We start from the raw sequence: 144,179 nt of genomic DNA, 5'->3' as shown, positions 1-144,179 counted from the left end.
AGCCTGCAAAGTTTGACAATCCAATAAATAAACTAAAACTAAATAAACTCTTAATGATCAGTTTCAGTTTGAACAGGAGTACTTGTGGCACCTTAGAGACAAATGAATTTATTAGAGCATAAGCTTTCGTGGGCTACCGAAGAAGTGGGTTGTAGCCCACGAAAGCTTATGCTCTAATAAATTTGTTAGTCTCTAAGGTGTCACAAGTACTCCTGTTCTTTTTGAGGATACAGACTAACACGGCTGCTACCCTGAAACCTGTCATTATGCAAGTTTCAGTTTGGTAGCTGTGACTGGAGATGGTTCCTATTTCCAACAAAGGCTATTCCTTTTGATATACAAGCAGATGATTAAGAAGAGCACAAGCTGTTTTCCTCAGATATTTTCCCAATGGAAGTTTATGTAGGCTGATCACAGGAATTCTTAAAGAAGAATATTATTGAATTATGAAACCTGTAAAGGTGGTAAGCAATTACTTTTTCATATTAGAATGCTAACCTTGGGCAGTTGATTTGTGATTAAAAAAAAAACAAAAAACTGTTATCTCCTTTTAAATTAATTATTTCTTTAAAATGGTTTGCAAAACTCTTAGCACAGTTCTAGCATCTTGTCTTTTTCCTTTATTTAATTTTAATATTGGCATGCTGTTTAAATGTGTGTTCTTGATTATATCTTATTTTTTTCTCAATGGGAGGGATTCCAGAAGATAAACACAAGGAAAATGTAACACTAACGATTTGCTAATGATAGATCCTAATCGGTATAATCCTAAATTAGAGGGATAAGATGTTATCTGCCTCATTCTCAAAAACTTGCAGGAGATGCAGATGACTATCAGCTGCTAAATACTCACAGTGGATAGCACACATTACCTATTATTATATAACGTAAGTACATCTAAACTTTAACACAATCACATTTTAGTGCAAATAAATGTTAGTATGTTAATTCCTAACCGATAACCACTTATTATCTTTTCCTCATCTAGAACTCAATTCAAAGCCTATGAAAATCAATAGAAAAACTCATATTGACTGCAGTGGATTTTGGATTGGGCCCCAAATGCCTAGAGTTATATGTATTATAATGAGCGATACAATCCCAACAACAATAAACACACAGATTTTTTTTTACCGTTTCCCAGTTTAGAGTCAAATAAATTATTCAAGAACTTGTAAAAGTTTTTTACTTGACCATTGCTTTAGCTACAAATTCTTTCATCTAAGTCACTTTGAGATGAGCCCCTTTAAATAATTTGTTGCCTGCTGTATTAGGCAAGAGTTATGATGCTGCTGAGTGTTCTGGAAAGTCCGGTTTAGCTCCTGACACTCTAATAAATTATCTGTCCTTCCTCTTGGGTCTGTCCAGAAATTTGCTAGTGATCTGGGCTTAGAGATTTAGCACTTGGCCAAATCAGTCTTTTTCAGCTTGCTCACTCTCTTCAGCAGGTTCTCTTATTCTCTCCTCAATTGCTTTGTCCACAATACTGTTCATATGCCTTTTATCAAATATTCTGTGCCTGACCATAAAAACCAAGATAGCAAACTACAGGCCAATTTCCCCAACATACTAGACTAGCCTCTCCTCAAGGACAATAAATACTGTGCGAATATGCCAAGGACCTGTAAACAACTTTTAAAGATATATACAGTTGATCTGGTTGAAAAATGGTAAATATTTTCAACAACAACAAAAAAATATTCAAGAGAAATTAGTGTGTGTGGGGGGGTTGGTTTGGTTTGGGGTTTTTTGCAAATTGTCATTGAAATTTTCGTTTTGCTTGCCTTTTTTCCAGTTTTTTGTCAAACCAGAGAATTTCAAATGAAAAAAAAAAATCACCAAGAAAAAGGTAATTTTTCATCATTGTCATTAAAAAAAGTTTTCCCAGGAAATTTGTGACTACTTCTAATATATAGTATTAAACCATATATGCAAATACTTGGTTTGTGATTGACAAGGGTTAATAATTATAAACATAGTTATATTTATTTGAGAATCTGGGTTAACCAGGCTTATGTTGCAAACTTTTTCTTAAAATTCCGAGAAACAACTACAGAATAACAATTACTACTACAAGGCTTAGGCCTTGTTTGCAGGGGGAACTGCACCCAGGTTCAGACAGGTCAGATAGAATGTTTAAAGGAAAACTGTGTTCCAGCCAGAAGAGTGAGTCAAGAATCTGAACAGAGTTTGGGCAGTGCAATGATAGTCAGATGTTTTCTGCCATAGACAGCTTATTCTCTAGACATGCTTAATGCCACTTTTTTCAGGGTCTTCAAAAGAAGCAAATCTCCACTGTCATTCTGTCAAAAATCATGTTAAAAACAAACATTTTCCATTAACCTCTGAGTTCACCAGGTAGTCAAGCTTTGGTCTACACAGAAATGCTGCAGACCTTTGTTTGAAAGAGTCATTTTTAAAGAAAGGGCTATAAAATGTGTATGTATGCACATGTGCACGCATGTGTTAGAATCAGAGTAGAAGGACATTTTACAACTATCAAAATGGCTTGTTAGCAAATATGTGAGTGTCTGTGTGTACAAATGTGTATATGGAACAAGGAGGGAGGACATAGTAGGTGTCCATGCTGTAGCATCCCAAAATATTATAATAATAATAAAAAAACAACAGGTAAAGGGTCAGATACGTCTGTGCTGACACGTGATTGGTCTTATACCCACTTGTAGGACTAGTCTAGTAAGAATGATAACTTGCAGTTAGAAAGCATAGCATATTCCTCTTTTGATTGTCTCCTGCACTGATCTTGACTATTATTTTTCTGTTCCTACATTTTACCCTACTTCTCAAGCCTTTTGGTTTGGTCACAGAAGACAAACTATTTTTCATTCAGGACTCACTTTTGCTGAGAATTGACAGATCAGAACTCCAATCCACTAAGGTTATGATAAATTAATTGACTGGTCTTGGCACATCTCATTGCCAGTCTAACAGGATTTAGCATAGTCTTACTGCATCTGGCTATCAAGATAAAAAATTTCACAGTTGTGTGCCTTACGGTTGCCAATTTTGGTTGGATGTATTTCTGGAGATTTCGTAACATGACATAAGCTTTAATTAAAAGTTAATTTTTAGGGCTGTTGATTAATTGCAGTTAACTCACACAATTGACTAAAAAAAGTATTCACAATGAAAAAACCAATCGCGATTAATCATACTTTTAAACAATGGAATTCCAATAGAAATTTATTAAATATTTTTGAATGGTTTTTCTACACTTTCAAATATATTGATTTCTATTACAACACAGAATACAAAGTGTACACTGCTCACTTTATATTATTTTGATTACAAACATTTGTACTGTAAAAATGATAACCAAAAGAAATAGTATTTTTCAGCTCTCCTCATACAAGTACTGTAGTGCAATCTCTTTATCGTGAAAATGTAACTTACAAATATAGATGTGGGGGGGTTGTACATAATTCTACACTTGTAAGTTCAACTTTCATGATAAAGAGATTGTACTGCAGTATTTGTATAAGGTGTATTGAAAAATACTATTTTGTTTTTTACAGTGCAAATATTTGTAATAAAAATAAATATAAAGTGAGCACTGTACACTTTGTATTCTGTCACTGAAATCCATATGTTTAGAAATGTAAAAAAATCCCCAAATATTTAAATAAATGGTATTCTATTATTGTTTAACAGCGTGATTAATCGCACGATTAATCAAGATTAATTTTTTCAATTTAAATGGCTCACAAATCAAAAGTGTTTCCAAAAGAACATCTATTTTGTTGCTGCTTTTTAAAGAAAGCAATACACTTGGTTAAGAATGCCATCAGGGCTGACGTTTTTCTCCAAGTGAGCAAGCTTAATCACTAATGCATAAAATTGTCATGGTTTGCATGAATGTACAACTTTAACTATGTAAATGGCAAAAGAGAGCAGAAGTTTTTCCATCTTTGCCTACTCTGGGCATGCAGCCAAAGAAGTGATAAAAGCTGGTTTGTTCTTAAACATCAAACATATAACAGCAGCAGTTTTGAGTTTTGTTTTAGCTACAAATGAGGTGAGTTGTAAGTTCTTAAGCTTTGTTAACATTTGAAAGGTTTCATTATAATTTGGGTAATATGTGATCAAGTGAAATGTGTAAATCCTAGTTTTGGGATAAGAAATGTGCAAACTCAAAGACTAAGGCCAAAAGGGACCATCATGATCATCTAGTCTGACCTCCTAGTCTAGTCTGACCTACACATTGCAGGCCACAGAACATCACCTACCCATTCCTGCAATAGACCCCTAATCTCTCGCTGAGTTATTGAAGTCCTCAAATCATGATTTAAATACTTGAAGTTACAGAAAATCCACCATTTACTCCAGTTTAAACCTGTAAGTGACCCTTGACCCCAGGGGCGGTTCTAGCTTTTTTGCCACCCTAAGCACGGCAAGCAGGCTGCCTTCAGCGGCCTGCTTGCGGGAGGTCCGCCGGTCCCGCGGCTTCGGCATACCCGCCACTGAATCCGCGGGACCAGCGGACCTCCTGCAGGCAAGCCGCTGAAGGCTGCCTGACTGCCACCCTCAGGGATCGGCTTGACCCATGCTGCACAGGAAGGCAAAAACCTCCAGGGGTACTGTCAATCTGACCTAGGGAAAATTTCCTTCCCAACACCAGATATGGAAATCCAGACCCTAAGCATGTGGGCAAGACTCACCAGCCAGATCCCTGGCAAATAATTGTCTGTAGTAACTCAGAGCCCTCCCCATCTAGTGTCCCATTACTGGCCGCTGGAGATATTTGTTGCTAGTATATAACATAATATATTTTAACCAAGTACTTCCCCCACCCCTTTCCTTTAAAGCTTCAACTAAAATAAGATTTTTTGTTTGTAATTGTGATTTTATGAACCAATGTCTAATCCTAGGCAGAATTGGTTCATAAAATGGAAGCATTATATTGTGATAATTGGGCTTATAAATTTACTGTAATTGTAAGCACAATTGTAAAAAAAGTATATGGAAATTTATAAAATGTCACAATAACATAACTAACTTTTTATTGACATTTATTTTAAGTTGCTTTAAATAAGAATGTTATAAACAGGTGCAAGAGACCCAGAGAGACTAAATTAGTCCAAACAAAAAGGCCATGTTGATATAGTTCAAGGACTGTGTTGAAATCATTCTTGGAAAGAACAGAGGATATGAAATAGAAAAGGAATGACCTAACTTTAGCGTGTCGGACAGTAGGCCTAATTAGTGGAAAAAATAGTTAGGGGATATGTAGTGGGGTGAACACCCTCTCCAGCCCGGAAGGGGTTGGAAAAGCCCTGCAGAGGGCTGGGGCTGCGAAAGGGGGTAAAACCCTGGCTGATTGGGGGAAGTGGCTGCAACTGGGGCCATGCCCCAAACTAAGGAACTGAGCCTTATAAGAAGGTCTGGGAAGCCAGAAGCAGCAGTCTCTCTCTGACTGGAGAGGGAGACAGGCCTGGCTGCTTGGGAATTCACCCAGGGGACCTAGAGGAAGGCAGGGCTGGGGAAAGGCCTTAGGAGCAGGGAAGCCCTAGGCCAGCAACTCCCCAGGCTGCTGGGCCTAGTTCTAGGCCCACCTAGGTATTGGACTTGCAGAGGGGCAGCCGGAGGGTGGGTAAAGGCAGCCAGTCCAAACCCCTTGTTGCCTGTGATGATCGGCTGATAGACTGCAGTCTGCCCCAGGGCGCGGGGGCTAAACAGAGATTGGCAGTAGCCATGACTGAGGCGATGTGGGGATAGTGGGTGAGGAAATAGAGAAAGTGGGGTACTGCAGCATCCAAGACAAGGGCACCGGGGTCCTGGGAGGGACACGGGTGACAATGGCAAGTGGATCACTGGCCTGCAGAGGGCGCTCCTGGGTCAAAGAGCTAACTCCCAAGGACGACCAGTAGGAGGCACCACAGGGGTGAGTCTGCACTGCTACAGGACAGTGGTAAAGAATAGAAAGGAGACAGAAAGAAAACAGATGGAGATAACTGGAGTGAGCTTCACCATAATAGCTGCCACCCCTATAGTCTCTTGGGACTCTAGACCTTCTTTGTCCTAATCCCGAAGGATGTTCCAACCATCTTCGGCCAGAGGGAGGGATCCAGATGACATTACCCCTCCTAGCTCCAGTTGAATCCCAAACACTTCCTGAGACTAAATGATATCAGACTTAAACAGCACCAGCACACACCAAATAACCTCTTCTCTTTAAACAAAAAGGATAGTTGTCAAGGCTAATTCCCCACTCTGGCACTTTGAGTGCAGAAGGTCGGGGCCCACAAGGATTCTAAAAATTAATAATGATCATCCCAGGCGTGTATTAAACTCCCAAGGTTACTCTTCTCTGACCTTGGAGTGGTAGATGCTGCCACCACCCAAGTGCTGAACCCCTTTGATAGCCCAGGAAGGCGCACTTGGGAATTCCTACCTGTGGGGTAGCCTCAAGCTCTTTCACCCCCCTCCGGAGAAGAGTTGAGAAAGGAAAAAGGGAAATTAGCTGTTATCACCAGCTAATTAAACAATATGTGCACAAACCTCTTAAGACACAAAAATTCATTTATATTCTTTAAAAATTTTATAAAAAAGAAAGTAAAAACATCTGGGAACTCAGGCTATTGCTAGATTTAATAAGAGCAACTACAGGGATTAAGCACCAAGAATAACTTTCTTGAGGCCCAGCTTAAAGGTTACAAGCAAAACAAAAGATCCTGGGGTTAGCACAGAGGAATCCACAAGCCATAACGAAATAAAAGGGATAAACCTAATCACATCTTCCTAGACATTTCCTGATCTACTTACATATCTGGGGTTTTAAATGAGTAGTTTCTAGGTATGATACTGATTTTTTTTCATATCTGGCCCAAGCTTCTTACAGCATAGCTGCTGCCCTGTCCCCTTTCCCTGGGAGAAAAACAGACAGACAAAAGGGGAGTCTTTTTTTTAATTTTAAAAAGTTCTAGCCTTCCCATTGGCTCTTTTGGCCAGGTGCCCACTCACTTCCTTTTATGTATACATAGCAGTGAGATTTTGTTAATCCTTTACAGGTAGAGCAATTAGAGAACAGCTACTAAGAGGGATTTTATAGCGACTGGCTGACTTGATGTCCATAAAAGGGAGCTACTCCCCCCACCCCTTCACTTATTACAATAGTTATTGCCATTTTTGACACCATTTAAGAGATCTTCAAGCAAAGTCGGGGGGGAACTCCTTTTAAATCTCACTCCTTCCCCAGCGCCACCCCACCGAAACAGCGGTATTGAACCTTGGTTATATATTATAGCGGTCCCCTATGGTAGTATAATTAAGGTAAAAGAAATTTGTCTTTTTTGCTAAAAGTAGAATAAGATCTTCCCCCCCACACTTGGTAATCAATTGCCCTGTTGAATGAATGAGGTGTGAATGAGGAAGGCGTGGAAGGCAAGCACCTCCAGACAGCTGCAACCCTTGGAGAGGGGATGGGCGCCAGACCAGACCAGATCAGTAGAACAGGTCAGCCACTGACTCTCCGCTCGCCTCCTCAGCCCCCTTCCCCCAGCTCGCCTACTCACCCCCCGCCCCTGCCCACCTGCTCGCGTCCCTAGCCGCCTCCTCCTCCACCGCCGGCTCACCTGCCCCCCCGGCCACTGCCCGCCCGCTTGCCTCCTCAGCCTCCCACACCCTCCAGCTCACCTACTCACCCCCCGTCACTGCCTGCTCTCCTCCTCAGCCCCTGGGCCACATGTTGTGTAGGCCTGATCTAGACCAACCCCCTGCTCAAAGCAGGATCAATCTCCAACTAAATCATCCCAGCCAGGGCTTTGCCAAGTCTGATTTTAAAAACCTTTAAGGAAGGAGATTCCACCACCTCCCTAGGTAACCCACTGCCTGATGTGCCAATGAGATAGAAACTCATTCCCCCAGGAGAGTGCCCTTGCCAATTGGCTATTCCAGAGCAGGTCTCTCACAATCTCTCCTCTCGTAGTTGTTCCACTTAATATAAACAATTGAATATGTACTGGGACATAGAGAAAGTATGAGTAACTCCATAACTGAGTGTTAGGGCTGAAAGTTTTATCCAGTGCTCTTCCATCCTGTCAGAGGAGCTCTAACATTAAAAAAAAGTAAACATTGTTTTTAACGAAAATATTTTTAAAGGGCCAATCTACACCCACACATACAGATGCTATCTTAGGGTATGTCTATACTACCCGCTGGATCAGCGGGCATCGATCAATCCAGTGGGGGTCGATTTATCGCATCTAGTCTAGACACGATAAATTGACCCCCGAGTGCTCTCCTGTCAACTCCGGTCCTCCATCAGGGTGAGAGGCACACGTGGAGTTGACAGGGGAGTGTCAGCAGTCGACTCACTGCAGTGAAGACACGGTGGTAAGTAGATCTAAGTATGTCGACTTCAGCTACGTTATTCACGTAGCTGAAGTTGTGTAACTTAGATCAACCTCACCCCCGCCCCAGGGTAGACCAGGCCTTACAGTATTGTCTCAGGGTTTATTATTATTTACCTAGTTAGTTAAATAAGAAATGACTAGCAAGTTTTCCTACTTTTTTTTTTGCCTTCCTATTAGAAGCAGTAAGAAATGGATATTTTAAATTTGACTAAGTTGTATGAAATTATGCAAATGTGTTTAAAGGTTTGTATTGTCTGTGGCCTTCAGTCACTGTACACAATTGGCTTCACTAACTATTGGTCATGTACTGTATTTTATTTGTATAATGAATTAGATTTGACATCTCATCAGTGCCAATACTTAACAGTATTTTGTGAATTAAAATTGGATTGGTATTTGCTTATACATAAACTACATGTTGGCTAATTAACTCCAAAAAATTAGTATCTCTATGTTTTAGCTGTGTGTGCTACTAATCATGTGGTTAAAAGGAAAGAATAAAAAGGGATAAAATTAGACACAGATGTTCTTTAGTTAATAGTTTAAACATATTCTAAACCATGTCTTTTCTACTTTTGATTTCATCCTACAATTTGTGTTTTCTTTTGCTGTGCAAGCCATTCTCCACAGTGACAGTTGGATACAATTTTATACATAATAATACACATAACTAACACAGATTATGACACTCAAAAGAAACAGTCCATGTCAGCTCTTTCTCAAGTTGTTCACAGTAGACCAATTGTCCTTGAAGAAGCTTCCTCTAATTAAATACTATCTTGCCTTTTGTGTAGAGCAATCATATTGGCAGGAATTGATTGGGCGTGTTAGACACTTCATTTAGTTAGTAGAAAAGTCCTTTAATTAAAATAATCTTACTGCTGTTAAAATTAATTGCATCCCATGCAAACTTGCCAGCTAGAATTTAAAGTTCAGCTTCAGTAATATTTTTGTTCAGGAGAAAAAATATCTTTCAATATTAGGGAGACTCACTGATACCAAGCCCTGATTAGTTTATTAGGGAACTTTGTGTTTTCTCTAAAATCTTTTTATTATTAATTATTATTATTGCTATTAGACTTGAGCACCAAACAAATCCCCAGATCCAGAGATTCCAAATTCTGAGGAAGTGAAGACCCAGATCCACTTCTAGACAGGGCTATTTGTTATTCATGACACTAATATGTACATAGACTACAATAGGGTCTATGTTCCTAAATCATTAAAGTGCTTTTATAAATCCCACATTTAAGTGCCTATATATGGATTTAATAGCCCAACTTTAGGTCTTCTTTTTGAAAATTTTGGCTAGTGGGACTACTTATTTTGCATAAAGTTAAGCTCCTGTTTAAGTCTTTGCAGGATTGGAGCTAGTAATAGCAAACATCTACATTGATGCACTATACAAGATCATAGGTATGAACTGGTTAAAGAACTTCCCTGGTATCATTATAGTTTCCCGTACAGTAGGTAGGTTGGATGAATTGCTACTGAAGTATGTGCTCCAGCATGTGATGCTGTCAACATTTACAGCTCTGCTCTCTGAGGTGAAAGGAATAGCATTTTTAGCATTGTTGCCTTCAAAGCAGGCATTGTTGATAAACCCCACCTTCCGAGACTATGTAGCCACCTCAACAAATATGGATAATAGAGGTAAAATATTCACCAGATAAGTGCTACCTGGAGGAATCCACTCCATTAGGGTGGAGGGTCCCAGAGCCCAGGTTCCAGCCAAGCATCTACATTGCAGTTAAAAAGCCCCATAACCCAAGCCCTGCAAGCCTGAATCAGCTGACATGGACCAGGAATGGCTGTTTAATTGCAGTGTAAACATACCCTTAGCCCCCCTTCTTTCCACAGGCAGAGAAGAATAAAGCAGCTTACTCTTCTACAAAGACCCAATTTTCCCTTTTTTGTAGAACTGATGGTGAAAGTCTCTCTTTTTATCTAGAAGATTAAAAGATGAATATCATGGAGTCCTTTAAACTAGAGGTACCCAGGAACTGCAAATCCACAACCCCCAGGATCACATATTCAATGAGATGTGGTAACACCCTCATTCCACTTTGACTATTTTTAAGGTATCAGAACAGAATGCATCCAGAGCAGAATACACTCAGGAAGATTTCTGTTTTCTCCACTCTTCACATTCTGAGGCAAAACCTCTTCTCCCAAGTCAGTGTTGCCTCTTATCCCTAAAATAAATACGGTGCTCTGGGATAGACTGTGTCTATGTAGAGTTGTGCTCCTCTGTGAAAAGGATCTCTTCAAGGTCTGTTCATGTTCTCATTGTATACCATGGCACTATACCAGTTCCTATCCAGCCAGATCATTCCACAGTACTTATTTGGACAAGGAGTTAGAGAAAAATGGTACAAAAATACAGAAAATGTTAAAACAGCCTGATAAAATATAGAATTTAGAAAGAAGGCAGATAGACTCTTGAACACTAAACATATTGGGTTGATTTACAATGCAGTGCTGTACTTGTGGGAACTCTAGACAGTCTGTGACCTACAGTAGGTTAAGTCCCTATTTTTTCCTTGGTTCTTGATTTCCACACAAAAAATTAACCCTACTGAAAAAACCCTCTTTTATGTTGAAAAAACCCTCTTTTCCTCAGCATTCAGCAGGAACATGAAAAAACAAAGACTGTGAAAATGCTCTACCTGATATTTCAAAGTGAAACATGATACCAATATTCAAATTCTGTCTATTTAAAATGGAGCAAAGGATTCCCACTGCGTTTGGATATTTATAAATATGCTCACATTTCCTAGTATTTCAGATCTCTATTTGAAGCTCTGCATAGTGAGTATATTTGGCCCTTATGAATAAATTTCAAAGAGAAACTGCATCTGTGGTGAATAAATATACATTGAATGGCATCCTTAAAGACACTGTAGTTTGCTTGAATGTTTATATCACATTAATGGCTACGGATTTACAGGTTTCTCTTTAAATAATCTAATATAATGCAAAAATACACCGATATATAATCATAGCGCCATCACAGATGTATAAGACAGAGTTCGGTAACATTTAGGATTCATACTATTTCCTTACAAATGTCATCCCTTCTGTCTCTATTTTCTTTCTTAACAAAAGGCCAAAACTCTGCAGATCTGTGCTTGTCCAAAGGCAAAAATATCACTGTAATCAAAGATTGCAGGATCAGTTCCAATGATTGCAAAGGGAGTTTTGCTTGAGTTTGGACTGTAGAACTACTGAAAGTGCAGAGAGAGAGAGAGCGAGAGAGAGTGTAAACTCAGTGGAGTTCCTGTCTTCATAATAATTTGGCTAATCCATCCTAGCCCATTATCCCTAGTAATATTTGTACCACCGTAACAAATTATTTCCTTCTTTCATAGTCAAGCCTTCCATATCCTTGTAGATGGCTAGCATGACCTTCATAGGTTGTTGCTAAAATATATTCCACATAATGGACCATACCTGTTGTTGGTGTGTGTGTGATCTGCTATATCGCCATTGAAGTTAATAGGACTATACTGATTTACACCACTTGAGGCTCTGGCCCAGTTAGTTCTTTTAAAATTTTTTTCATGTCAGTCTTCCAATTCCTTTGTTTATTTTGTTGGTCTTGAATGAAAAGTCTCCATTTTGTGAAATATTTATTCTCTTAAGGCTCTAAGACTACATAAAGTATCCTAAGTGTGGTTTCAGCAGTGCCATAATGCCTATGTGTATTCAGACCCAAATCATTCTGGCTCTTAGTATTGCGCTGCAAAGTCACATCTTGTAACAGCTATATCTTGCAAATCCTCCAAATTGTGCTGTCTACTCTCAGTTCTAGCTGTAACATGGCTGTTTTATGATAATCTCCCTCCCACTCTATTGTTCTGTTCAATTTTGTTTGCTTGGATGTATTAGCTTGCTTTTTCTCTGCCCAAGATGACTCTTTTTTTTTTTTAATTGTCCTATTCGTATATCTATCCTTTTTAGACCCCCTTTGTAATGTACCTCTAACCTCGATAGTATTTGAAACATCTCCCAGTCTGGTATAATCTCTGAATGTGATTAATGTGTTGTTTAATCCTGCTTCCAGATCATTAATGAAGATGTTAAACAAAGTTGGAACTAGCATCGATCCTTGTGGCACCCCACTGGACATGTGCCCCCAACTCAATGCATTGCCATTTATCATTACCCTAGGTTAATAGTCCAACTCAGCCAGTTTTAAATTCATAGGACTGTGCTCATAGCCAAGTAACTAGAACTGATTTGTCAGGGAAGGTTTTATGAAGAATGTTTAAAGTACTTTATGAAACTCAAGAGGTTAGATTAATACCTGGATTATGCTGGTATGTCCTTCCTCTTCTGCAGGTGTAACTCAGGGCACAGGAGACTTGGAAGCAGAAAGTCTGCTCAGAGGTTTCTGTAGCACTAAAGGGGCCTGCAATTCTGTTTCAGCCTGGCATGGGTACCACAGCCAACCAGCACAGCCCCAAAACTGGTTGGCATAGGGCAGAGACAGGTCATGGCAAAGGCATTCAGAGTATGTTTTGGTTAAATGCATCCTCTGGGTAACCTCAAACAACCATATATAACAGGACAAACCTTCCTTGGGGTTCAGTGGTCTCTTCTGGAACAGTAAGTGCATTGTGCACATTCCTGCACTAGAAGAGGTTAATATAATATCTCTGTATGGCTAAAATGGTATTTTTAAACATTTTAACAGAATAAACTTTGTTTCAAGTGTGAGATAATAATGAACTGCTTCCATCTATCATAGTTACTTATAGAGTAATCACCATAGTATCTGAGTGCCTCACAATGTTTTGATTAGCCAAGCAAAGTAAGGTCTAACACTCTGTCTCTTTCTATCATCTGAAATTCCAAACTTTAGGAAAGGCATCAATGGGCAGGACATTATTGATTTTGGTAAAAATGGAGTGGAAAATGGGGAAACATGGAGCCTTTTACATCTTGTTAGCAGAGCCACCAGCTTTAACCAAGTCTGTAATTGTCCACAGATCAAAGAACTGATTGATAGCAGTCATTCACACTTTCCAGCATAACAACATAACCATCACAGCTCTGCCCTTCCTCCCAATACAGTTTGAAAATGTTGACATCCTGAAGGACTTCTCTCCGAGACAGAAAAAAATAGTAAAAGAAATAAGAATGGTGGGAACATGGGCAGCAGGTATAATAGGCCTTGCCATGGCTGCCAGACCCCAGGTTGTGGAGTTTGGGGGGGAAGTTTTTGCTTTATTATGCACCATACAGGTTCAAAGATGGCTGAGGAGGAGGAATGTGCTATTCATATTCCCGGGTTTATTGATAATCTCCCTGGAATCCAGAGCTATTACTGAGGTACCAGGAAGCTGAGTAGCAAATACTGCCACCTTAGCCGCCCCAGAATGATATGCATCGGGCATACCAAATGCTTCTTCATGAGAGTGAGAGCTTTCCCCAGGGCAGCCTGGTGTCTGGGGAGAGGAGGCATGTCACAGCTGCGGGTGGCCCGGGGCGCCTCCAGGCTGGGGGAGGGGCACTCGTGGCTCCTCTGGATGGGTGGGAGTGGGGCAGGGGATCTTGGGGCTCTGGTTGTGGGGGGGCATGGGAGGAAGGGGCAGAGCTGGGGACAAGGGTGGCTCCACCTGCCATCCATGGGTGGAAATCATGGGCAAAGGTGGAAAAAGGGGGGGCCCTTGCATGAAGGGAAGGGGCTGCGAACAGAGCCCCTGGAATGTGGCAGAGAGGGGGCACAAAGAATCCTTGGTATGAGAGAGGTGGTGGTGGGGCAGTTGCAGTGAGTCCCTGAAATCCAGGCAGATGGGTAGGGTGATGCACAGGGAGATTGTTGAGATGTGAGAAATGTAGGGTTGCTCAGAGCCCCTGGTATGCACAATGCTTTTGGCCTACAGAAGCAACAAAGCGTATATGTATACTCACAATACTCCTTCTGAGGTAGGGAAATGCAACTATCCTCACTATACAAATGGGGAACTGAGGCACAGATAGACTAAGTGAGTTGCCCAAAGTCACACAGGAAGTGTGTGGCAGAGATGGAAACTCCCATGATCTAGGTTAGGATCATCCTTCCTCCATGCTTCCACATATGGACTTAAAATCTGTCCGCTAACATCTCTATATGCCACTCAAACCATGGCATGAAGCATGGCATGAAAGTTTATTAAAAGAAGAGGAAAAAAGCAAAAATGAATGATCTTCTCACCGGTTTTGGATTCACTTTAACCTGTCTGGTCATTCAGTGACAGACCTGCGGGTGGCTATATTACAACAGAAAAACTTCAAAAACAGACTCCAAAGAGAGACTGCAGAGCTAGAATTGATATGCAAACTAGACACAATCAACTCCGGTTTGAATAAGGACTGGGAATGGCTGAGCCATTACAAACGTTGACTCTATCTCCCCTTGTAAGTACTCTCACACTTCTTATCACACTGTCTGTACTCGGCTAGCTTGATTATCACTTCAAAAGTTTTTTTTCTCTTAATTGGCCTCTCAGAGTTGGTAAGACAACTCCCACCTGTTTATGCTCTCTGTATGTGTGTATATATATCTCCTCATTATATGTTCCATTCTATATGCATCCGAAGAAGTGGGCTGTAGTCCACGAAAGCTTATGCTCTAATAAATTTGTTAGTCTCTAAGGTGCCACAAGTACTCCTGTTCTTCTTTTTGCGGATACAGACTAACACGGCTGTTACTCTGAACCTTATATTTTAGTGGCCCAAATTTTAAAAATTAGATGCCATATTTAGGCTGCTAAATAAACAACATAGTTTTTCAGGGGTCCTGAGCACATACAGCTTTCATTAAAGCACTTTGAAATAAAGGTTTTGTTTGTTTGTTTTTTAAACAAAATAAACTTTGGAGAGTTAGATCATAATGTACAGGTGAATAAACGTCTTGAATAGACATAAGGTTTTTTGTGAATGACCTTCCATTTTCTAATGTAAGGTCTCACTAGATCAGGACAAAATTTGCAAACTTGGGTGCCAAACATTAGACCTCTAACTCTAGTTGTAGGCTGCTAAGTTGGCCTGATTTTCAGAAGTGCTGACTTCAACAGGAACTGTAGGTGAAATTAAAACACATTTAAATTGAATAATTAACTGTTTAGCTTAAAAAAAAAGACACTATTGAGCTAGGATTCTTTATTGTTGTTAAGTATCAGAGGGGTAGCCGTGTTAGTCTGAATCTGTAAAAAGCAACAGAGGGTCCTGTGGCACCTTTAAGACTAACAGAAGTATTGGGAGCATAAGCTTTCGTGGGTAAGAACCTCACTTCTTCAGATGCAAGTAATGGAAATCTGAAATACCTGCCTCTGGAGATTTCCATTACTTGCATCTGAAGAAGTGAGGTTCTTACCCACAAAAGCTTATGATCCCAATACTTCTGTTAGTCTTAAAGGTGCCACAGGACCCTCTGTTGCTTTTTATTGTTGTTGTTGATCTTATCCTAACAACAGAATGATGAAACTTCATCAGAATAAGTATGCTAAAAATAGGAAGTTTCACATTATCAAAAAGTCAAAGTCCACCTACATTTTTAGAATAAAAATCCTGCAATGCTCTCCTGAGCAATGGTGTGAACTTGTTTCTTTTTGCAGGGTTAAGTACAGTTCAAGGCCAGTACTGCAAGGTTTTAAGCACCCTGCACTCCCAGCTCATTTTAATGGGAGTGAAAAGATTCTCTGTATCTTGCTGAAGTTGCTCAGCAAATTGCAGAATTAGGCCTGGTGATGAAATATGATCATAAGTGATTGTTTGACTTTTAAGATTTCATGCTAGACTAGGAAACAGTATCCGACAGTTTCAATACCCTTACCCACAAGGGAGAAACAGTGATCATGCCAATGATTACAAGCCATTGACACTGAACAGGTCTATTTTCCCAAATAATGAACCAGGTCTTGTTGAATGTGCCATTGAACTGGGAAAAAAAAGTCTTAGACTCCAGGATACTTCATACTCAAGATCCGAAACAATATAACTATTGAACATTATGGTAATTGAGTCCAGACGCCCACAAAGAAAGTGGAGCTTTCTTAAGTCTAATTTTCTTGTGAGAAAGGGGAACCAAACACACACAGACAAAGATCTGGGCTTAGTAGGAGAATATAAATTGATTAAGTTCTATACTGTTCCTATAAGTTCAGAGGAAAACCTATTTGTGGCACTCTGCACCTCAAAGCAGGACCCTGAAAACTCCATTTTCACTCCTGTCATATCATTATGATATATTTCATACAAAGCATGCCATGTAAGATATCACATGAAAAGTCATGATCTGCTGAAACCCATTGTTCAGTCAAAATATGTATATCATTGGTGTATATGAAGTTATGAGATTTTGCTGTATGATTGTTACTGAAATACGTTGTAAGTTTGAGGCCTTGGCTACACTGGCGCTGTACAGCGCTGCGACTTGCTGCGCTCAGGGGTGTGAAAACGCCCCCCCCCCAAGCACAATGAGTGCAGCGCTGTAAAGCCCCAGTGTAATCAGAGCCTGAAGCACTGCACACTTGCTCGCAGCGCTGCAAGCTACTCCCCTCGGAGAGGTGGAGTACATACAGCGCTGCAAGAGCGCTCTCGCAGCGCTGGCGACGCGACTACACTCGCGCTTCACAGCGCTGCCAATTCCCGAGTGTAGCCAAGGCCTGAGAGTCTCCACTGCTAGTTCTCCAGGGACAACAAAGGAGATATCCCACTCCCAGGAGGGCGTTAAATGACCATTAATCAGCAGGGAGTTGCAAGCAAGGGATATACAATGCTGTAAAAGGGATGCACAAGCATCACACAATGGGGGATTGCTCTATTCTTGTGACTCAGCAAAGCTCACCAGGACATATCCAGGCTAGTGTTTTCCAGGCACATAGACTGAGGATATAAAAAGAGAAAATCTGCTTGATCCAAATACTACCTAGTTTAATACAGTAAGGTTTAAGATTTAGACTATGCGCTTACCTTTTATTTTCTTTGGTAACTATCTCTGACCTTTTGTGCCTACTTCTTATAATCACTTAAAATTTATCTTTCTGTAATTAATAAATCTGTTTTATATTTTACTTAAAACTGTGTGTTTTGGTTGAAGTGCTTGGAAAATCTCAGCTCGGGTTACAACGGCTAGTGCCTGTCCTCTCCACATTGAGGGAGGGGCAGACTGGGTAATGAATTTACACTCATCAAGCTTCTGACCAAAGCAAGATGGTACAATTCCAGGGTACGAGTCTTAAAGGCTTGGAGATTTGCTGGTGCCTTTCTCTGTATGATCCGGGAGTAACTCAAGGAATTTAGCTGGACTTGGGGCTCCACATGTTGTTGTGCTAAGTCACAACAGTGCCTGGAGGGGTTTTATGCTTGTCACTAGCAAAGCATTCTGAGAGACAGCCCAGGCTGGAGAGTTAAGGGGGCACAGTGGTACCCCCCTTCCAGGTTGCACCCCGAGAACTCTGTTATACTATCTAACTTAGCTTATATTTAAACATCAGTTTAAATAAGATTCTTTTTGCATTAGACTGCTAGCTGTATTTAAATCCCCCCTCCCTGCCCCCCAGAATGATGTCTTCCAACTTTTCAATAAAAATACTTTATTTTAAGAAGGAAGTTGGTCAATCTATCATTGGTCACTGGGGGACTCACAGGCTTCCAAAACCCAGTCAGACTTGCAGAATGATAAGTGGTCAGTATATCCTAGGTAGTGTAGCTGAATCCTGGTCTAAGAGTGGAAGAATCCTGAGATTCCACCTTGATACAAGTAAGGGTAAGAGGCATAACAGGCCATTAGAGTATTCTACAGTGAATAAAAGGGGAATTGGACTGAACTTATCTTGATTTTTTGAGTAAATGAAATTGCTAAATGGAAACTAAGACACAGATTTTGCACCCATTGCAGTGAATGGGAGTTTTGTCATATTACAACCTGAAATGGGTACTTCATAGATTAAACACATAATGACAAAAAATTCAATATCATAATTTGTTTTGAGTGAGAGCCAATTTTTACACTCTCATGCATACCTTTATTCTTTATGTTCTTCTAAGAGGGCAGCTCCTTTTAAAACTCATTTATCAAACTAGCACAAAATTATGTCTCTTTTAAGCTTTTCATTTCATTGACTTTAAAGATGTGAAATCCACAGTTCTTATGCTCTGATTATAAGGAAAGGAAAATTAAATTTAACTTTTATTTCTGATCACTGCTATAATGTTTCATTAGAATGGAAATCTTTACATGCACTTTAAGTCCATCCTTACCTGTGAAACCACGAAGACACAGGCATTGAAACTGTGGTTGCTCTTTCGATTGACTCATATCGATACAAGTAGCTCCATTGTAGCAATTGTCAGGGTAAATTAAACATGCATTTTCAACAGATTGGCAGAATTCCCCTGTCCATCCAGGAGCACAGAGACACTAGAAATAAGAAACAAAACACTGAAAAAGTTTGCAGATATTTTATCTAACATTATGCACCAAAGTAACAGCATAATGAAACATTGGGTGTTTGCAACCAGCTACGTACACATGCAGTTACAGATGGTAAACACGCCTGACTCAACATAAAGAACACATTTACTAACTTGGATGTTGGGAAGGGGGTAAGTAAGTAAGGGGCAGGGTTATAAACATAGTTGGGACTAAATTAGTGAGGTTGAGGGAGTGCAGATAGGAACTACCTTCAGAAGCAAAAAGGCTGGGCTACAGAAGAAGATCACTTGGCAGTGGTGGGGAGAAGACCCAGGCAATGTAAGCAATCAGTCTGGGAAGCCAAATGATTTAGCCAATGGCTAACTAAGCAGCCACAAGGCAGAGAGGTATGGGAGAGCCTCCATCATCCAGTCTGCCGTTATCGGATGATTTTATATATATATATATATATATATATATATATATATATATATTTGGGAAAATAGGGTGAGAGGCTATGTTTGCTATGTTGAGGTAAACTAAAACAGGGATCGGCAACCTTTGGCACAAGCCAGTTAGGGAAATCTGCTGGCGGGCCAGGACGGTTTGTTTACCTGCAGCATCTGCAGGTTCGGCCAATTGCAGCTTCCACTGGCCGTGGTTCACTGTTCCAGGCCAATGGGGGCTGTGGGAAGTGGTGCAGGCTGAGGGATGTATTGGCCGTCGCTTCCCGCAGCCCCCATTGGCTGGAACGGCGAACTGCGGCCAGTGGGAGCTCCAGTCGGCCGAACCTGTGGATGCAGCAGGTAAACAAACCATCCTGGCCCACCAGTGGATTTCCCTGATGGACCACGTGCCAAAGGTTGCTGATCTCTGAACTAGCATTTTAGAGTAAAGGAGATATTAACAAGGATTTTTAAAAAAAACTAAAGTAATTTATGTTTTGTAGATAAGATTTATGTCAAAATAACTAGCTTTAGTGTTATCAGAAGTGATTTTTCTTTAATATTACGTCCATTTCCCACCCTTCTTGTTAGTCTCAGTATTATTTAACATCTTTCTTAATGATCTGGAGGTAGGGTTCAATACCACAATCACTTTCAGAGAATATTACAAACTAGGAGATGTTGCGAACACTGCTGAGGACAGAAGATACCACAAAAGGGCTGAAAGAGGTAAGATATATGACCGAAAAATGTTGGCATATCTTTTGTCTTTTTATACTGTGCAATCTTTGAGGCAAGGGCTAAGTTTGGAAAGCACCTAGCACACTTAGGGTATCACCACAATCTAAAAAAATAAATTACATAAATAACAAAACACCCCACACGGAGACACCATATTTTTAAAAGAATATTATAAGGTTGCAAACTTAAGCACTCAGAAGTAAGGAATTGACAAAATAAGGGATGCCTGTGAAACTTTAATTATGCCCCTTTGTGCATCTATATTATGATACAGTCTTTAATTATATGATCACCTACTACTTTTTCCACAGGTCTCCTACCTCATTCAGTGCTCACTAAAAAAGCAGCCAGTCAATATTTCTTTTTATATTCATAATTCACCATGTGGCCCCAGGCCTTGTTTACCACACACTTTATTTACTGCACTGAAGGTAAAATTATTAATTACCTTAAGGTCTTTTCTATGGTGCTTTCATTGTAGAATCTGAGTGCTTCACAAGCATTGGAGAATGTAGCTGCCAAACATAGACAAGCCTCTACTGAGCATGTTCAAACTCCAGTTTTTCTGAGATTTATAATTGGGCCAAATTTAAGCAATTTTTCACAGGAATGGCAATAAACATATCCCTAACATCAAGGTCATCCCTCTGCCATATTTCAAGTCCCCACTCCAAAGCATGCAATAGTAGTAAGGATCTTTTAACATGGGTGAAGCAACATATTTTTCCCTAAACTTGATTTCAGTAATAGCTAAATTGTTTTAACAGAAACTTTCCTTAAAAATGCAGCCTGAGGTAGATACCCTGTATGGAAAATTTCAGCCTCAATGTTTAAAGTTTGGCAAAGTAATGAGCAACTTAAAACAGGATCTTATAATGGAAAGTGTTAGGCAACCTTAACTACACTGCCATTATTTGTGCCACCCATAACAGAAAGTGCAGGAAACTGTAACAAAGTATAATTTACTCTATAGGTTAGTCTATTTCAGTGGGGTTCCCAACCTTTTTCTCTGATGTAACTCACCTTGATACCTTTAATTATTTTGAGGCACACTACCAGATTGTCTCCAAATGAACTCACCCTCTAATTGCCTCAATTTAAGCTGTTTACCACCCTTGCCATTCATAGTCTGTACAATAAAGTTAATGATATTATAGTCTAATATCTTTAATTTTATTGTACAGACTGCGACAAATATTTTCAGCTGACTCACACCATTCACACCAAGAAGATGCCAAATTAAAAAATACATTGTTTTATTATATGATGAAAAACAAATAATACAAAAATTTTACCAATCAAGAAACATCAACTAATGATATTATTTTGTATCAAGACTTATGGTATTACCTTTTAATCTTTGAGGCACTTCTTCTTTTGTATGGCTTTGGAAGTGAGCAACATCAAATGCCAAACTCCAATTCAGACATCCAAGCCTAGCGCTATTGGACATGGAATGGAACTCAGACATGTTGCTTTGAATTTGATGAATAGAGCAATGCTGCACACTGTGATTCACAGTCTTTGATGAATGGCCACAAATTATAGAAAAAAATTAAAAATAAATAACAAAAATAAACTTTTAATGGGACATCTGAGCTTGCCTTGATGTGCACAGTTGTTTATTCCTGGGAGGAAATGTTGACAGTGCCACTCTGATATCTTGCTCCACCGACCTCAGATGCTCTCTTTGTTTATTATTGATGTAAGTCAAACTTGAAAAACTTAACTTGCACAGGTTGTTGAAAAGAGCAACAGAATGGAGATAACATGGTCAGATATTACAGGATATTTGCCTCCCACTTTCAATTGGAAAGAGTCCAAAGGCATATCATCAAACTTTATTTTCAAAGTGCAGTCCGTTCTTAATTTGGCAAGCTGACCTTGAGCTGTTATTGTAACATTCTTAGCACTGAAGAAAACTATGAAGTGAATTGTTCTTCCAGACTTTCCAAATGCTCAGAAATGGCGTTGACCAAAATTCCACCACCAGGATATGGTGCATTTGCCAAGGGGAATATTTGTATTGTTCCTTTTGGTATTTTTTCAAATCAGAGGGCTAACTTGGACCTAAACCCATGCCATTTATCTTTGCTGCAGAGAAGATGCTCGTTTCTACTTTGCATTTTCCTGTTCAGTTCATTGAAGTGGCAGAATATATCAGTCAGGTAGGCAAGCTTGTGCACCATGTCACATCAGTGATCAGTCCGTGTACATTGATTTCTCTAAGGTTAAGAACATTTTGATCTCCTCACTCAACTCATACAAGCGTAAGAGAACGCTTACATGGGAAATTCAGCATGCTTCAATGTGCAAAAGTAAATTGTGGTGCTTTGCACCCATTTCCTTACACAGAAAGGAGAAAAAGTATGATTTTAAGGGCAGCGATTTTATAAAGTTCACTATCTTTACTGTTCCATCTAACAGTAAAGACAGTTCTTCTGGCAATGTTTTGGCAATGAGAGCTTCACAGTGCGGGAAACAATGAGTCACCAACATGTCTGGGTTTTGTTTACTGACCCTGCTTACAAACCCGTTCATTTTGCCAGTCATGGAGACTATCCCATCGGTGCAAACACTGATATAATTTTCCAGTAACTTCTCCTTTCTCAAGGTAGGCTGTTGTCACACTGACTATTTCCTCTCCAGTCATGTGACCTCGCATTTCTTTGCAAAACAAAAATTGTCTTTGATACTATCTCTATCAAATACTTTACCAAGAGTTGAGCATGGCCACTGATATCTGTCAATTCGTCAAGCTGCAATGCAAATTTTCCGCTTGATTTTATTTTTTCTCAGAGCACCATCTCAATATCACCTGATACGTCACCAATGCGGCAACTTATTGTATTATCTGAAGGGGGAACTTTTTCAATTTCCTTGACTGTATATGTACCTAATATTACTTGCACAATTTATTTGCCTGCTGGTAAAAATAATGTCTCTGTGATTGTATGTGGCTTACCTTTGCTACAAGCTCAGTGACCACATAACTTGCTTCCAGCGTTTTGTCAGAAACAGGTGCATAATCTATCATCAATCATGCATGCTTTTAATTCTGATCCCTCAAACACTTAAAAAAATCATGTCCCTCTAGGCAAGGGATGAATGTTTGCTTGTCAGGTGTCGTTTTAATTTACCTAGTGCCGTGGCGTGATTTGAGGGTTTCTCCCCACACAAAAGACATTGTGGAAGAGCGCAAGATGCTTCCTCTGTAGATGAAAATCCATACTGCAGGTAGCTCTCACAGAAGTGTCTGTTCATCACTATCACGTTCTTAGTTTCATGTTCAGCTTCATCACTGCAGTAGATGTGGAACCACCAAAATCTTTTTTCTTCAAATATTTCTCCATAAATCTGAAATTCAATGCTGTAACTTTTGAGATTTCTAAGTTTTGAAAAACACAGTGACCACCATGTACCTCCCATAATGTTAAGTTCATATGAGTGTAGGGTAATGTTGTGTCTATCACAGGCCACTCTTAATTTGCCTTATGAATATTCATGAACCAATCCAGAATGAGGCTAATAGGCTTAAAATCAAAACAACCATGGTGGTTAACATTAGATCACAATCTGTCTTTTATGCCAGAATTAACATTTTCAACATTCAACTGACAAAGCGAAATATAAGAATTCTGGACAAAAGCATGCTCTGTGGAGAAAGTGACATGCACTTGAGAATAATATTCTGGGATGTAAAGCAATTAATTGTTTCTTCTCATGCCCAAAAGAGTCTTCCCAAGTGTGTGTCACTTTCTCTACTTGTTTTAAATGCAATATGATTAATTATAATGGTGTTGCAGGTCTGGCTCGTTCTGGCTTTTACCTCAAGTCAAATGTAAATATAAAACGTAGCCTTGTATTCAATGTCTTTTTTGTTTGAGTCATCATCATCAAAGGCTCATTGCAGTACTCTGCATTCATCGGGGCACGTCATCTTTGTTTAGCTTTATCCCTCTTAACCTCAATTTATGGAATGTAATGTGATGCATACATAATCTTTGAAAGGGGCCTCCTCCCGGAGAGCAAAGTACAGAATATGATCTGGTGCTGACTGTAATTAAAATAAAAGGGAAGTGTTTTTTTGTTCTCATGTGTAGTTTTAAAAAAAATTCCACAGCACACCTATTTGGGCCTGATGGCACACTGGTTGGGAAACTCTGGTGTATTCCATTCAATGGCATCACAGGCAAGTTTTCTTTAAATTATTTTTTTTCCTGCAAAAATTGATATTTGCGGTAATATGTAGGAGCTCTATTATCGGTAGTTTTACCCAGACAGCCAAAGAAGAATAGAACCCCAAGTCTTCTTTCTCTAGGCATACCACCAAATCCCATTTTGCCAGAAAGGTCTTTCTTTAAAGAAACTCACCTGATCTTGGCCCAGTTTCCTTGGGCATATGTCCATATAACCAAAGCCATCATCACAGTGGAGGACAAAATGCCAAAGACTGAATCAACATGGAAGCAATGCTACCCTTTCATTCAGAAAGGTGGCTTCTTCAGTTCTGTCGTGAGTAAAATTGTCAAGGCAGTGTATGGAAGCTTGAAACAGTGCTTCCATGCTTCATCTGTTTTGTCAATAAATACAGGACACTAAGTCCCAGGGCTCTCAAGCAAGCACCTTTCACTAGCAGTAAATTCACTCTCCCCCCTCTTTTTTTGATTATAAAATACTCTAACAGCAGCAGCATATTGGTGGTTTTACTGGAAAGCTGAGAAATACAGTTTTTGTTGATGTTTTTAATTGCCAGGAGTAAGTTGATCCACAAATTGAAGGGACAAGTGTGTGTGTGTGTGTGTGTGTGTGTGTGTGTGTATGTGTGCGCGCGGTGTGTGTGTGGGGGGGGGGAAGGGAGGGAGTAAAGATGGTACTGATACTTCCAAAGTGTACCAAAACAACATATGAACAAAAGAGAAAAAACAGAGGTCAAGCAAGGTGTGGTGGTCTACGCCCCACCCCCACCCCATCACACAAACAGTGGGTAGAGAGCGGAAGCGCACCACCTACGAGTCCTCTCCCAAGCTTTCCAAATGACCAGGTCAGAATCTAAGTCCAAAACACAGGTGATGGCCCCTAGGATTGGGGCAGCGCAGCCTAATGGCTGGAGTTCAACAGAGCCGCCCTTGGGATGCAGGGTAGCATGACCTAGTGGCCAAAATTCAATGGGGGGAAGTGCCCAATCAGGGGTGTGGCAGCCCCAGCAGGGGAACCTGGGCCCACCCGACTCCACCGGGCCCCCACCCAGGGCCCTAACAGTGGCAGAGCAATTTGCCACTGACTCATGCTGAAGTTTCCCGTGCAGGAGGTACCACTCCGTCACCCTCCCCGGGTCACTTCCTACCAGTATCTGCGCTGAGGTCTCCCATGAGGATTCTTTCATGGTCTGTTGTGCCAGTTGCCTCCTGTGGCTCCTCTAATCACAGGGGTTCAAGCGGGCCCAGGGAGGCTCTGGTTCCCGATGCAGACAGGGGCTGTGGCTGGTCCTCCACAGGAGCTTCCCAGACAGGTCCTTCCCCTGCAGCCTCCAGCCCAGAATAAGCTGGGCTTACTCCTTTTATTCTACTAGAGCATTTGGAGCATGCCCAGTCCCTCCTGGAAGGAGGAATTCCGCTGTCAATAATTTGGGCTTAATCCTGTCTGGACTACTGCGAGGTAAGCAGACCCCGTCACACAAGGTAACATTGCTTTGGTACTATGTGTTTTTTGTTTACTTATGCTTTATGTTTCTTTCCACCCCCTGGACCCACTTTCTTTTTATTTATATATGTTTCTTTATTTTTATGTAATGAACAAATGCAAGATCAGTTATGTGCCTATCCCTTTGCTGTTTCCTTCCTGAGTATTTTCAACATAGAGTGTGAAGGGACTGATTTATAAGGAAAAATTTAAAGACCTCAGCATGTACTTTTTTGGCTAAATGACAAGTAAAGGAAGAGGAAGAAATGTACTCATTAAGATTGATGAAAGGCGGGTAGCTATGATCAACAGATAGAATTAAGAGGAAATATAGGTTGAATATAAGGACAATTTTCTGTTAGAAATCTTTTAGTGTGTAAAATAATCTCCCAAGTAAAGTAGCAGAAGTCACATCGGTTGTCACTTTATAATTGCAATGGAAAAAACAGTATATTGTAAGTAACAATCCTGCACTATTTTGTTACTTCAGTAGGTACTTACTTTCACTAATCTCTTCAGTTCTAATTATGATACCCTATGAGAAAAAGGTTATGGATCTTATCCCTCCAAAATCTTTACTGTAGAAGAAAATTAAATTCAAGATAATTCTATAGCTGTCAATAAATTGTTCCGTAACTGCAAAGGCAAAAGATTTAATACTGTAATGTTGAATCATCAGCTTAGAATAGATCATGGAATATGAATGGACCTTTAACAATATATAAGAAGAAACTGGGTCAATTCCTGACCTATTGTGTCATACCACAGGGAGAACCCTGCTCTTTTGAAAACTAGCACTAGATAGATGGTGAATACTGTGAGGCAAAAAGGGACAGGTAGAATAATTTACTTCTACTCCCTTAAAGCTATAGAAGTCTGCTACTCTAGAATCTAAAACTCCTGGGCCAAATCACCCTGTAAAGGCAAACCAAAAAATTGCATCAAGGAGGAAAATGAGGTTTACCCCCCGCTAGTCCAGTCCAGCCTAATATGCAGAAATCCGCCCCCCCCCCCACAACTGCAGATCAAGAGGATATGTGCTCAGGTCATGCTGGCTTTAGAGTACCCTGTTTCTCCTCACAGTTCTTGGGCTTTGCTGGAAGAACTTCCCCTGGACATTTCTGCCCTAGGGAACCTCTTAAATTGGCTTAAAAGGAGCTGGGTACAAGCTTAATACTGGTTTAATGTTTCTGCTGTGTGTTGGTGGCAGCAATAAGGGCTGGATTCATAATATCTAGGGGTCCCTTTTTAGAAAACATTGGGGTGGGCTTGGAGGTCCAGGCAGCCTAGTGATTAGAGTGTTTGGCTTGCTTGATTGAGGAGCCTCAGTCTTTAAGGATGTGTGTGTGTGTGTGTGTGTGTGTGTGGAGGGGGTAGCCCTCCCTCTCCACAGCTCCCAGCCTCTCCTCCGGCTCCCAGCCCAGGGTCCTCTGTGCATCAACCCCCTCAAAAAAGGGAGCAGCCCTCCCAGCAGAGAATCTAAATCCGCTGCCCTGGGATACCTCCTACCAGTGTCTGTTCAGTTTGGGGTGTGGCACCTCTAGTCCAATTCACTGGGTGGCATGCCTCATGTAGCACCCTCTCATGGATCTTGGGAGACATCCTGCCACAGTCTCAGGCTCCTTTTGGTGGGGCAGCTGCAAGTTGGTGAGGCTGAACCCCACAATGTCTCTGAGCTTCCCTCACTTGGTTACCTCACGTGCCAGAGGCTCCTATGTCTTGTCTGCAGTCTCCCTGGGCTGGGGAGCTGGCCTTGGTGGCAAGATAGACTGAATTGCTGGACCGTCTCTTCTCAGATGTCCAAGGTGTTAAGAATGGTTGCCTTGACACGCTTATATTCTTGGGCCGCATCCTGACTGAAGGCCCTAAGCATCAGGCTAAAGATTATAGAAGAGGTCCTCACCCTTCTCTGTTTTGTGTGAAATGAAGTAGTCTCTGACCACATCTACTAAATCCGTCCTTATACATAACTATCTGCACCCAGTTCATGAATCACACATGCAGGGGATATGTCCCTTGTACACAGCTCAAGCAGAAGTCAGCTCTCCTTTAAGCAGATTTTATTAAAGGCCACAAGGAAATTAAATAATCTTAATATTTCATAACCAAAACAAAGCAAAACTAAGTGTGCACATTACCTATGTTGAGGGTTAAACATAATTAGCAAGAAGCAGCAGAATGTGCTGGGAGCTTACCTAGCAATTTTGAAACTTTCAACTGCTAGAAGGAGTCACAAAATTTAGACAGCACATAAAGAATGAGTTTCTGATCCTACTGGTATTAATAAGCAGGTGACAGAGTTTTATTATAAGTTATGTACTGCAGAAATATACAGTGCTGAGCAGGCTGGCTGAACTTTTATGGAATCTTTCCATGGCTATCCTCCTTATCTCAAGAGGACAGCTCCTTGTTAAATAGGGATGTCAGAAAAGAAAAGGGTTGGGGATTCATTGAATCCTGGAAAAGTGGTTCCAACTTGAGCCCAGGCATGCTGCTAAATTATTTTTATTCAAAAATAATTCAGACTCAGCTAGCCTTCTGATGATAGAACTTTTCACGAAACTTGGAAAAGAACTTATTTCAGAACAGTCACTAGTTTTGTTTGAGGTTGTCAGTTGCATATTGTATGAAATGTCTGCTTCAAATTGCAGAAAGGTGTGGGATATGAGGGAGAGATGAGGGGAAAGGACTCTTAATGCATCTACAGGGATCAATCGGCAGGCAGCATTTATCTCTGTTTACTTTTGGTGCTCAATTTATTTGAAGCAACAACATTAAACAGACTAATCCTCCCCCACTCCACCCCGGAAGATTTGTGTGGTTGACACTGAGCAAAATCTGTTCAGTTAGAGAGTACAGAAATACAAGAGAGCATTGAGCAGATGGCATTACTATACTGCTACAAAATTGCACATATGTGGGTCGAGATCCTCAGCCGGTAGTACATCAGCATAACACTGCTGAGATTCAAAGAATTTTGTTGATTTACATCAGCTGAAGATTTCCTCTATGTTGTCGATCCTTGCCTCATACTCAGGGTTTGGCTTTATTTATACATGAACACAATGATAAACAACAAAAATCTCAGCCCCAGCCTTCTCTCAGGTTTGCTTGTTCCTAGGGCTCGTAAATCTCAGACCCTAGATTCCTCTCCCCTAAAGGTGACACTCTTACCTTTCACCTAACATGGATACCTTCGAAATCAAAAGAGTCACACCGGCATAAAAGAGGAAGAAGTCAGAGGAGAATCAGCTGCTGCTTTCTTCTCTAGTTTCTCATGTGTTATAAGAGTTTTTGTTTTCTCCTAACAGTGAGGAATCAAAGCTGTAATAGATAGTGCTGCAGCACAACCTTCCTTTTTTATCTCTGATTCCTTTATGACAATCATAATTTTCCTCCTGTCCTCTGTTGATGCCAGTTCAACTTGTGGTGACTAAAGGTAACTGAGTCCTCAGGAGATCTTATGTGGAATAGTGCTCTACTGATGTTTGAGCTACTGAAATTAAAATACGGAATTTGAAATTGGAATCTTATTAGGTTTCTGCAACTCTAACACATTTTAGAGAGACATTTGGTGCTGGCTTCAGTGTATATGCGAGCACTGCTTTGGGGATGGTTGTGGTATGTGATTCATTGTCTCATTAAAAAAATAGTGCTTTGCATAAGGGTTTTGTAGAGGCTCTCTGTGACTTTTTTTTAGCATCTTAAAAGTGTTTTGGGAGCATGACTCAGCAGTTTCCATACTGGAAGAGAATTGGGCGAATAGTACAGAGGATAATAATAAATCAGTATTCATACTAAATTTTGCACAGCTGTCTAATGACTTCAGTTAAGTTATACTCAGCAGTTAATGAGTGATGCTTCAAGTGTCAAGCTGAATGGGGGAGTTTTGTTTATAACCTTTGAGTGCTGTGAATGGTTTAATATTTCAATTGTGGAGTTTATGGAGATGGCATACTTTGAAGGACTCGTCTGAGATGACTGGGATGGCTGGCATTAAGCCATGGCACTGCAGTATACATATTTAAGATCATCTAGTGGTAGCAAAAGCTCTCACAGGAGGAAATTGGACATAGTTGTGGGCTAAGTTGATCACTGGCCATTTATTTTAACTTGGATAACTGTGCAGACTAGTCTTGGATAACTATTGACTAGTCTGTGTTCAAAAATGATTGTGATTTTTTAAATAATAAGTTGTGTAGAAACAAATTTTGTACATAAAATGAATGATCTCAACTCCAAATATGCCCAGCAATCTTCTCTTACCTCATTTAATGTTTTAATGGCTCACTTCTGCAGCATCATGTACAAAAAATGTGGATTTACATATCAGATTACATTCCAAATATACATATTTTCAAACCAGCTAGATGTAAATTTGTCTAAACCGAGTAGCTGCAGAATCATATTTCCATAACCTTTGCCCTTTCCTCACCTTTCCATGTCATGGTGCAAGTGTTCTTCCTCACTTGTCTGTCAAATCCATTATTTAGCCTCTAATCCTGCAATATGATCTGCATATACAGACCCATGGATGTCAATGGGGCTAGGCCCAGGGGCAGATGTTCATCTCTCTGAATCAAATGGAATGATCTGGGCCTTAGATTGTAAAATTCTTGGCATACGCATTGTTTTCTATGCATTTCATGCTATGAAATTAATTAAATAAATAAGTATTACTACTGCTACTATTAATGGTCCTTGTACTCTCCCAAATACAGCTTTCCGATTCACCTTCTCTTCTGTAGACTCTTATCCTTCCATCCTCCTGCTCTGTAACTTATCTTATGTTATGTTTTTCACTGTCTTGTCTAACTAGTGCTTTTCCTGTGCAGTGCTTTGCACATCAGTGGCACTATATAAACAATATTTCTTGGCTCTCATGTGTCCACCTTTCACTGTATTATTTATTTATTTGTGCTATTTTATTTGTGATACGTTTTGTGGTTTGTGGTTATTTTGTGTATTTGCTCATGTTGCTGATGTTAAGATGAAATGATCAGTATCATCTACTTATAAAAAATGTTTTATTGATTTAAAATTACTATGTTAGGCCTCCACACTGTAAAGAACCATACACATTTAATTTTGAAGTCAATGCATAAATTTAAGCACATGCATAAGTCTTTGAGGGATTGGGCATTATTAAATATTTTTATTTTTTTTTAAGTAAGAGTATTTAATCATAAGAAAAATTCTACTTTCATTAAGTTCTATACTTCTTTGAGCAGTAGTTAACTAAGAACAGCAAGAGTTAAATGTACCCGCTGTGCCTTGATGTTCCATTAACTTCAAAAGACCTTTATTTTAAAAGAGCAACACAAGGTGATTTAAGTATATCAGCAACTATGGGGGTTAATACAGCCATTAGGTGTTGAAGGGACATATCTACAGTCTTATGGGAAGTTTTAAAGTTCAGGTGAGCCTTTATGGAAGATTATTGATATGATGTGGTTGGAAGTGGACTAATTAACTAGTGCATGACTAGCTGCTAATGAATCTGGCTGTCTTGGAATTACTGCTGTTAGGCCAATCAGTTGGAGGGACAGATGCAGGGGAGATGGCAGTAGAATTAATGACAGTGACTAAGTGGCTTCACAGAGATGGAACTATATTTCTGGCACAGTCAATGGGGACAGAGCAGCAGGAGGGACTCTAGGATTGTTTTAAAAAGAGAGAGAGAATCATCTATTTTATGTGTCCTAGATCAGTATAAAAGTTGCATCTGAGAGTAGCAGATTTTGCACTGCCAATTTTTTGTAGCTCCTAGCTTAGCTGGTAGAGACATTATAAATATGCATAACAATTTTATCACTCTAACCAACTGCTTTAATGTATAATATGCCAAACATATTAAACATTTGTTTCCTTAAGGCTTTTCTAATCAGAAAACAATTTTTGATTGATATAGTGCAGAGGGCTATTAAAGAACTCTAGTGTTTTTTTTTTTTAATTTTTTAATTTTAAGGGCTAAATTTTTTAAACAAGATAACATTTTCTCTCAATTATACCTTATTTTCATTCTGGATTTAGCATCCAGATTTTTTTTTCTTTCTCCTGCAATTGATAGAAAGGGGGTCAATAAGAGCATGTACCATGCTTTCTTAGGGGAATGAGATCTAAGCAGTGTAACTGATGTAACGCAGTTCTGAAGATTATTGCTAATTCTGCCTTATCTTAGGGGTAGGAATTTGGCCAGACTTCTGGGGATAACTACTATAAAAGGGCTTTAAGATTATGAACAGAATTCTACACTTCCTGAGGGAGCAGCACGTGGGGTGGAAAGGTGGAGCAGAGCCAGTAATGAGTCTGAAACAAGAGACATCTTTTAAGGCAGGATGGCTCAGGATAAGCTAAAACGCTAGGCTGGCTGGTGCTGTTTGCTGCTTCTCTGAAGATGAACAGGCTGTGGCCCCCCATTGATGGGGTTGCTTCTGCCCCCTAAAGGAGAGACTTCACCTGTTTAGGAATGTAGTACCTAGTCTGTTTCATGGCCCCTTCTCCTAGCATTCTCTTGAATGTTAACAATTTACCAGTGGTCAGAATATAATAAGAAAATACAGGAGACTTTTTTCCCCCTTAAAGAAATAAATTTATGTAGTGAGTGCCGACTCCTCGGCCAGGAACTGTGGCCAATGGGAGCTGCGAGGGCGGTGCCTGTGGGCAGTGGCACGCGGAGACGCCCGGGGCCCCTCACCTAGGAGCTGCTGCACAGGGGTGTGCTAGTCACTTTCAGGAGTCGGCCAAGGTAAGCACTTGCCCCCCTCCTGCACCCAAACTCCCTGCCCCAGCCTCGTGAAAGTGAGTAAGGGTGGAGGAGAGTGAGCGACAGAGGGAGGGAGGATGGAGTGAGTAGGGGGTAGGGCCTTGGAAAAGGGGTAGGACAGGGTGTGGTTTCAGGGACGGGGCGGGGCAAGGGTCTTTGGGTTTGCACAGTTACACAGTTTGCAACCCTACCGGATGGGCATGTGGAAGCCCTGGCTGTGCCGGAAGAGTGCGCCCAGCAGCGCAGCCGGCAGCTCGCTGGGCACCAGCCAGTGCAGGCGCAGCACCGCCCAAATGTCAGGTGGACTGCGGCCAGGCGGGCACGGCTTGTATGTGTGTGGGGGTCCTTTGACTGTTCTGCCCTGTGGCCCGGAATTGCTGTCGGTGGGCCTGATCTTTTGTGACACTATTCCACATGTTAGTGTGTGCGGCTTCATTGCTTGTCAGATAATGCAGCCTCTTGGGCAGCACAACATTATTGCTAGAGGAGCAACATTACAGTAACATGACCTTTGGCACTTGTTCTTTCTTTATTCTGATTAAACTTTCCCCTCATCAACCTTTATCTTTTAAATGTACTTTCTTTTGTTATTAAAAATAATCGTAGGTTCACTGAGAAACTGGAAGTTTCTACTTATACTGAGTGATTAGGAGGAACATCAAAAAGATATAGCTAGAAAACAGCCACATAGCCATACCACAGGGAAACATTTTAGCTGCATACTTTTTCCATTAGCTTTATTTTTGTCTTCTAAAGTGTCTGTTATAGGGGATCATGTCACTTGTAAGACTATATGCTGATATGCATTATTTAAGATGAAAAAATAAAGGAAAGGGCTTAGCCAGTGGGGAACAATCCTCTGGAAATTCAATGAAAGATGTTCATGCTGCTACATAATCTGACAGTTCCTAGTTTGTTGCTGTTGGTTTTGGTACACGACTTTCTTCAGAACCAATACTTCCCAGAGCTCAGTGAACCACCCTCATATCCACAGACATTTTACATACTATTTATAGATGTTAAAAGTATTGCCTGTTTTCTCTTACCTCTCCTACTGGTCAACAGCAAAGTTTATCTCCAGCTGCAAGGTATGAACACCATCCAGGAAGCAGCAGTGATTCCTGCTGTTCTTCATAAAGGCACAAGTGCTTCCACAGATGATGATTCAAATGCAATGAATTCCCAGATCTCCTTTCAGATATATAGTCTCTCAATGAGGAATTATATCCTTGCTTGAATAACCAAGGACAGATGTAATTTCAAATCCAGTGGCATAGTTTAAAGAGTACAGAGTGTTCTCTCCTGTAATGTTTTCAGCAGGTTTTTGGTAGTTCAAGGCTGCCCTGTTATTCAAGCAATAGGAGTTTTTTCTCTTCTTAGCAAAAAAATCCTGGTATTCAAGTGTAATGTATACAAATGGAAATGGACTGAACAACAGATATTGTTTTTCATTTCTTTCTTTATCATCACATTTTATGCCCCTATAATTCAATTCCCTGATAAAAAGTGTTACTAATTTATTGGTATTACTTATTTATTATTACTTATTAATAATTATTAATTATTATTATTCCATCAATGAAGCACTGGTTTGCTGAGGGAGAGAAGAAGGAGAACTGATAAAACAGTGCTGGGCACAAGATAACTTGATGCAGGATGATAGATAGCTACTCATGTGCAACATAGTGGTGCTAGAGGGAACATACTAGGAATGAGCTTTTGTTACACCTGGGAAAGAGATAGTGAGCTCTCTCCCTGCATCCATTCATTCCACCAGAACACAGAGAGTAGCTGTGCTAGTTGCCTCTCCCATATTCTGCTCACCTTGACCAGGTGACTAAATTATGGCTGCCCATGTCTGGGTGCAACTTCTAGTCCCTCTAACACACCTGTGCAAGGTCAGCCATCATTTGGCCATGAGTTTGTTGTCATGCTGTCTGGAGAGGTTCATGACTGTGAGTGCCAACTTTAGGGCAGACTGTCAAGAAGCAGGGCAGGCACCCCAAACTGGTTGTATGTTCTATAATTAGATTTCACCAACCCAATACCAAATGTGAACTACCTTACCATGTAGTCACAGACGGTCCCCTTGGGCAGTCCAATCTATCTTGCCACCCAGGCCAGCTCACCTAGTGATAGTTGGTTACTATACACCAAATATCACAATAGATTCAGGTTGCTTCCAGTCCCATAAGACCAGTCACTTATCCCAGGTCAATCACTATCTCAGATCTCACACCAAAGACAACCCTCGTAGTCAATCCTCTAGTAAACTGACTAAGGATTCATTAAATAGGAAAGAGAAATGAGAGAGTTATTTATAGGTTAAAGCAGGAGAACATATATATACAAATGAGTTAGAGTCTATGGTTCCAAAAGATGACAGAGTTGTAGTAATCGGTCAGCATTGAATGCCTTTTAGGGCTAACCCAGTTTGACACTGGCAATTTCTGCTTCTGTTTTGTAGCTCCCACCTTGTGAGAGTCCAAACAGCAAAGGTGAACTATTTTCATCTCAGCTTTCTTTCTTTCTTTCTTTCTTTCTTTCTTTCTTTCTTTCTTTCTTTCTTTCTTTCTTTCTTTCTTTCTTTCTTTCTTTCTTTCAGAATTCAAGCTGATGGGACAAGCTCTTTTGCACATAGCCTGTGCAGGGGCCATCAGTAAAGTCTTTGTATTATGATGTCCATTTAGTTTTGTTAGACCTTCTCGATGGGCAAGAGATAATATCTTTCATAGTGATTTAGCATTTTGCTGTAGGTAAAGTTTTTTCTTGTTTGGTAAGTTACATAGTTCAGAAGAAACATTTTACAGCCATGTAGCAAAAATTTAAGTATTATCTTATAGTATGGGATACAGACTTTAGTAGGATTAATACATGTAGCAGTTTATAAGCATTTCATAAAATCTAAATGCTAGACACATTGTCCAATACCCATCTTAACCTTACTAATGCACAGGTAAGCTGGACTGGTTTCCAGCGGTGAAATTGTCAGTACTCGGCTGAGGCAAAGCCTTGGCAAGAGCTGGTACCTGGTCTGCCAGCATCATAGTTGTAAATTCAACATTAAAGAAACCGTTAAAAAAGAATAACAAAACCCTGCCACTGGGAAATATGTGGCAGTTAAAGTGCTACAGATAAGTTAGTCTTCATATCCTCACTCACTCCATGCTCAAAATCATGTTAATTGTGTGACTGCATATCCTTATTTAGCTAAGGGGATATTTATTATTTGCAAAAATGTGAAAGAAATCAGCCAGAAACAGCTTAATTGTATTTTAACAGTGATGCAAATTGAATAATATTCTAGTGTAGAGTTCTGCTGAAATTGACAAGGGATTGGAACCTTTAGAATTTGCCATTTAATAAGTATAGTATTTGGTAAGGATAATCCCATGTTGGTGAGCCACTGATTAGGTAACAAGAGACCAAAGTATCATAGTAATAAATGAAAATGTGTAAAAGACGATAACAAAAAAAAATGTAGTAATGTCAAGTTTCTTCACAACTTCAGCAGCAATTAAACTGATCAGGGTGTAGACAGTCCTAACATTGCAGCTATCAAATAGTAGAAAGAAATACAACAGCAGATTCAGTGGCAATGATTGGCAAATCAATAGTAACTGGTAGAATTTAACACAGCAGGACTTTGTGAAAGTGAAAGATCTTTAAAGTTTATGCGCCATTTGTCCAATAGTTCATCTGTTCAACTGATCCAGGTTCCATCCAAATTTCTCAAACCGAGGAAATTTTCGAGCCTATGCTTTATATTCTAGGAACTAGATGAAGGAATAGATGCCTAATCCCTGACCCCTGTGTAAAGCACAAGTAAAAAGTTTATACAGTGATTTTCTATGTCAGTCCAGGAGGATGTAATCCTTTTCCCATCTGACTGTGCAGCACCAGTGGAATTATTCTGCAGTACTGCTATTGTCAACAGTAACCTATAATACAGACTGCAGCTCCTATTCCCCTCTCAGCAGGTAGTTTTGACCAATTGATCCACAACAGAGGCAGACTTTGGTTACATTCAAGATAGCCTGAAGTTATATTTCAGATGCAGGACAGTTGTGGAACCTCCTGTGACCTGACTTTGCTACACTGGCCTGGAACCCCTGATTTCACCTGCTTCACACCATGTTCTATTACCTAAGGTTTTTGAAAATGCTAATGGAACAGTCAGTGGTGCATGGAACAAGCAGCTGTGCAGAACTCTGTGCAATGCCTTTAGCACTTGCTTGCTGAGATTACTTCAGCAGTTTTTGGCCACCCACAATTAATTACTTTCAAAAATTCTGTTCCTGAGATTTTTCCTTTGAAAACTGATGGGTTCTTGTGTGCCTAAATCTTATAAAAATGCAGGAGTCTTGTTGATGTTTTAAATAATTTTATGTCAAATTACATCTAATGCATTGCACTCTTCTTAATGTGTGTGTTAATATTAAACTGATTACTTTTTTTAGTATTTTAGTTTGTCAGTAGATAAGTCATTCTCTCATACACTTTTCAGGGCTCATCTTATTAAATACTATTTCAGAGATGCAACAGATTTGATATTTCAAGGTTTATATAAAATATTTTGGGACAGTGAATATTTCTGCAAATAATCATTGGCAGTAAAATTAAAGCTCTTTTCCATCTCCAAAATAGATAATAGCTTTTATCTTACTTTTAAGTCATATGATATAGCAGTGATCCTCAGCTTTTTCCACACACAGTGACCATGTGTTACAATAGAAAAAGGTTTCAGGATCCCTCTTACAGTCTAGCTATAATCAAAGGTAAGGTAAGCTGTTTGTGACTTTCCTGGACCTGTTTGCAACCTTCATGGATGTTGTGTCCCCCTGGTTGAGAACTCATGCCAAATATAATGTCCATTAAAAAGAACAATATATTATAATAAGGCTCAGCCACAGCAGGCAGGTGATAAATGAATAAACAGGGAATAAGAATCACAGATTCATAGTTTTTTTAAGATCAGAAGGGATCATTATGACCATCCAGTCTGATCTTTTGCATACTATGCACCACATAACCTCACCCAGAAATTTCTGTATCAAACCTATACCTTCTGTTTGAGATAAAGCATATCTTCTAGAAAGACATCTAGTCTTGATTTAAAGACTTCAAGTGGTGGAGAAACCATCACATTACTAGATTAACTGGTCCCATGGTTAATTACCCTCACATATAATCTACGCTTTATTTCTAGCCTGAATTTGTCCTCCTTCAGCTTCCAACCACTGTATCTTATTATGCCTTTTTCTGCTAGATTAAAAAGCCATCTCACTGTATGAAATCTCTTCCCCTTGTAGGCTGTGATCAAGTCATGTCTTAAACTTCCCTTGGATAAACTAAATAGATAGACAGGTTTCAAAGTGGTTGCCGTGTTAGTCTGTATCAGCAAAAACAACGAGGAGTCCTTGTGCACCTTAGAGACTAACAAATTGATTTGGGCATAAACTTTCGTGGGCTATAACCCACTTCATCAGATGCATCTGATGAAGTGGGTTCTAAATAGACAGAGCTTCTTAAATCTTTCATTATAAGACAGTTTTTCAGGCCTTGAATCACTCCTGTTTTTCTTTTCTGAATTCTTTCGAGTTTAACATCCTTTATAACAGTAGATACTGTTGGAGACAGTATTGGAGACAGTATTCCAGTAATGGTCTCACTGGTGCTGTATTCGCGGGTAATTCCACCTTCCTGCTGCTACTTGATATTCTTCTGCTGATATATATCCAAGGATCATGTTTGCCCTCTAATCTACAGCATCACCCTGGGAGCTCAAGTTCAATTGATTATCTACCATGACCTTAAAGTCCTTCTTATCATCAGTGACTAGCAAAAGATACTCTCTCACCTTGTAAGTGTGACTTACATTCTTTATTCCTAGATGTATGTTCTTGTATTTGTCTGTACTGAAATGCATGTTCAAATTAGCCCACTTTACCAAGTAGTTCAGGTCTATCTGCATAACTGACATGTCCCTGTGATTATTTATCACTCCGTCCATTTTTGTGTCATCTACGAATGTTACCAGCAATGATTTTATATTTTCTTCCAGGTCATTGATAAAAATATTGACTAGCACTGGGACAAAGGATAGATCCCTGAGGGACCCCACTGGAAATACCCACATAGAATGATGATTCCACATTTACAATTCTTTTTTGATATCTTTTAATATCAGTTAACTAGTTTTTAATCCATTTAATATTTGCTACAATGATTTTGTACAGTGCTATTTTTTCATGAATTTATTTGTTTTTAAATTAGAACGTCAAGTCAAATGCCCTACAAGAGTCTAAGCATATTAGCTCAAAACTTGAGCAGGCCAGAGAGAGGGAATTCTGTTGTGTGGAGGATTTCAATATTTTGAAATTTGATTTGGTTCTGATTTGGAATGAAAACCAAACATTTCAAAATTCCCAAAATGGAATGGAGTTCCAGCTCTGGGGCAGCCTGCTCAGTGGGTGTCCCTGGAGATGTGTTTTCTGAAAGCCCTGGGATCCCTGAATGTGAGGCAGTCTGGCAGATGGGCTGCCAAAGAGGTGAATGGTTGAGCTGGCAAGAAATCAAGCAGGTTTTGAAAACTGCGTAGCCTGCAGTGTTCCTTGGGAACATCATCGAAAGTGAACCAGCTCTGCAAAATGTTTCTAGTTCAACAAATCATCAAATTCCAATGGAAAACTGTTTCAGCCAGATTTTTTTGGCCAGCCTGCCAACACAACCAAGCTCATGAAAAAGAGAACAAACAAATAAAACCCCACTAAATGAACTTTGACATGCCCTATTTTTCGTAAAACTATGCTGACTGGCATTAATTAAGTTACCATCCTTTAATTCTTTACTGATTGCATCCCACATCAATAAGAAGAGCCTTAGCCTACATGGCAGCCATCAGAGCTGAGATAGCAAGGAGGGGAAAGTTGTTTACTCCTGGTGTAGACATGTAGCAAGTCCTGGAGAAGCATGGAGGAAATTGTGAGTTTCTTGGAGTTTCCTTTCCTCATCTCCTTCTCAGGCAGTAGAGCTAAGTACTGCCCTTTACTCAGTGTAATAGAGCAGTGTAAGTAAACAAATATAATCTTCAGAGAGATTTATTTTAAAATACACATAATTTTCTTTTAAATATATACTATAGATTGCATGTGTCACAAGGTTTCCGTGCCTTTAAATTATATGTAAATGAGCACACATCGAAAGTATTTCTTACTATTATGAATATATTTTACAATATATTTTGTGTTGGTTACTCAATGAATAGATACCATCTGGAGAAGAAAGTGAAGCTAGGTTGAGAAAATCCATAAACAAAAGATTGCTGGACAGCATTCACAAATGACTATGGATAATACAAAGAGAAAGAAACCCTCTAAGCTGGTATGTACAGCTGCTTACCCTTTCATATAAAGATGCCACACCAGAAACTGATATTCAAAGGAAAGGACTAGGATTTTTAATCCTCGGTTGTGTGTGTTCATGTACCAATGTTTCAGCACGATATTCACACTCAACAGAAATGCCAGTAATTTGTGCCAAATTCTTTAATCCTCTTCTTCACACTTCCCTCACTTTGTCTTACCAACATTATCTGTCAATCCCCAAGGCATGTCATGTTGTTTTCCAGGCATGTACTGTATCCTGCTAGTCATTTCTCCCAAGCATTAAAGTTTAAACAAAGAATTTCAACCTTTGTTGTGCCAGCTCATTTAGTTACATCTGATTTGAAAGTTTCATCATTTTCTCATTCCATATACCCTGTGTTGTTATATTGGTCCTGAAAGCATATTTTCTAGGACTGTCATATAAAAACATGTACCTTTGGGCACATGTTTGCTTATATATTTTTTTAAATTAAAGTTTTCTTTTTTCTTTTCTCTTGATGTTTGCTTAGTATTCACTTTGATGTCTGCACTTCTACCATGAATAGTATTCACTTTGATGAGTTAAGCCACTTTTATATTCTAATCCTTATATTGTAATTCATTTTATTGCCAGATGTAAACGGACATGGGAAATAAACAGTTGAAAGGAGAGAAAAGCTGTGTTCCTGCCTTACTTCTGTTGCAACAATATTTCTACTATGTAGATAAATTCATCAGTAGACAACAACAACAACAAAAAACCCTTTAAAGTCATTGCACACTTTTTTTCCCTCTGTTTACTATAGCAGGAAGAAGACTGGGCTCCATACTTCAGTTTTTTAATCTGTTATCATGATTAAGAGACAGATTCTCATTATAGTGAATGGAGAGTGAGATATGTGATTCCCACTCACCTATTCTGTGCTTCGGGGCCATTTTAAATATAGTGTACACAATGAAGTTTTTTTTTTAAAGATAAGGACATGTTAAGGGGATGGGTGTCACAGTCCCAGGAGTGACTTAGCTTGGCTGCTGTGTTTTTTCAAGTATGTGATACACTTGAGAGAGGTGTCCCTACCATTATGTTAAAATTGTATTAACTCACATTTTTTTTATTAATGATGTTTAATAACATTTTATCCATAGTGTTGATAGAGATTATGATGTTTGAAAATGTTTTGGCTGGTTATGGTTAAGTTTAGCTAACACATTTTTAAACATGACTTATCCATGTGTTTATTAAGCAGATGGCGAATTGGGAACCACTGGGGAGAAGATTTCAGTTCCTACTCAGCCTTTTGGGAGTGAAAGAGACAAATGAGGTTTGGAGTGAGTACAAAGGTAAATACAAGGGTTATTTTGATATGTATTGCTTTGGAATAGAATGAATAGCAGAAATCCCACAGGAAGTATCCAAAAACTTGGAATGATACCAGAAAGTGTGAGCCACATTACTTATATTTAATGAAAGTCTTTATTAAATCAGTTTTGGAGAAGAAATTATTTTGGGACATTTAGGAGAAATACTACTGTTTAAGACAAAGTGACATGTGACATAGGATTTAAGATGTTCCTAGGACTCTTGAGACCTTCCTCAGGAAGAAGTACCCTGTAAGAAGAGACAGAACTCTTCCATCTACTTAACTTTTTAAACTTTTGAATCCTCTTCTCAATATTGTTGTTGAACAGATATTGTTTGAAGCTTTCACTTCTACCTGGCTCCACCCATTGGAAGCGGCAGTGGAGTGAGCAGGAATAAAATCTCACCTAGCATATTGGTGCCACTACTACTGTTTTTGGGAAACTATCATAGGGCTGCATTCCCTGAAGGTGATGTTGGGGAGAGGGGCATTACCACATTCCCTTCCCTGTTCCTCATATACAGCTTTATAATTTACATCACCTGCCCAATTTGAAAAAAAAAATATAGGGTTACTTAGAACAGTCTCTAATCTGCTCCAAATGAGGTCTCTCATGGCCCTATGGTAAAGTGTAATGAAAAAGTGCCTTAAAGCCACCTTTCTCTCACTTCTACTGAGCCATGCCCAACACAAGCTTGGTGCAAATGAAAATCTCATCAGTGTCAAGACATACAGAAATGTGGCTTTAATCTGAGTTATGAACAATGTCTTCACACTTCAGTTTAACTCAACATTTATATTAAATGCTAATAATAAAAAAGTTGTTCAACTAAGTGATTCTTTGTGATTAAATTTTGCCTCACTTTAGGTAAGAAAATCAAAACCTCTACACTAATTTTTTGTTCTTTTTGAAGAGGCTGTAGTGCAAATGTGACTATTATTTGTGTGGCTTTACAACACTAGATCACAATTATCTATCTATATTTTTTTTACAATAAAAATAATGTCCAGTCCATTTACTTGATACATCCCAGAACCTAATCCCAGTAGAAAAGTGGTGAAAGAAAATCCATATTATTAGAGTTAATCCTTCTTGAATTATTGATTTAAATAAAAAACAAACACATAAATATGTGTTTCTCCTCTCTCTAGAATAATAAATGCTTTCACATCCTGGTTGGCTGAAGCTTTTATATTTTGAAGTACTGAATTAGTTTACCATATATTAAATTACTTACACTGAATCCTCCAATTATATTGAGACACAATCCTTCATTCAGACAGTTGATGCTGAGCAGCCTGCAGTAGTCAATTACTTCCTCACAGTTCTTCCCAGTGAATCCTGGCATGCAGCTGCAAATACACCAGTGTATTTTAGAAGACTCAAATTTTAAAGTTAATTGCATTTAATTAGGTTCCATAATTCTATTAAATAATGTTCTTTCAGTAACTAAGCAGACCTTATGTGTTATTTAAAAAACAATATATAAAACATGTTTCCAAGCAACTAATAATCAGTTGTTTGATTCTGGATATTTTCACTTCTGCACAGAGTTAAAAAAAAATCATTCATTAAAAGAAATGCATTTTTTATATCAGAGCTTAATATATTCTGGGTATTTATGTATAAAATAAACCTTGAGCAAAGCTGATATTTAACAGTAAACTATAGATACAAATTTGGAAGGCTTTTAGAATGGATGAGTCTGTTACTGAGTAGTGGGAAAAAATGATGACAAATGAGATTTAGAACAGTCAACACAGTCATTATACACTGATGATTAGCGTACAATAGTCAATAATGAGAAACCTGAGTTTGAAGAAAATGTGGGGAGCCTCTGCAGAGGATATTGGAATGACTGCTGTTGTGTTTGTTTAATAATAATTATAGATTTTATTTTAAGAAGGACACTAGCATTGTGCTCTGTGGCAGTTTCTTAGCTCCATTTTATGACAATGAAGGAGTGGTTAGCTCTGTCATGGTATAGGAAGCTCTGTGAAGTTCTTCTGGCTCACTGTCAGTACTTGTCACTAGAAAGGTCAAATCCTTTTCTTATCAGTCCTGCCAGTTTTTTAAAAGCCCTTCCATAAGGATGAGACTTAAATTCATATTAAGTTAGCATTGTTCAAGAGAGACAGCCAAATACTGCAGAACAAGTAAATATTTAAGAATTGCATATCTGGCTCAAATTATTAGTGTACAATATATAAAAGCCTGGTTATCAAAACTTTCTTAAGTGTCAAGAGTGATATTCTTCCTTTGATGTATATGTAATTCCTAGCAAAACCACTCCTGCAAGCATTTGTACACATGCTTAGCAGCAGCTCCTGGTGACAAAGTATTGCAGGGGTGGGAGGGAATATATGTGGGCAATGAGAGAGTGGATGAAATGAAGAATGCTTCTGCAATTCTGGGCTGCAAAGCAATCCATAGTCAGAAGTTAGGAAACTTCTCTGAGTTATACTGGGGGCTACTTTGCTCCCTGGTATAGCCCAGAATCTGGAAACAGTAAACATGCCTTAGAGCCATCTTTGTCACCACTTCTCCTTAGCTGTGCCTCCTGACAGGTGGAGAACACAATCAGGCTCCTCCTAGTTCTCAAACTTTAAAAAAAAATAGTGTCAGGCCTTACTTAGTAATCCATTCAGTCTCTTTTAACTTACAGAATATAACAGAGAAATGTATCCTTTCTGTAGAATTTTAAAACCAGTCCATAGAATTCTACATAGCAGAGATCAATTTTTTAAACCAATCTAGAGAATTTAATAGAAATACTCTGCTATACTGATTTCTATAAGCTGGTTTAAAAAATTCTGAAAGACAGTTAATCTTTCTCTATTAAATGCAGTAGAATTTTTGCATAAAGGGGCAGTCTGTCCAAATAAAGTCCTGCCCCAAACCTCCTCCTATCTTCAGAAAAAAAATGACAATAATAAAACAAAAACATCACTATCAAAACCAACAAACCTTTCATATTACATATTACAGTATTTCAAACATCAAGATCTGAAACTCTGGCAAAGAAGTCTGTCCTTATCAGATTTCCAGTCTAGTTTTTGTTTCTACGAAGAAGTTTGTAAAATGTTTGGGTGCATTCACTCCACTTGTTCAATAACATACTACATAGTTACTATTTACATTCCCTTCTAACTACATGGAAAAAAGTAAATATCACTATGTGGTAACTATCCAAGGCTGAAATCTAAATGACAACTAAATTTCCCCTTCCTTTTAATTTGTCAGCACTGAAAGGTGTTACATTTAAGATTGAAGCAGATTGCCATGTGTACCTTTACCAGCAATTATTTTTTTTGTAACAGAGATTTATTTTCAAAGAACAGTCCTATTATAGAACTTATTTTATTGATTTGCTTCCAATTGTGATCCTAGATCAGGTGAGAGCTGCACAGTTTCCCTTGGTCAATTTAATTGGCCTAGAAGCTGCACAGCATCATTTGGTCAATATAATTGGCCTAGTTATTTTACAAAACTGCCAAAGGTTAACTAATTAGACCTATTTTTAAAGCTGCCTTTTGCAATTTCTCTCTTTGCCCAATTTACCTAATGATGCAGGCTTTCAAACAGGCAAGCCAATAAGAGACAAAGGAAGTGTAAATAAACAGACAGCAAGCAAATTGCCGTAAAGTTGGAAAGATGACAGTAATGAAACAAATATTCTCAAAACACTCTTGCCTATATTTGTGACTTTTTATTGTCCTGGATAACATGGAAAATAGAAGCAGATACAAAGTAAATAATCACAATCTATTGTGACGGATACCCTTGTTCACTGACTATTTGAATTCACTTTAAATTTTGACATTTAAGAAAAAATACTACTATTAGATTCTTAGTGTAAAGTTCTACGTGATATAAAGACTGAAAGGATGGAATTAGGATACAAGGTCATATATCATAGCTGAAGTGAAGAAAATTAAATTGAGCCTGTTTGGTTATATGTTTAGAATAGAAAACAGCTGCTTTCCAAGAAAAGAAGGGGTAGGTTGATAGAAGCTGAGAGTGTGATGAATAAAGGCAGAAAACAACTTGAGTATGAGCAGAGTTAAATGAAGCACTGACAGCAAAAAAACAGAAAACTTTGAAACAAAATGGTCAAGTCTGCTATTAGCTGTAATAGTGTATTTGTGTAAGACAAGTGGATATCACACTTATTTTACTTGTTACATAAAGTAATAGTGTAGCAGGTAGTAACAATATATTGAATGAGAACACCTAGGATTCTGTAGTGTGACTAAACACAACCATAATCTAGAGTGTCTGACATTCATTACTAAGGATAGATGGAGTACTTCAGACACAATGTGAACAAACCCAAACCTTCACTCAAAATTTGAAGTGAACTGAATCCATATCTTTTTGTTTGAAATATAATTAGTTTTCCTGTTTTAATATATTTCTATTGCTGTCAGTACACAGGACTGTACCACAGAGAACTGTACCAAGCCAGTCTTGAAGAAATGACAGTCTAAAAGCATACAGCATAGACCAAACTGAGTCATATAGTCATCATAGCTAGAATCCTTCATAGAACAGATGGAGAGACAGAAGCTTTATTTGTTCCAAGAGTATAGGGCACCATGAAAGGGGACATGAAGCCGAGAGCAGGAACAAAATACAAAACATTAAGCAAAGGAGGACTTAGTGAGAGTTATTTGTCCCCCTTTGTTCGAAATCCACAAAGAAGGTGAGCCTGTTACAGACTCCAGCTCTTTGGCTCAATCTGTAGAGATTCATGCTTCTAGGTCTGGAGGTTCCAGATGTAAGCTCTACTGTAATGGTCAAGATGGTGACTGTTATACCAGTACCAGTGTATCAGTTCACTATAGGGAGATGGTTTCAACTGTTGGGCCTCTCTCATTGTTTTTTCTCTTTAAATATATGTTATGCAGAATTGCTTTTTCATGTAACGTTTTTTAATCTGATCATAGCACACATATGTATCAATTATGTTCTCTTTTCCTCTTTTGGAAAGTTATATTTAAGCCCCACAAATATATTTTAAACTTTTCAGCTGTGAATCTTTTCCGATGGTCTAAAGCATTGTGTACTATACATCTGTTATGTGCATGCCCATTCTAAGTTCATTCATAGTATGTTTTCAGGTTTTTATGTACCACAGCATTTAATTCTGAGCTTTTATGGATACCCTAAATTTGTGAGGTTGTTTACTGCACTTGAATAAAGCACAGCAGAACCTACTTTAAGGCAGCCAGATAAAAGTCAAGCAAGTGTGAAGAGTACAAATTGTACTTCTTAATGGTGTGAGAAAATAGCCATAAAGCTATTTAAAATGGCTGGAATTATAGGTCCATATATCTGGGTCACGTCTGTAATTTGCAAATGGATGCTTTTTTATCATACCCTATTTAAATAAAGCACTATTTTTAATATGCTGCTTAAAGGATCCAATTGAGAACTACTAACGGAGGTCTATGAATTAGGAATGAACATACTCATCTTATCCTTTTGAAAGATAATATCATCATCATACACACTGAACACAAGTGGTATCTCTGAAATTTAATTGTCTCACTAGTCTCCAGTGTGTCAGGATTTATTTATTATATCTTACAGAATTCATGATGAAACAATTTATAACTTCTTCCATGGCTTTAGATCTCTTTTAGGATTTTTTTCAGGCATTTCATTTTAAAATTGCTAAACCTCATATCATACAGCACCAAAAATAGGGGAAAGTTATTAATATGAAAATTTATAGTTTTCTTTGTCCTCTGTGACTCAGGATTTCCTTTTGCAATCAGCTGCATATCATCAAGTGATGCAATGAAGTACTGAAATAAATTAATTTCTTATCTTACCAGCAATAATAGCTCTGCTGCTGATCTACACAAGTAGAGTTATTTAAGCAGAGTGATAACTCACATGGTCTCAATACACTGTCACAGAACTTGCCGGTGAACACTGGCAGACAGATACATGCCACATCCTATGGAAGAAGGAGAAATTAGAAAAAAATATTAATCACATTCAAGGCAATTCAGATTTTTTTTTCCTTCTATTGCAGTTGAAGTCCCGACTAGGTCTGCGCCGCACCATACTAAGCACTATACAAAGGCAGCATAAAAATCAGTCCCAGCCTCAAGTAGCTTACAGTCATAATTTAAGAAAGGGGAAGCCGGCCTATATGCCTCCCAGCACAGATTACATCAGGACTGAGTTTCCTAATTGGAATTGCACCAGCTCTGAATTTGCCTGGCATTATGATTTCACTATTAGCTCAAGCAGGAAAATATTAGTTTGTATAATTTTTCTTCTAAATTTGCTCACGTGTGAAATCTCTGTCTATGGGTTTAAGCTATACACCGTGTTGCAACAACTCCAAAAAGAGCAGCATCTAATTCATGAAAGGAAATAGCTTACACGTTTTTTTTCTTAAAGACAAACAGATTTATGTGTGCATAAGCTTTTGTGGGTAAAAAAAGTGTGTTTTTTACCCACGAAAGCTTATGTACACATAAATCTGTTAATCTTTAAGGTGCCACCGGACTCCTCGTTTTTTTTTTTTGTGGATACAGACTAACACGGCTACCTGTCTGATACTTGAAATTTTTTTCTCTCTCTCATCATGAAGCAAGGACAGTGGGTATGAAAGACAGCTGTCAATTAATGTAAGCTACTATTTACCCAGTAGGGAGAAAGAGACATTTTATAGTAAACTATGTATTGGTATTGACATTCTGACCTTTATATTTCTAATAGGGTATTATTTACATTTGTTTTGATTTTGGTTTCTTCAAGGGGAGTAGGCAGTGTTTGCAAAAATGTTTCTTCACAGTCAGTTCTAGGAGCATCAGCACAGAACTTTATTCTGATCTTAATCTTTTGTGAATGATAACAAGCTGGGAGGGGTACTTGCAAGTGCTTTGGAGGATAGGATAAAATTCAAAATGATCTGGACAAACGGGAGAAATGGTAAATAGGATGAAATTCAATAAGGACAAATACAAATACAAATACTCCATTTAGGAAGGAACAATCAGTTGCACACATACAAAATGGGAAATGACAGCCTAGAAAGGAGTATTGAAGTAAGGAATCTGGGGGTCATAGTGGACCACAACCTAAACATGAGTCAACAGAGTAATGCAAAAAAGCTAACATCATTCTGGGATGTATTAGCGGGAGTGTTGTAAGCAAAGCACGAGAAGTAATTCTTCTGCTCTACTCTGTGCTGGTTAGGCCTCAACTGGAGTATTGTGTCCAGTTCTGGGCACCACATTTCAGGAAGGATGTGGACAAAAAGGAGAGAGTCCAGAGAAGAGGGATAAAAATGATTAACATGACTAGGAGGGAACATGACCTATGAGGGAAGATTGAAAAAAATTGGTTCTGTTTAGTCATTAGAGATTTTTAAGAGCAGGTTAGACAAACACCTGTCAGGAATGCTCTAGATAATACTTAGTCCTGCCATTCGTGCAGGGGACTGGACTAGATGACCTCTCAAGGTCCCTTACAGTCCTATGATTCTATGATTCTGTGCATATGATGTACATATCATTATATACACATATAAAATAAACTACTGCATTGCACTCCATAAATAATTGATTGTACAGAATATACAAATATGTGCTTATACATTTCATATAAGACTCAGACCCCCAAAATACAGGATATTTAGACAGGCGTTAGATATTTATTCAGCTACATGTGTAGATGTGTGTGTCACAAACATTAAAAATACAATTATAATGATCAACAAGCGCTAAAACTTTTCTTTGCATATCTTGACTCCTAAATCATTGTTAATCTTCACATGAATACACTAATGAAAGAACAAGAACACAGAGAGTTGAGATAATGCCAATCAAGATATGCTCTTATTATCAAATCTTGTCCTGCTCTTCCTAAATTTACACTGCAGTTTGAAAGACAGCTTTTAAAAAAGAATTACAAAACAAAAACACAAAACAACAACAACACACTCACAAAGAAAACAACATGAAATGTAGCATGTTTTATATAGGCATTTTTTGTTTTGCAGGGATTAAAATGAAATTAAACTATTTTGTTTATTCCTTAACTAAACTCTGAACAAGTGATAGGAAACATAGGAAAAGTACAAGTGATGGGGTCCTTTTTTAACTAGGAAAGTTTCTGTCTTATAAGCACCACATACATAGAAAATATTTTATGAATTATTCGTATACAGTATGAAAAATGTATTTAAAAATTATATTATTAGAGTTTAAATGTTTTGGCTTTATCATCTAGTGTATTTGTATGATATTTAGACTTACATTTGGCATATCAATGCATGTAGCTCCATTCTGACACGGCCTTGAAGAACATTCATTGACATCTGTTTCACAGTCATGGCCAAGAAATCCAGCCAGACATTCACAAACATATCCATCCTCATTATTCTGGCATATTCCCCCATTCAGGCATGGTTGAGAAGTACAAGGCTCAAGGGGCTCCTCACAAAATGTACCTAAATGAAACAAGCAAAAATGACAATGTACTGAGATCATTGCTCATCCAAGATAACAAAGCCAGAAAGGACCATTGTGATCATCTAATCTGACCTCCTCTACAACACAGGCCATAAAACTTCCCAAAAATAATTATCAAAGCATATACTTTAGAAAAAAAATTGTCAGTGTTGGAGAAATTGTTCCAATGGTTAATTACTTTCACCGTTAAAAATATACTTCTTATTTCCAGTCTGAATTTGTCTAGCTTCAACTCCCAGCTACTGGGATTGTACCTTTTTCTGTTAGATTTAAAACCCCATTATTAAATATTTGTTCCCCACGTAGATACTTACAGATTGTAATGAAGTCACCCTTGCCCTTTTCTTTGGTAAATTAAATACATTGAGCTCCCTCAGTCTATTACTATGAGGCATGTGTCCTAAAATTAATCATTCTTCATGGCTGTTCTCTTAACCTTCTCCAATTTATCAATATTCTTCTTGAATTATGGACACCGTAACTGGACAGAGTATTCAAGCAGCAGTTATACCAGTGCCAAATACATGTAAAAATAACCACTCAAACCCTACTCGAGAGTCCCCTGTTTATGCATTCCTTAGATCACCTTAGATCTTTGGGACACAGGTTCACACTGGGAGCTCCTGTTGTTACCCTGGAAAGGAAGATGTTTTTTATTTGCCCAGAGGGTCAGTCATCTAACCGGCTCAAGGGAGACCATTTTAAGTGAGGAAAGTGAGGCAGCAGCTGCACCCACAGGCTGGGAGGTGAGGCATACTTTCAAACCCTCATAGCTCCATCCATTCTGCTTGTTGAGTCAAATAAGAGCTGGGGACAAGTACCAGATCCTCACAGGAAGAACTCAGTATGGCAGAGGATCAGTCCTTTGATGATTGCAGTTGTCACTTGGTTCAGTATTCTGTTATGTTACAATTTCCCATATTCAACATCTTCTGCGAAAAAAGCAGGAGTTGTGCTTTTTCACCTAAACGCTCATATATGATGGAAAGTTTGAAAAATCAGATCAATAAAGGGAATTTTGGTGAGAGGTGGGAGACAGTGGCTTGAGTCCTTTATTCTATCACTTCCAGAACTTGATCTCTGAACCATCTATTTTCTAAAGAAGATTGAGAGGTGACTAACAAGTATTAAACTAACAGGTACTAAAGGGATCTTTAATCTAGTGGAGAAAAGCATAACAAAATCCAGTGGCTGAAAGCTGAAGTCAAATTCCAATTCAAATTGGAAATAAGGCACAAAATATGTAACAGTGAAGGTGATTAATCACTGGAACAAACTATGAATGGAAGTGGTGATTCTCCATCTTTTGGGGACTTCAGATCAAGTCTAGATGACGTTCTGAAAGACATGCTTTAGTCAAACACAAATTATTGGGTTCAGTATGGGGTGGCTGGATGAAATGTAGTGGTCTAAGATGTCATTCTAGATGATCTAATGATCCCTTGTGACTTAGACTATATAGATCTATTTTTACATATAGCATGAACTATATCCTTCTAAAGGATGTGCACAATATAGGTGTTCTAAAGATAATCATCTTCACAAATACTCATCAAAGGAGATTTATTAGCAACATTTTGGGGTCATTACAATATACCAGGTTGCACCAATTTACCTATTAGTAAAAATAGGAAACCTGGGGGAGGAAGGACATCTTCCTGTACCCTCACTAATAAGTATGCACATTTGACATTCACCATCAAAATCTTCTGGACACCTTCCCAGATGCAAACTAAACTATTGTGCATGGCACTGGTAAAGGGAATAGAAAATGTGTATGCTATTCAACTGTTGAAAGGAGGGAAATGTTAAAGAATAAATAAGCATAAACTCAAGCCAAGAAAGATGAACTGAAGGGAGGAGAATTTTCTTTATGCAACATGTAATTTTACTATTGAATGAAACATTGATACAACCTGCAAGCACAGCAGGAAAATATTTTTAAAAACTCAGATAACGCAAGGCTTAAATAGAAAGGGCAATAGCTAGGTACCAATAGCTGGATAGATTTGCTTCATGATCTTTTTCTATGCCTGGATATTAATGGAATGTTAAATGCCCAAACTTCAAAGGTGGTGAGCACAAGCTACTCCCAGTGAATTCAAGAGAAAGTGTAGGTGGTCTGGTCCTCTCAAGATCGGACCCCACATTTCTATTAAAGGGAGGTATTGATGATTGTACTGAAGTTTCTTTAGTGTTAGATGTTGTGTAATTAGCCACCCAAAGCAATGATTGGTTTTTAAAAATTCTTTGGGTAGCCAGTGTAACATCAAAAACCATAGTCCAGTGGTAGATGATTTGAGTTAATAAACTCTAATGTGTACAGAGAATACTTAACAACTTAAGTGACTTTTGTGTCTAGAGAGGATAAAAAAAGTAATTATAGAGAGTACCAGTGGCTGGGTTCATTGAGGTTATTCAGTTCAGTTAAATCTTGTTTAAATTATTTCAATCAAATAAAATCATAGTGTCTTAAAAAGCAAACATCAGTGAAAAAAGGGAGCATCCTGCAGAGCAAAGAGAAACTTCACAAACATTACGTTGAGTAACTGAAACTTATTTCCCAGCATCTTCTGGTTGTATACATGTTTGGGGAGGAAAAAATAAAATTGAACACGGTTGTTGGTGTTTAACTTACTCCCTGCTAGTTTTCATCAGTTTTACTACCAAACTCTAATGATATTCCACTGTCAATGGACATACCTGATACATCCAGAAGCACATTGGGCAGCACACAGTAGATTATGATCACACCACATAGTGTCCTATATAAATATGCTTACTAAACAAAACAAAGCTATTTTTATTTTTAATAGAAATCACAGCAGGGATTCTATTTATACAACCAATTTTGATCTCCAATTGAGATGCATATTCCTCAAAAAAAAAAAAAAAAGAATGAAAGCTCATTCTAACCTACTATACTTTAATATGATTTCAGTCAATTTATTTTGTCTATCCTCTAATGAAATGTTAAGATTTCTGAAGCATTTATGGATAAAATAATGTACTTTAGGAAACTGCATATGTTACATCTAGTATGAATTTATTTAATCTATATTTTTATAAGAAAGAAGCAAATGTATTGCAGCGTGAGCATCTCGAAGGCACTACCAAGGAAGAGCTGGCTTTTAATTTAAATGAAATAGCTGGTTGCTAGGAGCTGTGCTCAAGGACCAAAGATATACAATAGGCAGTAAACAGGATGAAGTCTGGGAATGAAGGACAGTATGTGAATTAACTGTTCAGATCATTTTAATACTTTCACAATTTCAGTTTCACTAGTCTCTCAAACTACAAGAACATGAATCACGTCATCATTAATTTTCAGCAGTTCTTCTAATAATTTTACATTCAACACTGTTTCAAAACTAATTCCAAAATGAGGTTTCTTTATTCTGAGAAAGATCAAGTTTCAGTTAATTAAGTGAAAATATTTTGTAATTAAACTAATCCCTAATTGCATAGCTCAATTAACAATTCAATGTTGATAGCCTAATCCAGTTCACTCCTATCTGTTTTTGTTTTCATGAGTTTAATTTGATGCTCTCCTAATTACCCAGGATAAATATTTGTTTATGAATTAAATGAGTTAAGCCATATTCTAGCTTCTCCAAGAAATAAACAAAAAGCATCACAAATCCATTGTCATCAGAACCCATTTTTGAACATAAATGATAATTGGGATGATCAAAACCATATAAGAGTTCCATATATGAAGACTGAAAATCAGTCATACTGGCATAATTCCAGTGTAGTTTATTGATGGAGAAAAGTTGGTCCTATGTAAATATAACACTTAATATAACAATGAATGCATGGAAAAATCTTTGCAGTCATGATTTTGTGCTAGACATATTTGAAGAAAGTACCATTTGTATTACTAAATGCTTAATTTGGAGATGGATAAACTTTTTGACTTTTTTAAAATGGCTTTAAAAAAGACTGAAAAAATTGTCTGCAGTCAAAATTGTTCATATTTTGTAAAAATTTCCATGATATCATTATTGGCTGAGAACGATGAACTGCGGCCACTGGGAGCTGCGGGCGGCTGTGAAAATGTAAACAGACTGTCTGGCGACCCACCAGCAGATTACCCCGATGGGCCGCAGTTTGCCCATCATTGGCCTAGATGATGCTACTATAAAGTGGATGAATAACAGGTTGGAAAACTGTTCCCAAAGAGTAGTTATCAGAGGTTCACAGTCAAGCAGTAAGGGTATATCGAGTGGGGTCCCACAGGGATTGCTTCTAGGTCAGGTTCTGTTCAATACCTTCATCAATGATCTAGATAATGGCATAGAGAGTACACTTATAAAATCTGTAGATGATAACAAGCTGGGAGGGGTTACAAGAGCTTTGGAGGATAGGATTCAAATTCAAAATGATCTGGACAAACTGGAGAAATGGTCTGAAGTAAAAAGGATGAGATTCAATAAGGATAAATACAAAGTACTCTACTTAGGAAGAAACAATCAGTTGCACACATACAAAATGGGAAATTACTACTTAGGAAAGTGTACTGCAGAAAGGGATCCGGGGGTCATAGTGAATCACAGGCTAAATATGAGTCAACAGTGTAACTCTACTGGAAAAAAAGTGAACATCATTCTGGGATATATTAGCAAGAATGCTGTAAGCAAGACATGAGAAGTAATTCTTCCATTTTCCTGTGCGCAGATAAGGCCTCAGCTGGAGTACTGTGTCCAGTTCTGGGCACCATATTTCAGGAAAGATATAGACAAATTGGAGAAAGTCCAAAGGAGAGCAACAAAAAATGATTAAAGGTCTAGAAAACAAGACCTATGAAGGAAGCTTGAAAAATTTGGGTTTGTTTAGTCTGCAGAGAAGACTGAGAGGGGCATGATAACAGTTTTCAAGTACATAATAGGTTATTACAAGGAGGAAGGTGAAAAATTACTGACCTTAGCCTCTGAGGATAGGACAAGAAACAATGGACTTAAATTGCAGCAAGGGATTTTTAGGTTAGACATTAGGAAAAACTTCCTAACTGTCAGAGTGGTTAAGCACTGGAACAAATTGCCTAGGGAGGTTGTAGAATCTCCATCATTGGACTTTTTTTTATGAACAGATTAGACAAACATGCCAGGAATGGTCTAGTTATTATACAGTCCTGCCTTGTGTGCAGGGGACTAGACTAGATGACTTATTGAGGTCCCTTCCAGTCCTGCACTTCTACGAAAATGGAAAATCTACACTAAATGGACTTGTGAGAAATTTGGGAGTGTATTTAATAGGGGAAAAAAAGGAAAATATATCTTTAGAAACAAAGGGGGCAAACCATGTGTTACATTCCAAGTTCATAACAATGGCACAGGATAAAAAAAGGTGGGGTTTACAATAGTGATGGGGATGTCTGCTAAGAACACAGTAAAAAGTGTAACTGAAACCTTGCTCCAAATATATACAACTACCTACTCAGATCAAAGAGCTAGTTTGTTCCACAACTATAATGCCCTGCTGCATTATAAAAATGGAAAGAGACCTCTCCCAATTTCATAGGAGATGTTAACCTTTCCAATGTAATTTGCAGCCTATCAGCCCAGATAAACTTTGTAAAATCTTTGACATCTCTAACAAACAAATTTAGCAGTAATGTTTGACATTTGTACAAAAGATGGGGAAATAGTGCATTTAAATAGAATGCAGTTCATACTGGGTAAAAATTTCAGAAGCACTAGATTTAGGATCTTAAATCCCACTGACTCTCAATGAAACTTAGGCTCCTAAATCATTTAGCTGTTATGAAATTTTTTACCCTATATCAATTACCATCAGAACTTTAAAGAAAAAACACCTCCATAGATAAAATAAAGAATATGAGACACAGGACAAATCACACAGGTGCCATGTGCCAACCTGCAAAATACAGAGGAGAATATATGTATAGTTATTCTCACTTCTATATATACTGAACACCTGGGTTGAGAGTTGCAAAGCCACATAGGGGATTAATTTGAATGGATCACAGTTCAACTCTAATGAGCAAAATACAGACCCTGGACTTCAGAAAAGCAGACTTTGACTCCCTTAGGGAACTGATGGGCAGGATCCCCTGGGATGAGGGGGCAGGTTGTCCAGGAGAGCTGGCTGTATTTTAAAGACACCTTGTTGATGGTGCAGGAACAAACCATCCTGAAGTGCAGAAAGAATAGCAAATAGCTTGGCTTAAGAGTGAAATATTTGGAGAGCTTAAACTCAAAAAGGAAGCTTACAAGAAGTGGAAATTTGGACAGATGACTAGGGAGGAGTATAAAAATATTGCTAGAGCATGCAGGGGTATAATCAGGATGGCCAAGGCACAATTGGAGTTGCAGCTAGCAAGGGATGTGAAGGATAACAAGAAAGGTTTCAACAGGTATGTTAGCAACAAGAAGAAGTTCAGGGAAAGTGTGGGACCCTTACCGAATGGGGGAGGCAACCTAGTGACAGATGATGTGGAAAAAGCTGAAGTACTCGATGCTTTTTTTGCCTCGGTCTTCACAGACAAGGTCAGTTCCCAGACTGCTGCACTGGACAGCACGCTATGGGGAGGAGGTGAGCAGCCCTCAGTCGTGAAAGAACACGTTAAGGACTATTTAGAAAAGCTGGCTGTGCACAAGTCCATGGGTCCAGAACTAATGCATCTAAGGGTGCTGAGGGAGTTGGCTGATGTGATTTCAGAGCCACTGGCCATTATCTTTGAAAGTTCGTGGTGACTGGGGGAGGTCCCGGAGAATTGGAAAAAGGCAAATTTAGCAAATATAGAAAAAGGCAAATAATTGGAAAAAGGCAAATATAATAGGAAAAAGGCAAATATGACTGTTCCTGATCATCTTCCTCTCATCCAAGTGCTTCAAAATGGGTTCCTTGAGGACCTGCTCCATGATTTTGCCAAGGACTCAAGTGAGACTGACCATTCTGTACTTCACCGAGTTCTCTTTCTTCCCATATTTAAAAAAGGGAAGAAAGAGAACCGTGGGAACTACAGAACAGTCAGCCTCACTTAAGTCCCCGGCAAAATCATGGAGCAGGTCCTCAAGGAATCCATTTTGAAGCACTCGGAGGAGAGGAAGGTGATCAGGAACAGTCAACATGGATTAACCAAGGGGAAGTCATGTCTGACCAACCTGATTGTCTTCTATGATGAGATAAGTGGCTCTGTGGATATGGGGAAAGTGGTGGATATGATATATATTGACTTTAGCAAAGCTTTTGATACCGTTTCCCACAGTATTCTTGCCAGCAAGTTAAAGTATGGATTGGATGTATGGACTATAAGGTGGATAGAAAGCTGGCTAGATCATCGGGCTCAATAGGTAGTGATCAATGGCTTGATGTCGAGTTGGCAGCCGGTATCAAGCGGCGTGCCCCAGGGGTCAGTCCTGGGTACGGTTTTTTTCAACATCCTTATTAATGATCTAGATGATGGGATGAATTGAACCCTCAGCAAGTTTGCAGATGACACTAAGCTGGGGGGAGAGGAAGATACGCTGGAGTGTAGGGATAAGGTCCAGAGTGACCTAGACAAATTGGAGGATTGGGCCAAAAGAATTCTGATCGGGTTCAACAAGGACAAGTGCAGAGTCCTGCACTTAGGAAGGAAGAATCCCATGCACTGCTACAGGCGGGGGACCCACTGGCGACCGACTGGCTAAGCGGCAGTTCTGCAGAAAGGACTTGTGGATTACAGTGGACGAGAAGCTGGATATGAGTCAGCAGTGTACCCTTGTTGCCATGAAGTCCAATGGCATATTGAGCTATATTAGTAGGAGCATTGCCAGCAGATTGAGGGAAGTGATTATTCCCTTCTATTCGGCACTGGTGATGCCACACCTGGAATACTGCATCCATTTTTGGTCCCCCCACTAGAGAAGAGATCTGGAGAAAATGGAGAGAGTCCAGCGGAGGGCAACAAAAATTATTAGGGGGCTGGGGCATATGACTTACGAAGAAAGGCTGAGGGAACGGGGGTTATTTAGTCTGAAGAAGAGAAGAGTGAGGGGTATTTGATAGCAGCCTTCAACTACCTGAAGGGGAGTTCCAAAGAGGATGGAGCTAGGCTGTTCTCAGTGGTGGCAGATGACAGAACAAGAAGCAATGGTCTCAAGTTGTAGTAGGGGAGGTATAGGTTGGATATTAGGAAACACTATTTCACTAGGAGGGTGGTGAAGCACTGGAATGGGTTACCTAGGGAGGTGTTGGAATCTCTATCCTTAGAGGTTTTTAATGCCCGGCTTGACAAAGCCTTGGCTGGGATGATTTAGTTGGTGTTGGTCTTGCTTTGAGCAGGGGATTGGAATAGATGACCTCCTGAGGACTCTTTCAACCCTAATATTCTATGATTCTATGAGTACCTTCTCCACATATGAGTTTGGCACATCTGAGCAAATGCTTTTTCCACATCCTGGAAAGCCACTGTGGCCCCCACAAGCCCCCAAACCTCAGATACTATGGTAATAGAGGCCTTTTATGTACTTAAGGTAGATGGATGCCCTGTGTTAAATCTGGGAAGAAGGCCTTACAAACTCCCCCTGTCAAACACTTAGTGAGTATATAAAGAAGGGTCATATTTTCTAAAGCACCTAAGTGACTTAGGAGCCTATGTTTCATTTTTAAAAGTGACTTAGGCTCTTTAAGAACTTAAGTTCAATTCATTTCCAATGATACTCAGACTTCTATGTGCCAAATCATTTTTGAAAATGGGACTTAGACCAAGTCACTTATGTTCTTTTGAAAATTTCACCCAAGGTCTTTGTGCCAAAGGGCTTACAATCTATTAGACAATAATTCATTCTGAGCATGTTCTCTCCCCTAAAATATTCTCTAAATCCCAAGTGTTTTAGGGCTTATCTACATTTGAAATACCACAGCAATGCAGCTGTGCCGCTATAGCACTTCAGTAAAGACACTACCTATGCCGATGGGAGGTGTTTTCTCATCAGCGTAAGTAATCCATGTCCCCAAGAGGTGGTAGGTAGGTCGATGGAAGAATTATTCCATTGACCTAGCACTGTCTCCCCTCTAATTTATGGCTATTTAACTACACCTTTCAGCTGTGTGGATTTTTCATACCCCTCAGTGACGTAGTTAAGCCGACTTAATTTTCTAGTTTAGACCAGGTCTTATTCAAGTGATTTCAAATCTAAGTTTAATTTAGTCTGCTCTCTTGTCCCATGTAGTATACAATTTAACTATTCATGAACATATTAAGGTATCTCTCTCCAAAACAGATAAACTCTGAAACATATTCAGAGTTAATAATGAAGAACAACTCCTATATCTACTCTGTTCATCCCATGTGCCAAAGTTAGACAATTGTTAAACACAAACACACGCATAGAGAGCAAGAAAGAATAGGCACAAGACAAAAGAAACTTCCCCTTCTCCCAGATGAAGAAGCCACCAAATATTAGCTAACAGAAAGTCATTACAAATATAATCAATAAACTTGTTATACTTGTTTTTTTCCACTAGCCCATGATTTATGGGCTATAAAGCCTCAAATTAAATTAAACTCCCCATTTACCAAAAAAGTACGTATTAGAAAAGGAAGCAATAACAATGAAAACCTGATTAAGACTTTGAGGTCCAAGAGTAGTTACTGTATTAGTAAGACAAGTTGAGTGAGTTAATATCCTTTATTGGACCAGCTTCTGTTGGTGAAAGAGATATTAGTAGCAGATATATCTTAAAAATATTAAATGACGTTTGCGTAAAAAAGTGCAACAGTGGAAAGGACATGGGGAGGGAAGGGAAAATGAGAAGAGGGAGAGTGGGAAGATGAAAAAGAGAAGGAAGAAAGTCACAAAGAGGGTAGGGAAATATTGACAATGGACAGAATAACAGGATTATGAAAGAGAGAGAAAGAGAGAGAGAAAGGAACCAAACGAGGAGAGAAAGGAATTTCCCATATTTAAATTATTCCAATTTAGTTTGTTTGTTTATACACACATGCACATTCCATCTTCTCCTCACTGTAGGTGTATTTTGTTTTGTTAATGTAACACAATGCATAAGTCCACTCACTCTGGTATAAATCAGAAGTGGCTCCCTTAAAACCAATGGAATTACACTGAAAGTGAGAGGAAAATCAGGTCCAACAAATTCAGCAGCTATCTTCCCCTGAAAGGAACCAAGCAAAGACCTAAGGTCCAGATACTGAAAATCCCATAGGTGCCTATGAGCACCTTTAGGCACCTAAATAGCTCTAAAAATATGGTCCTAACTGAAATATACCCCATTCCAGAAATACCTACCTCAAGTGTTCAAAAATCATGAGCCATAAGATTTTTTGGAGGGATTTGAGAGTTCTTTTTATTTTACTTATGGTTTTTTCAACTTTTTAGGAGTTGCATTTTCAAGCTCTTTCTGCAACCAGGAGGGCTAGACATTTATTATTTTTAACATGACAGCTGAGATTCTCCAGGAAATAACATGACGCCATGAGTTTAGGCTTTAAATAAAACAAGAGTCATGACAAAAATCAGGAGAGTTGGCAAATATTACTTTCCTCCTGAGAAATACAATCCTCCAGTCATCTCTGCCTTTGTATAAGCTCAAGACAAGTGATTAACCTTGCAACCTGCCATGGAGGACATCAAATTGAGACTATATCGGAGCAAAGGTGGGAGTGAATTCGAAGATCAAAGTGGTTTCAGGAGCATGCTTTGCTGGTAGCTCTCTCTCTATTAAATTAAATCAAGAGAGCTCAGCTTGAGCTTCTCTTCTGGGTGCAACTGCAACAGTATTGTGTGAGAAGAGAGACTGTCTCTCAGTTAGGCAGGTTCCAAGCCATTTACCACTTTAAGTCAAAACTAATATAATAAATTGCACCTGCAACCAAATATTGATCATGGACCACCTAGTATAATGTACTAGTGAAGAAGTAACACACTTGACAAGCACGTTGCCACATTCTTCATCAGTTTCCATTTTTGAGTGGATTTAATGTGTAACCCCAAAGGAAGCACTATGCAGTAGTCTCATTTAATTGCCTGATTAGCCCTCTTAGGTTCTAATGTACTATTATGGTACTCTGACAAGCACTGATGAAACACATAGCATCTTCAGCAGGCTCCAGACCCAGAAGAATTGTCATGTGACCTTAGTAGAAATGCTACTTACACCACCGCCTTAGTAAAGAGAGATAAGGCTGTTCAGAAGAGTCCAAAACCAGTGAACAGTAGTCTTCACCTGTGGGATTTGATAATTCAAGTGAATCAACTGAACAAAACTCTTCTTAAGGCCAGAAGATAACCAGATCTGGAAGAGTGAAGACAGTGACTCATCTGACACTTTAATTTGTTGAGAATATTAATTCTTGTTAGTGACTTTTTGTATAGAAAAGAAAGGAGATGTTAGAATGTGTGTACAGTTTCTTTAAAATGGTAGCAGGAGGGGTTAAATAAAGAATACACATTATTTATTCTTTATTAAAATAAGGAATAAAGAATTAAAATAAAGTTCCTTTTTTCAGCGTTAGAAGAAAGATTCTTTTTTAAGATTCTCTTATTATTTTCATGGCAGAAATCTCCAACCTAAATGGCAAAGCCCTTATACTAGAGTGAAACAAAGGATTTTACAGTGAGATGAATGCCTACTAAATTATTTAGGCATGTGCAGAAACCTGACTGCTGCTTTGAGAGAGTACTGTAGATCTTTCCTGAAAAATAGATCCCTAAGAGACATCCATTTGAAATTCATCCAGCAGGTCCAGGGTTGAGACAAAGACTTGATTCAAAGGAAAAATGTACATTCTATGTTAAAGCATGTACATGTACCATAGTTTTCTAATGTTAAAATAGCATAAATTCAAGGGGGGAGGGAACAAGTCAAAGGACTGGATAACTAAGAGCCAATGAGCTGGAAATGGATAACTTTCCCATCTCTGTTGTTTGACTCAATTTTAGATGAGGAAAAGACTACAATTATCTATGTAATGTAATTTCTACAAGACAAGCTTTAGCTTTTCTGTTTGACAATTTACTGAATTTTTATTTCCCAGAAAATGAGCAGCTGACAGCTCTGGACAGCATTGGCCACCACCATGAACATTTCCCCACACAGATTTGCCAGTGCACCTTAATCCTACCATTCAGCAGCCCCAAACATCCTAATTGTGAGAATGTTCTAGAACAAAGATTGCTAATCATGTCATTTGTGATGTGGGAAACAGAGAGTAGCACAAGACTAATAGAATCATGACATCCAGTAACCTAAATTTATTCCTGGTCTTCTGGCTCAGGAATTAAAGTTAGTGGACAACATTCATCTTTTCAAAGATGATTTAGTGTAAAAACAAGTTTTAGAATATCTAAATCAAAATTAGATTAGGTTAAGATATCTCTCTCAATGAGATATCTTAATTAGAAATGCAAAAACAGAGGGCAGTTTACCGTTTATAGCAACTCAAAGATTTAACACTGAAGAGCTAAGGAACAGTAGAATATCAACAACTTTTCTAAAAGAAGCAGCATTTCAGTGCTCATTGGATGCATTAAAACTTGTCAGGGCTCTGCCATCACCTAAGATCTCCAAGGACATTGACTTTTCAGAAACTCAAGGGTAGAACAAAACACCACACTTCACATACTCTATCTTTAGAAATACATGGGGAAGATTACTGATAACCATTCCTTCCTGTAGCTGATGACATAGTTTAATACTAGCTATCCCAAAATCATATCATCTGTGGGTTGAAGATGGTATTATATATGTCCCATGAAATGAGGAGGAATAGGTGTTAGGGTCAGAGATTACTGCAGCCAATAGGCCAGAGCAGTGGCTGCAGGGCTACTCTGTTTCTCCAATAAATGGGGAGGGATGATTAACCCCTGTAAGGGAGCTGAGCTGCTGGGGCAATGAGGGAGGGCACAGCAGGACAGAACCATTATGAGATTCAAGGATCTCAGGGGAACTACTACATTTAGAGATGAGCCCCACATCCTATTCTGAGTGTTGGAGGAAGCAAGTCATGCCCCTAAATGGGGCAACAGGTAGGAATTCTTTGGGGGTTTAAGTGAAGATTTCCTTTCCTAGAGGGAAGGGCTTTAGATTACCACCTCCCACCCCAGTGTTTTTCTCCATAGAAGAGATTGCTCATGGTCCATGGTAATTATAATGATTTCCAAAGTAGGAAATGATCCAGGTAATAATTGCAGTTAATCAATTAGTAATGCCAATTTTTCAGGGAAAAAACATCTAGGGTCCAGTCCTGCATTCCTCCTCCACACAGATATGGGATTTTTTGAGTGCATGAAGAAAGCTGGACTGGGTCATTAGAGAATAAAAGAACCATGAGTAATAAGCAGCGTGTTTACAAAGTACAGATTCATGTTTATGATAGCAGTGCAATTACATATCATACTGCAGAAGGGTGAGGTAATAATAGTCCCCCTCTCTACTTCTATTTTTTTTTTTTTTGTGACCAAAAGTGGAAGCCTGAATTCAATTTTAGAATGATTAGCAGAAAAGATGCTGACAAATGAGAGGGAAGTCACAGAAGAGCAACAAATGTGATAAGAGGGTGAGGTGATTCACAAAAAGCTCAAACCCTTCATTTTGAAGGCACTTGTGTGGGTAAACAAGGCAACCCCACAGATAAATTTTAAATCTCAGTGGCAGAGCATCCCTGAGAGAGGAGGCTGTGTTTTCCTTCGCTTTATTTGGTTGGTTTGTGGATGAGCTTCTGATGACAAATATGCCCCTGGATATTTACTGAATACTTGATGGTTTGCCACAAGAATGGACACAGGTTAATCAGAGAATATATTCTTAGCAAAGATTTATTTTCCAAGGCTTCACTTTACAACTAGCTTGAAACACTAATTGATAAAAATAACCTTTTTCAGTTTGTTGGTTTTATTTCCAAGTTGGTAAACCATGTTTCTGAAATTACTGATTACAGATTGTGGAAAATCTAATCAAATGATGCCCTGATCTCAGGAGAAGACATCCTTCAAATATGATGTATACCTACTTACTACTTTAGAGATTTCATGCACATATATGCAAGATAATAAATTGCAAGAGGCTATGGTTCCTTAATACAACTTCTTTATTTTTCCTTATATTCTTTTTCATTTGTAGTCTCCTCATTATTCTCCAGCTCCATTTATTCAAATGATCCAAGTTCACTTTGATTGGTAGTATGTCTTACCCATTTAGCAAATATAAAGTTATATGATTTTAATTAATCTCAGAAAGGTTTATGTTTCTCAACAACATAAATCAAATGCATTATCAAAGTTTTCTAAACATAATTGAACAGAGCTAATATCTTTGTAAAATATGTTTTGCCATAATTAACAGGTTATCATTAGTCTTTCTGCAAGATAAACTTGTGCTTTGTCCAGGTCATAGCTCTATGTATCACGAATATACTGAGTGGTTTCAACATTAAAAGGGGACATGCATTGTTTTATTGTAATATTTGCATCTGTGATAACAATAGCAATTTCTAGATATTTTATTTTGCATCAAACCTGGGGCTGGTGACATCAGTAGTGATATTTTGCTTAATAGTTTTAATTCACTAAAATAATTCAGTGTTTATTACTGAATTTGAAAAAAAAAAAGTCTAACCATCAACCAGTCACAATAAATATGTAAATCCACAGGATTTTTTTGAATGATTTCCAGTGTTTATATTTCTGTGATTAATTAAGCATATACTAATGGCATAGTATTGTGTACTGCTGTGCTAACACTTAATAAAAGGCCAATAAAAACTAAGTAGTTTTCAAGACACACCGTGTTAAGTCACTGTTTTGAGGTCTGAAAATGAATACTATACCTAAGCCTACATATCCTACACTCCTTCATACTTGTAGTTAATTATGACTGCTATGATACTATTGTGTTTATTTAATTCTGAGTTGTTTGTCTTGCACAGAGATTTTATTCAGTCATACATATTAAACATCTAAAAAAGCTGTTCTGATAAATAATTTAATATGGAACAAAATACTGCTTTCTTTGCTCACATTGTCTTCAGGTCAGGCTTGGTCAGAGGAGTCCATGAAAGTGTTCTCCACTGGAACTGGACTACCAGAGAATAAAGGGTCTACTTAAGTGGAGAAATGTGGAGAAACAGGGATACTATGTGTACTGTTGTAGCTTCTCACTGATCACCCAGCATTTTCCGATTTAGGACAAACCGCACAACTTATTTCCCCATGTGGGAGGTCTAAACCTCACTATAAATGTTAAATACTTATATAGCCACCATTACTATAATATCAGAGTGAGACACAATCGTTGATGATTTTACCCTCACAACACCCCAGTGAGGTAGGGGAGGATGGGAAACTGAGGCAAAGAAACTCACTGAATGTCCTACTTCTGTAGTGGATCTGGGAATTAAATCCAGATTTCCTGAATCCCAGGCTAGTACCCTAACCATTCTTGCTCCATTCAATCCATCAGCAAGTAGAATGGGGAAAACTCTACGAGAAATCTTCACATGGGATTTACTGTGGGAGGAGGTAATCCAGCCCAGCATAATTACATCTGGAGGAGATAATCATAGTATACCCCCAAACCATATAAAACATTCAAATTTGGAACTCAAACTAGGGGTCTCCATGGCTTTGACTGAACTATGCTTTCGTTTTTTTGTGTTCCTTAAAATCTTAAGCCAATGTGGAACCAATAGTAGGTGTGTATATATGTGTGATTGTTGGGGATAAACTAATAAAGATCTAAACTAAAGCAAAGGGTTACATGCCACTATGCAAAACTGTTAAATTTCACACAGTTCTAATTATGTGGTACCAAGAAATCCCCATTGTTACATGTTAGCCTGTAGATATATATGTGCCAGTCCTTATATACTTATACTGAAGAATAAATAAAAACTATTGGTGCATCAGTTCTAGTATTCTGCCTCCCCCCGTGACTAATACCTTATATTTTCCTGAGACAGACTGGGCCAATGAATAACAATGTTGTCAACTCATGTGATTTTATCATGAGTTTCACAATATTTGGTGTTCTTTCTCAAATCACCAGCTCCTAGATTCATGCAATTATGTGAAAATCTCACCTTCAATTTAAAAAAAAAAAAAAATTGCTAGAGCCACCCTCCCTCCCAGATACTAGCTACCAAATACGGATATTCAAGTTATCTACTATGAAAACTCAGTAATTAATCTCTCTACTTGACTCTTGGAGTTAAAAAGAACATTTTAAACAAAATAAAAATGAAAAATATACAATGATGTGAAAACAGAGTAAAATGCTGATGACAATATAAAATTGATAAGGGTTCACAAATACTTTGTAATTATAGCTGCCTATTTGATTAAACAACTGCCCAAGTTTCATAAACCAAAACAAAATGCAATTTTAATTAAATTAATTGAAAGGAGAAAGCTCTTCTGGTCTATTGAATACACAATGCCATTAATCAAAGACCATTCCACTTGAGCTTTACATTTTTGTCTTTTTTAACTCATTCAAATGTTGAACAGTAGATAAACAACTGATTGAGGAAGCCAGGCACAACAGAGAGGTGCTATGAATTTTTGATGGTTGGATGAGTGAAGTAAAAAGGAATGGCTTTTAACTCCAAAAAGGCAGGATTCCGGAGGGTGTAGGTTTGTCGTATCCAGATGACTAGGTGGCAATGTGGAAGTGGTGCCACCTAGCACTCCTGTCACATTTACTATTAAGTTCGAAGTTTTACCCAACTGCTGATATCAAGGATGACCGGGGTGGTGTTGTGCTGGGAAAGTGGAGTGGGATACAATAAGCTATAAACAGCTCTCCACACTTTCTGGAGAAGCTTTATTACATAAGAACACAAGAACACAAGAATGGCTATACTGGGTAAGACCAAAGGTCCATCTAGCCCAGTATCCTGTCTTCCGACAGTGGCCAATGCCAGGTGCATCAGAGGGAATGAACAGAACAGGTAATCATCAAGTAATACATCCCCTGTTGCCCATTCCCACATTCTGGCAAACAAAGGCTAGGGACACCTAATTAACTCTTTATTAAACACCAAATGATAATGTTTTTAACCATTTTGGCATGGACACTGGTTTATGGGCATTACCTCATCCAGAAGACTTGTTTACAGAATAAAAGGTAATCTTGAACATTTTCATAATATGTTGGATATGTTCTCAAACCACATTTAGCCAAAACAAACTATATAATTTTCACCAAAACCTTCCTCCAGCCTCCAGTAGTATATTTAGCCTACTTCCCTCTTGCTCTTGATTTTACCTTCTTTTTTTCTTCATGTTAGTGTGTCAGTTAAAAAAAAAAAAACTAGCAATGCTATGCTAGAGCAGTAACCCCCAACAACTGGGAAAGACACTCGGGGACATAATCCAACACAGTTTTATGCCATGCTGTTCCTTAACATCGTTCTGTATCCCTAATCTCTAGCCTCACTATTTTTTTTTATTGGTAGAAAGATGTTGCTTCCTACAGGTTATTCAGGAATCTGTAGTTCTCAGGGCCTATATGGTAAGGAAAGCCTGACACTATATTAGGTTTAAATTTAGCTTTGATTTGTAAACATGTATTTTGAAGGCTATACATGTAGCTTGTTTTTTTATAAAAAACAAACAAAAAAAACCCTTTCATTATTTACTAATAAAACCCACTGATTAATAACTAATACTAATAGTCTAATTTTCCAATCCTGTATGTGCTGAATGCCTCCAGCAAAGTGCTGAACATTGCAGGTTTCATACACTTCAGTGGGAATTGATGAATTCACTGTTTAAACTGTTTCATTTTTATATCTGTCAGTTTACACAGTGAAAACAGAACAAACTGTTTCATTGTTTTTCGTTTTACATTTCAAAGCAATCTCACATTTGGATTCCTATGCACTAGCACAATGTTACAATGTTCAGGTTGCTGTTGCTGCTGAGAAAAATACATTTATTTTGCTTTAATGAAAGAGCTTCCATTAAAATAAAAATTAATTAACACTAATTAAAACTCTTCTATTTTATCTGAAATGTTGTAAAAATTTGATTTTGTTTTACAAAACATACTTTGGTTCAAATTTGAATATACATAACCACTTCAAAAGCCTTGTCAAGGGAGTCACAGGAAGTTAAAGACAAAACTAGAAATAATTTTCTGATTCTCAGTCTCATACTTTAATAAACCATGCAAGAATTAGGAAAAGCAAGAATAAGCCAACAGCCTTCCACATCTTTTATGAAGCACGTGTCAAGCATCTGATCAAAACAGAGTGCCTCATAAGGATCTTGCAAGGGATGTGCACTCACTCAGATCCAATCCTTCCAACAGGGGTGCTTCATAGCACTCTGGCAGTGATGGGATTGACCTTTTGGATACTTATTCCCCTTTCAGAGTTTTGGGGAACAGGCAAACAAGCCAGTAGCAGCAAGTGGAACTGAACAAAGGAAAAAGAAACATACAGGTAGCCCCAGCCAAGACAATGGCTTCTCCTCCTTCGGAGGGGCCCTGCTTGGGCCATAGTTCAACAATTCAAAGTCCATAGATTCTCCAGAAAAAAAAATATAGGATGCAGTCTCCCACCTTTGATCATAGGGGACCTGCTTTCTTTTTAGGAAAGTATGTGGGCTTTGCTTTCTACCAGGCTTCTTCCTGGGAGTTGGAAAACACAGCAGTCTGCTTTCCCCACCATGAGAGACACCCCTTTTTATGCCATAAGGCCTGATATTGAGTCTGAAAAAATGACTGCTGTTGCTGGGTGTACATGCCATGTCCAGTTTAACGCTGGTATTATTACTACTAGCTGGGCTGTCATGACAGTTACAAAATTGCATATTCCTTTAGATGCACTCACTATGCCATCCCTAATCTTCCTGTATCAGGGGGTAGCCGTGTTAGTCTGTATCTACAAAAACAACAAGGAGTCTGGTGGCACCTTAAAGATTAACAGATTTATTTGGGCATAAGCTTTCATGGGTAAAAACCTCACTTCTCCAGATGCATAGAGTGAAAGTTACAGATGCAGGCATTATATACTGACACATGGAGAGCTGGGAGTTACTTCGCAAGTGGAGAACCAGTGTTGACAGGGCCAATTCAATCAGGGTGGATGTAGTCCACTCCCAATAATAGTTGAGGAGGTGTCAATTCAAGGAGAGGAAAAGCTGCTTCTGTAATGAGCCAGCCACTCCCAGTCCCTATTCAAGCCCAGATTAATGGTGTTAAATTTGAAAATGAATTTTAGTTCTGCTGTTTCTCTGTTTCTGATTTTTTTTTGTTCAATGATAGTGACTTTTAAATCTGTAATAGAATGACCAGGGAGACTGAAGTGTTCACTTACTGGCTTTTGTATGTTACCATTCCTAATGTCCGATTTGTGTCCATTTATTCTTTTGCGGAGGGATTGTCTGGTTTGGCCAATGTACATGGCAGAGGGTCACTGCTGGCACATGATGGAATATATAACATTAGTAGATGTGCAGGTGAATGAGCCCTTGATGGTGTGGCTGATGTGGTTGGGTCCTCTGATGGTGTCGCCAGAGTAGATATGGGGACAGAGTAGGCAACGAGGTTTGCTACAGGGATTGGTTCCTGGGTTGGTGTTTCTGTGGTGTGGTGTGTAGTTGCTGGTGAGTATTTGCTTCAGGTTGGGGGGTTGTCTGTAAGCGAGGACTGGCCTGCCTCCCAAGGTCTGTGAGAGTGAGGGATCATTTTTCAGGATAGGTTGTAGATAGTGGATAATGCGCTGGATTAAGACTCTGTATACCATCTTGCCACTTCCTGAGCTGAGTTTCTCCTCCCAAATGCCTCCTCCACTTCTGGCATAACTGGAAGATGCAGCATGGTGTGGCTACTTCCACCCAGAGCAGCCCCTTAACTCTTTCCAGACTGATGAAGGGTTTATACATCTCATCACAGCATATAATAATGCATTTGTTTAAATATCTACAATCTACTATTTAGGGTAAGTACATTTCTTTGGATATTAGTAGATTAATTGTTTTTTTCATTATCATCCTTCTCCTCATGGTAAAAATTGGGCAAGTAGATTTTGTGTTTGTTTGACAAATTTTACAACAGTTTTATAAGGTTGAATTAAAAGAAAAGCAGTCATATAATAATTTTCTCTTGTTTTCACAAATTGTAACTAGATTATTTTGCATATATTATCTTAAGACATAAAAATAACATCATATGTTGGGAATTCAGTCAAAATCCTACATATTCATAATGGATTAGAATGATAGTTGCTGTGACAATCAGAAAATCTGAATTCCAGTTTTGTGGTTTAAACCTTGTGATGTCAAATGGAACTGATCACTTGAGTGTAGTTATTGAAGCATAGGTGTTTGAAGGTTTGGCATGTTGTAGTGATATTTAAATCTCTATACAACATGAATGTAGGATTGGGTGTTTTGCAGGGAGGAGGGTAGAAGTGGAGTTTTGCTATTAATTTTCTTGTATGATCAGAAACACATACTCAATGCATTTTGATCAGAGATGTGAATATATAAATTGTCTGCAATCCATTTCCTTTTAGACTACAGCAATTTATTTTCTTTCTTGAAGTACAATTAAAGGAAGAAATTACACTGGAAGCAGGAAGGGATCTATTGTTGATCATTTCCAATTCTATGCATGTGCTGAAAGCAGAGAAGGATGCATAGCTCCAATACAAGTGCCCGGAAGAACCCAATAGGAAGAATATTTAGAACAGGCTCAGGAGGAGTTATTTCTGCTCCTATTGCAGTCAATGACAAACTCCCATTGACTTCAGTGGGATCTAGATCACTGTCCTAACTGCTTGAAATCATCATTAAGAGTAGGGAATTATGTGAGTCTCAGACACCTCTGAAAAGAAGCTAATCAAATCACAACACAGGAAAGGAAAGTTTATGTTTATCCTATCAGATTCAGGCAGATGATGGGAGCCAGGAATGCATAAAAGTTATTAAGGATGGGTGTGACATCTGTAGCCTTTTAGCTACATAGTAGTGTTGTACCAACCTTTACCTCCTCAAAAAGAGCTTGTATAAATAAACTGTGGGTGTATTTTATGGATTTAGAGGAAAGGAAACTTTTGCAACCCTACAGAGTCTATGAATATTAAATTTTGATATTAACTCACAGATTTAATGAAACTATTTTTCCAGTTTTATGAGAAAAAAAGAATAAATACAGAATTCAGTGAGACACGTGACCTGATTCAGATAGTAAAGGATTTTTGCCCTTCCTCACTGGGAACCCTCTGAAAATCCAGGAGACTGATTATTTTACACACTGGTTGGTGTAACTGTAGCTGTATCAGCTTGACTACAGGCAAGATTTCCTGAGAAAAGCAAATCAATCATTGACTAGGAGAACTGCTAGTGGCGGGGGGGACGGACACATACAACTTATATGGCAGAGTTTGGGGGGTTTTTTTGCTGACAAGGTAGAAGCCGTTGGATATGAACTGAGCAACACTGCAGTTTTCAGTCCAGTTCTGCCTAAACAACTGAAGAAGTCAGGTGACAGTACATTTTGGGCCATAGTATAAATTAGAAATTGTCTTTGAAGAAGAGCAGAGGAAGATAAGAGATCAGAGGAGGAAAATTATGAACTGTGTGAACTAACAAAAAGCAAGGTGAATGTTTTGATGAGGACCCTATGTTATAGTGAACTTTTTCATTAGGCTTTGTTCTTTAATTGTGTATTGTAGGTATAGTCAGTAATAAAAGTCTGTAGAGAAGGGATATAAGGCAGCATTACTAATATACCTTCCGTTTAAAAAATATTTAAAAGTAGTTTAACCATTGTTGAAATGAATTAATATACACATTAATATGTTAAACAATTGTGTAGGATACTCACTTGTAAAATGATTGGGAGATATTAATATAATATTAAGATGTAAATACGTTACTCCAAGTTTGATTCGGTGTAATGTTTTCTGCAAAGTCCTGAAAACACAATTAAGTTTTGGCCTCTATTTCAGCAGAATTAGGTTGAAGTGCACCAGACATGAACAGGCAAAATGCCTCACGTGGCCCTCAGAATCAGTATGTACTATGCCTTTAAAAAAAGGTGCAGTTTATGCTCCCCTTACTTCCAACCTGCAGATGATATCAAGTGTGCAGAGGGGATAGGCATCATTGGCACAACACCAGCCTATCTGGTGGTGTCCCATTTGGGTTGTACTGCACTAGTAGGTCTCACACTTTTATGAAAAGCACTGGCTTTTGTGGTATGTGTTTGGGGTGAGGGATTCTTACACATGAGTAAGAATGGTAGAATCAGGTCCTAAAAATAATGCTGTCTTTGGCTATTTTCAGTCAGGCTTCAGACCCTTACGTATTATGAGATCTTTCAATGCTATTGATCACGGTAGCCTGTTAGATCATTTGGAGAACTGCATGGGGCAATATGGCTCTGCTCTCATGAGGCTTAAAGCTTACTTCAGCTATTAATCTATTTTTTTCCACTCACAAAAACATTTCCAATAAAGGTGAGTCACTTTTACTAGGATATTCCTCAGTTTTTATCCTCAGTCTAATGGTATTTAATATTAATGTATTCCTTTGCTTTTGAACTATTATAGAATATATGTCTGTTGTGTTTCCCTTGGTAATTTTTCCTCAGCAACAGAAAGCATGGCTGTCTCAGAAGTGAATGAATACAGATTTTAAAATATTTTAAATTACTTTCTTAAGACACTACAATGCTTATTTTTATCCTAAAACTTTGCTGAATTCTGTGTCCTTGGTTTTGGTCTTAATGGTATAGGATGATAGTGTTTTTAAGACTAGCCCTTGATTGTGGAACTCTCTGGCCCCTACTCTGTTCCATCAAAGCCTGGGTTTTCTGACTCTTTTGGCCACCTTATAAGGCTCATCTTGCTTTCCATGAAAGGGAATGGAAAGCCCCTTGGATAGACTAGGGTATGCGATGGGCTGAAAGAGAGAGCTTCATTTATCAGATGGGAATTTTCTTTTGAGACTTTTTTTGTTGTTGTCCTGATTCAGCAAAGCACTTAAACACATTTTTTTTCATGCTTAAATCCCGTTGATCTCAATGAGACATAAGCACATGCTTAAGCACTTTGGTGAATCAGGTTCTTTTCGAATACTACTCTCATGAAATATTTATATTTTTACAGTGAATGACTCTATTGATGCTGGGAATTTGTGACCTGTGAGACTGAAAAATCAAAAATCAAAATGAAATGTAAAATGATTTTCATGTGCATGAAAAAAATTCTGTTGGTTTTCTTTAAAGTCTTTTAGACTAAATACTTTTCTTCCTGTGCCTGAGGCTTGTGCAATTCATTGCCTTTTTTCATCAGTAATACTGAGTCACCAAAGTGGTTTAATTGTAGATTAAAACCCTTTCTATTCAGCCTGGCTTTTGCCTCAGTGTTTGTTCAGCCTCCTGCTTTTCTTAATTTACTTCCATATTGCATAGTGCTAAGATATATCTTGTATGAATATTTCTATATAAATTTTGATGCTTTAGATGTTGAATAAATTAACATTATATACTCTTATGTTCCAATCTTTGTGTATTCTGCTTAGTAGATACAACTAGGATGTTTACAATCCCCCCCCCCGCCCCCAAAATAAGTAGGATTTAAAAAAATGTGGAAATAACTTGAGGTGTCAAAAGGGCCTAATAGGAAAATGCATATTAGGCTTCCCTTATTATTAATGCAGTGTTCCTTGAAATAACCAAGAAATGTGGAATATGGCAAAGTATTTATGTTTACCCTTCCTTGGACACTTATTAGTGTGAACATTTAGTAATGATTCTTGTGCCTAGCTATAGTATAGTATAATATAGACTAGACATGAACAACGCAGTTAAGTGTGCACTGGTATCTTGTTGATGAAAAAGTAATTGATTTAAATAGGGTCAGAATTTCACCCTCGGTATTTTATTTAATTTAAGATAATTCCATTTATATCTTTCCAGATAATGCAAATGCCAGACAGAATTTTGTCAGCATCACTCTCTATTAAAATAAATTTCTTCAGCAGGTCATAGAACTTACTGCTCTGAACCATTATTGATAGAAAAGAAAGTGAAGGCAGAACTCACTGTCTTCTGACAATACAAACATAATGCCTGAAATATACTGTTAGTTTAAATACACTGTCGAGAACTAGGTTCAATGTGCAGTGTGTGACAGTTGCTCTTATTCGAGCTTTCTTCTTTTCATCCCAATCGCTGTCTTCAGGTGATGTTGGAAATTTGATGGGAACATTGAAGTATAATGGAGATATGTCAACTTCTTTTTTTCTCTTTATAATGCCATCTTCACTTGTAACACCTTCCAGAGGGAAGGCCACAGGTATGTCAATAAGACAGTATCCAAAAGCTGTCACATTGCATCAGCTATTTTTCCACTCATCTATTTAATGAGCTATTGTACAGATACAAATCTCTTCTTACTGTTCACCGTGAAGTCAGCTCTCTAGGTGGCATTTGAAACTTTTGGTGCTCATAAGGTCCCAGGAACCTTTCTGCTGCAGTTCTGGGTAATCCATGTGCTGGAGAGTTTATAGTAACTACAGTAACAGAAAGAGTAAGTGGGATTTGTCAAATAATTCTCTCAATGGTAAAATGAGTTCAGTGGTAAAATGACTAAGTGGGATTTGTCAAATAATACTCTCAATGGTAAAATCAACTCTCAGCTGTGCCTTAGCTGTGAAACTTAATAATTGTGAATTTCATTTTATAACATTCTATGGTTTATTTAATGTTATTGCTTAAGTAACCATGATAGTGCTTTACTCTACACTTCTGCAGTTCTCGTTATACACTAGAGTCACTATTAAGTATCTCAGGAGCTTTTTTAACTCTGCACTAAAATTTTCATTTCAACTAAACTTAGTCTACTGGTTCTCAGTCCTAAAACCCCTACAAAACCCCAAAATCTCACATGCTTCTAAGTTTGAGGAGTGGCCCCCCAAATCCAAATTTAACACATTGGAAGTCTTTTTATACTTCATATTCCCTCTGATAAAAGGTAAAGTGACCATAGGCTATACAAAATGTTAAACACAAGATATATATTTACTGTGATCTTTTCCCTGTGTATTGAAGACCTCATGTTGAATTCTCTTATAATGTAAACATGTAACTTAAGTATAGGAAATGATAAATGGCTCAGTAATCAATGTCTGAATATCAGCTACTACAGAGTTCAGAATGCACTTGGAGATTATACCTGGGTGGGGAGGATGTGAGGGAAGGAGGACTCTCCCTGCTGCTCTTTATCTAGGCTGTGGGAGTGGGAAGGGAGAGCTGATTTTCTTCCTGTATGTGAAGCCCCCTGGGCATGCAGCAGCCATTCTACAGTAGCTGCTGCTCCACCATCCCACCTCTACAATGGAGGTATAGTTTGAACTGCAATTCCAAGATGAGTAATTGCCACTTTTGGGGATCATGAAATATTTTTTTCCTCTGGGCAAGGCTGACAATGTGTCTGGTGGGTTGGTGACTATTGTCCAGTGTAGGAGAGATGCTCAAAGGTGCTGGCTCCCAGAGGAAAACTTGAGATCTGGGAGTCAGCTCGTTTGAGTCTCTCACCCGGTGACTCTTATTAGCCTGGAAGAAGGGGATACCTCAAATCATCACACCCTCATTTCCTCTGATGGAGGGATTGCAAACAGATTCAGAGACAGTCTAAATTCTAGGGGATATCCTGAAGGACGCCAACCTTGAATCTTGGTTATTTGGCAGGATCTTGGCTGATCAAGGGGCCCATAAAAGCGGCCGCCCAGCCAGGCAGCGGTACAGCTGCGAGCAGCGGCAGCCAACAGGGCGGCTAACAGGGGAGTTTGAGAGGGAGTTCTCATTGGAGGAGAAGGTACCTGTATTTGCATCTGTATTTGCATCTGTCCTGGGTGTTCTTGGGTGTTTGTTTGTTTGTAGGGGCCGGCAGGGGCTGGGTGCTGGGACGGACGCCGAGCCCTGAGCAGGGGGCGGGGCTTGGCTGATCAAGGGGCCCATAAAAGCGGCCGCCCAGCCAGGCAGCGGTACAGCTGCGAGCAGCGGCAGCCAACAGGGCAGCTAACAGGGGAGTTTGAGAGGGAGTTCTCATTGGAGGAGAAGGTACCTGTATTTGCATCTGTATTTGCATCTGTCCTGGGTGTTCTTGGGTGTTTGTTTGTTTGTAGGGGCCGGCAGGGGCTGGGTGCTGGGACGGACGCCGAGCCCTGAGCAGGGGGCGGGGCTTGGCTGATCAAGGGGCCCATAAAAGCGGCCGCCCAGCCAGGCAGCGGTACAGCTGCGAGCAGCGGCAGCCAACAGGGCGGCTAACAGGGGAGTTTGAGAGGGAGTTCTCATTGGAGGAGAAGGTACCTGTATTTGCATCTGTATTTGCATCTGTCCTGGGTGTTCTTGGGTGTTTGTTTGTTTGTAGGGGCCGGCAGGGGCTGGGTGCTGGGACGGACGCCAAGCCCTGAGCAGGGGGCGGGGCTTGGCTGATCAAGGGGCCCATAAAAGCGGCCGCCCAGCCAGGCAGCGGTACAGCTGCGAGCAGCGGCAGCCAACAGGGCGGCTAACAGGGGAGTTTGAGAGGGAGTTCTCATTGGAGGAGAAGGTACCTGTATTTGCATCTGTATTTGCATCTGTCCTGGGTGTTCTTGGGTGTTCTTGGGTGTTTGTTTGTTTGTAGGGGCCGGCAGGGGCTGGGTGCTGGGACGGACGCCGAGCCCTGAGCAGGGGGCGGGGCTTGGCTGATCAAGGGGCCCATAAAAGTGGCGGACCAGCCAGGCAGCGGTACAGCTGCGAGCAGCGGCAGCCAACAGGGCGGCTAACAGGGGAGTTTGAGAGGGAGTTCTCATTGGAGGAGAAGGTACCTGTATTTGCATCTGTCCTGGGTGTTCTTGGGTGTTTGTTTGTTTGTAGGGGCCGGCAGGGGCTGGGTGCTGGGACGGACGCCGAGCCCTGAGCAGGGGGCGGGGCTTGGCTGATCAAGGGGCCCATAAAAGCGGCTGCCCAGCCAGGCAGCGGTACAGCTGCGAGCAGCGGCAACCAACAGGGCGGCTAACAGGGGAGTTTGAGAGGGAGTTCTCATTGGAGGAGAAGGTACCTGTATTTGCATCTGTATTTGCATCTGTCCTGGGTGTTCTTGGGTGTTTGTTTGTTTGTAGGGGCCGGCAGGGGCTGGGTGCTGGGACGGACGCCGAGCCCTGAGCAGGGGGCGGGGCTTGGCTGATCAAGGGGCCCATAAAAGCGGCCGCCCAGCCAGGCAGCGGTACAGCTGCGAGCAGTGGCAGCCAACAGGGCGGCTAACAGGGGAGTTTGAGAGGGAGTTCTCATTGGAGGAGAAGGTACCTGTATTTGCATCTGTATTTGCATCTGTCCTGGGTGTTCTTGGGTGTTTGTTTGTTTGTAGGGGCCGGCAGGGGCTGGGTGCTGGGACGGACGCCGAGCCCTGAGCAGGGGGCGGGGCTTGGCTGATCAAGGGGCCCATAAAAGCGGCCGCCCAGCCAGGCAGCGGTACAGCTGCGAGCAGCGGCAGCCAACAGGGCGGCTAACAGGGGAATTTGAGAGGGAGTTCTCATTGGAGGAGAAGGTACCTGTATTTGCATCTGTATTTGCATCTGTCCTGGGTGTTCTTGGGTGTTCTTGGGTGTTTGTTTGTTTGTAGGGGCCGGCAGGGGCTGGGTGCTGGGATGGACGCCGAGCCCTGAGCAGGGGGCGGGGCTTGGCTGATCAAGGGGCCCATAAAAGCGGCCGCCCAGCCAGGCAGCGGTACAGCTGCGAGCAGCGGCAGCCAACAGGGCGGCTAACAGGGGAGTTCGAGAGGGAGTTCTCATTGGAGGAGAAGGTACCTGTATTTGCATCTGTATTTGCATCTGTCCTGGGTGTTCTTGGGTGTTCTTGGGTGTTTGTTTGTTTGTAGGGGCCGGCAGGGGCTGGGTGCTGGGACGGACGCCGAGCCCTGAGCAGGGGGCGGGGCTTGGCTGATCAAGGGGTCCATAAAAGCGGCCGCCCAGCCAGGCAGCGGTACAGCTGCGAGCAGCGGCAGCCAACAGGGCGGCTAACAGGGGAGTTTGAGAGGGAGTTCTCATTGGAGGAGAAGGTACCTGTATTTGCATCTGTATTTGCATCTGTCCTGGGTGTTCTTGGGTGTTTGTTTGTTTGTAGGGGCCGGCAGGGGCTGGGTGCTGGGACGGAGGCCGAGCCCTGAGCAGGGGGCGGGGCTTGGCTGATCAAGGGGCCCATAAAAGCGGCCGCCCAGCCAGGCAGTGGTACAGCTGCGAGCAGCGGCAGCTAACAGGGGAGTTTGAGAGGGAGTTCTCATTGGAGGAGAAGGTACCTGTATTTGCATCTGTATTTGCATCTGTCCTGGGTGTTCTTGGGTGTTCTTGGGTGTTTGTTTGTTTGTAGGGGCCGGCAGGGGCTGGGTGCTGGGACGGACGCCGAGCCCTGAGCAGGGGGCGGGGCTTGGCTGATCAAGGGGCCCATAAAAGCGGCCGCCCAGCCAGGCAGCGGTACAGCTGCGAGCAGCGGCAGCCAACAGGGCGGCTAACAGAGGAGTTTGAGAGGGAGTTCTCATTGGAGGAGAAGGTACCTGTATTTGCATCTGTATTTGCATCTGTCCTGGGTGTTCTTGGGTGTTTGTTTGTTTGTAGGGGCCGGCAGGGGCTGGGTGCTGGGACGGACGCCGAGCCCTGAGCAGGGGGCGGGGCTTGGCTGATCAAGGGGCCCATAAACGCGGCCGCCCAGCCAGGCAGCGGTACAGCTGCGAGCAGCGGCAGCCAACAGGGCGGCTAACAGGGGAGTTTGAGAGGGAGTTCTCATTGGAGGAGAAGGTACCTGTATTTGCATCTGTATTTGCATCTGTCCTGGGTGTTCTTGGGTGTTTGTTTGTTTGTAGGGGCCGGCAGGGGCTGGGTGCTGGGACGGACGCCGAGCCCTGAGCAGGGGGCGGGGCTTGGCTGATCAAGGGGCCCATAAACGCGGCCGCCCAGCCAGGCAGCGGTACAGCTGCGAGCAGCGGCAGCCAACAGGGCGGCTAACAGGGGAGTTTGAGAGGGAGTTCTCATTGGAGGAGAAGGTACCTGTATTTGCATCTGTATTTGCATCTGTCCTGGGTGTTCTTGGGTGTTTGTTTGTTTGTAGGGGCCGGCAGGGGCTGGGTGCTGGGACGGACGCCGAGCCCTGAGCAGGGGGCGGGGCTTGGCTGATCAAGGGGTCCATAAAAGCGGCCGCCCAGCCAGGCAGCGGTACAGCTGCGAGCAGCGGCAGCCAACAGGGCGGCTAACAGGGGAGTTTGAGAGGGAGTTCTCATTGGAGGAGAAGGTACCTGTATTTGCATCTGTATTTGCATCTGTCCTGGGTGTTCTTGGGTGTTCTTGGGTGTTTGTTTGTTTGTAGGGGCCGGCAGGGGCTGGGTGCTGGGACGGACGCCGAGCCCTGAGCAGGGGGCGGGGCTTGGCTGATCAAGGGGCCCATAAAAGCGGCCGCCCAGCCAGGCAGCGGTACAGCTGCAAGCAGCGGCAGCCAACAGGGCGGCTAACAGGGGAGTTTGAGAGGGAGTTCTCATTGGAGGAGAAGGTACCTGTATTTGCATCTGTATTTGCATCTGTCCTGGGTGTTCTTGGGTGTTTGTTTGTTTGTAGGGGCCGGCAGGGGCTGGGTGCTGGGACGGACGCCGAGCCCTGAGCAGGGGGCGGGGCTTGGCTGATCAAGGGGCCCATAAAAGCGGCCGCCCAGCCAGGCAGCGGAACAGCTGCGAGCAGCGGCAGCCAACAGGGCGGCTAACAGGGGAGTTTGAGAGGGAGTTCTCATTGGAGGAGAAGGTACCTGTATTTGCATCTGTATTTGCATCTGTCCTGGGTGTTCTTGGGTGTTTCTTTGTTTGTAGGGGCCGGCAGGGGCTGGGTGCTGGGACGGACGCCGAGCCCTGAGCAGGGGGCGGGGCTTGGCTGATCAAGGGGCCCATAAAAGCGGCCGCCCAGCCAGGCAGCGGTACAGCTGCGAGCAGCGGCAGCCAACAGGGCGGCTAACAGGGGAGTTTGAGAGGGAGTTCTCATTGGAGGAGAAGGTACCTGTATTTGCATCTGTATTTGCATCTGTCCTGGGTGTTCTTGGGTGTTTGTTTGTTTGTAGGGGCCGGCAGGGGCTGGGTGCTGGGACGGACGCCGAGCCCTGAGCAGGGGGCGGGGCTTGGCTGATCAAGGGGCCCATAAAAGCGGCCGCCCAGCCAGGCAGCGGTACAGCTGCAAGCAGCGGCAGCCAACAGGGCGGCTAACAGGGGAGTTTGAGAGGGAGTTCTCATTGGAGGAGAAGGTACCTGTATTTGCATCTGTATTTGCATCTGTCCTGGGTGTTCTTGGGTGTTCTTGGGTGTTTGTTTGTTTGTAGGGGCCGGCAGGGGCTGGGTGCTGGGACGGACGCCGAGCCCTGAGCAGGGGGCGGGGCTTGGCTGATCAAGGGGCCCATAAAAGGGGCCGCCCAGCCAGGCAGCGGTACAGCTGCGAGCAGCGGCAGCCAACAGGGCGGCTAACAGGGGAGTTTGAGAGGGAGTTCTCATTGGAGGAGAAGGTACCTGTATTTGCATCTGTCCTGGGTGTTCTTGGGTGTTTGTTTGTTTGTAGGGGCCGGCAGGGGCTGGGTGCTGGGACGGACGCCGAGCCCTGAGCAGGGGGCGGGGCTTGGCTGATCAAGGGGCCCATAAAAGCGGCCGCCCAGCCAGGCAGCGGTACAGCTGCGAGCAGCGGCAACCAACAGGGCGGCTAACAGGGGAGTTTGAGAGGGAGTTCTCATTGGAGGAGAAGGTACCTGTATTTGCATCTGTATTTGCATCTGTCCTGGGTGTTCTTGGGTGTTTGTTTGTTTGTAGGGGCCGGCAGGGGCTGGGTGCTGGGACGGACGCCGAGCCCTGAGCAGGGGGCGGGGCTTGGCTGATCAAGGGGCCCATAAAAGCGGCCGCCCAGCCAGGCAGCGGTACAGCTGCGAGCAGCGGCAGCCAACAGGGCGGCTAACAGGGGAGTTTGAGAGGGAGTTCTCATTGGAGGAGAAGGTACCTGTATTTGCATCTGTATTTGCATCTGTCCTGGGTGTTCTTGGGTGTTTGTTTGTTTGTAGGGGCCGGCAGGGGCTGGGTGCTGGGACGGACGCCGAGCCCTGAGCAGGGGGCGGGGCTTGGCTGATCAAGGGGCCCATAAAAGCCGCCGCCCAGCCAGGCAGCGGTACAGCTGCAAGCAGCGGCAGCCAACAGGGCGGCTAACAGGGGAGTTTGAGAGGGAGTTCTCATTGGAGGAGAAGGTACCTGTATTTGCATCTGTATTTGCATCTGTCCTGGGTGTTCTTGGGTGTTTGTTTGTTTGTAGGGGCCGGCAGGGGCTGGGTGCTGGGACGGACGCCGAGCCCTGAGCAGGGGGCGGGGCTTGGCTGATCAAGGGGCCCATAAAAGCGGCCGCCCAGCCAGGCAGCGGTACAGCTGCAAGCAGCGGCAGCCAACAGGGCGGCTAACAGGGGAGTTTGAGAGGGAGTTCTCATTGGAGGAGAAGGTACCTGTATTTGCATCTGTATTTGCATCTGTCCTGGGTGTTCTTGGGTGTTCTTGGGTGTTTGTTTGTTTGTAGGGGCCGGCAGGGGCTGGGTGCTGGGACGGAGGCCGAGCCCTGAGCAGGGGGCGGGGCTTGGCTGATCAAGGGGCCCATAAAAGCGGCCGCCCAGCCAGGCAGCGGTACAGCTGCAAGCAGCGGCAGCTAACAGGGGAGTTTGAGAGGGAGTTCTCATTGGAGGAGAAGGTACCTGTATTTGCATCTGTATTTGCATCTGTCCTGGGTGTTCTTGGGTGTTCTTGGGTGTTTGTTTGTTTGTAGGGGCCGGCAGGGGCTGGGTGCTGGGACGGACGCCGAGCCCTGAGCAGGGGGCGGGGCTTGGCTGATCAAGGGGCCCATAAAAGCGGCCGCCCAGCCAGGCAGCGGTACAGCTGCGAGCAGCGGCAGCTAACAGGGGAGTTTGAGAGGGAGTTCTCATTGGAGGAGAAGGTACCTGTATTTGCATCTGTATTTGCATCTGTCCTGGGTGTTCTTGGGTGTTTGTTTGTTTGTAGGGGCCGGCAGGGGCTGGGTGCTGGGACGGACGCCGAGCCCTGAGCAGGGGGCGGGGCTTGGCTGATCAAGGGGCCCATAAAAGCGGCCGCCCAGCCAGGCAGCGGTACAGCTGCGAGCAGCGGCAGCCAACAGGGCGGCTAACAGGGGAATTTGAGAGGGAGTTCTCATTGGAGGAGAAGGTACCTGTATTTGCATCTGTCCTGGGTGTTCTTGGGTGTTTGTTTGTTTGTAGGGGCCGGCAGGGGCTGGGTGCTGGGACGGACGCCGAGCCCTGAGCAGGGGGCGGGGCTTGGCTGATCAAGGGGCCCATAAAAGCGGCCGCCCAGCCAGGCAGCGGTACAGCTGCGAGCAGCGGCAGCCAACAGGGCGGCTAACAGGGGAGTTTGAGAGGGAGTTCTCATTGGAGGAGAAGGTACCTGTATTTGCATCTGTATTTGCATCTGTCCTGGGTGTTCTTGGGTGTTTGTTTGTTTGTAGGGGCCGGCAGGGGCTGGGTGCTGGGACGGACGCCGAGCCCTGAGCAGGGGGCGGGGCTTGGCTGATCAAGGGGCCCATAAAAGCGGCCGCCCAGCCAGGCAGCGGTACAGCTGCGAGCAGTGGCAGCCAACAGGGCGGCTAACAGGGGAGTTTGAGAGGGAGTTCTCATTGGAGGAGAAGGTACCTGTATTTGCATCTGTATTTGCATCTGTCCTGGGTGTTCTTGGGTGTTCTTGTGTGTTTGTTTGTTTGTAGGGGCCGGCAGGGGCTGGGTGCTGGGACGGACGCCGAGCCCTGAGCAGGGGGCGGGGCTTGGCTGATCAAGGGGCCCATAAAAGCGGCCGCCCAGCCAGGCAGCGGTACAGCTGCAAGCAGCGGCAGCTAACAGGGGAGTTTGAGAGGGAGTTCTCATTGGAGGAGAAGGTACCTGTATTTGCATCTGTATTTGCATCTGTCCTGGGTGTTCTTGGGTGTTTGTTTGTTTGTAGGGGCCGGCAGGGGCTGGGTGCTGGGACGGACGCCGAACCCTGAGCAGGGGGCGGGGCTTGGCTGATCAAGGGGCCCATAAAAGCGGCCGCCCAGCCAGGCAGCGGTACAGCTGCGAGCAGCGGCAGCTAACAGGGGAGTTTGAGAGGGAGTTCTCATTGGAGGAGAAGGTACTTGTATTTGCATCTGTATTTGCATCTGTCCTGGGTGTTCTCGGGTGTTCTTGGGTGTTTGTTTGTTTGTAGGGGCCGGCAGGGGCTGGGTGCTGGGACGGACGCCGAGCCCTGAGCAGGGGGCGGGGCTTGGCTGATCAAGGGTCCCATAAAAGCGGCCGCCCAGCCAGGCAGCGGTACAGCTGCGAGCAGCGGCAGCTAACAGGGGAGTTTGAGAGGGAGTTCTCATTGGAGGAGAAGGTACCTGTATTTGCATCTGTATTTGCATCTGTCCTGGGTGTTCTTGGGTGTTTGTTTGTTTGTAGGGGCCGGCAGGGGCTGGGTGCTGGGACGGACGCCGAGCCCTGAGCAGGGGGCGGGGCTTGTCTGATCAAGGGGCCCATAAAAGCGGCCGCCCAGCCAGGCAGCGGTACAGTTGCGAGCAGCGGCAGCCAACAGGGCGGCTAACAGGGGAGTTTGAGAGGGAGTTCTCATTGGAGGAGAAGGTACCTGTATTTGCATGTGTATTTGCATCTGTCTTGGGTGTTCTTGGGTGTTTGTTTGTTTGTAGGGGCCGGCAGGGGCTGGGTGCTGGGACGGACGCCGAGCCCTGAGCAGGGGGCGGGGCTTGGCTGATCAAGGGGCCCATAAAAGCGGCCGCCCAGCCAGGCAGCGGTACAGCTGCGAGCAGCGGCAGCCAACAGGGCGGCTAACAGGGGAGTTTGAGAGGGAGTTCTCATTGGAGGAGAAGGTACCTGTATTTGCATCTGTCCTGGGTGTTCTTGGGTGTTCTTGGGTGTTTGTTTGTTTGTAGGGGCCGGCAGGGGCTGGGTGCTGGGACGGACGCCGAGCCCTGAGCAGGGGGCGGGGCTTGGCTGATCAAGGGGCCCATAAAAGCGGCCGCCCAGCCAGGCAGCAGTACAGCTGCGAGCAGCGGCAGCTAACAGGGGAGTTTGAGAGGGAGTTCTCATTGGAGGAGAAGGTACCTGTATTTGCATCTGTATTTGCATCTGTCCTGGGTGTTCTTGGGTGTTCTTGGGTGTTTGTTTGTTTGTAGGGGCCGGCAGGGGCTGGGTGCTGGGACGGACGCCGAGCCCTGAGCACGGGGCGGGGCTTGGCTGATCAAGGGGCCCATAAAAGCGGCCGCCCAGCCAGGCAGCGGTACAGCTGCGAGCAGCGGCAGCCAACAGGGCGGCTAACAGAGGAGTTTGAGAGGGAGTTCTCATTGGAGGAGAAGGTACCTGTATTTGCATCTGTATTTGCATCTGTCCTGGGTGTTCTTGGGTGTTCTTGGGTGTTTGTTTGTTTGTAGGGGCCGGCAGGGGCTGGGTGCTGGGACGGACGCCGAGCCCTGAGCAGGGGGCGGGGCTTGGCTGATCAAGGGGCCCATAAAAGCGGCCGCCCAGCCAGGCAGCGGTACAGCTGCGAGCAGCGGCAACCAACAGGGCGGCTAACAGGGGAGTTTGAGAGGGAGTTCTCATTGGAGGAGAAGGTACCTGTATTTGCATCTGTATTTGCATCTGTCCTGGGTGTTCTTGGGTGTTTGTTTGTTTGTAGGGGCCGGCAGGGGCTGGATGCTGGGACGGACGCCGAGCCCTGAGCAGTGGGCGGGGCTTGGCTGATCAAGGGGCCCATAAAAGCGGCCGCCCAGCCAGGCAGCAGTACAGCTGCGAGCAGCGGCAGCTAACAGGGGAGTTTGAGAGGGAGTTCTCATTGGAGGAGAAGGTACCTGTATTTGCATCTGTATTTGCATCTGTCCTGGGTGTTCTTGGGTGTTTGTTTGTTTGTAGGGGCCGGCAGGGGCTGGGTGCTGGGACGGACGCCGAGCCCTGAGCAGGGGGCGGGGCTTTGCTGATCAAGGGGCCCATAAAAGCGGCCGCCCAGCCAGGCAGCGGTACAGCTGCGAGCAGCGGCAGCCAACAGGGCGGCTAACAGGGGAGTTTGAGAGGGAGTTCTCATTGGAGGAGAAGGTACCTGTATTTGCATCTGTATTTGCATCTGTCCTGGGTGTTCTTGGGTGTTTGTTTGTTTGTAGGGGCCGGCAGGGGCTGGGTGCTGGGACGGACGCCGAGCCCTGAGCAGGGGGCGGGGCTTGGCTGATCAAGGGGCCCATAAAAGCGGCCGCCCAGCCAGGCAGCGGTACAGCTGCGAGCAGCGGCAGCCAACAGGGCGGCTAACAGGGGAGTTTGAGAGGGAGTTCTCATTGGAGGAGAAGGTACCTGTATTTGCATCTGTATTTGCATCTGTCCTGGGTGTTCTTGGGTGTTTGTTTGTTTGTAGGGGCCGGCAGGGGCTGGGTGCTGGGACGGACGCCGAGCCCTGAGCAGGGGGCGGGGCTTGGCTGATCAAGGGGCCCATAAAAGCGGCCGCCCAGCCAGGCAGCGGTACAGCTGCGAGCAGCGGCAGCCAACAGGGCGGCTAACAGGGGAGTTTGAGAGGGAGTTCTCATTGGAGGAGAAGGTACCTGTATTTGCATCTGTATTTGCATCTGTCCTGGGTGTTCTTGGGTGTTTGTTTGTTTGTAGGGGCCGGCAGGGGCTGGGTGCTGGGACGGACGCCGAGCCCTGAGCAGGGGGCGGGGCTTGGCTGATCAAGGGGCCCATAAAAGCGGCCGCCCAGCCAGGCAGCGGTACAGCTGCGAGCAGTGGCAGCCAACAGGGCGGCTAACAGGGGAGTTTGAGAGGGAGTTCTCATTGGAGGAGAAGGTACCTGTATTTGCATCTGTATTTGCATCTGTCCTGGGTGTTCTTGGGTGTTCTTGGGTGTTTGTTTGTTTGTAGGGGCCGGCAGGGGCTGGGTGCTGGGACGGACGCCGAGCCCTGAGCAGGGGGCGGGGCTTGGCTGATCAAGGGGCCCATAAAAGTGGCCGCCCAGCCAGGCAGCGGTACAGCTGCAAGCAGCGGCAGCCAACAGGGCGGCTAACAGGGGAGTTTGAGAGGGAGTTCTCATTGGAGGAGAAGGTACCTGTATTTGCATCTGTATTTGCATCTGTCCTGGGTGTTCTTGGGTGTTTGTTTGTTTGTAGGGGCCGGCAGGGGCTGGGTGCTGGGACGGACGCCGAGCCCTGAGCAGGGGGCGGGGCTTGGCTGATCAAGGGGCCCATAAAAGCGGCCGCCCAGCCAGGCAGCGGTACAGCTGCGAGCAGCGGCAGCTAACAGGGGAGTTTGAGAGGGAGTTCTCATTGGAGGAGAAGGTACTTGTATTTGCATCTGTATTTGCATCTGTCCTGGGTGTTCTCGGGTGTTCTTGGGTGTTTGTTTGTTTGTAGGGGCCGGCAGGGGCTGGGTGCTGGGACGGACGCCGAGCCCTGAGCAGGGGGCGGGGCTTGGCTGATCAAGGGTCCCATAGAAGCGGCTGCCCAGCCAGGCAGCGGTACAGCTGCGAGCAGCGGCAGCTAACAGGGGAGTTTGAGAGGGAGTTCTCATTGGAGGAGAAGGTACCTGTATTTGCATCTGTATTTGCATCTGTCCTGGGTGTTCTTGGGTGTTTGTTTGTTTGTAGGGGCCGGCCGGGGCTGGGTGCTGGGACGGACGCCGAGCCCTGAGCAGGGGGCGGGGCTTGGCTGATCAAGGGGCCCATAAAAGCGGCCGCCCAGCCAGGCAGCGGTACAGCTGCGAGCAGCGGCAGCCAACAGGGCGGCTAACAGGGGAGTTTGAGAGGGAGTTCTCATTGGAGGAGAAGGTACCTGTATTTGCATCTGTATTTGCATCTGTCCTGGGTGTTCTTGGGTGTTTGTTTGTTTGTAGGGGCCGGCAGGGGCTGGGTGCTGGGACGGACGCCGAGCCCTGAGCAGGGGGCGGGGCTTGTCTGATCAAGGGGCCCATAAAAGCGGCCGCCCAGCCAGGCAGCGGTACAGTTGCGAGCAGCGGCAGCCAACAGGGCGGCTAACAGGGGAGTTTGAGAGGGAGTTCTCATTGGAGGAGAAGGTACCTGTATTTGCATCTGTATTTGCATCTGTCTTGGGTGTTCTTGGGTGTTTGTTTGTTTGTAGGGGCCGGCAGGGGCTGGGTGCTGGGACGGACGCCGAGCCCTGAGCAGGGGGCGGGGCTTGGCTGATCAAGGGGCCCATAAAAGCGGCCGCCCAGCCAGGCAGCAGTACAGCTGCGAGCAGCGGCAGCTAACAGGGGAGTTTGAGAGGGAGTTCTCATTGGAGGAGAAGGTACCTGTATTTGCATCTGTATTTGCATCTGTCCTGGGTGTTCTTGGGTGTTCTTGGGTGTTTGTTTGTTTGTAGGGGCCGGCAGGGGCTGGGTGCTGGGACGGACGCCGAGCCCTGAGCAGGGGGCGGGGCTTGGCTGATCAAGGGGCCCATAAAAGCGGCCGCCCAGCCAGGCAGCGGTACAGCTGCGAGCAGCGGCAGCCAACAGGGCGGCTAACAGGTGAGTTTGAGAGGGAGTTCTCATTGGAGGAGAAGGTACCTGTATTTGCATCTGTATTTGCATCTGTCCTGGGTGTTCTTGGGTGTTCTTGGGTGTTTGTTTGTTTGTAGGGGCCGGCAGGGGCTGGGTGCTGGGACGGACGCCGAGCCCTGAGCAGGGGGCGGGGCTTGGCTGATCAAGGGGCCCATAAAAGCGGCCGCGCAGCCAGGCAGCGGTACAGCTGCGAGCAGCGGCAGCCAACAGGGCGGCTAACAGAGGAGTTTGAGAGGGAGTTCTCATTGGAGGAGAAGGTACCTGTATTTGCATCTGTATTTGCATCTGTCCTGGGTGTTCTTGGGTGTTCTTGGGTGTTTGTTTGTTTGTAGGGGCCGGCAGGGGCTGGGTGCTGGGACGGACGCCGAGCCCTGAGCAGGGGGCGGGGCTTGGCTGATCAAGGGGCCCATAAAAGCGGCCGCCCAGCCAGGCAGCGGTACAGCTGCGAGCAGCGGCAACCAACAGGGCGGCTAACAGGGGAGTTTGAGAGGGAGTTCTCATTGGAGGAGAAGGTACCTGTATTTGCATCTGTCCTGGGTGTTCTTGGGTGTTTGTTTGTTTGTAGGGGCCGGCAGGGGCTGGGTGCTGGGACGGACGCCGAGCCCTGAGCAGGGGGCGGGGCTTGGCTGATCAAGGGGCCCATAAAAGCGGCCGCCCAGCCAGGCAGCGGTACAGCTGCGAGCAGCGGCAGCCAACAGGGCGGCTAACAGGGGAATTTGAGAGGGAGTTCTCATTGGAGGAGAAGGTACCTGTATTTGCATCTGTCCTGGGTGTTCTTGGGTGTTCTTGTGTGTTTGTTTGTTTGTAGGGGCCGGCAGGGGCTGGGTGCTGGGACGGACGCCGAGCCCTGAGCAGGGGGCGGGGCTTGGCTGATCAAGGGGCCCATAAAAGCGGCCGCCCAGCCAGGCAGCGGTACAGCTGCGAGCAGCGGCAGCTAACAGGGGAGTTTGAGAGGGAGTTCGCAGGGGGAGGTAACGGGGGAGGCAGGAGGGTGGGGTGCGCCGTGTGCTCCGTGTCCCCAGGTGCTGTGGGCAGAGACCGCAGCAGCCATGAGCCAAGCAGCAGTAGCAGACAGAATGCAGATGGCCGCATGTGGAAGCTGTGGTATGTATATTGTCCTAGCAGGAGACCCGGAACAAAGGTATGTGTGTATGAAGTGTCGCCTTATAGTGCTACTGGAGGAAAAGATTAAGGGGCTGGAGATGCAGGTAGTGACCCTGGTGGAGTTTAGGCGGGGGTTTGAGCAGCTGATGGAGGATGGACAAGGCGGGGCTGAAGGGGAAGGCTCTAGGGTGCAGGAGGAGGCAGTAGTAGATGACAGCGAGAGGGGAATGGAAGGAGGAGATCCAGGGAAGTGGAAGCATGTGACTGTGAGAAGTAAGCCAAGGAAAAGGAGGGCCAGTGAGGGGGGAATAGAACTCAGGAATAGGTTTGAGTGTTTGGAGAACGAGGTAGAGGGGCAGCAGGTGGTGACTGAAGGTGGGAGGGTGAGGAAGAAGAGAAGAGCTGCTAGTCCGAGAGAGAGGGGGGAGGAGTTGATGGAGACAGCACCAATTATGGGCCACCAGAGGATACAGGAAGGCATAAGGGGGAGCATAAGGGAAGATAGGAGCAGACACAGGTCAGGACTAGAGGGATCGGAGACTAGATTACTAGATCACACTGTTGCCAGGCGACGGCAGGTGTATGTAATTGGAGACTCTTTACTGAGGAGACTGGACAGGCCTGTGACCAGGGCGGACCCGGAGAACAGAAGGGTGTGCTGTCTACCGGGTGCAAAGATACGCGATGTGGACCTGCGGTTGAAAAGGATCCTAAAAGGAGCAGGTAAGAACCCCTTGATAATCCTTCATGTAGGAACGAATGACACGGCTAGGTTCTCGTTAGAGAGAGTCAAGGGAGATTATGCCAGGCTGGGGAAGACTCTCAAGGAGATAGAGGCTCAGGTTATCTTTAGTGGGATTCTGCCTGTTCCGAGGGAAGGGCAGCAAAGGGCTGATAGGATTTTGAGGATAAATAGTTGGCTAAGGGAGTGGTGCTATAAGGAGGGCTTTGGGATGTATGGCCACTGGGAGGCTTTCGGGGACAGACACCTGTTCTCGCGGGATGGGCTTCACCTGAGTAGGGAAGGAAATAGACTTCTGGGAGGGAGGCTGGCTCATCTTATCAAAAGAGCTTTAAACTAGGAAGTTTGGGGAGATGGTTGGGAGATGCACAGTTAATCTCCACGCCAGTTTCCGGTATTGGAAAGCTGAGTGCAATAAGAGGAGACATAGCCGGGGAGATGAGATTGGACATAGGAGGGACAGGGGGGAGGAACACAAAGAGGCCCGCAACATACAGTGCTAGTAATGGGAGACAGGCTAAACGACATACATTAGGCTGTTTGTACACCAATGCGAGAAGCCTAGGTAATAAAATGGAGGAATTGGAGCTCTTGGTCCGAGAATTGAAACCGGATATCGTAGGAATAACTGAAACGTGGTGGAATGGCAGTCACGACTGGAATGCAGGTATGGAGGGGTATGCGCTGTTTAGGAAAGACCGGGATAAAGGTAAAGGTGGGGGGGTGGCATTGTATGTCAATAGTGAAATAAGCTGTAAAGAAATAATAGTGGATGGAATAGATAATACAGAGTCCGTCTGGGCGATACTCAAGCTGGGTAAAAGTACTACTAGAGCCTCTCCGGGGATAGTGCTTGGGGTGTGCTATAGACCACCGGGATCGACCCAGGATATGGATAAGGAATTGTTTAATGTATTAAGGGAGGTAAATACTAATAGAAACTGTGTAATTATGGGGGACTTTAACTTCCCGGATATAGACTGGGGAACAAACACTAGTAGCAATAATAGGGCTCAGATGTTCCTAGATGTGCTTGCGGATCAATTCCTTTATCAAGTGGTAGCTGAGCCGACGAGGGGGGAGGCCATTTTAGATTTGATTCTGGTAAGTAGTGAGGACCTTGTTGAGGAAGTGGTAGTGGGGGACAACTTGGGCTCCAGTGATCATGAGCTAATTCGCTTTAAACTAAATGGAAAGAGTACCAGAATTAAGTCAAAGACTAGGGTTTATAATTTTGAAAAGGCCAATTTTAACAAATTAAGGGGACTGGTAAGGGAAGTGGATTGGGCAAACGTATTAAGGGACCTAAAGGCAGAAGAAGCCTGGGATTACTTTAAGTTAAAGATGCAAGAGCTGTCAGAGGCCTGTATCCCCAAAAAGGGAAAAAGATTACTAAGCAAGAGACTTAGACCGAGCTGGATGAGCGACCGGCTGAAAGGGGTGATTAGGAAAAAACAGAAAGCGTACAAAGAGTGGAAGAGGGGAGGGATCAGTAAGGAAACTTACCTTAGCGAAGTCAGAGAATGTAGAGATAGAGTGAGAAAGGCCAAAGGCCAGGAAGAGTTGGACTTAGCGAGGGGAATTAAAAATAATAGTAAGACGTTTTACAGCCATATAAATAGGAAGAAAGCAAAGAAAGAAGAAGTGGGACCGCTGAAGACTATAGCCGGAGAGGAGATTAAAGATAATCTAGGCATGGTGCAATATCTCAATGAATATTTTGCATCGGTGTTTAATGAGGCCAATGAAGGTATTAGGGATACTAGCACCGTTACAGAGGGGCATACGGGATGGGGGATTACCGCATCCGAGGTAGAAACAAAACTAGAACGCCTTAATGGGACTAAGTCGGGTGGACCGGACGATCTTCATCCGAGAATATTGAAGGAATTGGCGCGGGAAATAGCAGGCCCATTAGCGACTATATTTAATGAATCTGTAAACTCGGGGGTAGTCCCATTAGACTGGAGAATAGCCAATGTGGTTCCTATTTTCAAGAAAGGGAAAAAAAGTGACCCGGGTAACTATAGGCCTGTTAGTTTAACATCAGTAGTGTGCAAGGTGCTGGAGAAGATTCTGAAAGAGAAACTAGTTGAGGACCTTGAAGTTAATGGCAAATGTGATAAATTACAGCATGGTTTTACGAAGGGCAGATCGTGCCAAACGAATCTGATCTCCTTCTTTGAGAAAGTAACGGACTTATTAGATAAGGGAAATGCGGTGGACCTAATATACCTGGATTTCAGTAAAGCGTTTGATACAGTACCCCATGAGGAACTATTGGTTAAAATGAAAAACATGGGGATCGATATGAAAATCCAGAGGTGGATAGGGAATTGGTTAATGGGGAGAATGCAGCGGGTCGTATTAAAGGGTGAATTGTCGGGTTGGAGGGAGGTTACTAGTGGAGTGCCTCAAGGTTCGGTTTTGGGACCCATCTTATTTAATCTATTTATAACTGACCTCGGGACCGATTGCAAGAGTGGGCTGATAAAGTTTGCGGATGATACGAAGGTGGGAGGAGTTGCAAACTCGGAGGAGGATAGGGATACTCTGCAGGGAGACTTGAATGAGCTTGTGAATTGGAGTATCAGAAATAGGATGAAATTTAATAGTAAAAAGTGTAAGGTGATGCACTTGGGGACGAATAATAACAATTTTAGTTACAAGATGGGGACGCATTGGTTAGAAGTAACGGAAGAGGAGAAGGACCTAGGGGTCCTTGTGGACCGCAGGATGACTATGAGTCGGCAATGTGACGTGGCGGTGAAAAAAGCCAATGCGGTCTTGGGATGTATTAGGCGAGGTATATCTAGTAGAGATAGGGAGGTCCTGCTTCCGTTGTATAAGGCGCTGGTGAGACCTCATTTGGAGTACTGTGTGCAGTTCTGGTCTCCCATGTTTAAAAAAAGATGAACTCAAACTGGAACGGGTGCAGAGAAGGGCGACTAAGATGATCAGAGGAATGGAAAACCTGTCGTATGAAAAGAGATTAGAGGAGCTTGGGTTGTTTAGTCTGACAAAGCGAAGGCTGAGGGGGGATATGATTGCTATGTTTAAATATATCAGAGGGGTTAATACAAGGGAGGGAGAGGAATTATTCCAGTTTAGTACTAATGTGGACACGAGAACGAATGGATACAAACTGGCCGGGGGGAAGTTTAGGCTTGAAATTAGACGAAGGTTTCTGACCGTCAGAGGGGTGAAATATTGGAACAGCCTTCCGAGGGAAACGGTGGGGGCGACGGACCTGTCTGGTTTTAAGATTAAGTTGGATGAGTTTATGGAGGGAATGGTTTAATGATAAAACATAGTAGCCAAGGAAAACCAAGCAATGGTACATGAACAGCATAATGGCCAACAAGGGTCAGGCTAGAGACTCTTGCCTATATGCTCGGGGTATTACTGATCGCCATATTTGGGGTCGGGAAGGAATTTTCCTCCAGGGTAGATTGGCTGAGCCTCTGGAGGTTTTTCGCCTTCCTCCGCAGCATGGGGCAGGGATCACTAGCAGGAGGGTCTCAGCCAATTGAAGTCACTAAAACACAGGATTGGGGACTTCAACGGTAGAGTCCAGGGAAGGGTCTTGCGGCCTGCAGCATGCAGGGGGTCAGACCAGATGATCATAATGGTCCCTTCTGACCTTAATGTCTATGAGTCTATGAGTCTATGAGTCATTGGATCCAAGTAAATGTCTGATACCTGTTTGAGGAGGCACAGGGGTTAGACCTTCTTATTAAAGTTGATAATGTTGTTAACTTCCACTTACAAGTCCATCCCTGTGTCTGTGTTTCATTCTCCTGAATGTCCTGAACAATCACCCTACCACCTCTCTTTTAAACGGAAACAACTTAACTCAAGTATCTCTGCTGATCTCCAAGGACACAGTAGCATTCAAAATAAGAGGCTGTCTCTAAGGTATCCAGGAGAGCTAAACCATTTAGAGTTTTGAAAGTCCAAAACAACAACCTGACATAAAACATGTAAACAAACCAGAAGCCCAAGCAGATCATCACTGAAATCAGTAGTGAATCTGACCTGCTGATTTTGGATAAAATATGTAGTACCAGCCACCTGTGTTTAGCATAGAATCCATGGCACTTTTCACAAGAGCACGGATGTTTACTTTGGTGTATTGCCCAAATTCTAATAAGTGTAACCACAATCGATAGTCTAAATTTCATCTGCTTTGTCAGCTGGACCCCCCAAACTCATGGATCAAGCCAGTTTGTGGAAAAGGCTGATGGCAAATGCTGATCAGCTGAGTTATCATGGTCAATATGCCAATGGATCTGTGATGTGCTACAGCCACATATCCATGATTATTGATGCCCTAACCCAATCTCCCTCTACTCCCATCACATACAAAAGTCATTTTGACTCCAAGATAAAACAAGAGCTGAACCTGAGAGGATATGGCAAGAGAAACTCGTGGAATCGAATTCTGTAGCCATGAGGAAAATCAAAGGATTCTCCTACACGACTAGAGAGTTTGCAAAGACTACTAAAATGATCCTTTCTAATAATTCGCAGACCTGAGCATCTCACACTATAAAGTCACCCTGGTCCAGTGTCGATTCTCTATAACCCAGAAATAGGCAGCTGTGTGCCAAGTTACAAATATACCAAAATCTCAATCTCTGTTTGGGTCCATTGAGATGAAAGGCAATAAATCAAATTAAGCATAAGATTATGAATATAAGAACCAATAATTTGTCAACTTCCCTCAGCAACATGAAAATGTAAAACCGAGACAGTATGATATTGCACACTACTTTCAGTAACATTTTACTATATGCACAAAAGCCTGAATCAGCGACATTTTTAAATGAAGCATTGCAACTGTCATCAACACATAACATTTCCAGAAATCAAAAAGGTGAATTGTTTTCATTCAAATCTTGACTATTAAGATATGACAATATTTTCAATTAGCTTTTATTAACACATTACGTTCAATCAGATTGACATACTTTTGAAATAGCTGATTGTATACTGAAACCATTTTTAAAAGTGAAAGCTTGACTGTTATGAAAAAGGGAAAAAAATGCTTTCAAATGGCACTATTCTATATTTTCATGACTTTGATTCATTACTGTGAGGACAGAGTTAAAGTCAAGATAGTGCAGAAAGGTGTACTAGCTGTTAACTTCAGAGTGATTAATGGCAAGACAAGATATCAGGTATCTGAGAGTTGAGAACCCATTAACTTAGGAGAAAGCTGAAAAAGCCAGAGGGAAAGAATAAGTCACACTAACAAAAGGAGATGGAGAAGGAATGCATTTCTCTTGGTTGTAGTTTGATATGCTCCTGTAGCTATGCTTAGCTGTCAAAAGGAATTTCAAATTACTGCTCATGTACTCTATGGCTTTACATTCTAACAAACTACTACAAGCTGACCAGTAAGCAATTACAGCTTAAATAAGAAAAAATAACAGATGCCTGTAGCAAACTCACATTAAATGATTGTCTTCAGATATAAAAAATAAAGGCATTTTTCCTCTGTTTAACAAAAAAATAAAAAGAAAAAACTTTCAAAAGGTAAATTAAAGTTTATCCAGGCTAACAAAATTATATATACCATTATGTATACCATAAAAATAAGTCAATATGGTGTGTGTCTAGAATTCACAGTGTTTATGAAAAACATTTCAGATTTTTTTAAAAGCAGATTATAAAGCCAGGGACCACTGTAATCATCTAGTCTGACATCCTGCATAACACAGGCCGTACACCTTCCATGAAATAATCCCCCTCAGTTCAGTCCCCTCCGTGCATTGCCAATACAGAATGTTAAAATCTATTTTCTGGCATTATACAGAGATTTTCCTACCCACAGAAGAAGAGAAAGTAGGAGCCTGTTTCACATTAAAGAACACAATTACCATCTATGTAGTATATATGTATGTAGAATATATAATAACCTATAACAAACACACAATTTTTTCTGTGTGTTTCCAACTTATCTGATTTACATCCTGGAGATTATCTTGTTTAGTTACGTGACAGATATTTATAGATCATTTAATAGAACATCTAAATTATCCTCATCTAAAAATCACACTATGCATTTTACTGTGATGAGCACACACTTTGCTGCATTGCAAATTTAGCTGCAATTTTGGCTTCATTCCACTTCCTTTGAGAGTTTCCTCACAGACACAATTATACAAATTCAGCCCTGGATCCAGATTCTGATCACCTTTATATCAGTATAAATCTGGCACAACTCCAGTAACGGGATCTTTGTTTGAAAGTTAATATGGGTTAGGGGAACTGCTTTGATACAACACTTACAGGATTGCAGTGATGCCAGGGACAGTGCTCCCTCCTCAGAGTAAACCTATAGATGGTCAGCACAGATCTAAATGTGGGCATTACTGACTGGGGAGGTAGAATAACTAGAATGGCCAATGGTGAAGTTCAGTGGAAATCATATATTAATTAATTATATGAATTAATTTATACAGGTAAAATGTGTGAACAAAACAATAAAGCCAAACTTCACTATTTGACATAATATCAGCTAAAAACGCTCCCAGTCATCAATTCCCACTTGTCTTCATCACTTTCTGTTACTTAGGAAAAGCCCAGGAAAACACATCTTCTAGCGTGCCCTGATTATCATCATGTTCAGTCTGAAAAGTAATTTCAGTATATTACACACACATATAGGCTGTATAGGGCCAAGGATTTTAGCCACAGTTACAATTTCAACTCAGTTTCTTAGTGAAAAAGCTTAATGTGACCTATGTTATGAAGTCTCCTAATTAAGGCATTTCATTAAAAAAGAAAATGGCAGCAGCCACTGTGGTGGGAGGTTAACACTACTTAAATTCAAAGCCATCGGTTATAGACAAAGATTAAGCTCAGAGTGCCCACCTTTTGGAATTTCTTTGGAATAGGAATCTGTAACTTCAAAAACATTTATAAAATGCAACTCCTTCTATCTTCCTCACTTTGCTCATTCTCTCCTTTAATTCTTTTCCTTGTTCCACTCATCCCATCTTTACTCGCTTTCTCCCCCTCTCTTCTCTTTCCTGTTTTTTCTACCTTCTCCTAGATGTTCATGATCATTGAACATTAACAAGTTTAGCACTGTGGCCACTTTTTGCATGTTTTTCATTCCGATTGTAAAAAGGCATTTTTTTTTACAAAAGTTTCTGTGGGCATTGCTAAATGTTAGAGTGAATATTAAAAACCAACTAAGTGTGAAATTTTGCTAACTTTTTCACATTATAATGTGTAAGGTAACTTTCTCAAAAGTTTATGTATGTTTACTATAACTGTCCATTTTCTTTTTGCTGGATAAATTTGATGGCACTTAAGTTACTAGAGCTTTATCCCATATGTACATTTGTTGTTTTTTTTCTGCATCTTATACACATCTCTCTGAGCAAATGCATATTACTCCTTCACTGTCATTTATTTAGGTAGCCTAACTTATCAACATGTAAATTTCTATATATTCAGACATCTTTTCACTCTACTTCCTTCCTAGGAAAACCTAAGTAGATATTTCCTTACCAAGTTAAAAAAAAATAAAAAAATAAAAATAAACCTGAATTCAGAATACTGATCACTTCAAATCCTTGTAAATACATGATCAAGAATTATTGAATTTAACACAAAATAACTAATACAAAGGAGAACAAATTAATTTTTTGTGGACAATTTATGAACAGAGAAAAATTTGAAATTCATTGAATAATTTACTCACGGAAGATTATTCATCCAGATCTAGCTACCACACTAATATAAATTTAGGGAGAAATGGTAGTATTCTGACCTATCATTGCAGTGAATTTAGGCAAATACTGACTTTTTTAAGGATGGCCTTGCTAGTACACCTCTACCTCGATATAACGCTGTCCTCGGGAGCCAAAAAATCTTACCACGTTATAGGTGAAACCGCGTTATATCGAATTTGCTTTGATCCACCGGAGTGTGCAGCCCCGCCCCGCTGGAGCACTGCTTTACTGCATTCTATCTGAATTCATGTTATATCGGGTCACGTTATAACGAGGTCACATTAACCCGCTGTTCAAACCCTATGAGGTACAATGCTGTGTTTGGACAGTTAACGGGAAAGTCTTATCTTAACACTTAACCTGGAACAACAAAAAGCATAGCCAAAGGGTTGAGGTTGTAAATGACATTGAGAAATGCCTTTGATAGACATTTATTTTTTTATTAAAAAATGGTACATTCTTTTTATTTTGAATCACAAAGAATTTAATTTAATGAACAGTCTGGGGCATTTTTTAAACTTATATCTAAAATCTAATGTAGACTCTATATTATATAATTGGCCATATTGTTATAATTCTAATCTTCAGAGTCTACCAGCTCTGTGGACAGGGAACAAAACTTCACCTCCCTTTTTTAATATTTGTGGAAGGCATATTAGGGTTGTCTTCTGCTTTAAGATTAGCTTCTTAATGTGAAATTACACAGTGTTGGCTCCCTGATTCATAAATTCATTTCAGAACAAGACATTCCGCTCTTCCAGCATTATGGATAGAATTTTGGATTATGGGTGAAGTGTACTACCATTAAAAAATCTGATCCATGCTTCTTCAATATGAGTGAAATTCATCCCTGTGAATAAGTCTTGCACAAGGCCTATGCCCTGCTTAAATTTCACGTAATTTTGAGGGCTTATATGGGAGTTAAATGGCTCATAGGCCTGTGTGTGTCCTCTATACAAGAGTGAATTCCATCCAGTATTAACATTATTGTACCATAAGGATGTCTCTGTGATTTGGAAAAATCTCAACAGAATATATGAGCGCACAAACTTCTGCCTTTGTGCAGAAACTTTCAAGAATGTATGAAGGCTTTTTCATTTTTTGAATGAAGATACTTTCAGAACTACTCTGACATTTGCTTTATTATTAGAAAATATGAAAGAGGTGTAAGTGAATAACTTATTGGTTGTTAAGTGTTGATCAAATGGTACCTGCTAGGCAATCTTTGCTAAAATTAATTGAGCACAGTGTACCCCACTGCTTTTAAAGGCCAATGGTAGTGGTAAAGTATAGCAAATTAATATACTTAATGAGTTCTTCACACCTGTAGTAACTAGATTACTTTTGTGCAGATGCTTGCAAGTTGAGCTGTGTCTTTACATCCTGTGTCTACCTACAGCAAAATTACAGAACATTGTGCAGATGATGTTCTCTTTTCCTATTTACTATGGCTACATTGTGGCGAGATCTTATGTGGTCTCTCAGAGGAGTTAACAGCCCTTCAGTTCTTCATGGGCATATTAGTCTAAGCTATGATGTGGATCTGGGCATTCAGGGCAAAGTGGAAGCAGGGACTATGGGTGGGATTCACAAAGGTACTTAGGCATCTACTCCTATTTTTAGGTTCCATTAAGCTTCACAAAACTCCTGTCTGTCTGCCCCCTAACCCTAGTGCTTAAACTGATTTGGTGCCTAAGGTTTTGCAGTAGAAAGGTTCCTAGATGCCTAACTTTCTGCCTCTGGACATGCACACTGCTGCCTCACTGTAGGCGCCCAGAAACCTACCTACATCCCAGAGTGATGTATGTACCAGGGAAAGATAGGCAGGTTCCCCTGCCTGATTTGCTTGTGGGGTCTGATCCAGTAAGTGTGCAGTAGGCGTCCTAACTCCACACAAAATGTGAGGGAGACTTTACTCCTAGCTATTAGCTCAATGGATAAGGCCTAGGATGTGGAAAGCTCCCCATTCAAATTCCCATTCCACCTGATCAGAAGGGATTTTAACAAGGATCTGCCACCTCTCAGGAGAATGCCCTAATCACTGGGTTAAGGGACATTTTGATGTGGCCTCCCTTAATGTCCTCTTTTGCACTCTGGATAAACAAATATTAATTGGACCAAAGCAAAAGAGAATGACTCTGTAGCCTAGTGAGTAGGGAACTCACCTGGAAAGTGGGAGACCCAGGATCTGGTTCTCCTGCTCCAGTGACTATTTGTATATCTATCCACAGTAGAAAAGCTTCAACAGGAGAGACTGAGGAACCCTGTCAAGGCTAATTCCCCACACTGGCACTTTGAGCACAGAAGGTGGGGGCCCACAAGGATTCTAAAAATTAATACTGGCCACTCCAGGCTTGTATTAAACTCCCAAGGTTACAGCTTTTCTCTGACCTTGGATTGATAGATGCTGCCACCACCCAAGTGCAGAACCCCTTTGAGAGCCCAAGAAGGTGCACTTGGGAATTCCTTCCTGTGGGGTACCCTCAAGTCCTTTTACCCCTCTTCCCAGTGAAGAGCTGAGAAAGAAAAAAAAAAAAAGGAAATCAGCTGTTGCCACCAGCTAATTAAACAATTTGTGCACATACTTCTTAAGACACAAAAATCCAATTCTGTTCTTAAAAAAGACAAATTGTATTAATAAAAAAAGAAAGAAAATACATAGAATATCAGGGTTGGAATGGACCTCAGAAGGTCATCTAGTCCAACCCCCTGCTCAAAACAGGGCCAATCCCCAGACAAATTTTTGCCCCAGATCCCTAAATGCCCCCTTAAAGGATTGAACTCCCAACCCAGGGTTTAGGAGGCCAATGCTTAAACCACTGAGCTATTCCTCCCCACATCTGGGAACTGAGGCTATTGCTAGATTTTAAAAGAGCACCTACAGGGCTTAAACATCAATAGCAGCTTCCTTGAAGTCCAGCTTAAAGGTTACAAGCAAAACAAAAGCAGCTGGAGTAAGCACAAAGGAATCCACAAGCCACAATGAAATAAAAGAGATAAACCTAATCGCGTCTTCCTAGACATTTCTGATCTACTTACATACCTGGGGGGTTTAAATGAGTAGTTTCTAGGTATGATACTGGTGATTTTTCATACTTGGCCTGAGCTTCTTACAGCATAGCTGTTGCCCTGTCTACCTCTCCCCAGGAGAACAACAGACAGACAGACAAAAGGGGAGTCTTTTTCAGTTTTAAAAAGTTCTAGCCTTATCATCAGCTCTTTTGACCAGGTGCCCACTCACTTCCTTTTACCTATGCATAGCAGTGAGACATTTTAACTCTTTACAGGTAGAGCAATTAGAGAACAGCTACTCAAAGGGATTTTAAGGCTACTGGTTGTCTGGGTGTCCATTAAAGAGAGCTCCCCCCCACTTCATTTATCACAAACACCAACATCAGACTATTCTATAGCCTATTCTATAGGGCACTCACTCAAGATATGGCAGATGCCTCTTCAAATCCCTTTGCCTCATTGGGTGGAGTGGGGGTTGAACTGGGGCTCTCCTACTCCCCAGGTGAGTATTCTCAGTACTGGGCTAAAAATATTATGGATGTCCTTCCCTCACTGGCCCAGGATTCTTCTAAGAAATGCACTAGGTGCCTAACTCAAGGAAAGGGGTTCACAGCTGAAAATTGAAAGCAAAGATAGGTGCCTCTCTTCAGTCTGCATTTATACACCCATCTTGGTGAGATAGGTTGGGTTTAGGACACACCCATCTCATCTGCATCTACCATTGGCTAGTTTAGGTGGTTCCCACTACTGGATTTTGTGACGTGCAGTCTAAGGCACCTATGCATGACAATTAAGTGTCTAGGGAGCCTTGGTGCCTAAATCAGGCTTTGTGGATAATTGTGGTGTTCTGTGATTTTCTATGAACCTAAAAGTTAGGTGTTGCAACATTCAGTGGCACAGCACCTAAGTTCCTTTGTAAATTTAGCCTGATGTACTCAGTCTTTCCATCAGGAGCAAGTGGGTGGCTGGGCAAGGAGGACTGGGGAGTGGGTAAAGCCATGACTCCACCTCCCCCTAAATGCTGATCAACAGAACCAACTGGATATAAGGAAGAGTATGGGAAGTAAAGAAAGTACTTACTCCCAAGAGCAAAAAGGAAGCATGAAAAACATTGCCTCAAGAAGGCACAAGTCCTTCCTGGGACTCCTCATGGTCTGGGAGAGTGCCTACACAAGCTGAGCCTAAAGCCTAAATCTTGTACTATGATAGTGAACAAAAAAATACACAGAATCAGCCTGGAAGGGACCTTGATAGGTCATCAAGTCCTGCCCCCTGAGCTATGACAGGACCAAGTAAACCTAGACCATCCCTAACAGGTGTTTGTCCATTTTTAAAAGCATCAAATGATGGGGATTCTAGAACCTCTCTTGGAAGCCTATTCCAGAGTTTAGCTAGTCTAACTTCTAGTTAGAAAGTTTTCCCTAGTATCTAACCTAAATGGAGAATAATGGATCACAGCCCTCTTTATAACAGCCCTTAATGCATAACAGTCTCACTGTAAGCATGTGGGACTCACCCCTGCAGCACCTCCTGCTGGTAGTCTCTGGGAATTAGCTCATCTAGCCTCCAGAGCACCTCTGCAGGCCAATGTCCCACTGCCACTTGGCCCCTGTGTCCCTCCCAGACACAGGGCCCCATTATCTGGGGTGCTGCCCCTTGGGAGTAACCCCTTTCTCTCAAAGGGGTTACCCCTCCCCAGGGAAGTCCCACCTACTATCCCACCTCACCTCACTATAAGACTACTGCCAGTCATTGGCTAGCCCTTGCACCCTGTGGCAGACTACAGTATCAGCCTATTCATCACTGGCAAGGTTGGGTTTGGACCTGCTGCCTTTGTCTACCCCAGGCTGCCCTCTGCAACCCCTAGTACCCATTGGCCTTCTGCTAGACTGCAGCCTGGGGCTTTCTAGGCTGGAGCTCCCTAGCGTCGCGTCGCGTCGCGTCTGGTCTGGTCTGGTCTGGTCTGGTCTGGTCTGGTCTGGTCTGGTCTGGTCTGGTCTGGTCTGGTCTGGTCTGGTCTGGTCTGGTCTGGTCCCTCCCTCTCAGAAGCTAGAGTAAGTCTGCTGAGATCTTGGCTCCCAGCCTCTTATATAGGGCCAGCTGAGGCCTAATTGGGGCGTGGCCCAGCTGCGGCCACTTCCCCAATCAGCCCAGCTTAGACGCTCTCAGCCGCAACTTTTTCCCAGGGCTGACTTTAACCCTTTTTCTGCTGGAGTAGGGGAGCTGCCCCACTACCTCCCCCCATCTTCTTTTTTCAAGATATCATTAGGTAATTATTCTTAATATAACTCTACACAAATCTATATTCACAAGGTTTTCTTAAGATTATTAGTAGATAAAAGTTAGCAGGTTGGCATACATATATTTATATTCCAATAGAATTAGACAGGAATCTCTTTACTTTCCTGTAAATATTGTTTGATAGTACAAATGTATCATTATACGGATACCATCCAATAGTCCATTTAAGCTACGTGACATAACAGGTGATGAATTAACGCATGTAAACCCATGCTTAGAGTACTCTGGTGCTCAAAGTTAAACATATGTCTGAGTGGTTTCTTGTATCAGAGCCATAATGTCCTGTGGCTCTAGATGGCCTTTTAAAAACACACTTCTTTTGACTGTGAATGTACATGTACCTGTGGAAACTCTGTGTGACTTGAAATTAATTATGGGTGAATAAATCTTTTGTAAATGATCAATAAAATAAAAATGAACATAATTACCTATTATCCCCAATGAGACAGTGAATTTGCCACATGAGAATTACAAAATCAAAAATATCATTAAAAAGAACTATACTTGGATCTTGAACACTAATGGCAGATGTATCCAATTTTTTTTTTTTTGTAGATCTTCTTCCTATGGTTTGTGTCTATTAACAAAAAGTGAAATTCTGTCATCCTTTCTCTGACTGATTTCAATTAAATTACCCACAGAATGAGCTACTATTCATCTCCTCCTTTGAAAATTACTAGATTATTGGAATTGAATCTTTTGAATAAGAAATGGATTTTTAAAATCTCTAACAGTTTGTTATTTTGAAGTTTCATATGTTTCTGAATACTGTATTAGGTGGCAGTTTTAAATTTGAATGGGCAATGTTAGGTGGGAGGGATTACAGTGATTGATAAAGAATTAAAGGGCAGTGAAGAACTGGCTGAATGCCTTGTGGCAGTTTTCTCCTGTAAACCTACTCAGTTATGTTGATCATGCTGGTGAATGTTAATGGCAAAAATTACATTGGCTCCTCTGACTGAAGTTAAGTGCCTGTCATGGAAGTTGAGTTTGTAATTTGGGCATCTTGCTTGACTCACAGCTGATATTTAATGATTGTATAGCTGAAGTGACCAGGATTCTTTTTTCTATCTGCATATGACAATGAAGTTGTGACCCCTTTCTTTCTCAGATACAATCTCTCATAATGTTGTCACTTAACAATTAGACTATTGAAGTGCACTGTGCATGAGTCTATACCTTAAGTCAGCTCAGAAAATGACTTGTGAAGAAAATGGCAGCCAGCTTGTTGAAGGTATATCACACTATAGCATGACACCATTGCTCTGGAACATGCATTGACAACCTTTTGGTTTCTAGGTAGAATTAAGGCACTGATGTTGATCTAAAAGACTTGGAACCTGCTTCTCTTCCTATATGGCACTGCCACAGTTCAGATCAGCAGACACTCAACTAGTCCAAAATAGCTTGATTTCACGTCTCACTGCGAAGCCCATCTACTTGATCAGACATCTGAAGTTGTTTGAGATTTAGGGTATTTGGTTGGGAACATGGACTTTTTCTGGAGCATTAGAGTGTTACGGAAGTTGCTGGGGGCAGGAATTTTGGTTGTGTGAACTAGCTTTTTGTTTGTGGATAAAGGTGTTGGTACTGCTGTTTTTGTTTTAAATGATCATATTGTTAATTATCTATTAAAGGTGTCTTTAGAGCATCAGAAGAATTTTCTTTGTATATATATTTATATACAAGTGAACATAATTTATACTTATTTATAATTTGAGACTAGCTAACAGTTACTTACCCTGTTCCAGATCGGTTCTCTAAGCCTAGCATACTGTGTCAAGATAACCTAGGGCAGACTTTTTGTGGAGATGAAACCAAAAAATATATCCCATGCTCAGCTTAAGGAACCATCCACTTCATTACTATTTGCACTATTTCTGTGCTCTTTGCCCAACTATATTGCAGAGAGTAGATGATTTCAGGACAAGGCCTTTGGAAATGATACCCAAGCTCATCACAGCCCATGGATAAAACATAGATTCTTCCTTGTCAGAAGAGCTTAATTAGGGCAAACATTTTCTGGGGCTCAGTCCCAGCACCTCTTCTGTTATGGCATCCTTTGTGCGGTGTGTGTGCAAGATGATGTTGACAGGGGTGAAGCACATAGCTCTGCAAAATGGCATCCTCTGTGCAGCGCACTCTGCTTGAGCCCTGGTACCTCCTTCTTTACAAATTAAGCATTGCTTATGAGTGAATGTTGTCTCATTTGCTTTGCCACTGAAGATAAGCCAGCAGCTATACTATTGCCTTTTAATTCCTGTGGTTACCACGGCAACTATATTTGCATGTTGACTGTCCATTGTTATTACTTTTCTCTTTTTTTGAGTAAGTATTTTCAATTATTTTGTACTTCTTTATTGGAAGTTTACCTAGCACTTTGCTCATTCTTAGTTTTCTTTATTGCAGTTATGGAGAAATTTTGTTTTCTTCCTTCAATATCTTTCTTTCCCAATCATTTTGGATTCACTCTCCACATTTCCCTTTCAAAATTATCTATTCTAAGCTCTGCAGATTAGGACTCTGGGTCATATTCAGCGATATATTAACAGGAGTGCATTATTAGCTACAGAATGTTACTGATACTACTTTTGTGGCACAAATACTTTGAAGTGTAAACATTGAACTACATGTATATTTGATATAGCTTTCCAAACAGGAGTGCTTTTTAATAACTATATCTGAGTATGTTCCTTGGTTGCTATGATTATTACCCATCTGTTTGCATTATTAACAAAACATGGGGATTAGACATTTATTTTGTCTGAGAAGCTGCAGCAAAATTATTTTTAAAGTATATGAACAGTTCATCTCAATACTACATGCTCATTTTTATGAATTGTGAAGCTCTGCATAATATTTGTTTACTGCAGCATAGGCCTTCAGACAGCTATTTGTTTTAATTTTTTTACTGGGATTGCACTCATTGGTTCACTTTTTGTTGCTATGACTTGCATATTATAATAGCAAAGTCAATTAAATAGATATAATTGCACTGTAGATAAAAGTGTGGTCTAGAGACAAGGCAGTAGGGTGGGATTCAGGAGATGAGGACTCTATTTCTGACTTGCTGTGTGACACTGGGAAAGTTATGTCACACAGCTGCTTCTGTTTCCTCTCCCATCTTTTCTCTGCCTTGTCTATTTAAATTGTAAGCTGTTTGGGGCAGGGATTGTTTATCATTATATGTTTCACAATGGTCAGTACATCAGGACCCTCCTCAACTGGAAGCTCTAGGTGCAGCAGGATTACAAGCAAAAAAAAATAATTTCTTTGCTTGATGACAATTATTTTCTCTCTCATACCTTTAAACTGCTTGCTTACATCATTATTATCAAAGCAGCCTCAGGCAGTTAATCTAAATATACTGCTGTTGTACTCTTGCTCTGAAAACATGTATTTGATTTCACACCCATGCTCTTTCTAATAATTTGTTTCTGCTTTTATGTCTCTAATTTAATGTTGTCTTTTGTTCAGCATGAGAGTGCCTTTATTGTCAGTGTCAGTTTTAGTATACCTTACTCACAATATTTGTCCTCTTTCTAGAATTTGTATTATTCTTGGCATTTATTTTCTCAGAATTTGTCAGATTTCAGTATGTCTTCCTTACATACATTTTTTATTCTCATGTGTTTGCTTTGTTTTATTACAGAAAGTATCTGGTTTCTCTGTGACTCAATAATTCTTCTCTGTAACTTATAATCAATCTGCAGATGATCTAGCAGCATAGGAAGAACTAGAAACCAGCATTATAGCTGTATATTTTCATAAATCTGTGTTTTCATTAATATTTAACCAATAAACAGCTGCAATGTAAACTTCCCCTACAGAAGTCCACAGCTACTGCTAAGTATGAATAATAGTAGTCTACCACTAGTGAGCTGTATTTTGCAGTTCTTTCATTTCTATCTGTTTTATACTGATACCCATCATGCTGGTGTATGAGCACCTGTCATGTAAAATCAGTAGCAATAGTGAAGTCCATAGAGGACTTCATGGAGTCTCTGGCAATTTTCTTTTTCAGAGTCAAATGTCTGTTTAGAGTAGGTTTTTGGTGTTTATGGGCAGGTGGGGATGCCAGGGGTTTCATCTCTCTGCCTCCCTGCGCTCCCTTGCCTCCATGCTCAACTGGTACTCTTCACACTCCACGGATTGATTATTCAGTGTATCCCTCCAGAGTCTGTCCTTGGTTTCTCATGCCTGTTTGCTCACTCACCTCCACACAATTTATCTTTCAGCGATTATATATTTTCTCATGTCGTCAGCTACCATCTCTCCATTAATTCCCATTTCACCTCTCCTTCCTCTGACTCACCCCCTTCAGTTCAGAATCGGTATCTCAATTGCCTCCGTCTCTCATTCATGTCTTCCTGAATGTCCCACCCCCAACAAACTGATCATGCCAAAAAGAAAATTTCTCATCTTTTCCTGCCCACCCACATTTTCCATAAGAGTGGAAAACTCCAGTATTTTTTCTGTGTTATCTTTGACAGAGTCAACTTCCCCCTTTTCCCAAATCCTGACATTTCTTCTTCTACAGCATTTGCCTTGAGAAAGCATAGACTGTCATTGTAGATGGCATATTATAAAACTCCTTAGCTGCATGTACTGTAATTAACACAGGAGACTTTATGTGCCTCTGTGATTGCCGTGCTGTTGAGTGAGGCATAGCTACCCTTGTCACATTTCACATATTCTTATATAGACATGTATGTTTCTTGAAAACATTATTCAAGTGGTGTCCTTCTTGGTTCTCTAGGTTAGCTATAATTTTAGTATAGAGGAATTGTTGACATATACCTTTTAGAATTGTGCATATATGCATAATAATCTCTGGCATTCTTTGTAACCCTACATATATAAGAAAATGGACAACCAAACTGGAAGATTCTAATGACTACAAGCCCAAACCATCTCTCACTTCCCACTGATTGCTTGTCTACATGTCAGTACATCCCTTGCTGTTATGTCAAGAATCTATAAATAAAATATTGTAGGTAAAATTCATTTTTTCAGTCATTTCAAATTAAATGTAATCTGTCTAGCTATCTGAATACTTATATGTCTACTATCATTGTATTATTTGAGTGTTTCACAAACATTATTGACTATCCTCAGTACACCCCCGTTATCTCCAATGTACAGACAGAGAACTTGAACACCAAGGCCCCACACCAATCTGATATGGCAGAATTTTACATCTGATTTGTAAATGACTACACAAGCTGCAGAGCAACAACAAATTGGTCCCAGAGAGATTAAATGGATTTGCCTAAGGTCAGATAGGGCTCCTTGGGCAGAGCTGAGAATTGAGCCTTATAGCCCCAGTCCAGTAGCACAAGGCTGTCTTTCGGTCATAATTAAAATGAAAAGTAAACTAATTTTGCTCATTGCAGCAAGAAGCTTCTGAAAGCGTCCATTAGTTTATACTCAGGGAGATCGGCTTCTCACTAGGAACTAGAATTGAAATGAAGTTTTTACATAAAATTGACATTTCTGTAAGCCTTGCCAAATATCAGTAGTTACAGCTCTGTTTCCAATCCATGTTTGATAAAGGAGGAATTGTTCTATTTAATAGGGAAATAAATTGTATAATAATTAAACAGTATTATTTATCTGAGTGTAAATCTACTTCCGTACTACAGCAAGAAAAAAATATGATTTCAGGAGGGAGACCACAGCAGAGGGAACTTTGGGTAATTGTGAGCAAGTACATACACTTTCTACTGTACTGTTAGCTGATTAGACAGAGAGAGAGATAGATGTTGGGCAAAGTATACAATGTTAATTGGTATTATGTACACTGTATTAATATTGTATATATTAAATATGGATGTTAGATAGTCATGTTCACTAAATTTTATCCACAATCCTGTTGACTTCTGTTCACCTATGTCCATATATATACCTTGCAAAGCTAGCAAATACAAAACCTATCAAAGATAAGTTACACCAATGGTGTGTTCTGGTAAGATAGGGAGTGACCTTATGATCCAACTGATTTGGAATGTTGTGTTTGAATCAAAAGGTAAGGAGGATACACCATGGTACCAGAAAAGCAAGATAAAAGGCTGATTGGTGAATTTTACTGTTGGGTGATGTATAAAGTGCTTTCTAAATTGTAAACAACTGTCTCGTAAATACAAGTGATTTTTTTGGGGGGGGGGGGGGAGGGAGGCATATTTTGGAAGCACACCTACTATGTAGAGTGAACATTCTTCAAGATAAAAATTGCTTCCTGAAAGGAGTTGTTATGCATCCAAAATAATATCAAGTTTGCTCAACAAGCCTAATTTCAATAAAACCATGTTGATTACATTTAACTATGCTAACATCCTTTAATTTTTTACTGATTGTGTCCCATATTAGCATTTCCATATTTTTGCCTGGGATTGATGTCAGGCTAACGAGCCTAAGGTTACCTGGGTCATCCCATTTACACTTTTTAAATGTTGGCACAACATTCATTTTTTTTCTCAGTCTCTAGAACTTCTCTAGTGTTCCAAGGTTTGTTAAAAACCAATATTAAACATCATTTCAAACAGCCCAAGCTGACGATCTGGCCCTTCATGTACAAAGGTACAGTAAATGTGTTCTGCGTGCTACTAGCATGGAGTGACTATTTGCTATTATAGGTCCTGATCCAAAGTCCATTGACATCAGTTAAGAGTCACACTGACTACAATGGACTTTGGATAAAAATGTTCACTCATAAGTATTTAGTTATCAAAACTATATCTTTATGACTAGTTCTAAGAACCCTTAGAAATGTCCAACATAGTGTACACGTCATCCGCCTGTGCTCCTTGTAATTTACCTGAACAGAACTAGTTGCAGTTGACTAATGGAAAAAAAAAACACATAAAATTATGCAGCTCAATCTAAACACATCATCAGTTTCAAACAAAACAGCCCTTTCAGCATCCTGGATATGTTTTCAAGAAAGAAAAGTAAAGGGAAAGAAAGATAATAATGAGACGAAAAAGAAGAGACAAGAACAATGACATGTGGCTTTTTGATTATTCAAAGCACAAAATGATGAATGTACCTGACCTTATTAGGTGTATTAAATCCTTTTAATCCCTTTTGTAAAAGAAAACTATTTTTACAGCTGACTGCATCTGATCCAGAACAATTCACAAGTCAAACACTAAGCTAAAAAAATAACAGAGTAGCCACATAAAGTGATATGATTTACAGAAAAAGATATATTAGGAAGAGGTTTGTTCTTTGAGAGCCCAATACAACACTAAATGTCACCCACCACCATCAATGGGTGGGGGAACTTGATGGGGCCACCAGTGAAAGGGGGCATTCCCAGTAGCGGGCAGCCAGAATGGAAGCCAGATCTCAGCTGGGCTTCAGAACTGCAGCTGTTTGCATCCAGAAAAGGCATGCAGTGGAATCAGCTCATGCCATTTCTGCACTCACTGAAAGGCAAGGCCTTGGAGCAGACACAGCCAAGGTAGACAAGCCTAGAAAGTAAGTAAATAAAGGAGTCACCAAGATATTTCTGGAGAAAGGGGGTTCAGTGACACAGCACAGAGACATCCATTACACTCAGCCAGTTTTCAGGGATGATGGTGTACATCTGTCAGATGGAGGTACTGACATATGGCTGCAGAATGTGCAGGAATGATTTGTGTTGTGTTGCAGATGTTGTAATATCAGGTCGCATGGTTGGGTGAAGATTGCATAATGGAACTGGTTAAAAAATGAAAGCACATTCTGTGAAAATGTCAGTTTGTTCCACTGTTTTTTTTTTTTTTTTTTTTCATTGACCAAGCTAGTCAATGTAGCCCCGTGTGGTTGGTTTCCAGTGTGGTTAAGAAAATAAAATAAACAGTTTCCAGAGGTATCAGACCTTGGATTTTGATGTTGGACCTTGGGCTCATATGATAGGGTGAGACCTTGTAGCCTTTGCAGGCCAAGCTCAGACCCTGTGGCCCTCACAGGCCGAGGTCCCCACTCTGCTGTACACTCTGTCTTGGGAGGGTGCTAGGACTCAGAGAGCTGAGTCCATGGGGTTAGACTGAGGAAAGCCTACCCCATGTGATTGGATTTATGGTAAGAAACTCTGTAACCCTGGTGCTAGTTATGGGTTATATGGTAAGGAGCCCTGTAACCCCTGCACTGGAACCAATTACATGCCTGATATAGGAGAATATGGGTGGATAGTGTCCCTTTCCTGTGTTAAAGTTTAATAAAAGTTTCAGCCTCTGCTTAATTCCATGCATGTGTCTTTCCTCATTTTGCTGCTGTATCCACATCACTTGGAAATCGATGAAAAGACACCCATTGACTTCAGTGGACATTAGAGCAGATCCTAAATGGTTGATTTTATACAAGACGTAAGGCATAAATGATCTGAATTCTGACATTAGTGAGATGAGACTAATTTCAACATGTTTTAAAAGCAGAGCTTTGGGCAGTGGCATAGAATCCAGGAGCAGGGATGAAGTTTGGCTTCATGGACCAAAATTAATTTTCTTTCCTCCATACATAACCCACACTTCTGTCACTGTTCCTTTTAAACAGTAATAGTCAGTTTTATTTTGTTTTTGTTAGAAGAGTGGAGCAGCTGTCCGCTGACTCCAGCTAGTCTGGGACTCGCAGGTAAGCAAAGGGAAAAAAAAGTTCACAAACCCTTGGAACATGCTCACTAGGGCATCTCCAAAGGCAGGGGCCGAGGCCACTTCCAAGTATAAAGAGAAAAAAGGTGCCAAACTCTTCAGTTAGTTCAGTCAGACCCAGAGGGAGGTGAAGGTCTGAGCTCCAAGGGCTGATGCTCATAAGACTGCTTTTACTAACTGCAGTTATGTGTTGGTGCCATACTTAGTTAGGGTTTCCCTGTTAGGAATTGTTGTTGTAAGATGTTTGAGAATATTATATTATGTGTGTTTGTGATATATATTTAATGTGGGAGTGTGTGAATGGGGGGTGTGGAGCTCCTGCTCAAAACTCTTCAGTTAATTCAGCGAGACCCAGAGGGAGACAGCCACGGAAATACCCGGACAAGACACTGACATAAAACATGCCTGAGGTCACCCTGACTGAGACTGCTGTTGACACCATTGGGTAAGGGAGCCTGGAGAGAGGTATAGGACCAAGAGCGTGAGGGGCGGGGGGAAGCTCCTGTCTACTGCAGGGAGTGCATCTGTGGTAGTACAATTTCTATCAAGGTACTATATTCCTCTGATCCCTCCCTAAAACCTGAGATTGATGAGCAGTGATCAAAGTAGAGTGGTAGCATCTTCAAGGCAGTGTGACAGCTTGGCAATGACTGGTGCAGAGCAGCAGTGGCAGCAGCACCAAAGCCATCAACAGTGCTTTGTGCCAGTAGCAGCAGCAGCTTTCCTGAGGTGATGGATGGCAAAGAGTAGTTCCTTCAAGGGAATTGACGGTGCAGAGCGAGGCAGCTTAGGCTGAAACCAGAGAGAGACAAAATCAGCCTATCTAGGGGACTCTAGTATGGATCTCCCTTCACATCAATCAAAGCTGAAACCACTTCAGCTGGATTATATAGTAGACCCTTAGAGCAGCCCAGGCAGCACTAGAATCCTTGCACTTCTCCTAGGGTAGCTGAGAGTGGGGCAGAAGGAAGCAGACAGAATATATCAGCCACTCATAACAGCCAAAGGAGGACTAAGGTGTGGACTAATGTTAAGGCATTGCAGGGGAAGGGGTGTTGGAGTCTTATCTCATAGAATCTGTTAATTGCTGGTTTTCCCAAATTAATTCTATTGTTTACCTCCTTTACCCCCAATAAAGTTCCCTTTGTTGTAAGCCCTGGAGTCAGTGCAAGCAAGAGGGGATTCATTGTCCATCAAAGGCACCCAGTGTGATGTATGTAGCTTAGGAGGTTTCTGGGTAGGGGCTTGAGCTGGTGTTAGTGAAGTCTTTATGGAAACTCAGAGAAAACGGAACCTAGCCCCTCTTTACTATAGACAACACCTGCTAGAAGGGTTGCACTTCTATTTACATAGATATCTAAGGGAATGGGAGTACACAAGTACAGAAAAAGTAAATTACAGATTGATGGGATTCTGGTACAATTAGTCTAATGTGAAATACAGTTTGATGTATTTTACCAGAATCACATCTGACTGTAATTTTACTTTTTCTTTACAGCCTTTCCCTTGTATCACCAAGACATAAATAAAAGTGCCAATACAGCATTCTTCAGTCACCCAGCTTTGCCAGAACTGTTAAATTTATGTTTGGATCCCAGTGAGGAGATAGAGAGTTTGTTTGAGCTACTTGTAAGATATAAATATTTAAAAGAGCTTCAAACTACCCCCAATACGCTTCTTATAAGTGTACTTTGCTATTGTGCGGCAAAGACCCTCACCACTACAGCAATATAATCTCCAATGGTAACATTTTAGACCATTACTATAAAATGTAGTTTGTTTTGTTTTTAATAAGCATGATATGACCAAAAAACTGAGTTTTAAGCTTTCGTTCAAACCAAGCTTATAGAAGTTAGTAATATGATCTATTGACTGGAACTGATGGCAAAAATCATTACAGGCTTATAGTAAGTGCATGCAATAGCTTAAAAACAATCTCAAAAAGCTATTGCTGATCCAGGGAAGAAGAAGGTTTAACAGAGACGCTCTCAACCATATCATAAGGCATAAAATTTTAACACTTGGGTATAAAAGGAGGCATCAAAAAACAGCCTATTGCCCTGATCCAGCAAAGCACTTAAGCACATGTGTAACTGGGACTAGCCTGTGCTTAAAGTTATGCATGTCCATTAGTGCTTCACCAGATCATGACATACAACTCCTGTCTTTTTCAAAAATATCTGTAAAGCTTCAGCCAGTAATCAATGGATTCTGAGACCCACAGCCCAAACTACAATATTGTTATATTAAAATAATGAATGAAAAATTTGATATCAAGGGACAGAAAACCTCTTTTATCATTGGTTAAAGAAAATGTGATAATTTTGAAGAAATAGAGGGAACAACTTTCACATCTTAAAGGTTATATTTTTATGCATGAGATGGGCAAAATCTTTCATTTGAATTTATTTTTACAAGATTTGTCCATTTTCCCCCAAAACAAGGGTTTTTTTTTTGTTTGGTTGGTTTTCATTTGTTGTTTTGTTTTTTCTTCTGGCAAGCTTGATTGGCTGGCTTAGTCAACTAGTGGGATTTTTCAAAATGATAAAAACTTTGATAAATATTTGCATGGGAAAATCTGTAAAATAAAACTAGATTAATTGAAAAAAAAATAACCAGTGGAACAAACTGACATTTTCACAGAATGTGCTTTCATTTTTTAACCAGTTCCATTATGCAATCTTTAGTGAAGAAGAACAGCCTCATTATTTTATAAGAGGGAATAGCAGAAGAGAATCCTCAGGACAGTTGCTAAGGCCACAGGGTGAAATTCTGACCCCATTGAAATCAATGAGGTTTTGTCATTGATTTGTGTGAGGCCAAGATTTCATCCAGAATCTTTTTTCTCCTTCCAAATGTGGGCCATGGGAAAAGCTGCAGTGATTTTCTTAACCCTTCCATTGGGAACTGAATAGGTTCCTTTCTTTCCCATTCTGAGAAGGTACAGGAGAGCAGCTTTGTGGGACCTTCCTCCCCTCTCAGTGGGCACGTTTCTGGTAAGTGTTTTGTTCGTCTTGCCTCATTGGAGGAGGGAAAACCTGGGCTGCAGTTCATCCTGGTCTGTCAAAACTGTGCTTAGGAGATTTAAAAGATAATCAAGGAGCAAATTAAATTATTATATACACTACTTCCTTTCTCTTTTAGAGCAGATGGTGGTAGCAAAGCTACCTGCAGGGGATCTAGACTTCAGGGGAAAAAAATGTTAATGATTACTCACTGAGCATCTAGGGCTTTGTGTCTAGTGATTCTCTGATTGTTAATAAACTTCCTATTTTATATGGGGACACTTCAACAGGTAGCAGAAAGAATGAGGGTAGATTTCTAGAAGTATTGAAAACATAAAACCAAAAAATGATCAGCTTGTCTGTTATCAGGCAATCATTAATTGGTCCAAGGTTTGAGGAAGAATCTGGAGAACTCCTCACAGAAGAATAGAATTATAGAAATGTAGAGCAAAAAGGGACCTCATGAGGTCAACTAGTCCATCTCTCTGCACTGAGGCAGGACCAAGTACATCTTGACCAACCCTGCCAGGTGTTTCTCTAACTTATTATTAAAATTATCCAATGATAGGAACTCCACAACTACCCTCGGAAGCTTATTCCAGTGCTTAACTATCCTTATAGTTAGAAAGATTTTCCTAATATCTAACCTAAATTTCCCTTGCTGCAGATTTAGCCCATTACTTCTAGCCCTACCTTCAGTGGACATGGACAACAATTAATCAGCATACTCTTTATAACAGCCTATAATCTATAACAACATATTTTAACTTTATCAGATTCCCCCTCGATCTTGCCTCCTGAGTCTAAACATGACCAGTTTCGTTTTGTTGGGTTTTTTAATTCTTTCTTCATGGGACAGGTTTTCTAAATCTTTTATCACTTTGTGTTGCTCTCATCTGGAACCTTTCCAATTTGGCCACATGTTTCTTAAAGCGTGGCACCCAGAACTGGACACACTACTCCAGCTGAGGCCTCACCAATGCTGAGTAGAGCAGGACCCTTACCTCCTATTATATAAAACACTCCTGTTAATAAATTCCAGAATGATATTAGCCTTTATTGCAACTCCACAGTGTTGGCTCATATTCAATTTGTGATCCAATATAACCCACAAATCCTTTCCACATGTCTTTATTGAATTTCATCTTGTTAAATTCAAACCAAGTTCTCCAATTTGTCAAGGTAATTTTGAATTCTAAGCCTGTCCTTCAAAGTGCTTGCTACCCCTCCCAGTTTGGTGTCATCTGTAAATTTTATAAGCATACTCTCCCCTCCATTATCGATGTCATTAATCAAAATACTGACTGGTACTGAACCCAGGATAGATGTTCTTCAGGGCTAGAGTAGATATGTCCTCCAGTTTGACAGTGAACTCTTTGAGTACAGTCTTTCAACCACCCAGTTTAGGAGTATTTTCATTTATACCACATATCCCTAATTTGTCTATGACACTTATGTGTGTCTGTCAACAGCCTCACTAAAATCAAGATTATCATGTTTCCAGCCTTCCCCCCATCTACTGGGCCAGTAAACTTGTCAATGAAGGAAATGAGGTTGATTTGGCATGATTTGTTCTTGACATGTAGGCTATTATTTTTTGCTCTGTTATCCTCTAGGTGCTGACACACTGATTGTTTAATAATTTGTCCCAGTATCTTCCCAGGTATCCAAGTTAAGCTGACTGATCTAAAAATTCCTGGGTTCTCTTTGCTCCCCACTCTAACGATAGATTGCTCTTCTCCAGTTGTCTAGGACTTCACCCATCCTCCATGAGTCCTCCAAGATAATTGCTAATGGTTTTGAGATTGCTTCAGCTAATTCCTTAAGTACCCTACAATGAATTTCATCAGGCCCTGCTGACTTGAATGCAACTAATTTATCTTAATCTTCTTGAAGTTGTTCTTCCCATATTTTTTATTGTGTTATTTCCCTCTCCTTGTTGATAATATTATGTGAAGTAGCTGGTCATGTGAAGTAGCTGGTGACTTGAAGCAAAATAGGCATTAAGCACCTCAGCCATCCTGATGTCACCAATTATTAGCTCCCCTTCCCCACTAAACAGTGAATGGAAGAAGGCTAGTAATAAGATTTCTGACTAAGTTCATCATTAATGAGGAGTCTATGGAATTAGTGAAAGCTTTAGTTTAGGAAAACTTAACTCTTAAAACCTTCTGATGAAGGTTCTTGCACAGTAAATTCTTATGCATCAGCTTTAGCTTATGTTTTCAGATATTTCACAGCAAATGAAACATGCCTTACTACGGTCAAATTTAGTTAAACAACTCAAACCAAAATAGCTGGAATTTTCAAATCCTCCCCCCCCCCCCTCTGAATTACCTATGTGAAATAGATGAGTGGCTAACAACCAAGCTTTAGCTAGCTTCCTAGCTAGCAGGTTTGCCAAGTTGGTTAGTCAGAATTTCAAAACTACATGTATTGAATGTATTTCCCAAGCACCGTTAACCAATTCCATTTCATAACAAACCCCAATGCCAACTCTGTCCACATATCTATTCAAGTGACATCATCATAGGACCTAATCACATCAGCCATACCATCAGGGGCTCGTTCACCTGCACATCTACCAATGTGATCTATGCCATCATGTGCCAGCAATGCCCCTCTGCCATGTACATTGGCCAAACCGGACAGTCTCTACGCAAAAGAATTAATGGACACAAATCTGACATCAGGAATCAAAATACTCAAAAACCAGTGGGAGAACACTTTAACCTGTCTGGTCATTCAGTGACAGACCTGCGGGTGGCTATATTACAACAGAAAAACTTCAAAAACAGACTCCAAAGAGAGACTGCAGAGCTAGAATTGATATGCAAACTAGACACAATCAACTCCGGTTTGAATAAGGACTGGGAATGGCTGAGCCATTACAAACGTTGACTATCTCCCCTTGTAAGTACTCTCACACTTCTTATCACACTGTCTGTACTCGGCTAGCTTGATTATCACTTCAAAAGTTTTTTTTTTTTTTTTTTTTTCTCTTAATTAATTGGCCTCTCAGAGTTGGTAAGACAACTCCCACCTGTTTATGCTCTCTGTATGTGTGTATATATATCTCCTCATTATATGTTCCATTCTATATGCATCCGAAGAAGTGGGCTGTAGTCCACGAAAGCTTATGCTCTAATAAATTTGTTAGTCTCTAAGGTGCCACAAGTACTCCTGTTCTTCTTTTTGCGGATACAGACTAACACGGCTGTTACTCTGAAACCAGTAAAATGTATGTATGTACTAGGAAGTTTAGAGAAATATTTATACAAATAAGAAAGAAAGAATAGACACTTTATTTTTTATGTCAGTAGGACTACTGAAAACAGCACTGATTGAAATGCAATGGATTTAAGAACTGACTTATTTAATAAAACTTCTATACTTTTACTAGGGGGAATGTTTGTCTTCAGAGTAGAAAACAGAGAACTAAGCCTATCAATTGTTCTTTCATCAGCTAGGGAGTCAAAACCGAGGAGTTTTGTAACACCTTATTGAAGGTCAATTTATATAGGCATGGCTGTCAGGTACCATAAAGTGATATGTCTCACCTGTTCAAACATTTAAAGAAATATTGGGATTTGGTATACATTCTGAATAAGAAAACTGATCTGATATTTATGTCTTTATAATTTTATTTATTTTTAAATAAAAATGATGTTTTCTAGCCTCCATCCTAAATCAAATTACTCTTATTTTGGAAAATAATGAGAAATTTTACTGAATGCATTGCAGTGAAATTCAACCAAATTAACATATGGACCCAGCTGTAAATTATTTGATATTGCAAAGTAATAACTACTTTGCATTTCCATAAGTGTGCAAGAATTTATACTGTGCTCATCACAACACTATCTGGTTGCTTTCCATTGTAGAATTTGAGGATTCATCCAAGGATCACCAAGAATTTAGGACAGGATATTGAGAATAATGTGGAACATAGGAATGACGATACTGAAACAGAGCTGTAGTCCATGTATTCCTGTCTCCTGTCTCCAATGATAGATGCTTTACAGGAAGGTGCAAGAAACCCCACAGTAGACAGATGTGCGGCTGTCTGTCTCTTATCAAAGCCTCATTCTAATTCCTAGCAGTGACATACTGGTTTGAACCCTAAAACTTGAGGTTTTGTCTCCTTCCAATACTCTTTTTTGTTAACAGTACCTGTTATAACTCTGGATACTCTTATTAGCCATATAAAATTACTAATCACTCGTTGCAGATTGCTAAATTCTAAGCCTTGTTTGTAGAACTGAAAGTTTGGTGGAATGTACGCATCCTCTATGGAGGTGAAATACAAACTGGAATTTTGGCAACATACCAGGGTGTCCACCAGATGACCAAATGTGACCAGAGACTCAATCTAATGTACTATCTGAAACCTTCAACCTCCAACAGAAAAGTGCTTTCCACCACCATGTGTTTGGGATTGATCTTTATTTTTATTTTTTTTAAGTTTGTAGTCCTGGTGATTCCATTGGGAATAGAGTTGGTTGACATTTTTTTTAATTTTAAAGTTTTAAAACATTGTTTTTCAGAAATGTCGTTTTTTTAAAAAAAAGTCTACAACTTTTTTTTAATCAAAGATAAGAATTGTTTTTGTAATTTTTCAATTTAAAAAATCTGCATTTTGATCAAAAAAATCACATTTTTCCAGTAATTGTTGTTCTTTGAGATGTGGAATGGACATGTGCATCACTTTGGGTGTTAGAGCACTACTGCAATTAAGTCAGAAATCTTCTTCCCAGAGTGGTGACCATCAGTCAGGGGATGGATGGATACTCCTCATGCTTGTTCTCCTAGCCAAGAGTATAAAGGGGATGAGCCACCCAGTGTTCCCTCTAATTTTTCCCACACATGTGCAGAATGAATTTTGTTATGTGCCCTAATATGGAGGTGATGTGTGACACATCACCTTCCTATTGGTTCACATAACAAAACTCATATGGTGGGGGTGGGGCTGAGAAGCTTGAACTGCGGGAGCGAGCTCAGGGCTGGGGCAGAGGGTTGGTGAGCAGGGGGTGAGGGCTCTGGCTGGGGGTGCGGGCTCTAGAGTGGGGCCGGGGATGAGGAGCTTGGGGTGCAGGAGGGTATTCCAAAGAGAGGACTCCCCCCAGCTCTCTCTCCCCACAGCAGCACCTTGGCTGTGGAGTGAGGGAGGCACCTCTCCCCACCATGGCAGCTCTGGTGGGACTACAGGACAGGTGCCCCTCCCCAAGCCACGGCAGGTCCAGGTTGGGACTGGGTTTAGGCTGCCTCTCCCCCAGCCGCAGCAGGTCCTGGCCGGGGCTGGGTTCAGGCTGGAAGAGGGGCGCCCCTCCTCAGGCCACGGCAGGTTGGGGGCTGGGCTAGGTTGGGGCCTTTGTTTTAGTGTCTTTTCAGGAGGGAAAAAAACATAAGTAGTATATAGTCTGATCCTTATGAAAATCCAGAACCACTTTAGTAAGGAATTTGGAGTGAAGATGAATCCATATGTCCTAAGTATCTATACAGCGAACAAATATTTAATAGTAGGCTCTTCAATCTAGCAGAGAAAAGTATAATGCGATCCAATGGCTGGAAGTTGCAGCTAGACAAATTCAGACTGCAAATAAGGCATACATTTTTGACAGTGAGGGTAATTATCCACTGGAATAATTTGTTCTGGGATTCTGCATTGCAGACAATTTTTAAATCAAGATTGGGTGTTCTTCTAAAAGATATGTTCTGAGAATTATTTTGGGGGAAGTTCAGTGGCTAGTGTTATACAGGGAATTAGACTAGATGATCATCATTGTCCTTTCTGGCTTTATAACTGGAGTATGGAGCCTGGACTGAGATCTCCCCTTGAACGGAATTGATGACACTTTCCATTCTACTGGGTAGTAAGCAGGCCCACCTCTGGCATTCCCCAAAACTGGAAAATGGACTTTAATACCTCAGGTCTTGAGGGATCATTCAAGATCTCTGCTAAATGATCTGCTGGAGACAGTCTAATAGGGAGTTCTGAGACCCAGGGAGGTGAGATACTTTCAGAAATATATTGTCCTTGATGTAGAAAGTCCAGAGGCTCTGGCAAAGGGTGACTGACCTGGCACCTCCTTGCTTGCTTCTGTAAGCACTTGTTCAGAACAGCCTATAAGGTAGGGAAGAAACACTTGACAGCCAGACAAATAGCCTGAAGCTCTCTGACACTGAGGTGGAAGGAGAGGTGCTGATCTGACAGGAAAGCTTAAGTTCAAAAGTTCCCTAGATGTGCCCCAAACTGAGAGATGAAGCATCTGTAGCTAACATCAAAGAAGGTAGACTTAGAGCAAAGGGAATTGCATTGCATATATTGGCAGGGTCCATCCACCAGTCCAGGGAAGACAGAACAATTGCAGGTACATGAGGCATCATGTCCAATGGATGATGAGAGCAACAGTAGACAGACTTCAACCACTTTTGCATGACTGAGATGAAATCTGCCATGCTGAGTCACTCCCGTGTAAGCTGCCATGTTTCCTAGAAGTTCCAGACAGTTCCTTGCTGTTTTCCAGGGATAAACCTGGAATTCTTTACAAAGGTTAAATATAGCATGAAACCTGGTCTGAGGAAAATATCCTCTCACTGATGTCAAGTTGAGAACAGCTTCTATCACTTCAATTGTCTGCAAAGGGAGAAGAACTTTGTCTTTGATGATCAATAGGCTCAATGAATGAAAGAGGGATTGGATTTTCTTGATGCCTTACTCCACTTGCTGTTTGACTGGTATAAGGTCAGTCCAATTGTTCAGGTATGGCTACACCTGGCCCCCTGCCTTTTGAGATATGCTGCATCCACGGCCTTGCACTTTGTAAATTATGGGAAATGAGGGGAAAGCTGGTAATAGGCTAAAGGGGAGGACTGTGAACCAATAATGAACACATGTATGATCAATCTTAAACTCCTGTGACTCTAGTGAATAGCCACATGGAAGTGTGCATCCTGAAAGTCAAGGTTAGAAAGCCAGTCATTGTGAGATAAGGAAAGTAACCAAACAAAACTATATTTTTTATGTATTTGTTGAGGTTTCACAGGTCTAAAATAGGTATGAGGCCTCCTTTAGACACTGGAATGAGAAAATAGTGGGAATAGAATCCCTTCCCCCACACTGAATAGGCACTTCTTCTATAACCCTCAACTGCAATAGAGACTGAACTTCTTGAATCAGTACATTCTCGTGAGAGTGGTCCCTGAAAAGGGACAAGGAAGGGGGAACAGAAATGAATTGCATAGTATATCACAATTCCACTGTGCTTAGAACCCAGCAGTCTGATGTAACATGGATCCAAGACCTTATGAAGTGGGATAACTTGCTGAAGGGAGGGGAAATAACAGTGGTTCTCTGCTATGAACCAAGAAGTCAAACAGACTGTTTTGAAGTGGAAGAATGCTTGGAGTTAACAGGAGTTGGTCTCTTTTCCAGCCTGGAATATACTGGCCATATCAGCCTGCCTCAATGGATAAAAATGATCTCTCTCTTGGACCTGAGGGCAAACAGTTTTCTTTTAAGAGCAGGAGTATAAATGCCTAAAGACTGCAGGAACAAGGTGAGTGAAGTAAGATTTTTTATTGGACCAAATTCTATTGGTGAAAGAGACAGACTTTTGATCTACACCATGTTTTCTAATATCTTGGGACCATCACAGCTTCAACAACATTGCAAACAATAAAGACTTCAGGGTGACCCTGTAATCTTGAAGGGAGTGCAGAGCTTCATCTGTCTTTCCCAAAATCAAATGTGGACTATCAATGGGAAAGTCCTTTATTGTTTGTCAGACTTCAACAGGTATGCCTGATGGCTGCAGCCAAGCAGCCTGATGCAGAGTGATTGCTGTTGCCATCACTTGAGCCATTGAGTGTGTCTCATCCAATGCAGCCAGCAAAGAGGAATGGTCAGTTAGGTGGTGTTCATTTATAAAAGCTTTGAACACCGCTTTCACCTCACCCAGTAGTTTGCCTTGAAACTTAGATATTGCATCCCACTTGGGAGAGTTACCTAGATTACAGACCCTGCCAGTTCACAATTCTAACTTGTAAGACTGAAGACAAATAAATCTCTCTCTCTCTCAATCAAGTCCAGTTTTTTTTTTTTTTTTGCTTCTATCTTTTGGGAGTAGATTTAACTTGCTCCTCCCTCGCCTTCTCAGTCACAGCCACCATTACCAGGGAACCTATGGATAGGTGAGAATACAAGTACTTGTGTCTTGTGAAGGTACTTGATACCCCTCTCTCTCTCCTTTTTTTTTTTTTTTATACCCACTGCCATGAGAACAGAGAGGGTCTACTAAATGATTTTGGTAGGCTCCATAATTGCCTCATTAATAGGGCCCTGATGTATGTAAAATATCTGCCAGTTGGAGGGCAATTTTGAACCCGTACAAGAGATAGCAATCTTCTTCATCAGTTCCTGGTAGGTTTTGTAGTCATCTGTAACCATTTGCAGGACCTTCAACCTCTTTTAGACTGAGGTATCCACTTATGCCTCGTGGGGAAAGGACCCTGAACCAGCTAGGGGAAAGAAAAAGAAACAGGATCAATATGCTACAGGACATGCAGACAGGCTTTGACCATAGTTCTAACAGTACCTAGAAGTGCAGAGATTACTGATGAAGCAGGACAGAGAGAAGGCGGCAAGAGACTGGGAGAGGGAATGAGACTGGTGTTGGAATACTTTGAGCATGACAGGGTGATGTGGAAGCAGGACTGACAGAAACAGAGGGAACTATTTGAGCGATTTCTTACTCTGATGACCATCAGGCAGCAAACCGTCAACCAGAACTTGTAGCAGCCCCAGCTGCCAGCAATCCAGGTACAGACATCTCCATATCCTGCAGCCAGTGCAGCCACAGAGAACTCTGTTCGGTTGGGCAGGAAGGGGAATGAGTGAATCTATGCATCCTTAGAATAGCTGCATCCTGTTCATGCTATTTCCATGCAACCACAGGGGAGGAGAACAGGCAGACTGACAACATACAATATCTAGAGATATTTCACTCAGAGGTGTTCCTGTTGGTTTTGTTTGCATACTGCAATTATCACTTTTTAACATTCACAGTCTCTATGTCCAGGATAGGCAAACTATGACCCACAGACCACATCCAGCCATCAGATCTTTTAATCCGGCCCTTGAGCTCCCGCCGGGGAGAAGGGTCAGGGGCTTGCCCTGCTCCGCATGTGCCATGGCTTCGCACAACTCCCAGAAGCAGCAGCATGTCCCCCCTCCATCTCCTACACATACAGACAGCCAGGGGGCTCCATATGCTGCCCCCTGCCCCAAGTGCTTCCCCCACAGCTCCCATTGGCTGGGAACCATGGCCAATGGGAGTTGAAGGGCAGCACACCTGTGGACAGAGCAGCACACAGAGTTTCCTGACCATGCCTCCACATAGGAGCTGGAGGGAGGACATGCTGCTGCTTCCAGGAGCTGCGGGGGCAGCACCTAGAGAAGGGACAACATAGGGCAGAGCCACCTGTCCGTGCCTCTGTGTAGGAGCCAGAGAGGGAACATGCTGTCGCTTCCGGGAGCTGCTTCAGGTAAGTGCTGCCTGGAGTCTGCACCCCTGCCCTCCTCTCATGTCCCAACCCCCTGCCCGATCCCTGATGCTCCTCCTGCCCTCCAAACCTCTCGGTCCCGGACCAGAGCCCCTTCCTGCACCCCAAACCCTGCATCCTAGCCCCACCCCAGAGCCCACACCCCCGCTGGAGTCCTCACCCCCTCCCACACTCCAGCTCCCAATTTTTTGAGCATTCATAGCCTGCCATGCAATCTACATATCCAGATGCGGCCCTCAAGCCATAAAGTTTTCCCACCCCTGCTCTATGTAGTGACAGCTGGGATGCCTATGTTTGTTTGTAATGAATTATTTGTTTGCACAAGCCATCATGTAAGACTGTTTGGGAAACAAAGAAGCGGCAAGAAGTTTAAAATCAAAGCTTTTAATAAAGTCTCATAATAACAAGAGATAAACTGATAAGTATATAGAGGCAAACATTACTGCACATCACATTTCCCCCTCCAAAGAAAGTAGGTGGGCACACAGGGCATTGTATAATTCCCTTGCTTTCCTGGCCCCAGCCCCAATTATCAGAGGTCTACTTTCTGGTTGTGTGCTCTGGGCCTGTAAACCAGCACTCTCTTGAACCTGCTCCTGGTGAAAGCTCTCCCCATTATCCTTGCATATGTTGTGCAGTGCACAGCCTGTTCCAATAACACAAACTATCATCCAAAAAGATTTGTGGGAAGCAGATTCTTGCCTTCAGTCAGCCAAATAACATTCTAAACCACCATCATCTGCAGTTACTCAGCATGTAATTAGACCTTCCACTGCCAGGTACTCTTACAGCAGGGTAAAAGTCATGGCAGTAGGGAGTAGGCTGGGCCCCCTAAAATACAAGGGGAACAGAAACCCTAGTGATATCCCTATTACTGGAAGGGAATAAAGTACTTTCCAGTGCAAATAGATATGCATCATATCTCCTGAGAAACCCGGCATCATACACCCAACTAGTACCTTCACTCTTGATATTCATTAACTTCCCTCTGTGGTTTGAATAACAAGTGAGTAGCATCCATTCTGTCTGACATGTTCATGTGCACCTTGTGGGAAGTGAACAATGGGCCATTGATGGCCCTAATACATTTTAAAAAAAAACTATTTTCTGAATGCCAGCTATAAATTCTGAGACATTAATAATATAAACCACAGCAATAATTGCCTCACCAGCCTCCATCTCCACGGCATCAACATCTGACTTGCTAACACTAAGGTGGTTAGCCATTGACCAGTAAAGAGTCTAGGGTAGACAGCTTCCAGATGGAAACAGGAATCTGATTCTGATCTGACTTAGACTCCCTCATCTGTGTGTCCTGGCAAGTGCCTCACAGAGCTCCATGAAGGTGTGCTTTGTTTAGGAAGTTCTGGAGCCACTGCTAGTCATCCTGGGCACTTGCTTGAATGGAGGTTGTGGACAGAAGTGAGGAGTGTGCAAAGCCAGAACTGCTTTAGTTTACTGTTTTGGTGGGTTAAAACCATCTTGGGATACCACAAAAATGAAAACAATAGAGAAGTAGTATTTGACAATAATAACTTGACCTTGCTATATGACTTCAAGGACAAATGTACCCTACAAAGTGCAAGATGGAATAAGAGGTACAATTGTGACTTAGCCTTTATCGCTTCTGAAAGTGCAGGCAACTTCAGAGGGAGGTCAGGGAAGTGATCCTATGATCACAGCATAGACCAGAGTGACAACAAATGCTGTAGTTCAACCCAGGAAAAGAAAGGACTCTCAGATATTCAACTTTAGAAAAGCTGACTGGAAAGGCTTACCTCTAAACAGCGAAAGTTTTGAGAAATAGTAAGATGGTGCAGATCATTTTCTTCATGCTCAAGAATTGACTTTTTTGGCTGTGATGAATGGTCAGAAAAGTAGGTAGCATACTCAGCAGAATGGATAGCCCCAAGGTTCTGTACTATCAACCCTGTTATTTCGTGTCTACATATATGACAATTGGAATTCCCCAATGTGAAAAGAAAAATTCATGTATTCAGATAATCTTGCATTGCCACCCAATCAAAAAGACTTGAGGACACTGAGTGCATTCTGACTTCCTCCGCAGCTGTACTTGGAAAATACTATTGCACATGGTTCCCAAATGTCAACCTGAATGCACAAGTGTTTGCGCCTTTCACATGAAACATTATCAGACAAAGTGAATATTCCAGATATCATGAGATAGTACAATCCTTGAGCACTATGAACATCCAGTGTACTTTGAGGTCACATTAGACAGCATGCTAACATTGAAAGAGCAGTTATACATGCACACGCTGAAAAAGAAATTGACTGATAGAAATTGTGTACTCCAGAAATTGGCCAACAACAACAATGACAAAACAATGAGGAGCTGATCCCTAAATATGCCAACCAACCGATCTCACCCTGTGTTACTCAACTGTGAAGTACTGTGCCTTGGTATGGTCACACTTGAGCCATTCACACAAAATTCATACTGACAATCCATCCAGTAGGATTACCAGAGTGACTTTGAAACCAGCTCCCATATTGTTGATATTATTGCCTCGTACAGGTTGCACCACCATCAGTGAAGCAGGATGCCTTCATTAAAATAAAGACAAAAACCGGTGCATGATCCAAGACATCCACTGCATGAGCACATTCCACCACGCAAGAGGTGAAAGTCCAGGAACTTTGCCTGTGAAAATTCTTTATTCCAAAATATCACTGTAGAAGGCTGCAGAGTAACAAAATGGCAGAAAATCTTAATGATCTTTGGGAACCTGGTCCATTCAGAACTCCCTCCAGTCACTGACCTCAAACAAAAACAAAAATATACTCTAAATCAAGTGAGAGCTGGGGTGGCAAAGACAGATGACAATATGGCCAAGTGGAAGCCAGGGAACAACCCTCAAATGTGAATGTGGAGAGTGTAGACAAGTACTTGAAAACTACCTGATTCAGTGTCCTCTGTTAACATCCTGTAATCCCAAGGAACAATTCAAGATAAGTGACAATACAAAGTCTTGACTGCAGTTTTGGAGCAACAAGCTATCATGTGGTGGGCTAAGAAATGTTACGGGTCTGGGAAGGGCAAACAAGTTCTCCCACAGTACACTGCAATACAATTCATAGCGTGACACAGCTTAGCACTGCACAAAGAGTCATGGGATAAACCCCAGAAATCTTAATGCCTAATCCAAGTCACAGCAGTGCAGTGACACAAATAGGACCCTAATGTAACTTAGTAGTATAGATGCTCAGAGCCAGACTTGGCTAAACAGGGGCTCCCATATTAGGGTGTCCAAACCTGGATAAATTCTGGAGTGAAGACGTACCCTAAAAGTATTTACTTTGCTCATATGTAACCCATTCCTCCAGTCTTCACTTAGGCAAACCTCCAACAGATCATACATTCATGGTGGTGATCTATTCCTGTTCAGATTATGTAAAGCTTCCAAATGTCATTCTGGTGGTGGCATGAACAGAATTTTTTTTAATGTGTTGGTTCATATTTAAAGAAAAATGATGATTTAATTATTTCATCTTATAAGAAACAGCTACTCAACCATAAACTGCAAAGTAATATATTTATATCTTCACGTGCTGCCCATAGGAGTAAGGCAACCTTTTATATCAGAGGTTTCTTTACAAGTTTTTTTGGTCAACATTTCATTTAAATATAGTCTTCACAGATTAGCTAATGACATTAATTTTCATTGATACTATAATTATTTAATTTACATGACCTCTCAAATATCTGATATTTTCCTTACCTAATAGTTCAGTAAGAAAATATTTTTCTAAAACAGAGAGCAGTTTGCAGCCCCAACCATCACTGCAATGATATACATGTCAACTGATGTGTCTGCTGGCCATACTGAGTCTGATTTCTAAGCTGGAGAATAGCCAAGGAAATGAGAAACCTGTATTTAAGGGCAAACCATATCTTATCTGTAATGATTGCCTCCCATAGGGCAGACAAGATTATAGAAATGTAGTGAAAATTATCTTGCCTAATTCTGGATAATTTTGTTTTTGGTTTGTTTTCATATGATGTCATTTACCACTTGGAAGTCTGAAATGAGAAGTTAAAATCAATAATCTTAAACTTGCGTTCAGCTAAAAATGTATTTGCTTTTACTTTGGATAATTTCATACAACCATGTGTACGGGATAAGAATACTTTAAGTTAAAAAAAAATTGAATTCCTCACTTTGACAGTTTGTTGATGACAAAACCAGGTTAAAGATTATGTTTTCTTTTTCTATGATGACAGTCCTAAAAAAAGCTATTAAATATGCATAGTTTCTATATAATTAAAAAAATCAAATAATTACTTCACCCACAGTTGCAGTAATGATATGGTATCAGAATGCTTATATTTAGAATGCTGACAGGAAAGACATTTGATATCAAGGTGCATGTTATAAAGACTGTTTCTCGTGATTAATGTTACTCACAGTCTGAACGAAAGCTTTTCTTCAATTAGTGCTGTAGTTTTTAATGTAGAAATCATGAAAGGTGTCAGTCTGATACCAGGAGAGACTGAAGTCCTTTGGTTATCAGGAGTACAGGTACAGTTGTGGCCACATCAGTACAAGCTTTCGCACAATACTCTGCTAATGTGTCTCACCTCTGACCTGTAGGATCATGCCTTGGGTTTACAGGTTGTTCAGCATACCCATTTAAGACTTACCCTTTCTCTAAGAGTGGCAGTTAATGACAACCAAAATAGTATTCTTTGGAGCTGAGGACGTTTTTCCATTGGGAACTAACTAAGACCACATAGCAACAGTCAGAGGTTAATGGCTTGCCGTCACGCTACTTACCTCGGACTGATTCAATTGGTGAGATAGAAGTAAATATGAAAGTTCTTTATAAATGATTAAGATGCAGCACTGTATATCAGAAAGTGATACACAGTAGAGAGGATGTGTTACATAAATATAATGAATTCGATGTTTATAACTGCAGGTCCTGTTGTAGAAGGTTATCATTCATTTTCAACCAGAGAGGAATCTTTTTTTTTAGTAAATCCAAAATTATTGATTTTAAACAGCTCTCAGTGTAGTTTCTAGAAATGTGCTTGTAAAATAAAGGGAACTTCTTCTTCTTTTTTTTTTTATACCCTCTCAAAGCTCACTAGAAAAACCTTCCAAATCAGATACCTAATTTAAAATGTTAACATTTCAGTTATATACATTCATAACTAATAAATAAAGCCATCTGTAATCTTAATTGAACAATTCAAGCAATTAAATATTGCTGTGTATCTGTTAGAGAGCAACGCTAAACTGAAATAAAATGTCTTAAAGACCTACTCTGCCACAAGATGGAGCTGGATGGTTGCACCACTTCAACGCCTATGGAGTTATTACAGATTTATAATATCCTATTGCATGAAAATAAGTTTGACCAGGGGAAACCAGAGGTTTTATTAATTATTAATTATTATTATTATTATTGGGAGGGAGGGGTAAATCTTGTTCCAGCATGTATATATTAAGTATAAGACACTAACAAAAGTGTGACATGAACCTTAATGGTAAAATGGAATGTATATGGAGTTTTGGTTACAATTGCCTTGGTTAACCAACTCTGTTCTTATTTAAAAAACATGAAATTTAACATCTATGTTTGTTATCTTGACTCCGATTTCCTAAATGTTGTACAGTCTACATTAATGAGGGCAAAAACTAATTTGGAGAGACTATGGGTAAATAGGCCACAACTGGATTGAGAATGTAACAAAGTAAGACATAATAGCAACATGTCCCAACTTTGTTTGAAGCTGGAGGAAAAAAGTTACAGCAGCTCTATGCAGTGATTAACTTCTCCAGCATTTTGGTATTGAGATAAGGATTGAGTGCCTGAACTCTATAAGGCATAAATAGGCCTGTCCGATACTGATATCCAGGGGGACCTGCATAATCTCAAATCCTACACTGTCCTGTTGTGTTGAACAAACAATTATGAGAAAAATATCCAAACTCTCAATGTAGGCTACTGTCACAAATCCAACCCTAAATGGAATGAAAACATATTAATGATCCACCTGGGGGAAAAGGCATCCCTTTACTTTCCATCTTTCTCAAACCACTTTCCCCCCCACACACATCCTCAGCTGCTAGCATAAACCTTGCTGCCATGACGTACCACTGGATTTTGAACTGACCTGCATTTATGTTCTTATGGACTTTGATTCAGCAAAACACATACATACACACACAGCAACTCATAGCCAGCTTCAGGAGATTGCTTCCCCTCTCCTCCAGTATGCAGAAATATGACTCTTAGCAATTCCTTTCTATCTTTTCATAGAATCATAGAATATCAGGGTTGGAAGGGACCTCAAGAGGTCATCTAGTGCAACCCCCTGCTCAAAGCAGGACCAATTCCCAACTAAATCATCCCAGCCAGTGCTTTGTCAAGCCGGGCCTTAAAAACCTCCAAGGAAGGAGACTCCACCACCTCCCTAAGTAATGCATTCCAGTGCTTCACCACCCTCCTAGTGAAATAGTGTTTCCTAATATCCAACCTGGACCTCCCCCACTGCAACTTGAGACCATTGCTCCTTGTTCTGTCATCTGCTACCACTGAGAACAGCCGAGCTCCATCCTCTTTGGAACCCCCCTTCAGGTAGTTGAAGGCTGCTATCAAATCCCCCCTCATTTTTCTCTTCTGGAGACTAAACAATCCCAGTTCCCTCAGCCTTTCCTCATAAGTCATGTGCTCCAGACCTCTAATCATTTTTGTTGCCCTCCGCTGGACTCTTTCTTTTAAAGGCACAGCTCCATTGTGTCCATGGGTGTTTGTCCCTCAGGGGAAAAAATGTTATATTTGTCTGCATCCATTAACCTTCACTGGGGGGGAGGGAGTGAAAAAAGAACAAGGTAACATTTTCATATTGGTGGACAACTCAGAGGTATCCAAGCTCTTGGACACTTACCTGAATGAAAAACTACCACTTGACCTTTTGAATTTCACCCACCATTAGTTTCAATTCAAGTATATCTTATTATATTGCACACTTTAATCAGTAGCTTAAATGCGGATATATTTTTTGCTAAATAAAACCTGAGCTAATACAAGGATCCTGCCTCAGAGTACAGTAAAAACTAAAATATGCATAAAACACATTTAGGGTCAGATTTTGAAAAACAATATATGTGCAAAATGTTGGGTACACTTGTATGCTAAGGCCTGACCCAACAAAGCATATAAACTCATGCTTAAATTTAAGTCTGTGAACAGTCCCATTCACTTTAATGGGACTTAAAGTTAACTTAAAGTTAAGCATATGCTAACCACTAAGAATGATTTGAAGGACACTCTTTATGGGTTAGCATCATTTCCAGCAGTTTGTTGTGCCCATTTCATTCATCCTATACTTTTTAATATGAAAACTGGAAAAAAAATGTAAAGACTTTTCAATAGAAATTAGTTATATTTTTAAATAGTGTTTAGTCATTCCTAGGCAGTCAGCACATGATTTTAGAATCACCAAGGGTGACAAAGAGTGGAGAAATTATAGTCGCATTTATAAAGAGCATTACAGCAATCAGTGAAACATCTGCCACTGAGTGATATCTATTTCAACCCCCTGCAGGAGGGAAATGATGTATCTAAGAATCACATGGAAGCAAAATGCTGCATATATAACAATTTTAGAATGTCTGTGCAGAAAAGTTTAAAGGCTAACCTTACTTAAAAATACCTTCATAAATCTAGAGTTATATACTCATTTCCAGTTTCGCTAATTTTGAAATGTATCAGTTTACAAATTCTATACACAGTGTATAAACTACATTTTCAGATTAGAGTTCAACTATTTAAAACACATTTATGTTCTCTGTTACACGTACCATTTGGATTTCTTTTTCATTTACTTAAAATTCAGCCCTTCAAATGGAGATGTATTTGAGATAATAATAGAACACAGACCCTTTTATCTTCAGGTTTCCTGGTGAGACCTAGCCCAGGTTGGCAAGCAACTGAAAAATAATAGCCTTCCAAGAATAATCAAATGGTTATGTAAAAACAGCTGGTGATCCTATTCCAGAAATTATGCAATGTTCCACATGTGGGCTGGTGAAATTAATAATTGTGAATGTTTTCAGATATAGTTAGCCTTTTTAATCAAAGTATTAATTGAGCAATAAATGTGGATAAATTTTCATCTCTGGAATGATCATTTTGACTATTTGTTCTTCAGTATGCAAAGACAATCATTTCCCTTTCATATATTTCAAGTTAGTATTTTGAAAAAGTCAATCTTGTAATGATGGAGATAAAGGAAAATTCAACAAAATGCAGGACTGTCCTTAGTTTAAGAACACTAAAGGAAAAATATGTTCTATTGGTTAGAGCTCAGGACTGGAGATCTGGATCATTTATCAACAGCTGAATGAGCATGTAAGCTGGGGCAAAACATACAAATACCCCTTCCTGTCTCAGCAGGTGGGGCGGGAGGGTGACCAGATCGCAAGAGGAAAATATCAGGATACACGGGGGGTAGCCACAGGCTCATAGCCCCGACCAGAGCCATGCAGGAGGGGGGCGCACAGCACTAGGAAAATGCAAGAGGGCTGTACGACCCCTGCTGCAGCCCCTGCGAGAGGCTCATGGCCCCAGCTCCAGTCCCTGGCAGAAGCCCCTGGCTGAAGCCGCGGAGCAGGGGTGCATGATTCCAGCTCCAGCCCCAGCCGCACTGCTGGCTCAGCCCAGCTGACAGTCACCTCAGCTCCCAGCAGGGCCCGTGAGTGCAACCAGGGGAGGGGGCTGAGTGTGGGGGAGTGAGTGTCTGGGAAGACTGTGGTGGGGTGCTGGACTGTGAGGGGGTGGAGGGCGCTGGGCAGTAAGGGGGGTTGTGTGTTTGGGGGTGCTAGGCAATGCAGGGGTCTGTTGGGTGGCACTGGGAAGCGGGAGAGATCTGTGTGTGTTGGGGTACTGGACAGTAGGGGTCTGTGTGGGGTACTATGTAGTTGTGGTAGTGGGGCTGTGGGGAAGGGCACTAGGTAGTGAGGGGAGATCTGTGTGTGTTGGGGAACTAAGGAGTGGGGGGTTCTGTGTGGGGTGCTGTGAAGATGTGGTGAGGCTGTGGGTGGGAGGGCACTGAGCAGGGGTGATGGTGTGCAGGGAACTGTGCATTTTTGGTGGAAGGGTTGTGGGGTGGGGGCACTAGGCATAGCGGGTCCAGGGGATGCTGGGCATAGCGGGTCAGGGGGGCACTGGATGGGGGAGCTGTATGACATAGCATGGGCCTGCCCCCAACAGAGAAGGGGCATGCTGGCAGCACAGGGCCAGGTGGACCAGTGTTGGTCTGACCATGCCATGCATGCCCATTGACCCGGCCGGACCTCCACCCGCTTCCTGACCTGAGGGCTGGAGCAGGGGGAGGAGGTGAGGGAGTGGGATCGTAGCGGCGCTTACGTGGGTCCTAGGATCAGGGGCGGCCAGGGGGGATTTCCACGTGCTGCGCCTGTCACTAGCACCAGCTCTGCAGCTCCCATTGGCTGGAACCACGCCAATGGGAGCTGTGAGGGCAGGGGTGCAGGTGTGGGCAGAACCCCCTGGCTGCCCCGACCCTAGGAGCCAGAGGGACCTGCCCAGGGCAGAGGTAGAGTCCTGATGGCGCTTACCTGGGGCAGCTCCGGGGAAGCGGCTGGCAGGTCCCTCTGGCTCCTAGGGTCAGGGGTGGCCAGGGGGCTCTGCACGCTTCCTGAACTCACAGGCCCTGTCCCTGCAGCTCCCATTGGTTACAATGGAGCTGGCGCTGGTGGCAGTCGCAGCTCACGGAGACCCCCCTGGCTGCCCCTGCGCCTAGGGGCTGCACCTGCGCCTAGGGGCTGCAGGATCCTGCCGACCACTTCCCAGGAGCTGCATGGAGCCAGCTAGGGAGCCTGCCAGCTAGGTTTACCAATCCACTCCAGCCCCTTGCCAAAATATTGGGACAAATGGTGTCCTGACCATACATCGGTCAGGACATGGGATGAACAACTAAATATCGGGACAGTCCCAGTTTTATCTGGATGTCTGGTCACCCTAGCGGGGGGTCAGACCACCGGGGTGATTGCTAACTCCTGGGAGGGCAGGGACAAAGGAAAAGTTCATTCCTACACATGCTGGAGCTGAGCCCCTCCTTGTGCTTCAAAGTGTACATGGGAGTTGTATTAATTTAGATGGAATAAATGGGCCCCAAAGTGTCAAAGGTGTTAACATGACCCTCTCACTGTCCAACATTAAAAAGTGTTAAAGAAGATTTGTGGTTTCATATACAGAGACCTCAGCCTGCTTGGTATCAGCGTAAACACCTAATTAAACTTTTAAACCTTTTATTAAAACATACAGAAAAGAAGAGGGACGACTAAAGCATTTGAAATGTAAAGTACTAAGTAAGGTTTTCATTTTAACATCCCTTCTTTGCTTTCCTGTTAACTGGAGAGAGATTTTAGAAGGAAGCTTCCCTCTCTTTCTCCCCACACCCCATGAGCCTTATAAATTGTAATCACTGTCCATTTTAGGGAAAGAGATGAAATTAGTTGAAACGGACTGAAGGAGTTACTGCTGCTATTAAAGTCTAATCCCATTTCCTACCAGACAAAGCAAGACAAGCACATAAATGCGGAGAGGAAAGAATAGCAAAGATAGAAAAGGAACCTTCTGACTCTGGTGTTGACTCACTTGCAACTTCACTGCTGGTAAAACAAAGGCATAATACAAGCTCCTATATGCCACCTGAGACCTTGCAAATTTGTACCAGCCCCAAGCTGTTTCAGGGACTGCTTTCACCTGCCTCTTTCTGGTAACAGGCTCACAGTCTTGACTGGCTGATTCATAGATTCTAGGACTGGAAGGGACCTCGAGAGGTCATCAAGTCCAGTCCCCTGCCCTCATGGCAGGACCAAAGACTGTCTAGTCCATCCCTGATAGACATTTATCTAACCTACTCTTAAATATCTCCAGAAATGGAGATTCCACAACCTCCGTAGGCAATTTATCCCAGTGTTTAACCACCCTGACAGTTAGGAACTTTTTCCTAATGTCCAACCTAAACCTCCCTTGCTGCAGTTTAAGCCCATTGCTTCTTGTTCTATCCTTAGCGGCTAAGGTGAACAAGTTTTCTCCCTCCTCCTTATGACATCCTTTTAGATACCTGAAAACTGCTATCACGTCCCCTCTCAGTCTTCTCTTTTCCAAACTAAACAAGACCAATTCTTTCAGCCTTCCTTCATAGGTCATGTTCTCAAGACCTTTAATCATTCTTGTTGCTCTTCTCTAGACCCTCTCCAATTTCTCCACATCTTTCTTAAAATGCGGTGCCCAGAACTGGACACAATACTCCAGTTGAGGCCTAACCAGTGCAGAGTAGAGCGGAAGAATGACTTCTCGTGTCTTGCTCACAACACACCTGTTAATACATCCCAGAATCATGTTTGCTTTTTTTGCAACAGCATCACACTCTTGACTCATATTTAGCTTGTGGTTCACTATAACCCCTAGATCCCTTTCCGACGTACTCCTTCCTAGACAGTCTCTTCCCATTCTGTATGTGTGAAACTGATTTTTCCTTCCTAAGTGGAGCACTTTGCATTTGTCTTTGTTAAACTTCATCCTGTTTACCTCAGACCATTTCCCCAATTTGTCCAAATCATTTTGAATTATGACCCTGTCCTCCAAAGCAGTTGCAATCCCTCCCAGTTTGATATCATCTGCAAACTTAATAAGCGTACTTCCTATGCCAATATCAAAGTCATTAATGAAGATATTGAACAGAGCCGGTCCCAAAACAGACCCCTGCGGGACCCCACTTGTTATGCCTTTCCAGCAGGATTGGGAACCATTAATAACAACTCTCTGAGTACGGTTATCCCGCCAATTATGCACCCACCTTATAGTAGCCCCATCTAAATTGTATTTGCCTAGTTTACCGATAAGAATATCATGCGAGACTGTATCAAATGCCTTACTAAAGTCTAGGTGTACCACATCCACAGCTTCTCCCTTATCCACAAGACTCGTTAGCCTATCAAAGAAAGCTGTCAGATTGATTTGACATGATTTGTTCTTTACCAATCCATGCTGGCTATTCCCTATCACCTTACCACCTTCCAAGTGTTTGCAGATGATTTCCTTAATTACTTACTCCATTATCTTCCCTGGCACAGACGTTAAACTAACTGGTCTGTAGTTTCCTTGGTTATTTTTATTTCCTTTTTTTAGTTTGCTCTTTTCCAGTCTTCTGGAATCTCTCCCGTCTCCCATGATTTTCCAAAGATAGTAGCTAGAGGCTCAGATACCTCCTCTATTAGCTCCTTGAGTATTCTAGGATGCATTTCATCAGGACCTGGTGACTTGCAGGCATCTAACTTTTCTAAGATTTTTAACTTGTTCTTTTTTTATTTTATCTGCTAAACCTACCCCCTTCCCATTAGCATTCACTATGTTAGGCATTCCTTCAGACTTCGTGGTGAAGACCGAAACAAAGAAGTCATTAAGCATCTCTGCCATTTCCAAGTTTCCTGTTACTGTTTCTCCCTCTTCACTGAGCAGTGGGCCTACCCTGTCTTTGGTCTTCCTCTTGCTTCTAAAGTCTGGAAGTCTGAGCTAGAGTCTAAGTCTAAGCCAGACTCTTACTAGGCAGAGGGCTAAAGGAAAAAGATAGGAAAGAGGAAATAAAATGGGAAAGGAAAAGGACACACTGTGAGTGCACATGCGCATGCACAACAAAATTTCACATCCCAGGTGGTGTTCAAGATTTCGTTGAAACTGGCAGTGTCATCTGGGTCACTCTCTCTGGCCTGAGTAGGACATCTCCCAAAGTCTCAGTGTTGCCACATTGGATCCCGGGGTCCCAGGAAATAGTGGGGGTTCAGCTTGCTCCTTCCCCTTCTTTAAGTTAAGTCAGCATTATTCCCAAAAAAATCTCTTTGAGGGCCCAAAAAGGGAGTGAGAGCCTGTTCCCCACTGTTTTATTCACCAGTTAGGCCTAATTTCCAACACACCAATTTTGGCCTATTAATTTACAGTTCCACACATCTCTTGTTTATCAAACATGATCTTAATACGGTCCTTGAATTATATCAGTAGGTCTTTTTGTTTGGACTAATTTGATCTGTCTCCCTTGGGCAACTTTTACCATCACCATTTATTGTTATAGGTTATTGTGACATTTTATAAACTTTTTCACAGTTGAGCTCACCCTGATGGTAAATTTGTAGGCCCAGTTATCACAATAGATTGTACCGGGGAGGGACTCTGCCTCCTCTTGGCCAGGCAGGGGGTGGGAGTAGGGGAAGCTAATTAGCTTTCACCACTGCCCCCAATTTTAAGCTTTCCCAGAAGTCCAGGAGCCATCTTGCTACCCTGCACTCCCTCCCTCTAGTTGAAGTATACTGAGCTGTGTTTCCAGGATGTTGTGGGCCTGACTGATTACCTGGTTTAGGATCAGGAAAGATTTTCTTCCATTTAGCCAAATTGGCAGGGATACAGAGTTTTCCATCTTCCATGCAGCATTGTGAAGGCCCAGCTTAGATTAAAAAGTGTGAGAATAGAACATTACTGATAGGAGATATTCTAGGAACGTTTGTCACAAGTTGTGGATGATTTTCAGTGTAGCTAAAGAGTAAAAGATTCAGCTCCCAGAAATAAGTGAGATCCAGGTTATAGCTGGTAGAGATTCTAACTGTAAAGACAAGGGGTGACCTAAAGTCTTCACAGACTGATGTTTCCCCTTTGTACCCTCTATCCTCCCATCTCTCACGTGGGGGAAAGTGAGGGGATTCAGAAGTGTGCCCAGCCTTGGAGGGGTTGGCTGAAGAGGGTCTACCAGGCAAGCTATAGCTTTTTGGCTTTTTTTCCACCCCAAGCAAAAATAAAAAAATAAATAAAAAAATCGGGGCAGCCAGAATGGCAAAGCAAAAAAAAAAAAAAAACCTGTGGGGCGGCCGGAGCCAGGGTGCAGGGGGACTCCTTGCACTGCAGACGTGCCCCAGCTAGTGGGGGGCGAGAGGGAGGGAGCGGGGGGAGAGAGAGAAGGGGGGCGGCCAGGGCTTCAGGGGGGCGCTCGCCACGTGGTCCCGACCGCCGCACCGCCTGCCGGGAGGACTCCGCACCGCTCCGGTTGGTGGGGAAGGAAGGACGCAGGCTGCCCTGCCGGGCTTGCTACAGTTCTGGCACTGGCTGGGGCAGACGGCGCGCGCAGCCCACTCCCAGCAGGGCGCTCCCCTCCTCCGCGCTGCCACCCCCTACACGGTGGCCGGAACGGCAAACAAAAACAAAACAAAACAAAAAAGCGGCCATGCCACCCTAGGATTGGGCAGAATGCCTCCCCATAGAATCTGCCGCTCCAAAGCACAAGCTTGTTCGGCTGGTGCCTGGAGCCGGCCCTGCTACCAGGCATTATTGTTTATAAGACAGCAGCTGTAACTCTACACTGGACCCATTTAAACGTCTGGTATGTGAGGTTAGCGCCACTTCTTAAGTTAAGTTAAAGTTGTGGCTTGTGTCTACCCAAGTTTTCCTGGTGAACTCTGTCACTCACTTGCCTCATTTGTAAAACAGAAATAGAAATATCTACCTAACAGAAGGATCATGAGTCTTAATTAAGGTTTGTAAAGCACTTTGAAGTTCTTTGATAAAAGCACTATACAGTCTAAGTCCAAAATATTTGATTACTGATAATGTAATTTTTGGTGAATTTAGCTTTGTTTCCCCTATTAGAAAATCAGCTTATTAAAAACACTCATTTGAAATGAAACCAATACAAAATGTTTTTTTGTTTGTTTTCTTCTATATTGACAAATGGAAGGCTGACTACAATAACAATCTAGCAGGGGGGAAAAATCATCCCTGTACAGGAATATTCCAGAAAGATTTTAGCTTGAAAAATCTGAGTTATAATAAAGTTTTTGATGCCTGAAATATAGCAGTTGCTACTGGTGAGTAGATGAGAGTGACGCTGGCCCAACCATGTGCAATAATCTGTTAGGATGAAGTTCTGTGTGCATTACTCTATATTCAGAATATTGCTGGATTATCAATGAATAGCAAAGAATATAATAAAAATAACCTAGTTCATTCTACTATTGGATAAGCTATTAGCAAACTAGTTCATTTTATCTTATTTAAATAACTTAAAATGAACAGTGGTCCCAACTTCAGCCCCAATGTTTCTAGAGACCTTTATTAATTTTCTTGTCTATTTAAATCAAAATAAGAGTTAGAGGGGTAAGAGATCAACTATTTCTGCAAATAATTCAATGTAGATTGAAAGGTATGATGAACTTTTATTTCCAGCTGCTTTATTTTGCTACGGCAGTATTTACAATATTCATGCTTTGAAGAACTTCAGGGAAGACCAGGAAAAAAATCTGCTGAATTCAGCCCTTTTTGGCATTCCTCTGGCTGGAGTTTCATCAGTTAAACTGTTCACTTTATCACACCTCAAGTATATATCCCAACATGACCTCATAAGTAATACACTCAAAATCTGTACAGCAACTATGAATGCTTTTGTACAGCCACCTATTTCAGAGTTTAGTTTAGAGCTGTCATTCTTAATCCTCCTTTTATAATGGACAATTTCAGGTTTTGGATTTTGAGCTAATTATTTTATTCTCTTGTTTAGTAACTTTCCCCGACTTCTCTGACAGTTTGTAGAACTCAGTTTGTTAAAGGGTTACTAGCTGACATATTGGATTCCTATGTCAGCACAACATATAATTTACTCCTCCAAGGTCTTGATTTAAATTAGGTTATGCCGCGGTTACTGGAACTTGTCCTGTTATGATACCTTAATAACAAGAAAATTAGTTCAGGTTAGCCAACTCTGATACATAACACACTGGGTAGCTCAGTGATCCTGAATCCAAAGATATTTTATTCAGTAATGACTGTTTAGTACACTACAAGAAACATATCTTTCTTATATTGTTCCAGTAGTAATTATGTGTTATAAAGTACTAGAGACATACTTTCAGTAGTGATAAAGTGTAATAGATTTATTAATAGAAATTTGGCATTGATTAAAGACAGAACTGATTATATGATGCAGGAAGATCATTACAACTCTTAGGTACTTTTTAAAATAAAGGTTACTGAACACAGATGTTAAATTGCTGTGCCAAAATAAGAAATATAAGAAAAGTAAAATCTATTGAACCAGATGCTCAGCTTGTGTTACTTGGTGTAACTCCATTGATTTATGTCAGCTGAAGACTTGGCCCCAAATAATCATTGTTGGCATCAGATAGCTCCCACAAAGTTGTAATAAAAGATATTGGAAAATTGTTTTAAAAGCAAACCTATAGGGAAATATTTTCTATTAGTTAGAGCAGATTACAGGGATCCAAGATTCCCAGTTTCTATTCCTGACTCTGAACCACACATGAAGGGTATGATGTTTTATGGTTTTGTAGTAGGTAGGTAGTCTGGATATAGTATCTGGTTCATATGTAGTGGGCAGATAAGTTGTTTACTTGGGAACACAGTGTGTGTGTGTGTGTGTGTGTGTGTGGCTCCCTGTGGACCAGATGGAGTAAGGGGTGAGGGGCTGACCTTGGTATTGGGAGGAGGAGGAGGAGGAGATGATGATGATGCCGCCTTTTATTCAGTTTTCTCAAAGTATTTTATACAATCTTTGAAAGAGAAGTTTGTAAATTTGCCTTTTAAAAGCAGGAAATTCACAGCTAAGTTTCCAACACCAACCTCCCCGGTATGACTTCTCATACTCCTCCTCTAGGTCAGCCCCCCATCTGGCCACACACACACACACACACACACACACACACTGTCCCCAAGTAAACACAATATTTCAATATATTTTATTACAACTTTGTGGGAGTTATCTGATGCCAAACTCTCACATGCAGTTAAAATACATTGAACCTGGTAAAATAGAAGCCATGGACAGTCTAAACTAAGGCTGAATTATCCATGACCAGATTTTGATACCCTTACTTAGCGGTTCTGAAATTTGGGGCCATGAGCAGGTGCTAGGTACTTGGCAACACCTTCCTGTTTGCATATTACCAAAATGGGAGGGAAAACCCATTTATATAGGAAGGGGATCCCAGTATGGAAAGGATTGAGAGCCATTGCCCTTACATTTGTTGATTTTCACCTTTTGCCGTAAGTAGTCTCATTGTGAGTTCACAGGAGAAATGTGTGTTTCAGTTATGATTAAAATTAACTTAGTTTTCCACACAGATCTCAATTTGGAAACTGCACATTAACAACTCAATCTGTTTCATGTAAATTTCTGCTTTACAATTACTGTTACAGCATAGAAAATAAAATGAATTGCTTACCTGTAAAGTCTTTGTCACATTCACAAAGAAAAGTATTTGGAGTAACATTGCTGCAGTTGCCATTCAGACAGGCATGGGGCTGGCACTGTCCAATTATTTCTGAACAGTTTTTACCTAGTGAAATCATAGTACAATAGTAAGGTAGCTTTTTTGAAGAGTCAATTCTATACTGAAATTTTCACACACACACACACACACACACACACACACACACACACACACACACACACACACACTTTGTTAATGGAATATTAAGCTTACAAATTTCAGCCCAAATAGTTTGTCTCACAAAAAGTTATAAGCAACTGAAAACAGTTTTAATGGGAAGTTTTGGGCAACTTTATATTCATTGTTACCAGACCCCAAAATATTAAGATACAGACATATGACTGATTCAGAGCTACTGTTGAAGCTTTAATTTAGTATACATTATTTGTTTCTTGGTTATTTGAACATAGATAGCTTGTATTGGCTTCCTAGAAACTGCAAATCCTAGAAACTGCTCGAAGGTGGAATCAGTTTTTGCATGAATTTTGCTTAACATGCAACTCACTGGAAATTACTGCATCAGTCATAAATTGCTTGTACTTTACAGCATATGGGTCTAAATACCATATCATTATGCTTGTCACTTGAATTGTTGCTATGATATTATTCACACTTGAGCAAATATTCTGTTTAGTTAACATTATGGGAGACATTTTTCCTTCACTTACACCCGTGTAAGCACATCTGCAATATCTGCTGTTTTAATCTTTGTGCTCCTCCTTGCCATACAGTTTATTTAATATTAGAACTTGACTGGCAATATGAATTGATGGCAGTAGCTGAATCCTGTCCATTACAGTCTAGCAGAACAGTTAACAATATGTTTAAATAATACTTGAACAAATGAGTAGCCTTACATTTCAGCAGAGTTCAAATCCGTACCTTCCACAAAGAAACAGGCACAGTATGTTTTCTGTTTTCACACCATTTTTACTAAACTTTGGAAAATATGTATTAATCTTTTCATAACTTTGCCATTGTTCATAATTGGACAAATTCTCTTATATGTGAATGCATTTGCTAATAGAATTATTGCATGGAGATAACTTAATATAATTATAACATTGATCAATGGCAAAACCTACTCAAAATATTTAATTTCTTATTCTATGATCACATATCTATCACTCATTTAGGTCACAGCCTTGTGTTTGGGGTAGTGAGGAATCATAAAATTAAAGGTGGGATCAACAGACCTTCTGGAATTCCCAGATTTGCAGACATAGAACACAGTCAATCATACCTTTTTATGGAGGGCACCTTACTTCTCCCTATACAACCAGTAATTTCTATTGGCTGCTATACAGGAACAGAACCACAGCCTTGCCTCATTCCTCCCCTTTATTTTCCATGTTGGGGTGCAGTAAAACCCCCAGAAAGTATAAATGGAGCAAACCATATAATTTCTGGGGGCCTAATTCTAAATCCACTCAAGTCAATACAAGGTTGCAGAATTATGTCAATGGGCTTTGGATCAGGCCCTCAGTACAGGGATTGCAATACTTCCTGACACTTAGATAAGCTATGCAAAGAGTGGGAAAGAGCTCATTTCACCTTTCCCCACAAATGTTCATCTGGGAAAGTACTGCAAAATCTGATCCTAAATTATTGCACAAATTTACCATAAAAAACCTTAACTAAGTGTACTGTAATCGTGTCAATAGGCCATCAGATGCACACTCACACACAGAAATGTATTTACTGCATTTACTTTTTTATATTTGTTTCAAGCTTCTTTTTAAAGTTTACAGAAAAACATTATATACTTCTACAAATATTATCTATCTATTTGGGGGCGGGAGGGGAGAATATTACCTGCAAACTGTGAGGGACAGGTACATTCATAGGAATCCCCAATAGTTCCTTCTCTTGTGTCAGTACAGGAGGCATTGTTCTGGCAGGGTTTACTGGAGCATGCCTCAAACTCCTGGCAGAATCTTCCAGAATACTGTTGAGAACAGTGGCAGTTATATGCCTCTTCCCATACATGGCTTAAGCATCTGCCATGTCTGGAGCAAAAAGGTGCATTTGAAGACTGTTGGCAAAAGTGCTGCTTCACTGTTACATTGAGCCGAAGGCCCAGGTTGCATAACGGTGGTCCTTTGGTCTGAACTTCTGCAAAATAATGAGTTCCTACTCCAAGCCACCGAGGGTCAACTTGATGCATCCCTTTTAACCTGCAACCAAAAATCAACTGATCTTGAAGAAAGTCTTTTGGGGGGCACCTAATAAATTCTTCCATGGAAACATTCCCCAAATTCATCCCATGTGACTGAAAAGATGCCTCTGAAGATATGAACAGACTATCCCCCAACTGAAGCTGCAAGGGACATATTTGAGGGACATTCAACGCCTGCTGTTCTAGGATGTTCCTTTCAATATTGGTATTTATATTCCAGCAATCTGTGTAGAAGTTTGAGCAGATGTTGTTCATCAGAGTCCATTTCATGATGTGGTGCTTTGGGTGTCTGTGCCATTCCACACTCATTTGCCTTTCACATATTATCTGTCCATTTGCAGTGTAGGTTTGAAGATACACCATTACAAGAATGATTAATTTTATAGTCATTGTTTAGGCTAGTGAATTTGAGTTGTCACAATTGCATAGGTACTGAAGACAGTTTTAGAATAAGTGTCTCTTATTCACTGGGATCTGTCTGCATTTTCTTGTTTGTTGTAAAAAATAGCCTTTAGGAATACAAAATAGAGAAAGAATATAATCTGTTTTTAGAAAAATTACAGTAAACTATCAGTGCAGCCAGAAAGCATTTGATACATTCAATACTAGTGATAAATATATCCACAATGGGACAGAGTCTGATCTTAGTTACAGCCATATGAAGCTGGAATAAATCCTCTCAAGCAATCAGAATTACACCATCACAACCACAGTTTTATTCTGTCCCTTTCTCTATTACAGCTGAAGATCTGGGACCTGTTCATGTACACATCCCCAGAACCTTTGCAGTGTAAGGCAGAAAAAAGGTGTGGAAAAACTTTTGTTATCCCCACTTTAACTTGAGGAACTGAGGGTGTTGTACTTAAAGTACTGCGCAGGATCTTTTCAGGGGGAATAAGGCAAAACGCCACATTTATTAGTAATACATGTATTCATTAACACTGTATTATATGCATATAATATATTACACTTACACTCACACACACACACACACACACACACAAACACACTCCCATTCCGTCTTGTTGTTACCAATTAGTTGCTCCCCTTAACTTCACTGGCCAGGTGAGTTAGATGGGGGAGGGGGTGGAGCCGGGCTTCTGCCAATCCGGATCGATGCTCCCATGTTGACAAGACGAGACCCGGGGTCCTCTGCAAGACACCTCACTTTTATAGCAGCTTTCCTCTTATGCAAATCTATACCAGATTCAAACTCTGTGTCTGTGTCCATTGGTCCTTTGTGCTGCTTTCTTTTGAGTGTTGTCCCAATGCTGCAAAGAGGGTGTTTCCAAAAGAAGGTGCTTGCTTCTAACCCCCGAGGCCGTCAGTATGTCTGCTTGTCTTTAATGAGCCCACTTGACACGTTTTATTGTCCTTGAGTCT

The 144,179-nt window shown here is 41.5% G+C and overlaps 1 protein-coding gene across 1 annotated transcript; it reads right to left on the bottom strand.

Moving 5' to 3' along the window:
• Positions 1-48,888: 48,888 nt before the first annotated feature.
• Positions 48,889-143,186, bottom strand: LOC128834278 (protein eyes shut homolog). Its single transcript, XM_054022887.1, has 4 exons — positions 142,433-143,186; positions 140,570-140,683; positions 49,424-49,617; positions 48,889-48,948 (listed from the first exon to the last, which is right to left on the bottom strand). Exons 1-4 carry the CDS (start codon positions 143,184-143,186, stop codon positions 48,889-48,891), a joined length of 1,122 nt encoding a protein of 373 aa, XP_053878862.1.
• Between the last annotated feature and the right edge of the window lie 993 nt (positions 143,187-144,179).

The sequence above is a fragment of the Malaclemys terrapin genome, chromosome 3 (genome assembly GCF_027887155.1).
Source record: "Malaclemys terrapin pileata isolate rMalTer1 chromosome 3, rMalTer1.hap1, whole genome shotgun sequence".
NCBI lineage: Eukaryota > Metazoa > Chordata > Testudines > Emydidae > Malaclemys > Malaclemys terrapin.
This window is presented reverse-complemented; position numbering and strand designations above follow the sequence as displayed.

Bases quoted from the DNA above. Each gene is read 5' to 3' on its own strand.
- LOC128834278 (XM_054022887.1), bottom strand. From the start codon at position 143,186: ATGACTATAAAATTAATCATTCTTGTAATGGTGTATCTTCAAACCTAC. The intron at 140,684-142,432 runs GTAATATTCTCC...TGATTTCACTAG, and splicing joins CTGTCCCTCACAGTTTGCAG to GTAAAAACTGTTCAGAAATA. The intron at 49,618-140,569 runs GTAAGCAATTCA...TGTTTCATTTAG, and splicing joins ATGTGACAAAGACTTTACAG to GTACATTTTGTGAGGAGCCC.